This window comes from Ascaphus truei, chromosome 19 (assembly GCF_040206685.1).
Source record: "Ascaphus truei isolate aAscTru1 chromosome 19, aAscTru1.hap1, whole genome shotgun sequence".
NCBI lineage: Eukaryota > Metazoa > Chordata > Amphibia > Anura > Ascaphidae > Ascaphus > Ascaphus truei.
In genome coordinates this window covers 21686342-21830520 of record NC_134501.1, presented here as the reverse complement: position 1 = coordinate 21830520, position 144179 = coordinate 21686342, and the positions used below count along the sequence as shown (strand labels likewise).

The following is a 144179-nucleotide window of genomic DNA, read 5'->3' as shown; positions in this document are numbered from 1 at the left end:
TGGAAGCGATGATTACGAGCCGGAGGACACACAGCCACATCAATGCAGGAGCGGAAGATCATGAATTATCAGCAGAGGGCATTGTGGGAACGTGTGGACTACATAAGGCTGAGTCCATGGTGTGGGAGACCGCGAGGAGGCATCCACACAGGGCGCGATCATATTGCCTTGAGGCATTGATCGTGCCCATAGACCGTGCGGGCGGAGGCAGGAGGAGGCGCGCGTTGTGCAAGAAATCAGTTGAAACTGATTTCTTGGCGTGACACGCAGGTCACATGAGCGGTTCGCCCAATGAGGGCGAATCAGCTCCGTGACGCTCCTAGGAACACCCCTTAATTCGCATCCCTTTGAGCAAATGGGTGTCGTGGCTTGGAATATATGGGCCAGTTTCTCCAGGTTTAGGTACTATCTGAGCATCACCTTGAAGGTGATCTCTTGTATAGAGGTGCAAATTGAGCTTTTGTTTACCGCTTTTTAATATTTTTGTCCAGTCCTCTTATGTGTCTTATAAAAGGAAGTAACTGCTTTAACAATATACTTGTTCTTCACACCACGAAACTGTAACTAATACATTTCCTGTGGTCGTATGTTGTGTGCAGGGACCGTTTACTCACTAGGCCAGGGGTGGCCAACTCCTGTCCTCAAGAGCCACCAACAGGTCAGGTTTTCAGGATATCCCTCAGTCTTTGACTGAACCTCAGAGCCCTGTGCTGATGCAGGGATATCCCGAAAACCTGACCTGTTGGTGGCTCTTGAGGATTGGCATTGCCCACTCTTGCACTAGGCGGCTGCCTAGGGCGCTGAATACCTTTGGCCCGGTTGTGTGACGCGTCACTGGCCCCAACCACAGAAATCCGTATCGAGGACCCGCCCTATATGTTATCTGTGAGGTACCAGGCTGATCCCTCGATGTGCAAAGAATCTGACTACATTATTATCGTTTATTTGTAAATCGCCCATGTATTCCGCAGCGGGGTACAATAGGGGTACAGAGAGATGTAAATGACATAGACAGCGTTACATACAAAAAAGGATAAACATGCACAGACTGATACAGAGAGGGAATGAGGGCCCCCATCCAGAGAGCTTACCATTTCAAGGGAATAAGGGGTAATGTGGAAACGTAAGATACTGAGGGCATTGCTTTATGATGTTATCAGTCCGTATGTTTACTAGCTTTCAGTTATTATATACAATGTGTATTAATCGATGTATATGTTTCAGCTCTTTGATAATTGATATTTATTTGTGCCCTCTAAGTCCCGCACGTTGCCTAGCAGCACACACCCGCCTTCCTTCGCCTTCTGTTTTGGCACCACTGTAGGGCAGCGGTGCGCAAAGTTGGAGGCGCGGGCGCTTGCAGAGGCCCCGCGCTCTTTCCCGAGGCATTACAATTAAATGCCGGGGATCGTGTGAGGCCTCTGCAACAAACTTACCGGGGTTCAGATGCTTTGGTGTGACGCGTCGCCATGGCAACGCGGCGTCACCTGCTGTCTCTGTAAGTCTCCCATCATACCACTTAGATCGTAAGCTCTTCGGGGCAGGGATTTCCTTTCCTATTGTCTGATTTTGCTGCGCTTATTGCATTATTATTTTTATTCCCTGTACTGTATTCTTTGTGAAGCACGGAGTACACTTTTGGCTATATAAATCAAGATATACATACAGTTAGGTCCGGAAATTATTGGACACTGATACAAGTTTTGTTATTTCGGTTGTGTACCAAAATAAATTCAAGTTACTGTTAAATAATGAATATTGGCTTAAAGTGCAGCCTATCAGTTTTCATTTGAGGGTATTCACATCCAAATTGGAGAAAGGGTTTAGGAATTACATCTCTTTAATATGTAGCCTCCTCTTTTCCAAGGGACCAAAAGTAATTGGACAATTGACTCAAAAGCTGTTTCATGGACAGGTGTGGGCTATTCCTTCATTATTTCATCATCAATTAAGCAGGTAAAAGGTCTGGAGTTGATTCCAGGTGTGGCATTCACATTTGGAAGCTGTTGCTGTGAACCCACAACATGCGGTCAAAAGAGCTCTCAATGCAAGTGAAACAGGGCATCCTTAGGCTGTAAAAAAAAGAAAATCCATCAGAGAGATAGTAGGAACATTAGGAATGGCCAAATCAACAGTTTGGAACATTTGAGAAAAAAAGAACGCACTGGTGAGCTCTACAACACAAAAAGGCCTGGACATCCATGGAAGACAACATTGGTGGATGATTGTAGGATCCTTTCCGTAGTAAAGAAAAACCCCTTCACAACATCCAGCCAAGTGAAGAACACTCTCCAGGAGGTAGGCATATCATTATCCAAGTCTACCATAAAGAGAAGACTTCACGAGAGCAAATACAGAGGGTTCACCACAAGGTGCAAACCATTCATAAGCCTCAAGAATAGAAAGGCCAGATTAGACTTTGCCAAACAATATCTAAAAAAAGCCAGCCCAGTTCTGGAACAGCATTCTTTGAACAGATTAAATTAAGATCAACCTGTACCAGAATGATGGGAAGAAAAAAGTATGGAGAAGGCTTGGAAGGGCTCATGATCCGAAGCATACCACATTATCTGTAAAACATGGTGGAGGCAGTGTGATGGCATGGGCATGCATGGCTTACAATGGCACTGGGTCTCTAGTGTTTATTGATGATGTGACATAAGACAGAAGCAGCCGGATGAATTCTGAAGTGTATAGTGATATATTGTCTGCTCAGATTCAGCCAAATTCAGCTAAGTTGATTGGACGGCGCTTCACTTTACAGATGGACAATGACCCAAAACATACTGCGAAAGCAACCCAGGAGTTTTTAAGGCAAAGAAGTGGAATATTCTGCAATGGCCGAGTCAATCACCTGATCTCAACCCGATCGAGCATGCATTTCCCTTGCTGAAGACAAAACTTAAGGCAGAAAGACCCACAAACAAACAACAACTGAAGACAGCTGCAGTAAAGGCCTGGCAAAGCATCACAAAGGAGGAAAACCAGCGTTTGGTGATGTCCATACGTACCAGACTTCAAGCAGTCATTGCCTGCAAAGGATTCTTGACAAAGTATTAAAAATGAACATTTTATTTATGATTGTGTTAATTTGTCCAATTACATTTGAGCCCCTGAAATAAGGGGACTGTGTATGAAAATGGTTGCAATTCATAAACGTTTCATAAGATATTTTTGTTCAACCCCTTGAATTAAACCTGAAAGTCTGCACTTCTATTGCATCTCGGTTGTTTCATTCAAATCCATTATGGGGGCGTACAGAGCTAAAATTATGAAAATTGTGTCAGTGTCCAATTATTTCCGGACCTAACTGTACATATATACATATCTGTACACAGACAGAGATAGGTGTATATAGAGTGGTTACATGCACACACTCCATGCCTTATATCTATGCTATACCCAAAGGGGGACATGACAAGCCCCAGAAGAGCTCAGCTCTGCTCAGTCATTTAGCAATCACCGTCTCCCAGACATGCTCCTGCTGGCCTCGCCTGCCACAGTTCTGCTGATCCTTTATAGTGTGTGTATCTCTCATAAATCATTCCTCGGTTACTTTCTAAACATGTAGACACTTTGTTACACAATTAAGTCGTTCCTGCTGTCTGTGCGTCTATTCAGAACAAGCCCTATCACTGCTCTGAGACATGGAGGCTATTACATTCTGCAGCTAGAATCCGTTCAATTTCTCACAGAACAGTCTGCTCATCTCCTCCTTAAATCTCTCTCTTCACCGCCCATCAAGTGTCAGATCACCTACAAAGTCTTCCTCCTTACCTTCACGTCTCTCCGCTCATCTGCTCCTCCCTACATATCAGCTTTGATCTCTCGCTATGCCCCTGCTCGTCTCCTGCGGTCTACCCATAACTCTCCTCTCCACCCCTCTCACCTCTACAGCTCTCTCTGTCTCGCCTTAAACCTTTTCCCCTCACTGCCCCTTACCTGTGGATCTCCCTCACTCTCAGTATACAGTACGCCCAGCACCCTCTATCCCCAACTTTTAAGTCAAACCTTAAAACCCACCTCTTAAATGAAGCATATTAATAGCCTGGATTTATGACTACTGTCCCACACCCCCAGTCACTCCTACTAACCATTGTGCCCAAGCACTGCTATCTACTGCACTTATTCCCTCACCTGCTGCCTCTGTAACTCTCCCAACATACCACTTAGATTGTAAGCTCCCTGGGACAGGGATTTCCTTTCCTATTGTCCGATCTTGTTTGTTGCGCTTATTGTGCAGCAGGAGAAGAAAGCGCAAACCCAAAACACCTCATTAGAATATGAATATATAAAACTCTTAAGTGCAAGTAAGCCTGATATCAATAGTGGGGAAGCTACTTGAAGGTTTAGTACGGGATAATATTCAAGAATACCTACTGGAAAATAAAATTATTAGTAATAGTCAGCATGGATTTATGAAGGATAGATCATTTAGACTAGGGTAATGCAGTTGATGTGGCCTACTTAGATTTTGCAAAGGCTTTTAATATGGTTCCACACAAGAGGTTAGTGTACAAAATAAAGGAAATTTGACTCACAAAATATTTGCACCTGGATTGAAAACTGGTTGAAGGTCAGACAACAGAGGGTTGTCATAAATTTAACTTTTTCAGGTTGGGCTAAAGTCGTGAGTGGAGTACGTCAGGGATCGGTACTGGGACCCCTGCTTTTTAACTTGTTTATTAATGACCCTGAGGTTGGCATCGAGAGCAAAGTCTCCATCTTTGCTGATGACACTAAATTGTATAAGGTAATAGAATCGGAGCAGGATGTAATTTTTGTTCAGAAGGACTTGGAGAGACTGGAAACTTGGGCAGGTAAATGGCAGATGAGGTTTAATACAGAAAAATGTAACGTTATACATTTGGGAAACAAGAGTAAACAGGCAACTTACAAGTTAAATTGGGATAATTTAGGAGAGTCCTTGATGGAGAAGGATGTAGGAGTGCTTGTAGACAGCAGGCTTAGTAATAGTGCCCAAAGCCATGCAGTAGCTGCAAGGGCAAACAAGATCTTCTCTTGCATTAAACGGGCAATGGATGGAAGGGAAGTAAACATAATTATGCCCCTTTATAAAGCATTAGTAAGACCACACCTTGAATATGGAAAACAATTTGGGGCACTAATCCATAGAAAAGACATTATGGAACTAGAGAGTGCATAGAAGAGCCACCAAATTAATAAAGGGGATAAATAATTTGATTTATGAGGAGAGGCTAGCTAAATTAGATTTGTTTACATTAGAAAAAAAGGTGTCTAAGATGTGATATGATAACTATATAGAAATATATTCGGGGACAGTTCAAGGAGCTTTCAAAAGAACTATTCATCCCAAGGGCAGTACAAAGGACTCGGGTCATCCCTTAAGGTTGGAGGAAAGGAGATTTCACCAGCAACAAAGGAAAGGGATCTTTACAGTAAGGTCAGTTACAATGTGGAATTCATTATCCATGGAGACTGTGATGGCAGATACAATAGATATCTTCAACAACAAAAAAAGTTGGACATCTTTTTAGAAAGGAGAGGTATACCTGGATATACCAAATAAGTAAACATGGGAAGGATGTTGATCCAGGGAGTAATCTGATTGCCAATATTTGGAGTCAGGAAGGAATTTATTTTTCCCCTTATGAGATATCATTGGGTGATATTTCACTGGGGTTTTTTGTTTGCCTTCCTAGTCTGGATCATTATACTGTAAGTACAAATATAGGATAATTTATCTGTTGTCTAAATTTAGCATACGTTGAACTTGATGGACGTACGTCTTTTTTCAACCTCATCTACTATGTAACTATGTAAATAGAAAATAAACATGGGTAAATATAAAGTTAATCCCACCCAGAGTAAATTCTTTGCGGGGGTCTATTAAATCCGAATCTCATCAAAAAGCTTTCAACTGCTCTCACCACTCTGTCATGGGGGATACTGGACGTCACAAGTTGCCCATCTGTAGCTTGAACGCCATTTGATTACCTTTGATGTAATTAAGGACAAACGTGGTGTCTTTAATATATGACTTCAAAGCCCCCGCATATTTCTGCAGAAAGAGGTGTATATAGGGCGAGAGATTAGATGTTAAAGAATTTATACCAAAGATGATAAGCCTACCCGGTGGATCCTCAAGAGTCTTGTGGATCTTTGGTAAGGCCACGGGCATGAGGCGCGCTCACGCTCGGCAGTGAGCCCCTGCAGCCGCAATGAGAGCGGTTTTAGCAGGGGCTGGCAGCGTAGCCATCATTAATTTTTTTAGTTTGAGCGCTCACGGGAGCGCAGGGCCAATCATGTGAGTTATTCACCCAATGAGAGCGAACCAGCTCCGTGACGTCACTGGCCCACCCCCCCGACACGCCCCCGGATGGCGCGGGAACTAAGGCCAGGGAAAGCACCCGCTTTCCCTCAGCCTCAGCGCGCCTCCGCACGGCCGAAGTCACCATGGACTCAGCCTAAGTGGTAAAAGATAGGGATATGGGTTTTATCGCAGAACAGATATTGCTATTCTTTACAGTTCAGAGTACCATTAGACAAGCCTAGGTCGAAAAGTGACTTAATACAGTAGCTGTCAAAAAGATTGGGGTGGGGTTGGTTGGGAGGGTCCTATAGGAGGAGATGTCCTGTAATAATCTAATATAAAAACTTAATTGAACCAAGCATGGTTAGGGATCCCTCCCCTCTTCCACAACACAATGATACCAACTGGTTGGCACAAAAACCATAAGGGTGCTATAGGTGTGGGAACTGTTTCTCATGTGACTTTCCGGATAGGAACAATAAGATTTTCACATCAAAAGTTATGGGTCAAAAGTTTCAAATTTATCAACTGTCTCACCACATATGTGATTTATATGCTGGAATGCCCCAGTGGCATCCAGTATATAGGCAGGACCATCACGTCTTTCAAAATTAGACTGCAAGGACATATCAGAAATATTAAGATAGGGTTCACGAAACCCAGCGCGTTTCGGCATTTCCTCACACACCATGGAAAAAATCCGGTAGGCCTGAAAGCAAAGGCTATTGAAAATCTTTTGACTTTCAGCGATTGCGACCGCGTGACGTCAGCCGTCGCGGTCACGCCCACTCTGGGCACCTGCGACAGACTGCATGTACTTGCTACGGCGCAGCGCAATGTCGCAGTCACCATAGCCAGAGCTATAAATGCAGCCTAGGTCTTTTTCCCGTGGTAATTTATCTCGCAGCCGCGCTGCGTCTATAAGTGGTTATTTCTTGTCTTTGAAGTTAGGTCCATGACAATGGATCTTCATCCTCTCTGTAACAAGCTTTAGTAACTATGATCTGACTATGAATGTTGATCTATTTTTAAAGAGTTTTTTGTATAGTTTTATGAAGAATGTTTGTCATTATGTATTATTGTAATGCCCCGACAGTTTATTTTGTCGTGTTTTTTTGCATAGAGCTGCAGGTTTGTTTATTACCTGTAAATTCTGTTAGGGACGCTTCACATGTGAGGATAGTTGATATATTCAATCAATTGACCAATGTACTGGGCTCTGGTAAAAACACACAGGGATTACCTGTAAATTCTGTTAGGGACGCTTCACATGTGAGGATAGTTGATATATTCAATCAATTGACCAATGTACTGGGCTCTGGTAAAAACACTCACCTGTCATGATCAGCTACATACCCCTGAGCAAGTGAAATCGTATTCATGAAACGCGTAGGGTATTGGGGGTATGTTCCCACAAAGGTTGTGCATTATCACCTGGTGATCCTGCATCTGGAGGTGCATAGCGCAACGAGATGGAGCAGTCACGATTTGAGGGTTGCAGAGCGGACGCGGAGGCAGATCCGCTGCGTTCTGCGTAACAACCTCGGAGCATTAGCGCATCCCCCTCCCCGCCTACCCCTCCCCACACACCAACTGGGACATTTCTATCTGTGTGGGAGATACACGGTGATGCTAACAGTGTTGGAGGAGCAGTGGAGTGGATTGCGCCGAGCAAGCTCCTTTCCATCTGAGGTCGCCTTCCCTGCTTGGAGTAGAGCAGCATCAACGGACATGCACAGGGGTCATCTGGGGAGTATTCTGACTACCTGCCCGAGCTTCAAACTGGTTATATATGTGATAAAGAATTGTTTTCCTGTAAGGGCATTACTGTTTTTTTTTATATTGTTCTATAAATAAGTAAAAGGTTTTACACTATTGTGTGTCCTTGCGCTTTTCTCCCCCTCTCCTGCGCTTTTCTCCCCCTCTTCTCTATCCAATACTTAAGTTGGGAACCACCTGAGATCAGCTGCGGGACTCTCATTTATGAGAATTATTCTCTATAAGCCAGTGAGCGTGAGAACTTTAATATCCTTTTTTGAACACTTACATTTTTTTTCCCCCTTTGGAATCACTTTTTTTTATGTGGATATTTTTCTTTGCTGTTTTGTGTGTCATTAGAATTGAGTCAAAAATATCCCTGTCACCCATGCACCTGTTTTTTTTTATATTCACTGCAATTAATGTAAAGGTTTTACACTCAATTAGAGTTTAGTGTTAACACAATCAGTTTAACCCATTGACACATTGCTTGGTGATATTCACTTCGCACACTTGATATATTCTTTCACACAAATATACACATATCTTACCCCACGTAGAAGGGCCGCAGCTTTTAGCAGAAGCATGGTTACCAGGCCCTGCTGATGTCTGACCTTGGGATGTTAGGAATTATTACAGAACAACAAAAAATAAAATATTTGTGCGCACTCAAAAAAAAGGGGGAAATAATGGGTGCAAAAACTCCCCAGCGCTTATCAAACGGTTAATATTCAGAGTACGGGAAAAATGAAGTTGCACAGCAGGGTTACATGCAAAGACTATCGATTAGTTAATTGCTAAATCTTCCAACATTTCGGTCCCATGACGGCGCTTTCTCAGCGTTATGCAACAATGGCATAATACAAACTGTATTTATAGATATAAACCACCTTACGCTCCACCCCCAATTGATGGTCACTTCTTCTGAATTTGCGCCAACCTTAACCCTGTGTCCTTATGTCTTAACATTATAATGTATAGTAGAAAGTCCTACATCAACTACACATGTTCATGGATAGAAAATATGTTCATATATACAGACATTATCGATGGGTTTTAATGATAAAAAGCTCAACAGTCTCAACTCGTGCGTTTCTACATCTTGGCCCTTCAACAGTGATGTCATACGCATGGCGCTCGGTAACCGCGGAGGAAATATTACAGCAGCTGTTTATGAGAAGTTGTACCCAGCTCCCTTATGTATTGAGGACCTTCCTGTTTCTGTGGGGCATGTTAACACATGGAACAGTTATCTGAACATGTATAAAAATAATAATGTTTTTTTTCCTTTTTCTGTTACAGTTACAGAGTAGCATAGTAGATGAGGTTGAATAAAGACATACGCCCATCAAGTTCAACCCATGCCAAATGCAGACGACACATACTTATCTCACAGTATGTCTGTACTTACAGTATATTGATCCAGAGGAAGGCAAACAAAAAACCCCAGTGACACAGCATCTAATGATCTCTCATAAGTGGAAAAAAATAAACTCCTTCCTGACTCCAACTGACTGTTATATTTGAGGAGGTCCTTTGGTGCAATTATACACCAGGTACAAAAGTAAGTTATGGTGACTACACAGGTGGCAACCCCTCACCATACAGCAATGGAAAATAACACTTATGAGCACATTCACATATCTCAGACAGGTTCGCAAACCTGCCTTACCTGTGCAATTATGGGGTAAGGCAGGTTTGTGGGCATTGTGCTCTTTTTTATCATTGGTATAATTTCATCACAAACAGTTCTCTGCCAGAATCAATGCAGGAATTCTTCGGACGTATGATTTGGAGATCAGAGTAAAGTCTGGTTCCTGTCCCTGAGGGTTCAATGGCTTCAGAGCTGGGGAGCTGTCCAAGGTCTCCAGCACAGGACGGTTACTATGAGCAAAGATGCCAAAACACAGTTGACTTTTCCAGTTTCCTATCTTATCAGAGCAGCAGACACAGGGTCGCAAGTCAACATTTGCTCCAAACAAATTGCCGTTATTCCAGACATGACCTGTCCTCATGTCTGCATTAGATTTTCATCCGTTTCTGTTTTTCTAGCTCTGGCTGCCATGCAGGACCAGATACATACAGGATATAAAAATAGGCGCAGAGAGCACCCTCAAACATGTAAAATGCTGAATTGGACAGAGGGCACAAACTGGTGAAACTGATAAATACTCATCAAACCAGTCACTCAATAAGCTGTCTCAGAAGGGAATATTCCCGTGGGTTGCCGTGGTTAATACTGTATATGTGTACCTGCACATGTCGGTGGTTAATTTGTACCTGTGCATGTCGGTGGTTAATAGATGTGTACCTGTGCGTGTCGGTGGTTAATAGGTGTACCTGCGCATGTCGGTGGTTACTAGATGTGTACCTGCGCATGTCGGTGGTTAATAGATGTGTACCTGCGCATGTCGGTGGTTAATAGATGTGTACCTGCGCATGTCGGTGGTTAATAGATGTGTACCTGCGCATGTCGGTGGTTAATAGATGTGTACCTGCGCATGTCGGTGGTTAATACATGTGTACCTGCGCATGTCGGTGGTTAATACATGTGTACCTGTGCATGTCGGTGATTAATAGATGTGTACCTGCGCATGTCGGTGATTAATAGATGTGTACCTGCGCATGTCGGTGATTAATAGATGTGTACCTGTGCATGTCGGTGATTAATAGATGTGTACCTGCGCATGTCGGTGATTAATAGATGTGTACCTGTGCATGTCGGTGATTAATAGATGTGTACCTGCGCATGTCGGTGATTAATAGATGTGTACCTGTGCATGTCGGTGATTAATAGATGTGTACCTGCGCATGTTGGTGGTTAATAAATGTGTACCTGCGCATGTAGGTGGTTAATAGATGTGTACCTGCGCATGTAGGTGGTTACTAGATGTGTACCTGCGCATGTAGATGGTTAATAGATGTGTACCTGCGCATGTCAGTGATTAATAGATGTGTACCTGCGCATGTAGGTGGTTAATAGATGTGTACCTGCGCATGTAGGTGGTTACTAGATGTGTACCTGCGCATGTAGATGGTTAATAGATGTGTACCTGCGCATGTCGGTGATTAATAAATGTGTACCTGCGCATGTCGGTGATTAATAAAGGTGTACCTGCGCATGTCGGTGGTTAATAGATGTGTACCTGCGCATGTCGGTGGTTAATAAATGTGTACTTGCGCATGTAGGTGGTTAATAGATGTGTACCTGCGCATGTCGGTGGTTAATAGATGTGTACCTGCGCATGTCGGTGGTTAATAAATGTGTACCTGCGCATGTAGGTGGTTAATAGATGTGTACCTGCTCATGTAGGTGGTTAATAAATGTGTACCTGCGCATGTCGGTGGTTAATAGATGTGTACCTGCGCATGTAGGTGGTTAATAGATGTGTACCTGCGCATGTCGGTGGTTAATAGATGTGTACCTGCGCATGTCGGTGGTTAATAGATGTGTACCTGCGCATGTCGGTGGTTAATAGATATGTACTTGCGCATGTTCTTTCAAGAGGCAGCCATGAAATAGATATGGTTTGTATCTGATGAATGACCGCTCTACGTGTACAGTGACCACAGAAACCGTTACTTTCTGTCCACATTTCACATGCAACCACGAGCCCGTCCCAGCATCTCCAGTACAAATTGTACCAGGGAGGTAACGATGATACCCAGAGACTCACCGAATAAGAGGAGAGGCACCGACACAGATAATTCTATCCGGAGAGGAGCAGGAGCCTCAGTGAGATGTTTAGTGGAAATAAACACCTATTTCTTTCTATTAATACATACTTAGTTACTTATGTTTATACGTAATGCAGTTGAGACAGGTTGCCTGAATACCAGCCATTTAACCACCAGGCTTGTCAGCACCTCTCACTCAGACCTTCAAACGCAGAGCCTGGGGCTTCCTGGTTAATATGGCTTATTTAATCCTCTAGATTGAAGTGTAGCCATAAATCACAAATCTATACATTATATGTTCTTCCTATGAGCACAGCACCTCCTTATTTTCCTATGTAGAGATGATTTAGTTTGTTATAGATAGTAACCCCAGGCTGCGTGTTATTATATAAGTAGTGCAGGTTGGAGGTGGGGGGGGGAGGGGGGGGTGGGGAGGGGGTACATTTGTGGTCTCATATTAGTGACTTGGTGCTGATTTGCAACTCCGCATCACGTTCAAGGGCCCAGAGCAGTGAGATTTGGGGTTTATGAACAAATGGATTTTGTATGGGGAAGTTGGGCCGTCTATCAGTGAGATTGCATTGAAGCCTGAGTGACAGGTCTGCTGTTTCCCTGCTGAGCTCCACCCAAACAGAGCCTCAGGACTCACGGTGCCTCTTCTCTCCCGCTGTAACCCCCTTAAAGGCTGAACCTGCCAACGCTTCCATTGTACCAATCTGAAAAAAGGCGACAAACACGCTTTTTGGTGGCTGTAAAACAAGGTCGCAGCTTTCTTGTTATTTAACAAGAAACCTGTCCACCGGCCACTAGTCCACATACGACCCATGCGTCCTGCAAGTAGTATGGGGGGAGACCTTTAACAGGCCGATCCTTGCCGCCCCCCTTAGGAATGCTCTACTCTCAGTCCCCCCCTTGTGGTTGCCTGGGCCCAACCGCACAGTTGATACCCTTCTTTTCCAACTTACTTGGACAGGGGCCCACCAGCCTGCCCAATCTCTTCTGGGGACTGACCGCAGCCACCTGCCTGCCCAATCTCTTCTGGGGACTGACCGCAGCCACCTGCCTGCCCAATCTCTTCTGGGGACTGACCGCAGCCACCTGCCTGCCCAATCTCTTCTGGGGACTGATCGCAGCCACCTGCCTGCCCAATCTCTTCTGGGGACTGACCGCAGCCACCTGCCTGCCCAATCTCTTCTGGAGACTGACCACAGCCACCTGCCTGCCCAATCTCTTCTGGAGACTGACCACAGCCACCTGCCTGCCCAATCTCTTCTGGGGACTGACCGCAGCCACCAGCCTGCCCAATCTCTTCTGGGGACTGACCGCAGCCACCTGCCTGCCCAATCTCTTCTGGGGACTGACCACAGCCACCTGCCTGCCCAATCTCTTCTGGGGACTGACCGCAGCCACCAGCCTGCCCAATCTCTTCTGGAGACTGACCATGGGCCCGAACGTACAGCTGGCGCCTTTCTTCTTGCCATTAAGCTGGATGGCAAGACTGCCGCTGTGATGATAGACCTGTTGGCACAAACGTAAACATATTGGTTCAACATAAAGTAATACCTTTCTGGGGATGGGTGGGAAACTCAGAGCATTATTAGTACCTAGGGCTGGCGCTTTGGGTATTTAAATCCTAAGCCCCATCTACTTTGTACACCTGGCCGTGGGCGGGGGAGGCCCTGGTTTACCAGCCTGGAGTCAGACGGCCCCCTCCCCCCATTGGCGCTCATGTGCCAAAGCTGAATGGCCTTGTGGGATGGGGTTGAGGACAGCCGCTGAAACTCCATCTTGTGAGGCCCTCCGCCCTTATGGGGGCGACCGCCCCTGCTTTATCCTGCTGAGCTCCACTCAAACAAGAGCGTCAGGACTAACTGCTCCCCTTCTCTCCCTCTGTAACCCCCTTTTCCTGCTCTGCAAACAATCCTTTCGTTTAAATGAGCCTCCCTGCGGGGGAATCTGAAAGCACTTCCCCATGTTAAACAAAAGATCTCAGCTCTGGGGAGAGGTCTCATGTTATCACACCAGCTGCTGCACATACAATTACTGGGTCTCATTCTGATATCACACTGTGCAAAAGGCTGACACTGTGCAGAGCGGTGTGCAGCGCACAGGAGGGTGACACTGTGCAGAGCGGTGTGCAGTGCACAGGAGGGTGACACTGTGCAGAGCGGTGTGCAGAGCACAGGCGGGAGGCTGACACTGTGCAGAGTGGTGTGCAGCGCACAGGAGGGTGACACTGTGCAGAGCGGTGTGCAGAGCGCAGGCAGGAGGCTGACACTGTGCAGAGCGGTGTGCAGCGCACAGGAGGGTGACACTGTGCAGAGCGGTGTGCAGAGCGGTGTGCAGAGCGCAGGCAGGAGGCTGACACTGTGCAGAGCGTTGTGCAGAGCGGTGTGCAGAGCGCAGGCAGGAGGCTGACACTGTGCAGAGCGGTGTGCAGCATGCAGGAGGCTGACACTGTGCAGAGCGGTGTGCAGAGCACAGGAGGGTGACACTGTGCAGAGCGCAGGCAGGAGGCTGATACTGTGCAGAGTGGTGTGCAGCGCACAGGAGGCTGACACTGGGCACAGCAGTGCCCAGGAGGCTGACACTGGGCAGAGCATTGTGCAGAGCACAGGAGACTGGCACTGTGCAGAGCGGTGTGCAGAGCACAGGAGACTGACACTGTGCAGAGCGGTGTGCAGAGCGCAGGAGGCTGACACTGTAGGATGTATTGCATGGTGTAGGAAGCATGTGTGTGACATGGTATAGTGGGGGTGTTAGTGCAGGAGGTGAGTATCACATGGTGCAGGGGGGTGTTAATATTGCAGGTGTGTATCACATGCTACAGGGGGTGTTATTAGTGCAGGAGGTATGAGCAGGGGGGTGTTATTAGTGCAGGAGGTATGTGTAGGGGGTGTGTTATTAGTGCAGGGGGTGTGTGTATTACATGGTATAGGGGGATGTTCTCTGACTCTGCACGTCTGTTTTTTGCACTCGGCTCCAGATTTGTGTGTATATATATATAGGAGCAGAGCTGCACCCAGCTGTATAAAGAGAAGTACCAGAGCAAGATACGCAGTGATCACTGACCAGAGCAAGTATGGATCCTAAAGACTGCAATTGTGTAACAGGTAAGCTGGATATGGAGGGGTGTCTGTATACAGGTGGCGAGAGCTGGATATAGAGGAGGTGCCTGTATACAGGTGGCGAGAGCTGTATATAGAGGGGGGGAAGGCTATCTGGATATAGGGGGTAGCTGTACTTCCATCCCTGTACATGGATCAGGGAGTAGCAGCTGATGGATTCCTGTCACGCGGACTCTTAATGTCTCCATCAGGTCTGTCTCCTAAATCTGTGTCCTGGGTTGTTATACATAGTGACTCTGTCACACAGTGTGCTCCGGCTGTCACACAGTTTGCTCCGGCTGTCACACAGTGTGCGCCTGCTGTCGCCTTTCGACACAGGACCATACATCAATCAGCAGGGGGTGGGGGGTGGGTTAATTGTAAAATCAACAAATAAACAGGGGGAGACACTATACAAAAATTTTTGATCGTGGGTAACCCCCTCCCCCCCATATCAGCATTAAATCCTCTTGTTTTAGTGTCAGAGCAGTATCATTTTGAGTTCAAATGTTTTCCGTTCTTGATGCTTTTAAACATTTATGGGATGATCTGGCTGTGAGAAGCGGTGTCTCACTGGTGTGCAATATCTTCCTTCTTCATAGTGTGTGTTTGTGTGTCTGTGCAATATCTTCCTTCTTCATAGTGTGTGTGTTTGTGTGTCTGTGCAATATCTTCCTTCTTCATAGTGTGTGTTTGTGTGTCTGTGCAATATCTTCCTTCTTCATAGTGTGTGTTTGTGTGTCTGTGCAATATCTTCCTTCTTCATAGTGTGTGTGTCTGTGCAATATCTTCCTTCTTCATGGTGTGTTATTGTGTGTCTGTGCAATATTTTCCTTCTTCATTGTATGTTATTGTGTGTCTGTGTAGGTTCGTTCTTGTTTGAAGTTTTTGGCTGGTTTCACCAATGTAGCACCCTTGCTGCATTGAATCATATACACCACATTGCTGGATGTGCAGCAGCATGTTTCTGTGACATTGAGTGTGCCATGGTTGTGACTGGCTGTGGGATCTCGGCATATAAGTTTGCCTGGTCTTGTGCCATTCTCAGCGTCCTTCAGTTCAGTCTCCTTGAAGTTTTCTAGTGACTAACTTCTGCCCGGGGTTTGGCAGTTGTAAGGATGGGAGGTTTGGGGACGATGTATTTTAATGTTTCATGCCCTGTCACCACGAATTGCAGGTATTTGTTTATTTTTCGCATGCCCTCTGGGGCGGACTGTATGTGGCCACTAGTGGTACACGTGTGGTGGTTTCTTCTTGTATCGGAGCAGGTGTTCTCGTGGGGCTTGAAGTGCAGTTGTGATTGTTTTTAGTAATAGTCTTTGGCTTGCATCCCTTCTGTCTGAATGAATCAGTCAAGGTTGTGAGGTGTCTATAGTGTCAGAGCATATACGGTGATGTGTTATTTCCTGGCTGTGTATGATACCTTGTTTTGTATGAGTGGGATGGAAGCTGGAGTTATGGAGGTAACTACATCTGTCTGTGGGTTTCTTGAATACAGATGGGTGTAGTTTGCTTGAGTTACTGTTCTTGTACATTCTTGAGTTACTGTTTGTAAGAGATGTGTGCAGGGGTACATATAATGGAGACCGATTTGGCTGAAAATTATATCTTGGCTTTATTGAGCCTGTTCCTTTATCCAGGCAAAACATACAAAAACAACAAAATAACAAACCCCTATCCCTGTGTAAGGGCTAACTTACTTCCCCAGACCCCATCTGCAGGACTGGAGGGATATTCCCATTACCAGCCTATCACCCCAAAGTCTCAGGAAGTACCTTAAGCAGCTGGCCCTCCATGTCAGTCTCTGGCAAGTCCCTGGGTTCAGGAAATATAGGTGTCTGGATGTCTTAATCTCAGCACAACTTTGTGCTCAAGACAGTGTCTGTGTGCAGGCTTCTCTGCTCTCCTTCTGTCAGCCCAAATGTGAGCTAAGGAATCTCTCTCCTGTTTCTCACATCAGGCTTTTTCTAAGAGTCCTAATCAGCCAGGTGGAGTCTGGTTGATTGCCTGTTTGCAATTAACTAGCACACTGCAGGATTTAGAGGCAGCTTCTCTCAAACAGTGATATGTCCCTGTTACACTGTTGTATCTAGAAAGTTCATTAGGTTTGCCGAAATTAGGGTGGAATTTAAGGACTCATAAAATTGTTTCAGATTTTCTTTGCTCCCTGTCCATAATATAAACAATCAATGTATCTGTAATATTTGTCAGCTTTGGGGAGGCAAAGATTTGCCATAAAAGGATTGTCATATTGGGGTGCCGCCCTGGTGCACATTGCAGCCCCTATTAGTTGTAGGTACATTTCCTTGTTGAAGCGTGTGGGGTATTACGAGAATCTCTGGAGGGGATAATGATATAAATACAAAATGGTCATTAGCTCCTTCGTAGCTGATCCTGCCATGTAAGCTTTATATTTCATATCTGATGGAAATGTAGCACTCCTGGCGCGCTTTATCACCGAGACAACCACCTGGGTGATTCTGAGTGTCCCCAGAGACTAATCTGTGGGTATGCTGCAGGCAGAATTGTGACGTTCTCCCCTCCCGTTATGCAATGCATCTCCCTCCCCGTTATGTAGTGCGCCCCCCACCACTCCCCCCGTTATGCAGTGCGTCCCACCTACGTAATGCAGCAGCACCCCTCCCCTCATTATATAGCACCCCCACTGTAACTCCTGCTCTGGTTCCCTTGTTAGGCGGTTCCTGCTCCTGCGGCGATTCCTGCAAATGTAAAAACTGCAAGTGCAAATCATGCAAGAAAAGTAAGTGTGCCTGGGGGAGGGGGTATACTTGCCGGGGTGCCTGGCAGGGGGTATCCCGCTGAGGTGTCAGGTGAGGCGTACACAGCGGGGGTGCCTGGTGGGGGGGGATACCGACGGCATAGCTCAGAGACAGGCTATATATCGCCTAAGCTGCCACCTATATATGTCCATGTAAAGCTTCCGACTGAGACAGGACTGCAGGGTGTGGTTCTCACAAAGGGTTAATGGCCTCAGGATTGGGAGGATGCTGTGCCATAATCCTGTACCATGGGGGTGGGAGCTGTGCCATAATCCTGTACCGGGTGGGGGCGGGGGGTGCTGTGCCCTAATCCTGCGCCCGGGAGGGGATGCTGTGCCCTAATCCTGCGGTGATACTCTCTCTCCCCTGTAGGTTGCTGCTCCTGTTGCCCGGCCGGGTGCAGTAAATGCCGGGATGGCTGCGTGTGCACAGAGGGGGGAGACAAGTGCAGCTGCTGTAACTGAGACCCCCTGCATGGGGGGGACGGCTCCTTACTCTGTTACTAAGTGGAGATCTCTGCAGTATTTGTGGGGAAGTCTGGTACAATGTCTGTAATCTGTATGTGTTCCTCTTTTTATAATAAAGAATCATTTCCAAACACTTTCCCTGTTATGCCGAATGTCTCATACATAGATATGTCTCTCGTTTTTACACACTGCATACACACTTACTTTGGGCTGTGTGATGTTGGATATTATACACATGTAACACATGTACCCCCACCCTCTGGGAGATACTGTTGCGGCTACAGGTGTCAGTGATGCGGCCATACCTGTGAAGGTCCAGGAAAGCTGAGTTGTCTGCGATGTAGTGGACAACAGGACAGGCTTTTGATGATTTGATGTTCCTTTACTCAGGGTGGTCAGCGCCTCCAGCTCCAGGATTTCCAGATGCAGTCCCCACTAGAGCAAACTCTTCTTACACCCCTGCCCCACAGACTGGAACTCAGGCAGGAGTATATTGAACAAAAGGGATTTATTGCAGTCACTGCCGTTCTTAGGTTTTGGTCCCGCTGCGGCCGGCGGCGCGCGCGGCTGCAGTCCACCAGCTGCCTGCCTCCGGTCTGGATGTCCCCGCTGGCTCCTTCCGCCGTGGCTGACTGCGTGCTGTGACGCGTCAGCCAGCCGGAGCTACAAGGCCCAACACACACTGCGGGTGCAGGGGTCTCAGAGGATGCCAGGCCTCTAGATGGTGCTGGGCTCTTACAATGTGGATCTTTCTTGACCAGCCAACCCTGGGCTGTGTGATGTTGGATATTATACACATACTTCCTTTGGGCTGCATGATGTTCACTTGAATTACAACTTTCCCTGTATAAAGTAACCCTTTTTGATTTCCATACATTTAGTCCTATTCCTCCTTAGGTCCATATACAATATACCCCATAGCGGCAGCTTCAGCTGATTCAATAACGAGGGAAGAGGCCGCTCCTGGAAAACATTCCAAACGTCAGTCTGGGGAAGCGAACTGACCACTTTGGAAATCTATATGGCAAAGACCATACAGCATATATGGTAAAGACCACCATACAGCATATCGAATCGGACCACCTGGACTCTGTGAAAAAAATGTCAACAACCAAAGGAAATAAATGACACATCTCAATATTATTAGCTCCTAAGTAACCATATTGGTCAGGAATAATGATGCATGTCCTTATGTCAACTATGGGAACTAAATGGTTATCCAAATACCTAATCTCATCCTAACTATCTAGCCATTGTATGCCAGAGGCTAGTAAGGCATTGCCTATCCACAAGACATATAAGGGGTTAACCTCCTACACTGCAACACCTAACCCCCCCATCACCCAACCCTTACCCCCTCCATCTAAAAATCCTAATGTAGTTGCCCCATTCATAAAGAGGTCCTCACCCCACTGGAACTAATTCACTTGACAATACAAATACCTGAAAAATGAATCCAATGGAGTAAAAATGTAAGTCCATATCTTTTCCTCTTTCCAACATCTTAGGCCTCTATTCCCTCGTTACACTCCTCTGCACCTCCATATATCTCATCTCTATTCCCTCGTTACACCCCTCTGCACCTCCATATATCTCATCTCTATTCCCTCGTTACACCCCTCTGCACCTCCATATATCTCATCTCTATTCCCTCGTTACACCCCTCTGCACCTCCATATATCTCATCTCTATTCCCTCGTTACACCCCTCTGCACCTCCATATATCTCATCTCTATTCCCTCGTTACACCCCTCTGCACCTCCATATATCTCATCTCTATTCCCTCGTTACACCCCTCTGCACCTCCATATATCTCATCTCTATTCCCTCGTTACACTCCTCTGCACCTCCATATATCTCATCTCTATTCCCTCGTTACACCCCTCTGCACCTCCATATATCTCATCTCTATTCCCTCGTTACACCCCTCTGTACCTCCATATATCCCATCTCATCTCTCCTTACACCCCTCTGCACCGCCATATGTTCCAACTCTGTTCCCTCGTTACATCCCATCTTTAATCCCTCGTTACACCCCTCTGCGCGCCTCCATATAGCCCAACTCTGATCCCTCATTACACCCCTCTGCACCTCCATATATTGCAGAGCAGCACATGTCTGTACATTATACTGCATGCAGAGCAGCACATGTCTGTACATTATACTGCATGCAGAGCAGCACATGTATGTACATTATACTGCATGCAGAGCAGCACATGTATGTACATTATACTGCATGCAGAGCAGCACATGTATGTACATTATACTGCATGCAGAGCCGCACGTCTGTACATTATACTGCATGCAGAGCCGCACGTCTGTACGTCTATGTAGAGTTATGCTATATACAGAACAACATTTACTCATACAATATCTAGCTATTCAGATCACGATCAGTACTGTATCTCAGTTAATATATATTCAGGGGGGGGCTGGTCAGCCGGTGCTGGAAGTTGGGCCTGGCAGAGGTCGGGCGCAACTTCCACATCCGGACCTCCGTTCGCTTCCGGGTTCCAGCGCTTCCCAGCTATGGCCCAGACCTTCCCCTCAATGCGCGCCCCCCCCCCCCCCCCACCCCTCCACCCCGTGCATAAAGGTTTTGGGGAGAGGGAAGTGTCTGTGTTATGGGAGATGGGGTGAATGGAGTGTGTGGAGGGATTGAGTTAGAGGGGGAGGGATTGAGTTAGAGGGGGGGGCATTGAGTGAGAAGGGGGGGCATTGAGTGAGAGGGGGGGGCATTGAGTGAGAGGGGGGGGCATTGAGTGAGAGGGGGGGAGCACTGAGTGAGAGGGGGGGGGTGAGCGAGCAAGAGGGGGGTGTAAGAGAGAAAGGGGAATCTGTTCCAGGGTTTGGGACAAGCTGAGAGCAGAACCAGGAAGTAACTCAGCACTGCCGCAGAGGAGACTGGAACAGCCCAAGCTTTCACTAGGACATCAATGAAGTTGTGAACCCCCGAATATGGGTATCCGACGCCTCCTATAGGCAGTGGAGAAGGTGATGATACCGCAGGGGCCGCACGGACTGACGTAAACCTCACCCATGAATCCTAACAGTTACCAGCCAATAATGCAAAACTGAAAATACTATCGCTCAACGTGGATGGTCTGAATTTGAACGCCAAGAGAAGACTAGGTCCATGGTATGCACGAGGCACAATGTGGACATAATCCTATTGCAGGAGACACATTTCAACAAACAGGAGCCACACAACACCTTTAATAGTATATATCATAAGGCTGGGAGCGCGCACGCGCTGTGACGTCATGCGCTCTGCTCGGCCGGGGCGGTTTCTAGCCAGCTAGTTGCGCGGGGGGGGACACACACGGCCATGATGTCACACAGCTGGTGGGCTGTGTGGGCGAACTGCTCACGTGGCACATTGGCGAGAGGCCAAATCAAATTTGGCTGTCTCGCCAAGCAGCAAGTGCACGGGCACGTGCACCCTCACCGTGGATGAGGGCATTCAGAGTCATCACTCTGATTGCGCCGAGCGTGCGGTTCGCTCCATCCTGGCAGCAGCCTAAGGCAAAGCTTCCCAACTCCAGTGCTCAAGGACCACTAACTGCAGGTTTTAAGGCTATCCTCTCATTAGCACAGGTGACCCAATTATTTTAACTGGACCCCCTGAACTCAAGCAGGGTTATCCTTAAAACCTGCACTGTTAGTGGTCCTTGAGGACTGCAGGTGGGAAGCTCTGCCCGAAGGCCGAGTTTTTATGTCGCCCCCCCACCTGCTCACCAACCTGCCCCCCCCCCCACTCTTCCTGCTCCCCCCCCCACTCCTCCTGCTCTCCAGCATCTCCCTCTGTGACGTCGCATTGACATGTCTTGGCGACCCGTGTCAGGAGAAAGAGGCAATTACAGAGGTCTCGCGCTCTCCTCTGGTAATCAATTTAAATGTTGTGGGGGAACGCGTGGGGTCTCTATCAGCACGGCGCTCCCCGCCCCCAGTTTGCGCACCCCTATCCTACGGCATACTTCTCCCCATATAACTGCAGGAGAGGGGAGTAGCAATTCTGATTAAGCACAACATCCCTCTCCAGGAAAGATAAGGAAGGCAGATACCCAGCTGTGCGGGGAACACTGGCAGCAGTAGAGGTTGCCCTGATCAACATTTACACTGCAAGTGACAACCAAATTGAGTTTCTAAAGGGAGGCCCTAGACTAGAGGAACTGAGGGAACTGAGGGAATTTGCTGGCCACCCTCTCATAGTTGGGGTGAGACTTTAACCCGGAACATGACAAGTCAAACACGATGATCTCGCAAAGCACCCAGTCTACTAACAACATCAAAAAACATAGCTCTACGATAGTGGATATTCCGTTGGCCGATCCCTGGACAACATTCCATTGCACCCAGCGGGACTACACTTTTTGTTCCCCACCACATACTCAAAACTGGGTTATTTTTTTTATCAGCCCCAAATTAATGCCCGAAGTTTCTTCAGCGGCGATAGGACTGATTACGCGGTCCGACCAGACGGCCATAACCATGCAATTACAGACCCCACAAATTTCCCCTAAGGGACCAACATGGGGACTCAACAGATCTATACTAAACCCTGTACAGATAGACAAGAAGACTGCAGAATCCCTTAAAGGTTATTTCGATATAAGCGTGGGAAATGCAGTCACCGGCGGCGTCATGGGATGCCCACGGAGCATGTATAAGGGAAACTTGTAAATCAATTACCACACGTAGAAAGCGGTCTCGGACATTTCTAACGCCGCAATCAAATGACCGCCGGCACTTGGCCACAACTCACATCGCCGCTTCGCCGCTAAGTCCCTAACCTTAACCGTTACCCTACAAAAACCCTAATGTTAACCCCTTATGCTAACGCTACCTCATACCCTAAAAACCTTAACCCCTTACACTAAAGCCCCTTAATTTAACCCCGTACCCTAACCCAGGGGCGTAAGATTTTCTGGGGGGGAGGGGGTGGGCACGGCGCTTACATAGGCCTGGTGCTCTTCCCCACAACATTTAAATTAAGTGCCAGGGGAGCGTGCAAGGCCTCTGTAACTCTCTCTTACCTGCTCTCCGGCGACACGTCGCCATGAAAACGCGGCATCAAATGGCAACCTGACGTCACATGGCGTTGTGATGTCATATGATGCCGCCCATGCCAGAGAGCAGTTAAGGGTGTGGAGGGGGGGGAGAGCGGGCAGTGGGGGGAGAGCAGGTAGGGGGGGCAAATAGTTAACCTCATACCAGCTAAAAGCCCTAAAGTTAACCCCCTACCCTAACCACTAAAACCCCTAAAGTGAACCCTCTAAGCACTAAAAACGTACGTTATTGTAGAAGCAACCAGCGGCGGGGGTACCAGAGGCAGATCGGCTGTGGGTCCGTCTGCGGCTCAACGCCGGCGGACATCTGGTTCGCGGCGAATTGGCCGCGCCCAAATGTCCCATTCTGCATAGAAAAAGAGGGTGAAAACCCAAACGCCGAGAGAATTAACGGAGGCAATAACGACCCTGGAGCTAAACACACACACCATCGCTTAGCAGAAAGACATAGAAAAAAGTCCAGGCCCTTCGAGGGGAACTCAGGAGTCGCCAAATAGAATACAACGGACGCGGTAACTCTTCCATGAGAAGCGCAATAAGGCAGACAGAATACTAACGAATAAACTAAAAGGGGCTGAAGGCGAGAGTGGGAGGATTCGCCAATAAAAAGGAAAAAATCAACTGTGACCCCAGGCGCCCGCCAAAGAATTTACTAACTACTATAATTTATATAATCAAGATTTTAAAAAAAAGAAAAGCCGGAAAGCTTACTCACTAAAATATCCAATTGGTTCCACTAATGTACGCTCCCAAAGCTATCAAGGACTTAAATACTAGAACGAAACGCAACAATCACAGACACAGAAATGAGGGACGTGAATACAAATATAAAAACATCAAAAGCCCCGGGTCTAGGCAGCTACCCAACATATACAACAACAAATATGCCAACCAATTAGCCCCATAGTCTGCTTACCTTCTCCTTCCTGGAAGGGAAAGAGATCCCACAGACTATGAACCAACATAGCGATGATTCACAAGGAAGCAAAAGACCCCCTTTGAAGCAGGAGCTATAGACTCATATCCCTGTTTTATTCAGACATATATAAATATATAGTAAAAGTATAGTAACATTTTAGCCAATAGAATAAATTCCATGCTCCCCCGACTCATCCACCCGGACCAAGTAGGGTTCATAAATGACAGACAGGGATCTGACAACGCCAGAAAAATCTTTAACATCATAGATCTTATGGATCAAAATAAGATTAAAGCGTTCCTCCTAAATGTAGACATGGAGAAGACCTTTGAATGGATCAGCTGGTCCTTCCCGGGAGAGACTCTGTCTGACTTTGGCTTTGAGGATCATATTCTGCGGGGATTATAACACTCTATAACTCTCCCTCAGCATCCCTTAAACTTCCAGGGGCAAACTGAGACCAAGTGTGGATTAAAAATGGAACGGGACAGGGATGCCCCTTGTAACCCCTGCTGTTTGCTCTATCGATTGAACCCCTGACATGTACAATCCAGGGAAACCCCAATATACACGGAATTGACATTAGAAAGGAAACCTATAAGCTGTCCCTATTTGCACATGATGTTATCCTGTCCATAACACACCCTCTAACATCTCTCCCCAATCTAGACGCAACTCTTAGCGAGTTTGACTCCATGTCGGGATACAAAGTGAAATCCGATAAATAAGAAGCGATTAAACTGACGTTGCTAGGTATAAACCTAACCAGATCATATAACTCTCTATTTAAATACAATTACGCAGGTTTGATAGCAGAGATTTAAAATGTTCTCATCTACATGGGACGATTAGCACATCTTGTGGCTTGGGTGTATCTGCTCACTGAGAATGAATATACTTCCTAGGCTCCTTTACTATTTTCAAACCCTCCTGGTTCAAATCCCCTACAAGTCAGAGACCTACAAAAAGATTTATTTTTATTTTATATGGCCAAACAAAAGGTCACGACTAGTAAGACCAACCTGATTGGCCCCAAAGTCAGGGTGAGGCCACGCGGTCCCAAACATACAGAAATAGTACAGGCATACCCCGCATTAACATACGTAATGGGACCGGAGCACGTATGTAAAGCGAAAATGTACTTAAAGTGAAGCACTACCTTTTTCCCACTTACCGATACATGTACTGTACTGCAATCGTCATATACGTGCATAACTGATGTAAATAACACATGTGCTCTATAGTCTACCCGCTTGCGCACAGCTTCGGTACAGGTAGGGAGCCAATATTGCTGTTCAGGACGTGCTGACAGGCGCATGCGTGAGCTGCCGTTTGCCTATTGAGCGATATGTACTTACTCGCGAGTGTACTTAAAGTGAGTGTCCTTAAACCGGGGTATGCCTGTATGTAGTTCACACCTGCGAGAAATAATCCTGTGCCATACTAACACCAATCGATATAGATGGGTGGGCATCGAAAGGTTACTATCTGGGCTGATCGAGCTATCTGCAAGACTATGGTTTACAAAGGAGCAAAACTTAAGGTTCAAAGCCACATCTCCAACCATACGGTTTACATTTGGAGACCAGCAAAGGCGAGATACGCCCTCCTCTCACCCCCCCTCTAAAATATCTCCGACCATAGGGAATCCAGACTTCCCGTCCCACATGGAGGGTAAACAATTTCAGATTTGGACAGATAGAGGCATGGGAGACATACTATGTAAAGGGAAACGGATGGAATTTGCGGAGATAAACATTAAATATGACACCCCCCCCACTGAGGTTTTTTCCACTATCTACAGATTAGGCAGTATGTCTACCAAAAAGTCCACGCCCAAGAATTCCCTCGCTGCACAACCTTTGAAAACATCTGCAGACGTAGAGCCTATCAGAAGGGATTTATATATCAGAATATCCCTATCAGAAGGGATTTATCTCGCCTTTGTTCCTGGAATTAGATCCAGGAAAGAGGTCCACCCTCTCACCGTTACAGCTCTCTCTCTCTCTCTCGCCTTAAACCCCTTCCCCTCACTGCCCCTTCCTTACCTGTGAATCTCCCTCCCACTCAGTATATGACCAGCACCGTCTTTCTCCAACTTTACATCAAACCTAAAACTCACCTCTTACATGAAGCGTATCAACAGCCTGCACTCATGGCTACTGTCCCACACCCACAGTCTCTCCTACCACCCATTGTGGCCAAGCACTGCCATCTACTGCACTTATTCCCTCACCTGCTGTCTCTGTAAGGCTGCACCCATGATAAGCGCGACTGCGCGCATGGGTCGCGAACAAAAGGCCGTGCCTCAATGAGGACGGCCATAGAGCGTGCAGGGGCGACGTGGCGGTCGATTTTTTGCGCAACAAAATAATTTGATTTTGCCGCACGATGGCCGGGTCACGTGCGTGGCTCAGCCAATGAGTGCGAACCGCTCACGTGACGTCACGGGCACAACCTCGCCACCCCCCGGCCACGGAATCCTACAGGCCAAGGATTGCTTCTAGTTCAGGCGCACGTGATGTCACGCGTGACGTAGCACGCACGCACGCACGCACGCTCCTGTACTATATCCGAGGCCTAAGTTTCACAACATACCACTTAGATTGTAAACTCTGTGGGGCAGGGATTTCCTTTCCTTGTAAAGCGGTGTGTGTGTGTGTGTGTGTGTGTGTGTGTGTGTGTGTGTGTGTGTGTGTGTGTGGCTGCACAGCCCTCCACGCTGCTCCCAGGCCCCGCCCTCCATTTCCCAAGGCTCCGCCCTGCAGCTCCCTGGCCCCGCCCTGCAGCTCCCTGGCCCCGCCCTCCATCTCCCAAGCCCCGCCCTCCATCTCCCAAGCCCCGCCCTCCATCTCCCAAGCCCAGCCACGCATCTCCCATACCCCGCCCCGCAGCTCCCAGGCCCCGCCCTCCATTTCCCAGGCCCCGCTCCTCAGCTCCCAGGCCCTGCCCTCCATCTCCCATACCCCGCCCCGCAGCTCCCATACCCCGCCCCGCACACAGACTCCCCGCACCTTTCTGTCAGTGTCAGACTCGCATCTGTCAATAAAGTTGTTCACAGCCGCAGAGCATGCTGGGGGAGTTTCGGACCAATCGGAAACAAGCAGTCTAAGAGCGCGAGGGGAGCAGCCGGGGAAGAGGGAAGTGTGAGTGCTAAGGACAGGAGGGGTGTGAGGGCGAAGGACAGGAGAGATGTGTGAGGACGAAGGACAGGGGAGAGAGGTGTGAGTGCTAAGGACAGGAGGGGAGAGGTGTGAGGGCGAAGGACAGGGGAGAGAGGTGTGAGGACGAAGGACAGGGGGGAGAGGTGTGAGGGCGAAGGACAGAGGGGAGAGGTGTGAGGGCGAAGGACAGGGGAGAGGTGTGAGTGCTAAGGACAGGAGGGGAGAGGTGTGAGGGCGAAGGACAGGGGAGAGAGGTGTGAGGACGAAGGACAGGGGGGAGAGGTGTGAGGGCGAAGGACAGAGGGGAGAGGTGTGAGGGCGAAGGACAGGGGAGAGGTGTGAGGGCGAAGGACAGGGGGGAGAGGTGTGAGGGCGAAGGACAGAGGGGAGAGGTGTGAGGGCGAAGGACAGAGGGGAGAGGTGTGAGGGCGAAGGACAGAGGGGAGAGAGGTGTGAGGGCGAAGGACAGAGGGGACAGAGGTGTGAGGGCGAAGGACAGAGGTGTGAGGGCGAAGGACAGAGGGGAGAGGTGTGAGGGCGAAGGACAGGGGGGAGAGGTGTCGGGACGAATGACAGGGAGGGGAGAGAGGTGTGAGGACGAAGGACAGGGGGAGAGGGAGAGAGGTGTGAGTACGAAGGATGGGGGGGGAGAGAGGTGTGAGTACGAAGGGGGGGGGGGGAGAGGTGTGAGGACGAGGTTTGAGGACGAAGGACGGGGGGGAGAGGTGTGAGGACGAAGGGGGGGGAGAGGTTTGAGGACGAAGGACGGGGGGAGAGGTGTGAAGACGAAGGACGGGGGGGGGAGAGAGGTGTGAGGACGAAGGAGGGGGGAGAGGTGTGAGGACGAAGGACAGGGACAGGGGGAGAGGGAAAGAGATGTGAGGACGAAGGACGGGGGGGGGAGAGAGGTGTGAGGACGAAGGGGGGGGAGAGGTGTGAGGACGAGGTTTGAGGACGAAGGACGGGGGGGAGAGGTGTGAGGACGAAGGACGGGGGGGAGAGGTTTGAGGACGAAGGACGGGGGGGGAGAGGTGTGAAGACCAAGGACGGGGGGGAGAGGTGTGAAGACGAAGGACGGGGGGGAGAGGTGTGAGGACGAAAGACGGGGGGGGAGAGAGGTGTGAGGACGAAGGGGGGGAGAGGTGTAAGGACGAAGGACGGGGGGGAGAGGTGTGAGGATGAAGGACGGGGGGAGAGGTGTGAGGACGAAGGACATGGAGGGGGGAGAGGTGTGAGGACGAAGGACGGGGGGGGTGAGGATGAAGGACGGGGAGTGTGAAAACGAAGGACGGGGAGGAGAGAGGTGTGAGGACGAAGGACAGGGAGGGGAGAGAGGTGTGAGGACGAAGGACGGGGGGGGGAGAGGTGTGAGGACGAAGGACGGGGGGAGAGAGGTGTGAGGACGAAGGGGGGGAGAGGTGTGAGGACGAAGGGGGGGAGAGGTGTGAGGATGAAGGACGGGGGGGAGAGGTGTGAGGACGAAGGACGGGGGGGAGAGAGGTGTGAGGACGAAGGACTGGGGGGGAGAGAGGTGTGAGGACGAAGGACTGGGGGAGGGAGAGAGGTGTGAGGGCGAAGGACGGGGGAGAGAGGTGTGAGGGCGAAGGATGTGGGGGGAGAGGTGTGAGTGCGAAGGATGGGGGGGAGAGAGGTGTGGGGGCAAAGGACTGGGGGGAGGGAGTGCATGTGAAGCGGGGGAGAGTGTGGTGGGGGGTGGGGATCACCATGTGTACACATCATTGCATTGAGACCTTTCTTGGTGTCCTGGGCAGACGTTACTGTAATGATTGTCTGATTTCCATGTTGTATGTTATTTCTGTGTTATAATACTGACCCGTTGGTGGCAATATGAAGGGGATGGCAGGTTAGTGATGGGTATATGTCGCCCTCTGTGCAGATCTCGCCTGGCACGATGGACTCGGAAGGATTTGGGGAACTCCTGCAGCAGGCAGAGCAGCTGGCTGCAGAGACAGAGGGAATCGCTGAGCTGCCCCATGTGGAGCGGAACCTGCAGGAGATCCAGCAGGCCGGGGAGAGGCTGCGCTCCAGAACCATGACCCGCACCTCTCAGGAGACCGCCGATGTCAAAGCGTAAGGAGAGGGCAGGGGCCGCTCCCCAGAGGGCAAGGGCCGCTCCCCAGAGTGTGAAAGGGGGAGAGCACACTGCAGATTGAAGAACGGGAAGGGCATTCTGCAGAATGTGGAATGTGAGATGAAAGGTGGGGGGGACATTCTCTGCGGACGGGTGCTCTGTCGACGGTGGGCGGGCGCTATGGAGGTGGAACGCTCGCTTTGCTGGGGGGAGGCTCTGTGGGGGTGTGTGTTCTGCAGGGGTGTGCGAGCTCTGCCGGGGTTGGTGCACGGGGGTTGGGGGTCAGTGCTCTGTGGTTGGGGGGTCGGTGCTCTGCAGGGGTGTGCGTGCTCTGCCGGTGTTGGTGCTCTGGGGTTGGGGGACATTATCTGCAGTGGGGGTCGGTGCTGTGGGGTTGGGGGGCGTGCTCCTGCGGGTGTAGGGTGCGTGCTCTGCAGGGGTCTGTGCTCTGGGGTTGGGGGGGCGGGCTCTGCAGGGGACGGTGATTAGGGGTGTGCTTTGTAGGTGTGTGTGTGTGTGTGCTCTGCAGGGGGCGACGCTCTGCCAGAGGGAGGCTTTGCAGGGTAGACGCTCTTGGAAGCGCTCTCTGCTGATTTCCATCTTGTTTCCATAGGTCTGTTCTCCTGGGCTCCAGAGGTCTGGACATCTCGCACATCTCCCAGCGGCTGGAGAGTCTCAGTGCAGCCACAACCTTTGAGCCTCTGGAGCCGGTGAAGGACACAGACATCCAGGTGAGGTGGCAGCTTGTGCCTGAGGTTCCAGTCCTGAGAGGGCTGTATGGTTGTGTAAACTAGCGCAGGCACACAACAGCACACAAGGAAATCTGCTACAATAAGTATAACAAGCAAAACGTTAGTTGACAGGAATAGGAATCCCTGCCCTGGAGAGCTTACAATCTAAGTGGTATGCTGTTGGACAAAGGCAGTAGGGAAGGTGTAAGCGAGGTGGATGGCTGTGTCTAGCCTTGATAGTGGGAAGTGTTGCTGATATTCAGGACGCTGGTAATGGGGCATCATTATTGCATCCCGGGGGTGCATTAGGGGCGTCTGAAGTGTTTTGGGTCTCGACACTGTGCTGATTTGTAATATTTGTTCTTTTAGGGCTTCCTGAAAAATGAAAAAGACAACGCTCTGCTTTCTGCCATTGAGGAGTCCAGGAAGAGGGTGAGTATCTCCGGGGTCCTGCGTTACTGTATGTAAGGATTTCTGCTGCAGGGGTGTCGGGGTGTCCTTACAGTGACAGGGAACCTTTCTGCCTGTATTAATAAAACCTGTCCTGATGCTGGGTGTCGGGGTGTCCTTGCAGTGACAGGGAACCTTTCTGCCTGTATTAATAAAACCTGTCCTGATGCTGGGTGTCAGGGTGTCCTTACAGTGACAGGGAACCTTTCTGCCTGTATTAATAAAACCTGTCCTGATGCTGGGTGTCAGGGCGTCCTTACAGTGACAGGGAACCTTTCTGCCTGTATTAATAAAACCTGTCCTGATGCTGGGTGTCAGGGCGGCCTTACAGTGACAGGGAACCTTTCTGCCTGTATTAATATAACCTGTCCTGATGCTGGGTGTCCTTGCAGTGACCGTACACCAGCTGCCACTAACGCCTGTCCCTTACTCCCCTATTCTGTACAAGTTGCTCCCATTCCCTGGGCTGCATTGTATGTGTCGTGATATGTCTCCCGTTGTATATGTGGAGATAGAAGTGGCGTGTATATTATATGACACACTTTTTGTATTGCCATATGAGCAGGTGTGTGTGTGTCTGTGTGTGTGACACGCGATGTGTTGTCAGCAGCCACCTTCATTGTTGGGAGGGTGTATGTATCACGGTGTGTTTGTGCCGCAGAGTTTTGCGATGGCGGAGGAGTATCACCGGGAGTCGATGCTTGTGGAATGGGAACAAGTGAAGCAGAGAATCCTACACACGCTGCTCGCTTCGGGGGAGGATGCGTTGGACTTCACGCAGGAGAGCGAGGTATATAGTGTGTGTGTGTGTGTGTGTGTGTGTGTGTGTGTATACGCCCAGTGTCCGTGTGTGTCGTTGGCCTGTAATGTGAGACTTGCATACAAGTTTATTATAGGCCATTCGGATATAGTCTAAACTTCAGCATGGGCCCTAATACTCTATATACTCCAATACTGTGTGTCTGTACCCTAATACTCCAAATACTCCAATACTGTGTGTCTGTACCCTAATACTTCAAATACTCCAATACTGTGTGTCTGTACCCTAATACTCCAAATACTCCAATACTGTGTGTCTGTACCCTAATACTTCAAATACTCCAATACTGTGTGTCTGTACCCTAATACTCTATATACTCCAATACTGTGTGTCTGTACCCTAATACTCTATATACTCCAATACTGTGTGTCTGTACCCTAATACTCTATATACTCCAATACTGTGTGTCTGTACCCTAATACTCCAATACTGTGTGTCTGTACCCTAATACTCCAAATACTCCAATACTGTGTGTCTGTACCCTAATACTTCAAATACTCCAATACTGTGTGTCTGTACCCTAATACTCCAAATACTCCAATACTGTGTGTCTGTACCCTAATACTTCAAATACTCCAATACTGTGTGTCTGTACCCTAATACTCTATATACTCCAATACTGTGTGTCTGTACCCTAATACTCTATATACTCCAATACTGTGTGTCTGTACCCTAATACTCTATATACTCCAATACTGTATGTCTGTACCCTAATACTCTCTATACTCCAATACTGTGTGTCTGTACCCTAATACTCTATATACTCCAATACTGTGTGTCTGTACCCTAATACTCTCTATACTCCAATACTGTGTGTCTGTACCCTAATACTCTATATACTCCAATACTGTGTGTCTGTACCCTAATACTCTATATACTCCAATACTGTGTGTCTGTACCCTAATACTCCAATACTGTGTGTCTGTACCCTAATACTCCAAATACTCCAATACTGTGTGTCTGTACCCTAATACTTCAAATACTCCAATACTGTGTGTCTGTACCCTAATACTCCAAATACTCCAATACTGTGTGTCTGTACCCTAATACTTCAAATACTCCAATACTGTGTGTCTGTACCCTAATACTCTATATACTCCAATACTGTGTGTCTGTACCCTAATACTCTATATACTCCAATACTGTGTGTCTGTACCCTAATACTCTATATACTCCAATACTGTATGTCTGTACCCTAATACTCTCTATACTCCAATACTGTGTGTCTGTACCCTAATACTCTATATACTCCAATACTGTGTGTCTGTACCCTAATACTCTCTATACTCCAATACTGTGTGTCTGTACCCTAATACTCTATATACTCCAATACTGTGTGTCTGTACCCTAATACTCTCTATACTCCAATACTGTGTGTCTGTACCCTAATACTCTATATACTCCAATACTGTGTGTCTGTACCCTAATACTCTATATACTCCAATACTGTGTGTCTGTACCCTAATACTCCAAATACTCCAATACTGTGTGTCTGTACACTAATACTCTATATACTCCAATACTGTGTGTCTGTACCCTAATACTCTATATACTCCAATACTGTGTGTCTGTACCCTAATACTCTCTATACTCCAATACTGTGTGTCTGTACCCTAATACTCTCTATACTCCAATACTGTGTGTCTGTACCCTAATACTCTATATACTCCAATACTGTGTGTCTGTACCCTAATACTCCAAATACTCCAATAATGTGTGTCTGTACCCTAATACTCTATATACTCCAATACTGTGTGTCTGTACCCTAATACTCTATATACTCCAATACTGTGTGTCTGTACCCTAATACTCTATATACTCCAATACTGTGTGTCTGTACCCTAATACTGTGTACTAATCAATGTATATATTACTCCATACACCCTAATGTCTGTGTGTCTGATCTATCCCAATACGTGTGTGAAAAACGGGACAGGCACTCCAAGTCCCGTATGGTCTGCACCCATGATCAACCACATGGACCTGTACACGTGAGGGCCTCGTCTCTGGAAAATATATAGACACATATTCCTGATGAGAACCAGCGAGTGTCTGTATGTTCAGATAAAAGTCCCCGCAGCGCAGGACTGAGACCGTCCTGAAGTTACTGTCCTTTCTCTGACAGGCCAGTTATATCATGGAGTCAGGCCCGCCCGGCCGCAGCTCGCTGGACAGCGTGGAAATGGCGTATGCGCGACAGGTGAGTATGAATGCAGCATCTTAAGAGTTAAGCCGTGGCTGTGCAGTGCCGGCTCCTCTGGCATAGAACAGGTTAAAGGGCTGTGTGGGGGGGTAACCGTGTGCGCTTCATGTTTGCAGATTTACGTATATAATGAGAAGGTTGTGAGCGGCCACCTGAAGCCGGACCTGGTGGAGCTGTGCGCGGCCGTCGCCGAGCGGTTGGATGACAAGGTGCCTGATGTGACTTACTGCCGCAGAATCGCTAACACAATACTGACCATGTAATGCAGTGTACATGTGTCCATAGCACACGCGTGTGTCACGGCACATGTTGGCGCGTGGCCCCTCTTTCTTTCTGCAAAACATCTGTTGGAGTTGAAAGGTTACACACGTCCCCTCTGTAGCTGTGTATCCTCGGGTCCCCCCCCCCCCCCCCTTGGTCTGCGTGCGCTCCTAGTGGTCTTCCTTTCCCTCCCCCACGGTCTCTGTGTGCTCTTGGTGCCCCCACATGCTCTGCGTGCGCCCTCACTCTGTGCCTTCCCTCACGCTCTGCATGGGCTCCCAGTGCCTCTCACTCACGGTCTACGTGGGCCCTCTTTCTGTGCCCCCTCACGCCCTGCGTGGGCTCTCGGTCCCCCCTGCAGAACGTCTCTGAGCTCTGGGTGATGGTGAAGCAGATGACGGACGTCCCGCTGGTTCCAGCCTCTGACACGCTGAGAAGCCGCTGCAGTGTGGAGATGCAGATGGCGTTTGTGCGGCAGGCGTTACGCTTCCTGGAACAGAAGTACGTCCTGGCGTGTAACACCCCCATATTTTCAATGTCGGCGCAGGTTGTCCCCCCCCCTCTCTCCGTGGCAGGAGCCTGCTTATAACACAATGAGGCATCCCCCCCCCAGAGCTCCGAGCCTTGCGAAGCTTCAGAGACTGGAATCCACCTGAATCATTCCAGGAATACAATGTAACACAGGGACACACACGCTACGTGTTGTTCACTGCGCACATTCTCACACTGACGCACACACGCTACGTATTGTTCGCATCGCACATTCTCACACTGACGCACACACGCTACGTATTGTTCGCTGCGCACATTCTCACACTGACGCACACACGCTACGTATTGTTCGCATCGCACAGTCTCACACTGACGCACACACGCTACGTATTGTTCGCATCGCACATTCTCACACTGACATACACACAGTGCCACATAAGGCATCTCTTACTGTACCCACAGGAACGATGACAACTACAAGGTTTCCACATCTCACAAGCCTGCTAAACTGTCACGTGTGCTGCTTCTCTGTAATACACGCCTCGCTGGGTCACACGTTGGGCAGAAACATGCTGCTTCTCTGTAATACACGGCTCGCTGGGTCACACGTTGGGCAGAAACGTGTGCTGCTTCTCTGTAATACACGCCTCGCTGGGTCACACGTTGGGCAGAAACATGCTGCTTCGCTGTAATACACGGCTCGCTGGGTCACGCGTTGGGCAGAAACGTGCTGCTTCTCTGTAACACGCCTCACCGGGTCACACGTTAGGCAGAAACGTGCTGCTTCTCTGTAACACGCCTCACCGGGTCACACGTTAGGCAGAAACGTGCTGCTTCTCTGTAACACGCCTCACCGGGTCACACGTTAGGCAGAAACGTGCTGCTTCTCTGTAACACACGCCTCACCGGGTCACACGGGCAGAAACGTGCTGCTTCTCTGTAACACACGCCTCACCGGGTCACACGGGCAGAAACGTGCTGCTTCTCTGTAACACACGCCTCACCGGGTCACACGGGCAGAAACGTGCTGCTTCTCTGTAACACACGGCTCGCCGGGCTTTGGGTGGGTTGAGTAGAACGAATGGAAAGAGATCAAGTAAAACAGACAGTTAAATATGGGAAAAACAAAAATGAAATCCAAAAGGGCTAAAAGTCCCAAAACATTTCCAATGGTGTAGTAAATGGAGGATATTGTGAGGTCCTGGAGGAGGATGAGAGAATAAGGGATCAGGTATACTGAAGACCCCATGACTGGGTGGGTGCAGCCCCTTACAATATGTGCCTCCGTTACTGGTTGATCTATAAAAGGGCAAACCTCCCTCTGTGGTGTATAAAATCCTTTTAATAACTAAACGTGGTTAAAACATGCTCGCGGAAATAAAAGCATGAGGGTCCATCTGTGTCCGTGCACCGGAGCATCCGGTTACTTCCGCGGTTCTGCATTGCTATGGCGGCCGGACCCCGTGGTGATCCGTAGCAGCACGGACCGGGGCTCTGAGAACATGCTGCCAGAGCAGTGCATGGACGGGACGCTCCGGCGCACGGACACCAGGAGAACGTCATCATCCATTGATGGTGTCATTCCATTTGGGTTCATTTATTCCCCCCCCCATGTATTTGTAATCTGCATGTTTCCCTCGGTAGATGTGTATTTGTAGTGGCCCCCAGAGCTTTCACTCTGTTCTCTGGTTTCTCGCACGGTCTTGCAGTTATAAGAACTATACCCTGGTGACCGTGTTTGGGAACCTGCATCAGGCCCAGCTGGGGGGAGTTCCAGGCACCTACCAGCTCGTGCGAAGCTTCCTGAACATCCGACTCCCCTGTCCCATCCCCGGACTGCAGGTAAGTGCCGTACTCGGTGTGTCACCCCTGGGTGGGAAGCAGGGGGTTCTCGTGTGAATATCCGCCCCTGGGAGCCCCGCTCCCTGAGATGCTTCCGGAGGTGCTGCTGGTATCTCATGGAGGTTTGAGTCATGTGGGCCAATAGAAGCTTTAAACCTCCATATTGTTCTCCCCTGGATGGGACAGAACCAGAGGGGGGGGGCCATCTCTTGTAACTCTGGAAGCAAGGGTCCCCAAAGCAGGACTGAACGAGTTTCAGTGCCGGAGACCCTCAGCTTGCCACCCATGCTCCTTTAAAAGCACGTAACCATGAGCCTGCTTATAAGTAATGTGGTTGATGGGTACACTGCGTGTAACACGTGTGCTGGTGTAAAATGAGGCCTGTCCCTGACTCGCTGTCCCGTTTCAGGACGGAGAAGTGGAAGGCCACCCGGTGTGGGCGCTGGTTTACTACTGCATGCGCTGCGGGGATCTGGTGGCGGCTCTACAGGTGGTGAATCGGGCTCAGCACCAGCTGGGCGAGTTTAAGAACTGGTTCCAGGAATACGTGCATAGTAAAGATAGAAGGTAACCAGGCTGCAGATTCACTCTCGCGGGGGCACAAAGTGACGGGTTAGGATGCTGCTTGTGGATCATGTCCGGATCTGCTACAACGATCTCTCCTTGTAGATTATCTCCAGCTACAGAGAACAAAATGCGGCTCCATTACAGACGCGCCCTCCGGGCGAGCACTGACCCCTATAAGCGAGCCGTGTACTGCATGATCGGACGCTGCGACGTGGCAGACAATCACAGTGAGCTGGCCGATAAAACCGAGGACTACCTGTGGCTGAAGGTGAGCTGAGCCTGGGCACAGGACCAGTGTTACCTCTGTATAAAGTATATCGTGTGTGTGTGTATAGGAGGCTTAGTGTATGTTTGTGTGTGTGTGTGTGTGTGTGTGTATAGGAGGCTTAGTGTATGTTTGTGTGGGGGGGTGGAGCAGGCTCAGTGTGTGTGTGTGTGTGTGTGTGTGTGTGTGTGTGTGTGTGTGTGGGTGGTAGGGGGGCCTCCCTGTGTGAGGGGGGGGGGGCTCCCTGCCAAGATATTATATCGCTCTGTGTTGTCTGTCTAGTTGAGTCAGGTCTGTTTTGGAGACGATGCGACCAGCTCCCCCCAGGACCGGCTCACCTTGCCGCAGTTCCAGAAGCAGCTGTTTGAGGACTATGGTACGTGCCGTGTCCGCACTGTGGGGGACTCGTCATGCTGCGGCCTGCGATGTTTCAGATGAGCCGGAGGTTTAGTGATGTGAGGGTTTTGGTCTCTTGTTTTACTCCCAGGTGAGTCTCACTTTGCAGTTAATCAGCAGCCGTTCCTGTACTTCCAAGTCCTGTTCCTGACGGCGCAGTTTGAGGCGGCGATTGCGTTCCTGTTCCGCCTGGAGCGCACGCGTTGCCACGCTGTACATGTGGCGCTCGCACTCTTCGAGCTGAAGCTGCTTCTGAAATCATCAGGGCAAAGTGCGCAGCTGTGTAAGTGCACATATATGTACAGATGCCTGCACACGTGTACCGATAATCTTGCATGCATATACTGTATACATTCTATACACGAAACGCAATCTCTGGACATGTTTGCAGTCTGTATGTGGCTATGTTGTGGATAGGCCTGCATGTGTACCCTGGGTGTTGTGGATAGGCCTGCATGTGTACCCTGGATGTTGGTGATTAGTGTGTGTGTGTGGGTGTGTGTACACTCTGGGTGTTGGGGGGGGGGGGGATAAGCCGGTGTGTACTCGGGCTGTTGGGACGCTGCGTGTGACGCGGGGTCTCATTTCTGCGCAGTGAGTCATGAGGCTGGAGACCCTCACGGTGTTAGGCGCCTCAACTTTGTGCGGCTGCTGATGCTCTACACTCGGAAGTTTGAACCCACGGACCCCCGGGAAGCTCTGCAATACTTTTACTTCCTCCGGTGAGGGGCCGTACTGAAGGGTTTAATACTGAATGTTTTCTCTGTCTCTCAAACCTCTGACATTACACTCTCTGGCGCTGACCCTCGCGCTACATGCATCTGCAGTTATGTATTCAGACATTGAGCATTGCTGTTCTGCTAAAAGCCCAAACCAGCTGCTGGATGCCGTGTCCCCCGCCCGCAGTGCCTGACATGTCCCCCGCCCGCAGTGCGTGTGTGACCCCGTTATGTCTCTCCCCTCCCCGCTGGCGCCACAGTTGCAGCAGTCTCCCCTGCGCACGATGCAGAATGTGGGGTGATTTGTGAGATCTTGATCTCGTGCTGGTGGCGTATAAATCTGTTCCCACTTCTCCTGCAGGAACGAGGACAGTCAGGGGGAGAACATGTTCCTGCGATGTGTGAGCGAGCTGGTGATCGAAAGCGGAGAGGTATCGGCACGTTCTACCAAGTTCATGACTAGTCTGCTGCCTGTGCCACCTTTGCCTGTGCGTCTGTGCCACCTTTGCCTGTGCGTCTGTGCCACCTTTGCCTGTGCGTCTGTGCCACCTTTGCCTGTGCGTCTGTGCCACCTTTGCCTGTGCGTCTGTGGCACCTTTGCCTGTGCGTCTGTGCCACCTTTGCCTGTGCGTCTGTGCCGCCTGGCACGTCCGTGCTGCATCCCTGAGCGGATTCCTTTCTTCTTTTAGTTTGATATGCTCCTGGGGAGACTGGAGAAGGATGGAAGCAGAAAGGTAATGTTTGCAGGGAACCTGCTGAGCGATACAGATTACGCCACCGCAGAGGGAGGATTTGCGCGAGGGATTATCACAAAGGCTGTGATGGGTGGGTAACCGGGGCGGGGGCTGTGACCGGGGCGGGGGCTGTGACCCACGGATGACTGGGTAAGGGGGCTGTGACGGGGGAGTCTGTAACATGTTCAGCCTTCAGATATCCGCAGTTATGAGACCAGTCTCACATCTAATAGAATTGCCATTACACGCCTGACGTGACGTTGGTTTATGATCTTGACCTTTTGACCTGTTCCTATACTTATATATTTTATTGGCAGCCTGGAGTGATTGATAAATTCACAAAGGATACAAAGCCGATTATTAGCCACGTTGCATCCGTGGCAGAACACAAGGGGATGTTTGAGGAAGCAGCAAAGTTGTATGATCTGTCAAAGGTAATGTCCCTGACTGACCCCGTGTCCTTTGCACGCAGCCGTGTCCCTGTCTGACCCCGTGTCCCCTTTGCACAAGCTCGTGGCACCATGTCCTGATTGGGTCTAATTCCCCTCATTAATTCTCTAGGAGGGTAGTATAGGAGAAAGGAGGTCCCTTTGCGTGTAATCCCTGCTCTGCCCAGATGAGGGGGTAGGACATTTTCACCTGACAGACAGCTGGTTTTAATAATAATAATAGCATGTTCTTGTGTAGCGCTGCTAGTTTTACGCAGCGCTTTACAGAGACATTTTGCAGGCATAGGTCCCTGCCCCGTGGAGCTTACAATCTATTTTTTTTTGTGCCTGGGGGACAAGGAGATAAAGTGACTTGCCCAAGGTCACAAGGAGCCGACACCGGGAATTGAGCCAGGTTCCCCTGCTTCAAACTCGGTGCCAGTCAGTGTCTTTACTCACTGAGACGTGCCTTCTCCCTCAAGTTATTCTCCGTATTGTGCTTCTGAAGTTGTGCACCCTGTGAGGATAAGATAAAGACCTTGTGCACTGGTCGTGTCATTTCTTCATCTCCTCCTCCTGCACCGTGAGGACAGAAGAACCAAGTCACGATAGATAATGTCTCAGGACGTTGCAGGTCACTTTGTCTCTTGTCTGCCTCGTTCTGTAACACGTTTTCCATCGTGAGAAATACAGTTTTCATTTTCACTAGTGCTGTATTTGGAGAGTTATGTTCACGCACAGTCTCTCGCACCCGAGACCCCCTGTCTCTCGCGCCCGTCCCTGACCCCCCTGTCTCTCGCTGATCATAGTCCTGCGTTTGCTTGTCTCTAGAACCCAGACAAGGTTTTGGAGCTGACGAATAAGTTGCTGAGTCCGGTGGTTTCCCAGGTCAGCGCTCCTCAATCTAACAAGGAGCGGCTGAAGAATATGGCTCTGAGTATAGCGGAGAGGTGAGCAGCGGCTGGAACTCGTCGCTCGTTCTGTTTGTTGTTGTGTTATACATTTCTTCCTTGTGTTGGACTTTTTGATGTGTTTCAGGTACCGAGCCCAGGGGATAAGCGCAGAGAAATCCACGAACGCCACGTTCTACCTGCTCCTGGATTTGATGATGTTTTTTGATGAGTATCACGCTGGCCACGTGGATTTAGCCTTTGATGTAAGTAACAAAGACTGACGCTCAGTCTCTCCTACATCCAAGGGCGTATTAATACGAGGAACTAAGACTTCTACCTCCGGCTGTCGTGTATAACCAGTGTTATCCGACTCATCACTCAGAGCTGGATGCAGTCGCAAAATCCAATGTATAACTTGTGTCAAAATCTCCAGAGGGGGATTATGCAGGGCAGTGCTCTGGGGTGGGGAGTTAGGACAGGGCAGGGTTCCTTGGGGGGATAGGACAGGGTTTGTTCTGGGGGGGGGGAGGGGTTTAGGACAGGGTGTGTTCTATTGGGGGGTTAGAACAGGGGGGTGTTTAAGCGTGGTTCTGCGGGAATGTGAGACTGTTGTACTCAGAGAAATGTCTGTGTAACTTATTGCTTTGTGGAGATAGTTGAATCACTGTAAATTATGATTCTTTGTATTAATCTTCCTCGGATCATTTTTATTAACGATGTTTAAAGTTGTGTCTTAGCTTTATATAAATCCTTAATAAATTGGTGTGCAAGCTCTGTGGGCAAATGATTGCGTCTTCTCCTTTTGGCAGATAATTGAACGGCTTAAGTTGGTGCCGCTGAGTCAGGACGGCGTGGAAGAGCGCGTCGCCGCATTCCGCAATTTCAGTGATGAGGTTAGTGTGCGGTTTCTAGGGGTCTCACTCTGTGAGGGGGGGGTTTCATCCTACATGGGGGAAGGGTTTCACCCTGCCAGGGTCTCTGGTTATGAGAGTTGCGTGTGTTCCTTGTTGGCACAGATCAGACATAACCTGTCCGAAGTCCTCCTCGCAACTATGAACGTGTTATTCACTCAGTACAAGAGGTTAAAGGCCAGTGGGCCGTCCACCCCAGGCCGGCCTCAGCGAGTGCTGGAGGGGCAGGATTCGGTGAGTGGCGGCTGTTCTGTGGGCGTGGGTGAGAGGTTCTCTTTGGGGGGTAGGGGGGTTGTGAGAGGTTCTCTGTGTGACTGTTCCCTCCAATATTCCTCCTGTACTGTAGGTCCTTCGCAGTCAGGCCCGCGCGCTCATCACCTTCGCAGGGATGATCCCGTACAGAATGTCTGGGGACACAAACGCCCGGCTCGTTCAGATGGAGGTTCTCATGAACTGATGTAGAGATCCAGACGCTCCTGCGCCGGACACGCGTCTCTCTGACGGTCCCTGCGCCGGACACTCACACAGACCCTTTGTACAATATCTTGTGACCACAACATCAATAAATGTGTTTTTTTTGTTTATTTTTCCATTTACACTTTTTGAAATGTTTGTTTTTCTGTTCTATTTAATCACTTGTTTTAGATGACATATCAAACACACGTGTAGCAGATACACGTGACATACAGGTGTAGCTACACCGGAGACCGTGTCTGCCGCGGTCACGCTTCCGAATTGGACCCTCCCGCTGCATTAGTCCTCCGGGGTCGCGTGATCATGGGTGGCAGCTTGGCGACATTTGTATGAACACGTGTGTACACAGTCATAGTTCAAACTCCTTTCACTTTGTATGTAATCTCCGGTACATTTAACATTAGTGTGTGTATATAACGTTATTCTGTAACTAGTGTGACAAACGGCTTACTCCGGGGCTCCGTCGTTTGTCCGGGACTGTTTAGAACACGGTTTTTTAGGGTAGGTTAAATGATGAGGCGTCACGTACTGTTCCTTTAAACAGGCTATGCCTGGTTTATTCAGTCCCAGGCACTGAGACTGCCACAGTGCATACAACAGAAAACAGATCAAAACAAAAGCTGCTCACCTGAGCGATAACTTAACTTAGATATCCCTGACTCAGGGTTGGAAGTGGCTTTTCCACTTCCAACATCAAAACATGGTACTTTTGCAGTCTTACACAAATGAACAGAAAGATTGAACCTGTTTGGGGAAGAGGCTTCTCCCCTCTGTAGTTCAGCAGCCTTCCAGCCTCCTGGCTCTTGTGGGGAGCCCAGAGCAAACAGGAAATCAGTCTTTCATACCTGATTCCTAATTAGCATGACAGGTGACAGAAATCAGGCAGCAGACAAACTCTGGTCTGGATCTCTCATCCCTCAGTTCCAGCGCTTGCCAAACTGTGGGATGGAGTGTATGTATTATAAGGCTGCACTCCCAGGCCAAACAGGATAGAAACTGTCTAGTATCCTGGGAGCCCTATATACGGAATTTATTACCATCCCCTGGTTTCTGTCACATATCCTCCCCCCCAGCTCAGACCTCGAGGGATGAGCGACCATGGATATTAGGGAGTGCATCCTTGACAACCCGTCAGCATTGCCATGTTTGTGCCCTGACCTGTGTTCCACAGAAAATTTAAAGGGTTGTAGGCTTAGGAACCACCTGGTCACTCTAGCATTCTTTTCCCTGTTTTGACACATCCAGGTAAGGGGTGCATGATCTGTGACCAACCGGAATTTTCTCCCCAACAGGTAGTATTTGAGCGTCTCTACAGCCCACTTTATTGCGAGACACTCTTTCTCTACTATGGAGTAATTTTTCTCCTGGGGATTTAGTTTCCTACTTAAATAAAGGATGGGGTGCTCCTCACCTTGAGACTCCTGGGAGAGTACCGCCCCCAGCCCTACCTCAGATGCGTCGGTTTGGACTACGAACTCTTTGGAGAAGTCAGGTGTGACCAACACTGGTTGGGCACAGAGAGCTTCTTTCAGGCTTCTAAAGGCCTGTTCGGTTTCGGGGGACCACTTTACCATTAGCGGTCCTCTTGCTTTTGTGAGGTCAGTTAGTGGGGTTGCCTTAGTTGCAAAATTGGGAATAAACCTTCTATAGTACCCAATTAAGCCCAAAAAGGTCCTTACTTGTTTTTTTGTAACTGGCCTTGGCCAATTTTGTATCGCCTCCACTTTGAGTGTTTGGGGTTTGAGTAAACCTCTGCCAATAGAATATCCCAGATACTTGGCCTCCTCCAGACCAATAGTGCATTTAGCGGGGTTAGCAGTTAGTCCAGCAGACCGGACTGCGTCAAGCACAGCTTGGACCTTTGGAAGGTGGGATTGCCAATCTTCACTATGGATTACCACATCATCCAGGTAGGCGGCAGCATACCGAGCATGTGGTTTTAAAATTTTATCCATCATTCTTTGGAATGTGGCGGGAGCTCCATGTAAGCCAAAAGGCAACACCTTATACTGAAAGAGGCCGTCTGGGGTTGAGAAGGCTGTCTTTTCTTTTGCCCTTTCTGTGAGGGGAACCTGCCAGTACCCTTTTGTTAGGTCTAGGGTTGTGAGATATCGGGCTTTGCCCAGTCTCTCTACAAGTTCATCTACCCTGGGCATAGGATAAGTATCAAATTTTGACACCGCGTTTAGTTTCCGGTAGTCATTACAAAACCTTGTTGTACCATCTGGCTTTGGGACTAAGACTATAGGGCTGTTCCACCCACTTTGGGATTCCTCAATTACACCTAGTTTTAGCATTTTTTTAACCTCTAAACTTATAGCCTTTCTTTTGGCCTCTGGGATTCGGTACGGTTTAAGGTTAACTCGGACCCCCGGTTCAGAGACTAAGTCATGTTCAATTACGCTAGTTCTACCTGGCCGTATAGAGAAGATTTCTTTGTTTCTTTTCACTAAATTCTGAACCTCTCGTTTCTGATGAACAGACAGTGTTTCAGCTATGCTAACCTCTGGGTCAGTTTCTTGATTCTCTGACGGACCTGGGGGTACTAGGGTTAACAAGACTTCTCTATCTTTCCAGGGCTTGAGTAGGTTTATATGGTAAATTTGCTCAGGTTTCCTCCTACCTGGCTGTCTTACCTTATAATTTACTTCTCCCACTCTTTCCAAGACCTCATATGGCCCATGCCATTTAGCAAGGAATTTACTCTCCACGGTGGGAACCAGAACTAGTACCCTATCACCTGGAGAAAAAATTCTGACCCTAGCACCCTTATTATATGTATTCCTCTGTGCTTCTTGAGCTTTCTCCATGTGTTCCCTCACTATGGGTAGGACTGCAGCAATGCGGTCCTGCATCTGGGCAACATGCTCTATTACACTTCTGTAAGGGGTAACCTCGTGTTCCCAAGTCTCTTTGGCTATATCCAGTAAGCCCCTTGGGTGTCGGCCATACAATAGTTCAAACGGGGAGAAGCCTGTGGATGATTGGGGAACTTCCCTAATGGCAAATAACAGGTACGGTAACAAACAATCCCAGTTTTTCCCATCTTTATCAACCGCCCGCCGTAACATGCTCTTTAAGGTTTTATTGAACCTTTCCACTAAACCATCTGTTTGTGGATGATAGACTGAGGTTCTGAGATGCTTGATTTTTAGGAGTTTACATAGCTCTTTCGTTACTTGGGACATAAATGGTGTTCCCTGGTCAGATAGAATCTCTTTAGGAATCCCGACCCGGGAAAACAGAACTACTAACTCTTTTGCTATGTTTTTAGCTGAGGTGCTACGTAGGGGAACTGCCTCCGGATATCGGGTGGCATAATCTAATATTACCAATATATGCTGATGTCCCCTAGCAGACTTTATTAGGGGTCCTACTAGATCCATAGCAATCCGGTCAAATGGTACCTCTATTATGGGAAGGGGTACCAATGGGCTGCGGTACGCCTTGAACGGGGCGGTGATCTGACATTCTGGGCATGAGGAACAATAATTCGTAATTTCTGCCAGAACCCCAGGCCAATAGAAGCTTCGGAGAACCTTTTCTTTTGTCTTTTCCACCCCTAGGTGTCCCCCCAATGGATGACTATGTGCGAGGTGTAATACTACGTTACGGAATGTCCGTGGTACCAACAATTGTTTAGTTGTAACTGATTTCCTTTTATCAACCCGATATACTAGGTCGTTCTCTACCTCGAAGTAGGGGTAAGCAAGTGACCTATCTGGTTGGCCAGGAGTACTATTCTGGTCCCGTATATTTCCCCTTGCTACCGCTAATGTGGGGTCCTCCCACTGGGCCTTCTTAAAACTCCCAGGACTGACCTCTAGGTCAGCGAGGGTCTTATCCGGTTCTGGGGTGGTAAGTGTCTGCTCAACATCTTGATTTGGGGTATTCCCTACCAAAGTAGTGATGGGGAAGGGAATTTTACAGCACTCCTCCTTTTCCCCCTTCTTATTTGGGCCCTCGTCAACCTCCATTTCTGAAAAAGGGAAAGGATTTGTTTCTTCTAATACTTCGTTATGGTCCGCTATTGAACTCTGGGCGCTATTCTGAGCGGGGGACCACATTTTTAGAAAATGGGGAAAGTCGGTCCCTATTAACACATCATGTGCCAGTTTGGGTACAATACCCACCTTGAAATCTAAAGAACCAAACTCTGTTTCAAAAAAAACATCAACAGTGGAATATTCATGATTATCCCCATGTATACAACAAATTGCCACTCTTTGTGAACTGTTTCCCTGTTTCTTCTTAATGGGCAAGAGGTATTCGGACACTAGTGTGACCATGCTCCCAGAGTCAAGAAGTGCCCGAACCCTCTTACCATTAACCTTTACAAATGCCCACAGATGGTTATTCAAGGGGTCCTCTGGGCTAGGGCCCATACATTGGGACAACAGCGAATAAGGTTCCACGCTGTTGCATTGCATGGGCTCATCATTTAGTGGGCAGATTTTTGCTGTGTGGCCCCTCTCATGACAATTTACACATTTAGGTACATAGTCTGTGTCCCACTTAGAGCCTTTTCCCGGCTCCCCATGTTGGCTATTGCCCTTAGTGTGCGAACCACTGTTGCTGGTGCTGCGTGAAGGTGGTCGCCGCTCTTCAGCGCCCCTTAACCCCGGTACCCTTTTACCGTCTCTGGAAGAGTCCTGGAACCTCGGGTAGTGGGGTTGCTCCACGACTGTGGGTTGCGGGTGCTCTTCTGCTGCATTGTACCTTTCTACGAGGGCCACAAGCTCATCCGCATTGTGGGGGTCACTCCGACTGACCCAACGGCGTAAGGTAGAGGGAAGTTTCCTCAAGAACTGGTCCATGACCAACCGTTCCACGATGTGGCTGGCTGAGTTGATCTCGGGTTGTAGCCACTTCCGGGCGAGGTGGATGAGGTCATACATCTGGCTTCGGGTGGCTTTATCCATCGTGAAGGACCATGCGTGAAACCTTTGGGCGCGAACAGCCGTGGTTACGCCGAGGCGGGCGAGGATCTCGAACTTCAATTTTGCATAGACGTTAGCTTCGGCTGGCTCTAGATCAAAGTAAGCCTTCTGTGGTTCGCCGCTTAGGAAGGGTGCGATTAGACCAGCCCACTCAGCTTCTGGCCATCCCTCTCTCTGTGCCGTGCGTTCAAACGTGAGAAGATAGGCTTCCACATCATCCGAGGGTCCCATCTTCTGAAGGTAGTGGCTTGCCCTGGTCATTTTCGGAACTGGGGCTGCCGCTGCCAGTGGAAGGTTACTGATAGTCCCCCTCAGGATCTCGAGTTCCTGCTGTAAGCCCTGAGCGAACCGCTGTTGCTCCTCTCTCAGCAAGCGGTTTGTCTCTTGCTGGTTTGCATTCGCGTTTTGCAGGGCTTCATTCGTCTGTTGCTGGTTTGCATTCGCCTGTTGCTGGTTGGCATTCGCCTGTTGCTGGTTGGCATTAATCTCTTGCTGGGCTATTAGCAGCTGTTGATGGGCTGCATTCGTCTGCTGCTGGTTTGCATTAGTTTCTTGCTGGGCTATTAACAGCTGTTGCTGGGTTTCATTCGCGTCTTTCTGGGCAGCGACATTGCGTACCAGCGCACCCACCACGTCTTCCATCTTGTTTGCAGAGGATGGAAAAAACTTTTTTTTTTTTTTTTTTTCAAAGTTCTTCAACCCGCAGACCCCCTAGTGCTCTGCCCGCATTCTCCACCATATGTGACAAACGGCTTACTCCGGGGCTCCGTCGTTTGTCCGGGACTGTTTAGAACACGGTCTTTTAGGGTAGGTTAAATGATGAGGCGTCACGTACTGTTCCTTTAAACAGGCTATGCCTGGTTTATTCAGTCCCAGGCACTGAGACTGCCACAGTGCATACAACAGAAAACAGATCAAAACAAAAGCTGCTCACCTGAGCGATAACTTAACTTAGATATCCCTGACTCAGGGTTGGAAGTGGCTTTTCCACTTCCAACATCAAAACATGGTACTTTTGCAGTCTTACACAAATGAACAGAAAGATTGAACCTGTTTGGGGAAGAGGCTTCTCCCCTCTGTAGTTCAGCAGCCTTCCAGCCTCCTGGCTCTTGTGGGGAGCCCAGAGCAAACAGGAAATCAGTCTTTCATACCTGATTCCTAATTAGCATGACAGGTGACAGAAATCAGGCAGCAGACAAACTCTGGTCTGGATCTCTCATCCCTCAGTTCCAGCGCTTGCCAAACTGTGGGATGGAGTGTATGTATTATAAGGCTGCACTCCCAGGCCAAACAGGATAGAAACTGTCTAGTATCCTGGGAGCCCTATATACGGAATTTATTACCATCCCCTGGTTTCTGTCACACTAGATATAGAGCTGCCTGCTCCAAACAGATGAAACACGAGTGAGAGAGGAGACGTCTGTCCTGCAGCGTTTGTAGGAATTGTAACACTAGGAGACCCCCCGTCCTGCAGCGTTTGTAGGAATTGTAACACTAGGAGACCCCCCTGTCCTGCAGCGTTGGTAGGAATTGTAACACTAGGAGACCCCCCTGTCCTGCAGCGTTGGTAGGAATTGTAACACTAGGAGACGCCCCCCCTGTCCTGCAGCGTTTGTAGGAATTGTAACACTAGGAGACCTAGTAGGAATTCTATAATCTGGCGATCCTGAGATCAGAGAGTGACCAGCTCACACATTGACGTGTAACATTCACGCTTGTGTATCCCTCGGGCCATATTCACTCTACTCCGCCTCCTACTTTCACGTGTCATTCACTTGACACAAGTTTTTAGGCAAATGAGTTGAATACCAGCTCCATCCTCTTAAAAGTGTTTAAAAAAAAACAGTGACATATCCACTTATAATATGGATCCCATACAGCCGCTTTTTCATAACTCGATGCTAACAGTATAAAACAAATAATAAGCCTGGTTTTACTTAATATCTACAAACGTACCCTGACTAAGGGATGAAAACTATCCCAATAAGTGGCACTCCGCGTAATCACAAAATGTGTTCGCAATCTTTAGTACAAAGCAAAACCCAAGAGATATATATATATATATACACCACACAGTATAGAAAATAGCAAATCGCTGCATATATTAAAAGTTATCTGATCACCACCAACCACTTATACAGCCTAGTGTGTTCATAGCATGTATATCTGTGATCTACTGCATCCCTCTGTATAAAAACAGCCGACGTCACCATGTGGATTTACTATACATTATTGTCCCCATTCATTGCGTTGTTTGCAGGGATCAGTGACGACTTTCCGTGACCCTGCGTAGGGACGTGTCACCAGGCCCACCCCAGGCTGGTGTGGCTGCTGCACGGGGACGTGGAAAACTCCCACAAATAAGATGTGATCTCTGGGAGCCTCTAGTGAGATACAGCATCTAGATGGGCAGCGCGGAAGGATTTGTGTATAAAAAGGATCGGTGATTGGAAGAGAGGTGACGCATGATATCACATTTCATATTCACAGAGCTGGGAACTTTATGAAGTTTGGGCCATAATAGTTACAAAAACCCCATTGCAGAGGTTTTTGTGTTGGCTGCAGGGTATATTAACTAACCTGTTTAATGTCTCTTGAGAATAATAATGTTCTTATGTTATCTCTTATTGATCTTAGGACGTTTGGTCAACAACTAAATCTATTTCCGTAAATCTGTGCGCGCCTGAAGGAAGAGTAGTTTTAATCTGCGCGGTGTATCCTGCGGCTCCTCTCACCGGTAACTTTCTGTGCATGAGGTTTTCATAAACGCTTTGTAAAGAAGGTTACATGCAATCTGATTCTTTTTGTGATGGCCAACGGATCCCAGATTAAATTGTTACATGGTGGAAATGGAATAGAAAACGCAGAAGATTTTCTATATTCAAATAGACACCAATTGTACCTGAGCTGGCTCCACTCCCCTGTGGCATAACCCTGTGGCATGTTATTAATAATATTTATTTATTTATAAAATATTTTACCAGGAAGTAATACATTGAGAGTTACCTCTCGTTTTCAAGTATGTCCTGGGCACAGAGTTAAGACAAATAATACATGGTTACAAATACAGTTACATAAATGAACAGGGTATACATTATATACGAGACATTGCATGCACAGTTAAAGAAAATATATATTATGGGTGTATGAAACAGTTACAGACCAGGTTAAAATGTGAGACAGCCTTAGATTTGAAAGAACTTAAACTGGTGGTGGATATGAGAGTCTCTGGTAGGTTGTTCCAGTTTTGGGGTGCACGGTAAGAGAAGGAGGAACGTCCGGATACTTTGTTGAACCTTGGGACCATGAACAGTCTTTTGGAGTCTGATCTCAGGTGATAAATGCTGCGTGTGGTAGGGGTGAGGAGCTTGTTCAGATAGCTGGGTAGCTTGCCCATAAAAAATTTAAAGGCAAGACAGGAAAGGTGAACTTTGCGCCTAGACTCTAGTGATGACCAATCTAGTTCTTTGAGCATTTCGCAGTGATGTGCGTTGTAGTTGCATTGGAGAACAAAATGACAAATTGAATTGTAGAGGGTGTCACGTTTGCTAAGGTGGGTTTGAGGTGCCGAGCCATATATTATGTCTCCATAGTCTATAATTGGCATTAGCATCTGCTGTGCGATACGCTTTCTGACCAGGAGACTTAGGGAGGATTTGTTCCTGTAAAGTACCCCTAGTTTGGCATAGGTCTTGGTTGTCAGGGTATCAATGTGCATCCCGAATGTTAAGTGGGAGTCAAACCATAAGCCCAGGTATTTAAAACTAGTGATAGGGGTTAGGGTGGTGTTAGCGTTGGTTCTAATTTGGAGCTCAGTCGCTGGAAGCTTTAAAAAGTTAGTCTTGGTCCCAAATACCATTGTTACAGTCTTGTCAGTATTTAAAAACAGTTTGTTTTTTTGGGAAATCCAGTTTTCGAGTCTCAAAAAGTCAGACTGAAGTATGTGTTCAAGGTCAGAGAGGCTATGGCTGTGTGCATATAGGATTGTGTCATCTGCATACCTGTATATTGAGGCTTCCTTACAAGCTGTGGGAAGATCATTATTGAACACTGAGAAGAGTAGGGGCCCTAGAACAGAGCCTTGCGGGACACCACAGGTGATATCCAGGGGGTTGGAGTTAGAGCTTGAGATGGACACATGTTGCGATCTTGCTGATAGGTAGGACTGAAACCAGTTTAAAGCATGCTTCCCTATTCCAGAGCTCTGGAATTTGTTAAGCAGGATAGCATGATCAACTGTATCAAAAGCCTTTGCAAACTCTAGGAATACTGCACCAGTGAGTTGTCCCCGTTCCATTCCGCACTGGATTTCATTGCAAACTTTTAGCAGGGTAGTTACGGTGGAGTGTTTGGGACGAAAGCCAGATTGGAATTGGCTAGGGAAATTTGTCTTGGTATAGTAATCGCTTAATTGGGAGTGGACACATTTTTCCATGACTTTGGATAGAATTGGGAGAAGTGAGATTGGTCTGTAGTTTGAGACAGTGTTTTTTGTCCCAACTTTGGAAGATTGGGACAACTCTGGCAGTTTTCCAGGTCTTAGGGATATGGCCTGCAAACAGGATAGAGTTGACTATGGAAGCAATTGGTTTGGCAATGGCTGGGGCACCAAGTCGTAGGAACCTAGATTGTAGTAAGTCAGGTCCGCATTGCCGTTTTAGTTTGAGGAGCGCTTGTGTAATCCCCTCTTCAGATACTGGGCCAAATTGAAAATTGTGGGCAGTTTTGGGAGGGGGTGGGGCTATGTGGGCACTCCCAGGAAGAGATTCAGGTTTGTGGTTTGGGCTGCGTTTTGCTAATAAGTTAGTGGCACACCCCACAAAGTAATCATTGAATGCATTTGCGATGTCAGTGGGGTCTGTCAGAGTAATATCCCCCTTAGTGATATTACTTGGTTGTTGATGGTTAGGAGGCTGGAATATATTGTTGATAACCTTCCAGAAGTTAGCTGGGTTTGATGTATTTTGGTGGAGATTGTCAGAGTAATATTGTGCTTTTGCGTGCCTTGTTTGCCTTGTGCATATGTTCCGCAGGCATCTGTAGTGATTGAGATCCTTGGTAGTGCCAGTTACTTTGTAGCTTTTCCACAAGGTATCCCTGAGCTGGTAGAGTGCAATAAGGTCAGTTGTAACCCATGGAAGATGGGCCCCCCGTACCCTTATTTTGCGTAGGGGAGCATGGGTATCGCAGAGTTTTAAGAACTCGGATTGGAAATAGTTGAGCGCAGAATCAGGGTCGGGAATTAAATCGATTCTGTGCCATGGGCAGTTGGTAAGGTCATCCAGAAACTGTTGTGGGTTAAAGTTTTTAAATGTTCTAGTGAGGAGAACTTTAGGGCTTGAATGGGGCGTTTTAATTTTCCTTACACAGTACACTATTACATGGTCACTGAAAATGTCAGGAAGGATGCCAGAGGATTGGATTCTGCTGGGGTTTGAGGAGAGAATCCAGTCTAACAAGGAAGGGTTATGTGATTTCAGGTTTGTCCGTGTGGGTTGGGAAAGGAGTTGTGATACGTTAAGTGACTTGAGTTGTATCTGGATTTTATGGTTTTTAGGGTCAAGCCAGTTGAAGTTGAAATCCCCTAGAACTAGCAGCTCACTCTTCTCGTTCAGAGAGGAAATGGAGCCAAGAAACTGGGTGGTATCAGCCAGGGATTGTAGAGGGGCTTTAGGGGGGCGGTAGATGCCAGCAAGCAAGATGGGCTTAGAAAAGGGGAGGCAGATTTTGCCAACTAGAATTTCAAGAGGGTGGGCTTGGGGGGCAATTTAACAGTGTAAATTGTAATGTGCCTGCAATATAAAATAACACCCCTCCTCCTCTCTTTGACCTATCTCTCCTAAAAATGGAGTATCCCTGAATGGCGATATTTGCATCAGGGGTTTTATGGGTTAGCCATGTTTCTGTAAGAACGATGGCTTTGGGTTTATGCATAAGGCACCATGCCCTTAGTTCGTCCAGTTTGGGCAGCAGGCTCCGGATATTTATATGGGCGACATTTAGCCCTTTTTGGAATTTAAAGGTGGAATTCTCAGGGGCATAGGACAGATTTGAAATGGGAGGACCTGGGTTAGGTTCAATATCACCTGCTAAAGAGAGTAATAGTATGAGCAGAAATTTGGGTAGTTGTTTGCAAGTTGTAAATTTGTGGTGTTTGCCATTAGAGTGAGTGGTGGTTGGTGTGCTGGTTTTTAGAGTTCTCCACCAACATTCCGTAGATAGTGAAAGGCTTTTGAGTAGTCCAGGGTGTATGGTGATGTTGGGTGTGGGCCAGGATGGAGCAGTTTGTAGTGGATAGAGGGAGTAACATCTCCATGAGGCCAGGAGAAAGAAAAAAGTTAAGATACATAGCAGGTTCATGATGCCAGAGGTAGGCAGTGCTGCATGGAGCTGTTGTGAGTGTGTGCAGACTAAACAGCAGGGGTGTGCCTGTTCCTTGTCAAATGTTTTGCTGCATTGCAATGCTAGAGTCAGTTCTGGGTTTCAGTGGGCTGAGTTGGTGTGGGAGGTATTTTTGTGCAGTCAGTTTTGGGAGAGGCTGCAGTGAAATAAGTTTTAAAGGGGTGTGGGGTTAAAATATGCAGGTTAACAAGCATGGGATCAAAGTGTGGTCATATAAGCTCACCGTTTGTTGCCTTGAGTAAGAGTTGCCTTGAATATAGAGTATACACAGGTGAGACACCGTTTAACACTATAGAACATTACAAAAAGATTTGTTACTGATCATCTGGAAACGATTTAGGAATCAAAAATGGCTTCAAAGTAGGGGTAAAAAAAGGAAGAGGGGTGAACGGTGTCAGGGTAACGCTCAAATCTGATCATTTCAACAGGTCTGCGGGAAACGTACATAAAGAAAACCCAGCAGAGAGAGGTTGTTACTGTAAGGCAGACTGAGCAATCTCTTTATTCCAGTCACTGAGATCACTAACCTGCCCAGGGTGAGATGCACAAGCCGCATGTTCAAACTATATTGGCCAAACGGGTGGCACATTCTGTGCAGGGACGATTTCTCCAGGGTCTCTTCCTGTGAGGCCCGGGGGACCCTTATTACACTGGTCACTGGGATAAGGGGCTGCATTTACTCTTCAATACAGTGGAAATATTTGGGGAAGTAAAATACTGGTTTTATCCTTGCATTAAAATATAAAGCCCACAGTGTTAGGTAAACAAACCCTGTGTCTTTACTGAAAGGGAATGACTTTAAAACAAACCCTTAGGGCAAAGCACATAACAACCCATTTTCCATTAACTTGACGGGGTTCGGCTAAACAATTCTAACTGTAAATACCTGGTGTCTGACGCGCACTTGATACAGATGTTATCTTTCGTACCCTTTAGGTTTCCATGTGACTGAAACTTTCAATAAACTTAATGAGCTTTTTAATCAGATGCCCGGGAAATGAGATCTGTTTGACCTTTATGGAATAGTTGTTACTGTTAATCATTCAAGAGGGTATTTCTGATGTGGATTCTGATGTGTTTGCTGCAATTTCTTTATTCTTTACTCCCAATTGTCAGTGACACCTGATTATTCAGTCACAGAAAAGCAGCACTGTAACAGGCATTAGAATTGCTGCCCTGACATTCATGTTACACAGTGTATTAACTTCCCTTCAAACATGGATTGTGGCATCATGTAAGGCCCACGCTATGTGTCCATGTTGTGTCCCTGACTTCCATATGGAGAGCGCCCTTGTTATGACCTTGAAGTACTTGGTGTCCTTCGCTCGAGGATAGCCGTCTTTCTGATGGTGAGAGATGTTGGTTCATCGTAACCTTACTGACACAGGCAGAATATGATGGAAATGACGCTATAAATATTTACCTCCAATGATACACACCAACAGGTAAAGGTTACACCTGTCTCCAGGCCGCTGTCCTGCTGACTGCCTCAGAGCCGCAGAGAGAACTTTAAATCCGACTCAATGGGTGATTTTTTGGGGGGAGCAGATGGATCATGCATCAATAAATAACAAATATGACAATTCGTCAACTGATGTTACTTTAGACCAGGTTTATTGTACGAGACTGTTTTGTTTTTCGCCTCTTCACCCAGGGTGGGTATAGGCGACTTCCACGGAAATGTGTCTCCATTGCTCGCGGTCTTGGGCTCGAGTTGTTAGGTGGTATAACCAGTCTTCATTAAATGTTCTTCGGCTAAGGTTTGAACGGGCGCATAACCAGGTCCTCCGCTCCTCGCTTAAAGTATCTCGATGTTGTACGCCAAGCGCCGCCCTTCGGTCGTTTCCATGTCGGACCAGGTTCCGCCATTAGGGTTATTTTTGGAATTCTATGTGTCGCCGTCCGTAATGTGTCTGTAACCAACGCCACCGTCTGTTCTATAATGGCCGACACCTTTTCGGAAACGTATTTTCGTTGAATTTCAGCATTGGACGTCCTATCGGTATATTTGGTTGTTGTTAGTCGGCGCAGGCACCGATTTTGGGATAAGTCCAGTTTATGTCGGTGTGCCACCTTTACCGGCCAGGTTTCACAGCCGTATAATAAAGTCGGCAGAATAACAGCTTTGTAAATGCGGACATTATTATACGGTTGTGAAAGCGTATCTTTAAGCGTATGACTTTACCGGCCCAAAGTTTCTTAAGTGAGCCCCACGCAAGTGTAGCTGTTTGTATTCTAGCATTTATTTCTGATGAGATGTCTCCATTTCCGGTAATATTGCTTCCAAGGTAGGTAAAGGGGTCTCCAGTCTCGATATGTACGAGACTAATACAAATTGTATGCATATTTATACAGTATGAACCTAAGACATCTATTTTTTTATTTTTTGCATGATTTGTCGTTATTGGTGAGGTAACAGGTGAAGCAGAATATGTGAGACATGCAGGACGAATGGATTTCTAGAGCCTGAATTCTTACCCCTTTCATCTCATGAAAGTAACACGGTTCAGCGCAGAGCCCCATGCTTCCGCTTCTGTAACACACAAATATACATCATTTATCATATGTAAAAACAGAAAACAAGAAAGGGACATTACTGCTTTACAAATAGTAACACCCACCCCATAAAGCAGAGAGTTCCTCTCAGAGCAGCGGTTATTTCAGGAACGGAGACAGGACAGCGGGGGCGCAACAATATAAGTTTGCGCGTCCCTGTGCTAGGCGATAATGATGAAAGGCAGGGGTGCAGACCTGCCTAAGACATGTTAATGTCCTCACAAGTGATCTTTTTATTGGCTATATGCTATACGGTGGAGGTTTCTTGTTGCCTTTTTCACCCACCATAACTTAAAATGTAAATATATATTAGTTTTGGTGTATCTTGTATTGTGCTTCTTTTCTAAACCACATTTGTGCTATATCTTTTTGAGGTGCACAACTCCCCCCCCCCTGTACACCTCCCCCTCCCCCCCCCCCCCCATAAAGAAGCTGCCATCACACACCAGGAGATTTTCTTGATTCCATTTTACTAGTCTATGGATTTGAGAACCTAACTATTAATTGACAGTATTGGTATATTCCACAGAAGGTGTGTGTGTGTGTGTGTGTGTGTGTGTGTGTGTGTGTGTGTGTGTGTGTGTGTGTGTGTGTGTGTGTGTGTGTGTGTGTGTGTGTGTGTGTGTGTGTGTGTGTTCACTCCATTACATACTTTCCCCAGCTCTAGGCCAGGCCCATGTAGTATTATTCCCTGAATGTTTTGTAACAGTGAGGGGTCCGGGAGTGCAGGGGTTAACATTTAAGGACCACATTCCTTGTTGGGCTTTTCTTATAATTGCTGCTATCAGGCTCCTGATCAGGAGTGTGTGGTCAGTGATGGTGACTTTTCTGTGGCTCCAGGCTGTGTTATCCTGGCCGGGTGCAGGCAGTTCTAATGGTCTTGTTTGCAGAGGTGCTGTTCTTGCCGGTTCTCCTGGGTATAAAACGCTCTGGGTGTGAGTTTGAGGGGATTATTTGCCTGACATGGCCGAGATAAGGAGTGAGACTCCAGCGGAGAGCGCTCCCTCTGGCAGCAGGTTCACCATCAGCTCTCTGATCAGCACCGAGGACAGCAGCAGCAGAGCTCACTATGGGCAGCCAGAGTCCGGCCCGTATGACACCTTCCAGCCCAATACTCTCACACAAACCAGCACCTTCTACATGAGGACTTTTGGCTACAACACGGTGGACGCCGTTCCGAACTATGACCATTACGCCAACACCGAGATCTCCGGGGAGATCCGGAAGGTCAGACCCACGCTAGAAGATCTTCACTCCATCCTGAAGGTGAGAGACCATGAGGGGGGTGAGGTTCTGCCTCCGAGACATGCAGACGGTGAGGGTGACAGTGAGAGGGGAGAGGAGCGGCTCAGGGACAAGACTGGAGGAAATGGGTTCGAAGGCTTCACATTTAAAAAAGGGAAAATTAGCTTATCTGTAACTGTAACATTTCTGTGCTTCTATGATCTCTTATTTTATAGCAATCAGGTTCTTTGCCATGTCCCCATGATATTACTATAATACTATAGCTGTATTTATCAATACAGCACCGGTACACCACCATGATATTACTATAGGGGCCCTTGAGCTGTATTAGTACAGCACCAGCACATCACCATGATATTACTATAGGGGCCCTTGAGCTGTGTTAGTACAGCACTGGCACACCACCATGATATTACTATAGGGGCCCTTGAGCTGTATTAGTACAGCACTGGCACACCACCGTGATATTACTATAGGGGCCCTTGAGCTGTATTAGTACAGCATGGGTACAGACTTCCCAGCTGGTGGAAACCATCATTCAGCACAGATGGATTTTTACACCCGAATTCCAGCTGTTTTGTAGCTGAGGGTCTTTGCTAAAAGGACCTCCCAGAGTTTTTCTTTTACGATATAGTTTTCTTTTACAGGTTATAAAAACTACAACGAGGATGACTAGAGTGATAGGGAATTAATAGTTTAATAAACTATACAGTACATTTTGGATGCTTTTATATATTGTCACAGAATATTTCTGGTTATTGAGATCTGCTATTTCTGTGTTAAAATGTTATCTTTTTGTGTTTAAAAAAATAAAATATATATATACTGTAGAGAGCAGAATAGAGAACGGTTTATTCTCACTACACGAGGGGCCAGATTTACTATTGATGCTAACGCTGCGTTACATGGGACGTTTAGCACCATTTTGTAAACCTGGCACAAGGTTCGCTTGTGTGTGTTTTACTACGGAGTATTTTTCTATGTGCTGTTACATTTTGCTAGAATATAGGAGTATTTTTTGATGTGCTGTTACACCTAGCTAGAAGAGGGGAGTATTTTTTTGATGTGCTGTTACACCTAGCTTGAAGAGGGGAGTATTTTTGATGTGCTGTTACACCTTGCTAGAAGAGGGGAATATTTTTTTGATGTGCTGTTACACCTAGCTAGAAGAGGGGAGTATTTTTGTTGTGCTGTTACACCTAGCTAGAAGAGGGGAGTATTTTTGATGTGCTGTTACACCTAGCTAGAAGAGGGGAGTATTTTTGATGTGCTGTTACACCTAGCTAGAAGAGGGGAGTATTTTTTTGATGTGCTGTTACACCTAGCTTGAAGAGGGGAGTATTTTTGATGTGCTGTTACACCTAGCTAGAAGATGGGAGTATCTTTTTGATGTGCTGTTACATCTAGCTAGAAGAGGGGAGTATTTTTGATGTGCTGTTACACCTAGCTAGAAGAGGGGAGTATCTTTTTGATGTGCTGTTACACCTAGCTAGAAGAGGGGAGTATTTTTTTTGATGTGCTGTTACACCTAGCTAGAAGAGGGGAGTATTTTTGATGTGCTGTTACACCTAGCTAGAAGAGGGGAGTATTTTTGTTGTGCTGTTACACCTAGCTAGAACAGGGGAGTATTTTTTTGATGTGCTGTTACACCTAGCTAGAAGAGGGGAGTATTTTTGTTGTGCTGTTACACCTAGCTAGAAGAGGGGAGTATTTTTTTGATGTGCTGTTACACCTAGCTAGAAGAGGGGAGTATTTTTTTGATGTGCTGTTACACCTAGCTTGAAGAGGGGAGTATTTTTGATGTGCTGTTACACCGAGCTAGAACAGGGGAGTATTTTTTTGATGTGCTGTTACACCTAGCTAGAAGAGGGGAGTATTTTTGATGTGCTGTTACACCTAGCTAGAACAGGGGAGTATTTTTTTGATGTGCTGTTACACCTAGCTAGAAGAGGGGAGTATTTTTGATGTGCTGTTACACCTAGCTAGAACAGGGGAGTATCTTTTTGATGTGCTGTTACACCTAGCTAGAAGAGGGGAGTATTTTTTTATGTGCTGTTACACCTAGCTAGAAGAGGGGAGTATTTTTGATGTGCTGTTACACCTAGCTAGAAGAGGGGAGTATTTTTGATGTGCTGTTACACCTAGCTAGAACAGGGGAGTATCTTTTTGATGTGCTGTTACACCTAGCTAGAAGAGGGGAGTATTTTTTTATGTGCTGTTACACCTAGCTAGAAGAGGGGAGTATTTTTTTATGTGCTGTTACACCTAGCTAGAAGAGGGGAGTATTTTTGATGTGCTGTTACACCTAGCTAGAAGAGGGGAGTATTTTTGATGTGCTGTTACACCTAGCTAGAAGAGGGGAGTATTTTTGATGTGCTGTTACACCTAGCTAGAAGAGGGGAGTATTTTTGATGTGCTGTTACACCTAGCTAGAAGAGGGGAGTATTTTTGATGTGCTGTTACACTTAGCTAGAAGAGGGGAGTATTTTTTTATGTGCTGTTACACCTAGCTAGAAGAGGGGAGTATTTTTGATGTGCTGTTACACCTAGCTAGAACAGGGGAGTATCTTTTTGATGTGCTGTTACACCTAGCTAGAAGAGGGGAGTATTTTTTTATGTGCTGTTACACCTAGCTAGAAGAGGGGAGTATTTTTGATGTGCTGTTACACCTAGCTAGAAGAGGGGAGTATTTTTGATGTGCTGTTACACCTAGCTAGAACAGGGGAGTATCTTTTTGATGTGCTGTTACACCTAGCTAGAAGAGGGGAGTATTTTTTTATGTGCTGTTACACCTAGCTAGAAGAGGGGAGTATTTTTTTATGTGCTGTTACACCTAGCTAGAAGAGGGGAGTATTTTTGATGTGCTGTTACACCTAGCTAGAAGAGGGGAGTATTTTTGATGTGCTGTTACACCTAGCTAGAAGAGGGGAGTATTTTTGATGTGCTGTTACACCTAGCTAGAAGAGGGGAGTATTTTTGATGTGCTGTTACACCTAGCTAGAAGAGGGGAGTATTTTTGATGTGCTGTTACACTTAGCTAGAAGAGGGGAGTATTTTTTTATGTGCTGTTACACCTAGCTAGAAGAGGGGAGTATTTTTGATGTGCTGTTACACCTAGCTAGAACAGGGGAGTATCTTTTTGATGTGCTGTTACACCTAGCTAGAAGAGGGGAGTATTTTTTTATGTGCTGTTACACCTAGCTAGAAGAGGGGAGTATTTTTGATGTGCTGTTACACCTAGCTAGAAGAGGGGAGTATTTTTGATGTGCTGTTACACCTAGCTAGAAGAGGGGAGTATTTTTGATGTGCTGTTACACCTAGCTAGAACAGGGGAGTATCTTTTTGATGTGCTGTTACACCTAGCTAGAAGAGGGGAGTATTTTTTTATGTGCTGTTACACCTAGCTAGAAGAGGGGAGTATTTTTGATGTGCTGTTACACCTAGCTAGAAGAGGGGAGTATTTTTGATGTGCTGTTACACCTAGCTAGAAGAGGGGAGTATTTTTGATATGCTGTTACACCTAGCTAGAAGAGGGGAGTATTTTTTTGATGTGCTGTTACACCTAGCTAGAAGAGGGGAGTATTTTTTTGATGTGCTGTTACACCTTGCTAGAACAGGGGAGTATCTTTTTGATGTGCTGTTACACCTAGCTAGAAGAGGGGAGTATTTTTTTGATGTGCTGTTACACCTAGCTAGAAGAGGGGAGTATTTTTGTTGTGCTGTTACACCTAGCTAGAAGAGGGGAGTATTTTTGATGTGCTGTTACACCTAGCTAGAAGAGGGGAGTATTTTTGATGTGCTGTTACACCTAGCTAGAAGAGGGGAGTATTTTTGATGTGCTGTTACACCTAGCTAGAAGAGGGGAGTATTTTTGATGTGCTGTTACACCTAGCTAGAAGAGGGGAGTATTTTTGATGTGCTGTTACACCTAGCTAGAAGAGGGGAGTATTTTTTTTGATGTGCTGTTACACCTAGCTAGAAGAGGGGAGTATTTTTGATGTGCTGTTACACCTAGCTAGAAGAGGGGAGTATTTTTGATGTGCTGTTACACCTAGCTAGAAGAGGGGAGTATTTTTGTTGTGCTGTTACACCTAGCTAGAAGAGGGGAGTATTTTTGATGTGCTGTTACACCTAGCTAGAAGAGGGGAGTATTTTTGATGTGCTGTTACACCTAGCTAGAACAGGGGAGTATCTTTTTGATGTGCTGTTACACCTAGCTAGAAGAGGGGAGTATTTTTGATGTGCTGTTACACCTAGCTAGAAGAGGGGAGTATTTTTGATGTGCTGTTACACCTAGCTAGAAGAGGGGAGTATTTTTGATGTGCTGTTACACCTAGCTAGAAGAGGGGAGTTTTTTTGATGTGCTGTTACACCTAGCTAGAAGAGGGGAGTATTTTTTTGATGTGCTGTTACACCTAGCTAGAAGAGGGGAGTATTTTTGATGTGCTGTTACACCTAGCTAGAAGAGGGGAGTATTTTTGATGTGCTGTTACACTTAGCTAGAAGAGGGGAGTATTTTTTTGATGTGCTGTTACACCTAGCTAGAAGAGGGGAGTATCTTTTTGATGTGCTGTTACACCTAGCTAGAAGAGGGGAGTATTTTTGTTGTGCTGTTACACCTAGCTAGAAGAGGGGAGTATTTTTGATGTGCTGTTACACCTAGCTAGAAGAGGGGAGTATTTTTGATGTGCTGTTACACTTAGCTAGAAGAGGGGAGTATTTTTTTGATGTGCTGTTACACCTAGCTAGAAGAGGGGAGTATCTTTTTGATGTGCTGTTACACCTAGCTAGAAGAGGGGAGTATTTTTGTTGTGCTGTTACACCTAGCTAGAAGAGGGGAGTATTTTTGTTGTGCTGTTACACCTAGCTAGAAGAGGGGAGTATTTTTTTTGATGTGCTGTTACACCTAGCTAGAAGATGGGAGTATTTTTTTGATGTGCTGTTACACCTAGCTAGAAGAGGGGAGTATTTTTTTGATGTGCTGTTACACCTAGCTAGAAGAGGGGAGTATTTTTGATGTGCTGTTACACCTAGCTAGAAGAGGGGAGTATTTTTGATGTGCTGTTACACCTAGCTAGAAGAGGGGAGTATTTTTTTTGATGTGCTGTTACACCTAGCTAGAAGAGGGGAGTATTTTTGATGTGCTGTTACACTTAGCTAGAAGAGGGGAGTATTTTTGATGTGCTGTTACACTTAGCTAGAAGAGGGGAGTATTTTTGATGTGCTGTTACACCTAGCTAGAAGAGGGGAGTATTTTTGATGTGCTGTTACACCTAGCTAGAAGAGGGGAGTATTTTTGATGTGCTGTTACACCTAGCTAGAAGAGGGGAGTATTTTTGATGTGCTGTTACACCTAGCTAGAAGAGGGGAGTATTTTTTTGATGTGCTGTTACACCTAGCTAGAAGAGGGGAGTATTTTTTTGATGTGCTGTTACACCTAGCTAGAAGAGGGGAGTATTTTTGATGTGCTGTTACACCTAGCTAGAAGAGGGGAGTATTTTTGATGTGCTGTTACACCTAGCTAGAAGAGGGGAGTATTTTTTTGATGTGCTGTTACACCTAGCTAGAAGAGGGGAGTATTTTTTTGATGTGCTGTTACACCTAGCTAGAAGAGGGGAGTATTTTTTTGATGTGCTGTTACACCTAGCTAGAAGAGGGGAGTATCTTTTTGATGTGCTGTTACACCTAGCTAGAAGAGGGGAGTATTTTTGATGTGCTGTTACACCTAGCTAGAAGAGGGGAGTATTTTTGATGTGCTGTTACACCTAGCTAGAAGAGGGGAGTATCTTTTTGATGTGCTGTTACACCTAGCTAGAAGATGGGAGTATTTTTGATGTGCTGTTACACCTAGCTAGAAGAGGGGAGTATTTTTGATGTGCTGTTACACCTAGCTAGAAGAGGGGAGTATTTTTTTGATGTGCTGTTACACCTAGCTAGAAGAGGGGAGTATTTTTGATGTGCTGTTACACCTAGCTAGAAGAGGGGAGTATTTTTTGATGTGCTGTTACACCTAGCTAGAAGAGGGGAGTATTTTTTTGATGTGCTGTTACACCTAGCTAGAAGAGGGGAGTATTTTTGATGTGCTGTTACACCTAGCTAGAAGAGGGGAGTATTTTTGATGTGCTGTTACACCTAGCTAGAAGAGGGGAGTATTTTTTTTGATGTGCTGTTACATCTAGCTAGAAGAGGGGAGTATCTTTTTGATGTGCTGTTACACCTAGCTAGAAGAGGGGAGTATTTTTTTGATGTGCTGTTACACCGAGCTAGAAGAGGGGAGTATTTTTTTGATGTGCTGTTACACCTTGCTAGAAGAGGGGAGTATCTTTTTTGATGTGCTGTTACACCTAGCTAGAAGAGGGGAGTATTTTTGATGTGCTGTTACACCTAGCTAGAAGAGGGGAGTATTTTTGATGTGCTGTTACACCTAGCTAGAAGAGGGGAGTATTTTTGATGTGCTGTTACACTTAGCTAGAAGAGGGGAGTATTTTTGATGTGCTGTTACATCTAGCTAGAAGAGGGGAGTATTTTTGATGTGCTGTTACACTTAGCTAGAAGAGGGGAGTATTTTTGATGTGCTGTTACACTTAGCTAGAAGAGGGGAGTATTTTTGATGTGCTGTTACACCTAGCTAGAAGAGGGGAGTATTTTTTTATGTGCTGTTACACCTAGCTAGAAGAGGGGAGTATTTTTGATGTGCTGTTACACTTAGCTAGAAGAGGGGAGTATTTTTTTATGTGCTGTTACACCTAGCTAGAAGAGGGGAGTATTTTTGATGTGCTGTTACACCTAGCTAGAACAGGGGAGTATCTTTTTGATGTGCTGTTACACCTAGCTAGAAGAGGGGAGTATTTTTTTATGTGCTGTTACACCTAGCTAGAAGAGGGGAGTATTTTTGATGTGCTGTTACACCTAGCTAGAAGAGGGGAGTATTTTTGATGTGCTGTTACACCTAGCTAGAAGAGGGGAGTATTTTTGATATGCTGTTACACCTAGCTAGAAGAGGGGAGTATTTTTTTGATGTGCTGTTACACCTAGCTAGAAGAGGGGAGTATTTTTTTGATGTGCTGTTACACCTTGCTAGAACAGGGGAGTATCTTTTTGATGTGCTGTTACACCTAGCTAGAAGAGGGGAGTATTTTTTTGATGTGCTGTTACACCTAGCTAGAAGAGGGGAGTATTTTTGTTGTGCTGTTACACCTAGCTAGAAGAGGGGAGTATTTTTGATGTGCTGTTACACCTAGCTAGAAGAGGGGAGTATTTTTGATGTGCTGTTACACCTAGCTAGAAGAGGGGAGTATTTTTGATGTGCTGTTACACCTAGCTAGAAGAGGGGAGTATTTTTGATGTGCTGTTACACCTAGCTAGAAGAGGGGAGTATTTTTGATGTGCTGTTACACCTAGCTAGAAGAGGGGAGTATTTTTTTTGATGTGCTGTTACACCTAGCTAGAAGAGGGGAGTATTTTTGATGTGCTGTTACACCTAGCTAGAAGAGGGGAGTATTTTTGATGTGCTGTTACACCTAGCTAGAAGAGGGGAGTATTTTTGTTGTGCTGTTACACCTAGCTAGAAGAGGGGAGTATTTTTGATGTGCTGTTACACCTAGCTAGAAGAGGGGAGTATTTTTGATGTGCTGTTACACCTAGCTAGAACAGGGGAGTATCTTTTTGATGTGCTGTTACACCTAGCTAGAAGAGGGGAGTATTTTTGATGTGCTGTTACACCTAGCTAGAAGAGGGGAGTATTTTTGATGTGCTGTTACACCTAGCTAGAAGAGGGGAGTATTTTTGATGTGCTGTTACACCTAGCTAGAAGATGGGAGTATTTTTGATGTGCTGTTACACCTAGCTAGAAGAGGGGAGTATTTTTTTGATGTGCTGTTACACCTAGCTAGAAGAGGGGAGTATTTTTGATGTGCTGTTACACCTAGCTAGAAGAGGGGAGTATTTTTGATGTGCTGTTACACCTTGCTAGAAGAGGGGAGTATTTTTTTGATGTGCTGTTACACCTAGCTAGAAGAGGGGAGTATTTTTTTGATGTGCTGTTACACCTAGCTAGAAGAGGGGAGTATTTTTGTTGTGCTGTTACACCTAGCTAGAAGAGGGGAGTATTTTTGATGTGCTGTTACACCTAGCTAGAAGATGGGAGTATTTTTTTGATGTGCTGTTACACCTAGCTAGAAGAGGGGAGTATTTTTTTGATGTGCTGTTACACCTAGCTAGAAGAGGGGAGTATTTTTGATGTGCTGTTACACCTAGCTAGAAGAGGGGAGTATTTTTGATGTGCTGTTACACCTAGCTAGAAGAGGGGAGTATTTTTTTTGATGTGCTGTTACACCTAGCTAGAAGAGGGGAGTATTTTTGATGTGCTGTTACACCTAGCTAGAAGAGGGGAGTATTTTTGATGTGCTGTTACACCTAGCTAGAAGAGGGGAGTATTTTTGATGTGCTGTTACACCTAGCTAGAAGAGGGGAGTATTTTTGATGTGCTGTTACACCTAGCTAGAAGAGGGGAGTATTTTTGATGTGCTGTTACACCTAGCTAGAAGAGGGGAGTATTTTTTTGATGTGCTGTTACACCTAGCTAGAAGAGGGGAGTATTTTTTTGATGTGCTGTTACACCTAGCTAGAAGAGGGGAGTATTTTTGATGTGCTGTTACACCTAGCTAGAAGAGGGGAGTATTTTTGATGTGCTGTTACACCTAGCTAGAAGAGGGGAGTATTTTTTTGATGTGCTGTTACACCTAGCTAGAAGAGGGGAGTATTTTTTTGATGTGCTGTTACACCTAGCTAGAAGAGGGGAGTATTTTTTTGATGTGCTGTTACACCTAGCTAGAAGAGGGGAGTATCTTTTTGATGTGCTGTTACACCTAGCTAGAAGAGGGGAGTATTTTTGATGTGCTGTTACACCTAGCTAGAAGAGGGGAGTATTTTTGATGTGCTGTTACACCTAGCTAGAAGAGGGGAGTATTTTTGATGTGCTGTTACACCTAGCTAGAAGAGGGGAGTATCTTTTTGATGTGCTGTTACACCTAGCTAGAAGAGGGGAGTATTTTTTTGATGTGCTGTTACACCTAGCTAGAAGAGGGGAGTATTTTTGATGTGCTGTTACACCTAGCTAGAAGAGGGGAGTATTTTTGATGTGCTGTTACACCTAGCTAGAAGAGGGGAGTATTTTTTTTGATGTGCTGTTACACCTAGCTAGAAGAGGGGAGTATTTTTGATGTGCTGTTACACCTAGCTAGAAGAGGGGAGTATTTTTGATGTGCTGTTACACCTAGCTAGAAGAGGGGAGTATTTTTGATGTGCTGTTACACCTAGCTAGAAGAGGGGAGTATTTTTGATGTGCTGTTACACCTAGCTAGAAGAGGGGAGTATTTTTGATGTGCTGTTACACCTAGCTAGAAGAGGGGAGTATTTTTTATGTGCTGTTACACCTAGCTAGAAGAGGGGAGTATTTTTTTGATGTGCTGTTACACCTAGCTAGAAGAGGGGAGTATTTTTGATGTGCTGTTACACCTAGCTAGAAGAGGGGAGTATTTTTGATGTGCTGTTACACCTAGCTAGAAGAGGGGAGTATTTTTTTGATGTGCTGTTACACCTAGCTAGAAGAGGGGAGTATTTTTTTGATGTGCTGTTACACCTAGCTAGAAGAGGGGAGTATTTTTTTGATGTGCTGTTACACCTAGCTAGAAGAGGGGAGTATCTTTTTGATGTGCTGTTACACCTAGCTAGAAGAGGGGAGTATTTTTGATGTGCTGTTACACCTAGCTAGAAGAGGGGAGTATTTTTGATGTGCTGTTACACCTAGCTAGAAGAGGGGAGTATTTTTGATGTGCTGTTACACCTAGCTAGAAGAGGGGAGTATCTTTTTGATGTGCTGTTACACCTAGCTAGAAGAGGGGAGTATTTTTGATGTGCTGTTACACCTAGCTAGAAGAGGGGAGTATCTTTTTGATGTGCTGTTACACCTAGCTAGAAGATGGGAGTATTTTTGATGTGCTGTTACACCTAGCTAGAAGAGGGGAGTATTTTTGATGTGCTGTTACACCTAGCTAGAAGAGGGGAGTATTTTTTTGATGTGCTGTTACACCTAGCTAGAAGAGGGGAGTATTTTTGATGTGCTGTTACACCTAGCTAGAAGAGGGGAGTATTTTTTGATGTGCTGTTACACCTAGCTAGAACAGGGGAGTATTTTTGATGTGCTGTTACACCTAGCTAGAAGAGGGGAGTATTTTTGATGTGCTGTTACACCTAGCTAGAAGAGGGGAGTATTTTTTTGATGTGCTGTTACACCTAGCTAGAACAGGGGAGTATTTTTGATGTGCTGTTACACCTAGCTAGAAGAGGGGAGTATTTTTGATGTGCTGTTACACCTAGCTAGAAGAGGGGAGTATTTTTTTTGATGTGCTGTTACATCTAGCTAGAAGAGGGGAGTATCTTTTTGATGTGCTGTTACACCTAGCTAGAAGAGGGGAGTATTTTTTTGATGTGCTGTTACACCGAGCTAGAAGAGGGGAGTATTTTTTTGATGTGCTGTTACACCTAGCTAGAAGAGGGGAGTATTTTTGATGTGCTGTTACACCTTGCTAGAAGAGGGGAGTATTTTTTTATGTGCTGTTACACCTAGCTAGAAGAGGGGAGTATCTTTTTTGATGTGCTGTTACACCTAGCTAGAAGAGGGGAGTATTTTTGATGTGCTGTTACACCTAGCTAGAAGAGGGGAGTATTTTTGATGTGCTGTTACACCTAGCTAGAAGAGGGGAGTATTTTTGATGTGCTGTTACACTTAGCTAGAAGAGGGGAGTATTTTTGATGTGCTGTTACACCTAGCTAGAAGAGGGGAGTATTTTTTTGATGTGCTGTTACACTTAGCTGGAAGAGGGGAGTATTTTTTTTGATGTGCTGTTACACCTAGCTAGAAGAGGGGAGTATTTTTGATGTGCTGTTACACCTAGCTAGAAGAGGGGAGTATTTTTGATGTGCTGTTACACCTAGCTAGAAGAGGGGAGTATTTTTGATGTGCTGTTACACCTAGCTAGAAGAGGGGAGTATTTTTGATGTGCTGTTACACCTAGCTAGAAGAGGGGAGTATCTTTTTGATGTGCTGTTACACCTAGCTAGAAGAGGGGAGTATTTTTGATGTGCTGTTACACCTAGCTAGAAGAGGGGAGTATTTTTGATGTGCTGTTACACCTAGCTAGAAGAGGGGAGTATTTTTTTGATGTGCTGTTACACCTAGCTAGAAGAGGGGAGTATTTTTGATGTGCTGTTACACCTAGCTAGAAGAGGGGAGTATTTTTTGATGTGCTGTTACACCTAGCTAGAAGAGGGGAGTATTTTTGATGTGCTGTTACACCTAGCTAGAAGAGGGGAGTATTTTTGATGTGCTGTTACACCTAGCTAGAAGAGGGGAGTATTTTTTTGATGTGCTGTTACACCTAGCTAGAAGAGGGGAGTATTTTTGATGTGCTGTTACACCTAGCTAGAAGAGGGGAGTATTTTTTTGATGTGCTGTTACACCGAGCTAGAAGAGGGGAGTATTTTTTTGATGTGCTGTTACACCTAGCTAGAACAGGGGAGTATTTTTGATGTGCTGTTACATCTAGCTAGAAGAGGGGAGTATTTTTGATGTGCTGTTACACTTAGCTAGAAGAGGGGAGTATTTTTGATGTGCTGTTACACCTAGCTAGAAGAGGGGAGTATTTTTGATGTGCTGTTACACTTAGCTAGAAGAGGGGAGTATTTTTGATGTGCTGTTACACCTAGCTAGAAGAGGGGAGTATTTTAGGAAACCTTTCCGTTTCTATCCCATTCACATGTATGTGGCCGTGTTTTGTTATTGTCCCATCTTTGGGAAGGGGCCGGTGTTAGGGCGGCTCAGAACCTGCTTCCTAGAATCATTGCCCGGGGATATATCTCTCTGACTCCAGCTAATAATGACCCGTTATGCATGGCTGACCATGCACACTGCACTGCACATCACGGGCGACGAGTCCATGGCAGTGTTTGTATCCTTTCATTCTGTGTCCTCAGCAGGACGCCAGCCACCTGCAGCCCCCGTTGTATGAGGCCAGTCTGGAGCCTCCGGACGTGGAGGCGGAGGGAGAGAAGTCGGCAGGAGAACCGGTCAGGTTTGGATGGGTTAAAGGGGTGATGGTGAGTGCAACGCGTCGGGCTGAGCGGGGAGTCTGACTTCATGGAACAGGACTGTTTACATTGTTGCGCAGATATATCTGCTCCTTGTAGCATATAAGTAACAAAGAAACCTGTGTGATAAGATCCATCAGTCTTTGACCTTTGGAGTTAGAATAGATGTCGGAGGAGTCGGGCCGCACACGCTATGACCTTGTGCTCTGCTATTTCTAGCTGCTGATCCCTAATGCTCTTGAATAAAAGAGCATCATACGAATACTCTGTACATATCAGCAAGTAAGTCTGTACAGGCGTTCCTCGGTTATCCACCGGAACCCGTCCTGGAAGTAGCGTTGGATAGTGAAACCGCTGTAAAGCGAGTCCCATGTTAATCAGTGGCGGTGAGCGTCGGATAACGCATTCAGGCGTTGAGAAACTGGCGATAGGGTGGCATTTTAAAGCGTTGGATGTGCCACTCGTTGTAAAGTGAAACGTTGGATAGTGAGGACTACCTGTATTCAATGTTATGCACAGATTTGAATACTCACACGTGGATAGACTCAGAGCCTCACATGCTTATATACTTTTATATGCGGCGGAAATGTTACACCCTCCTTGCCCGACTAAAGGAGGTCACATCGATTAGGTATGTACAGGGCTCAGTCTCTCGGGTTTTTGGAGGGTGCTGGCTGGGTGTCAATAAACATAGTTACATAGTAGTTACATAGTTACATAGTAGATGAGGTTAAAAAAAGACATACGTCCATCAAGTTCAACCTATGCTAAATTTAGACAGATACTTTATCCTATATCTATACTTACTTATTGATCCAGAGGGAGGCAAACAAAAAACCCCAGTGTCATATCATCCAATGATCTCATAAGGGGAAAAATAAATTCCTTCCTGGCTCCAAGAATTGGCAATCGGATTACTCCCTGGATCAGCATCCTTCCCATGTATACTTATTTGGTATATATCCCTGTATACCTTTCCTTTCTAAAACGATGTGCAACAGAAACGGAAAAAGCTGGGCGCCAGGAACTTTTACAAAACGATATGGTGCTTTTATTTTACAGCCGTCTAAAACACTCCACAGGTATCGGCATACGTGGTACTGGGCAGACCTTCGTGGCAAACAATACTTTAAAGACCTCATCTCGTGGTAGTTCCCTTTCCTATTCAGGGGAGGCACGTAGCTCAGTGGCCCGTTGCAAAGGAGAGATTAGGTACCGCTTGCGGGGAGAATGCCGGGGAGAACACTCACAATGAGTGAGGGATGCAGTGTAGGTAGACACGGAGAATCTGAATGACACATGGGCCAGATGGGCCTGTGGTTCAGAAGCAAGTCCCCTAAAAGTATGCACTCAACATCACTCCATAAGGAAGGGATGGTAAGTAGGCATTAATGCATCAATATATAAGAGCACTCACCCTAAGAGCAATACATAGTATAGTGATGCAAATTAAAAATCTTTTATTGTGTCAAATAATTAAAATACAGGGCTTGTTTTTAATCATTAATCATCCTGTTAAGATATTGAGTGCATACTTTTAGGGGACCTGCTTCTGAACCACTGGCCCACCTGGACCATGTGTCATTCAGTTTCTTTGGGCCTATCTGTTATTGTCCCCTTGTGCACCGTTCACTCTTGCTAACTTTGTTGAGAGTGCTGGTATCTCATCTGTTCTTTAATGCAGTGTAGGTAACCCTATGAGAACAGTGGCGGTCAGACTGATGCAGGGACAAACCAGAACAGTTGGCATCTTTTTGCCCGCTAACTTAGGCTTCCCGTTCCTTTAATAGGCACTAACTTAGACATCACTAACGTTCCTAATCTTACTAACTGGAAAAATAAATGGTGACAGGACACATCTTCATACATATTCCTAAACACACAAACCTATGTACAGGACTAACGGTGAGAACCTCAGTTGAAACTCTGAAGAACCTGCTTCTAGAACATAAGTGGCGGCTTTATATACCCTTATGCTGATATCATACATCCCATGGGGAAGGGAGTAACCTGAGTGAGCCCCCACAGTTAACCCCTTAAGGCAATCGACTCTACAGAAACTAGTAGTCCTCCAAGAGGCGGCTACACATGCACAGTGCTCGCTGTGTTATTTCTCTAGCAGAGGATAAGCTCATTCCAGCCTGTTCTGTCTGTTTCCCACCAATGTTCCAGACCCCAGAAACAGGAGGGTCAGGGAGTATCACAGTAGCAAACAACATGTTGGGCTCTTGTTGTCCATTTTAATAGTACTCACATTCCCATCTACCTTGTGATCACAGCATTTGGAGTATAACAGTAACAACTGCAGTCAAGTAACATGTGTTTCTTGTCTTCAGATCCGCTGCATGCTAAATATTTGGGGCGTAATCCTCTATCTCCGGCTGCCTTGGATAACTGCTCAGGCAGGAATAGGTCAGTGTGGCATCAGGGATTTTATTTGGCTAATGTCACCCCCCCCCCCCCAGCTATTTGTTCTCATCCCTGCAAGCGGGGACATCCCAGCTCTATTATGGTCTGATAAATCAGGGTGTCTCTTCCCACAGCACTAACGTGGCTCATTATCTTCATATCTGTGACTGTGACCACCATCACAGGACTCTCCATCTCCGCCATTTCCACCAATGGGAAGGTCAAGTCAGGTAAATAACCCGGGTCTCGGAAATGTTTGGGTTATTTTTTTTAAGTTATGGTAATTCAGCCACCTGATGGCTCTGGGCAGGTCTTTAATGATAACCCTACAGCTGCCTCTTCTGTATGTTATAGAGCGAAGTTCTGGTGAATGTTCATCACAAGTTATATTCCTCGTAGACTGGATTCCTCTTGTCTTCTGTATGTTATAGAGCAAAGTTCTGGTGAATGTTCATCACAAGTTATATTCCTCGTAGACTGAATTCCTCTTGTCTTCTGTATGCGATCTATCCAGCGCCTCTCTTACATGTTCAAATGTGTCATCAAACACACACCTTCCCAGCACTTTCTGATAAAAACAGAATGTATTTTGTATCATTTAGGAGGCACCTACTTCCTTATCTCCCGGAGTCTGGGCCCGGAATTGGGAGGATCAATTGGTCTGATATTTGCGTTTGCGAATGCTGTCGCGGTCGCTATGCACACGGTTGGCTTTGCCGAGACAGTTCGTGACCTTCTGAAGGTGAGAGTACCTGTGTGTTTTATGCCTGCAGCGGTTGTGCGCATACACGCTCCGAGCAGTATTAAATAATATCACAAACTTTCCTACTTTTAGGATTACGATTCAACCATTGTTGACCCAAAAAATGACATCCGAATCATCGGTGTTATCACTGTGGCGGTTTTGCTTGGGATTTCACTGGCTGGCATGGAGTGGGAGGCAAAGGTATGTTATGAAGAATACGTAATGGGCCTTAGTTGCTAAGCGGTGCTAAGCTGTAGGGCACTGTATGAGCCTATGCCTGGTCCTCACAACGAGCATCCATCCAGCATATAGAATACTCTTATGGAAGCGCACAATTAAATATTAAGTAAGTACTGTGGGAGGGAGGAGGACACTCACTGACACTCACTGACACGGACGGACTCTCACGGACTGACCCTCACCGACTCTCTTGACATGGACTGACTCTCACCGACTCTCACCGACACGGACGGACTCTCACCGACTCTCACAGACTGACTCTCACTGACTCTCACTGACACGGACTGACTCTCACTGACACGGACTGACTCTCACGGACTGACCCTCACCGACTCTCTTGACATGGACTGACTCTCACCGACTCTCACCGACACGGACTGACACGGACGGACTCTCATGGACTCTCACAGACTGACTCTCACTGACTCTCACTGACACGGACTGACTCTCACTGACACGGACTGACTCTCACTGACACGGACTGACTCTCACTGACACGGACTGACTCTCACTGACACGGACTGACTCTCACTGACACGGACGGACTCTCACTGACACGGACGGACTCTCACGGACTGACCCTCACCGACTCTCTTGACATGGACTGACTCTCACCGACTCTCACCGACACGGACTGACACGGACGGACTCTCACCGACTCTCACAGACTGACTCTCACTGACTCTCACTGACACGGACTGACTCTCACTGACACGGACTGACTCTCACGGACTGACCCTCACCGACTCTCTTGACATGGACTGACTCTCACCGACTCTCACCGACACGGACTGACACAGACGGACTCTCATGGACTCTCACAGACTGACTCTCACTGACTCTCACTGACACGGACTGACTCTCACTGACTCTCACTGACACGAACTGACTCTCACTGACACGGACTGACTCTCACTGACACGGACTGACTTTCACTGACACGGACTGACTCTCACTGACACGGACTGACTCTCACTGACACGGACTGACTCTCACTGACACGGACTGACTCTCACTGACACGGACTGACTCTCACTGACACGGACTGACTCTCACTGACACGGACTGACTCTCACTGACACGGACTGACTCTCACTGACACGGACTGACTCTCACTGACACGGACTGACTCTCACTGACACGGACTGACTCTCACCGACACGGACTGACTCTCACCGACACGGACTGACTCTCACCAACACGGACTGACACGGACAGACTCTCACCGACTCTCACTGACACGGACTGACTCTCACTGACACGGACTCACTCTCACTGACACGAACTGACAGCAGCGTGATACATTTTTATTAACAAATATGCTTGCCATAGTAACATTACTCTATGTGCCTCACACTCAGATCCTTGCTGTCCTATAGTAACATTACTCTCTCTGCCTCACACTCCGTTCCTCACTGTCATGCTGTTGTAACAGTGCTGTCTCTCCCTCACACTCGGATCCTCACTGTCCTGCTGCAGTAACATTACTCTGTCCCTCACACTCGGATCCTCACTATCCTGCTGTAGTAACATTACTCTGTCCCTCACACTCTGTTCCTCACTATCCTGTTGTAGTAACATTACTCTGTCCCTCACACTCGGATCCTCACTGTCCTGCTGTAGTAACATTACTGTCTCTGCCCGCCAGGCTCAGGTACTGTTCTTCTTTGTGATTATGATCTCATTTGTAAATTACTTGGTTGGAACAGTAATTCCGGCCACGGAGGAAAAACAGGCCAAAGGATTCTTCAGCTATCGAGGTGAGCGGCCGCTGTGCGGAGATAAGAGAATGTCACAGTGTCCATTAGAAGCACGCATTATTACTGATCCCACATCCTTCTCACACCGTGTCCTCCCACTTCAAAGGCCAGTCAATCTTTTTCTCAGGAACGTTTCTTTCTTGCAGCTGATATTTTTGCTGAGAATTTCGTGCCAAACTGGCGTGGCGAGGACGGCAGCTTCTTCGGGATGTTCTCTATTTTTTTCCCGTCGGCCACTGGCATCCTGGCCGGAGCCAACATCTCCGGGGACCTGAAGGTAGAAGCGATGACAATCCGCATGTTTCATTCCATAGGCGCAGGGCCGAGTGACCTTGGACGTGTACAATAAGATGGCGTTTCAGTCCTATCCCCAATATACAGAAACCAGATGAGCAGAATTCATCACTGTTCAGAAGAGCTGACAATCTAGTTGTGAGGTCCACGCACACAAGGAGATAGGTGTCTGTGGCTGAGTGCAATGTCTTCTGATTCTCCTACAGGACCCTGCGGTAGCTATTCCCAGAGGGACCCTGATGGCAATATTCTGGACCACTGTATCCTACCTGGTAATATCTGCCACCATCGGTAAGTACAAAGAATCCATGTGTTGTTCCCCTTTCACTACCAATTCCGCGGTAATGACAGTAGGACCTGTCCATGCATAATAGTATAACCTGCACATGTGACTGATAGTATGACCTGCAGACATGTGACTGATAGTATGACCTGCAGACATGTGACTGATGGTATGTCCTGCACACATGTGACTGATGGTATGACCTGCACACATGTGACTGATAGTATGACCTGCAGACATGTGAAAGAATTACCTGCTCACAGTAACAGTAACACGTGACTGATCGTATGACCTGCACACGTGACTGATGGTGTGACCTGCACACATGTGACTGATCGTATGACCTGCACACGTGTCTGATGGTGTGACCTGCACACATGTGACTGATAGTATGACCTGCAGACATGTGAAAGAATGTCCTGCACACAGTAACAGTAACATGCGACTGATCGTATGACCTGCACACGTGACTGATGGTGTGACCTCCATACATGTAACAGTATAACCTACACACACGTGACAGTGGTAGTTTGAACCGGCACACACACAGAAGTATAACCTGCATACATAACACGTATGGTTTTCTGCAGGGTCCTGTGTGATCAGAGATGCCTCGGGCAGCCTCAATGACACCATCGCTGAGGGCGCCTCTAACTGTGTGGGTTTGGCCTGTGGGTACGGGTGGAATTTCACTGACTGCGCCGAGAAACACAACTGTCCATATGGGCTGAACAATTACTACCAGGTATATACTCGTATACTCACCTGCAAAGTACAATACTCCCTTACATATACATCTGTACTGGTATATACTCATAGTATACACATTCACCTGTACTCACATAGACTCATGTACACTCACACTCACTCGCTGATCTGGTTGCTTCTCTGCAGGCGATGAGCATGGTGTCTGGCTTTGCGCCTCTTGTCACTGCCGGGATTTTTGGCGCTACTCTGTCGTCTGCTTTGGCCTGTCTGGTCTCCGCACCCAAAGTGTTTCAGGTACCGCAAGCTCCGTGCTCTCTGACCAGACACGCGTGTTTTATAAGCTGTAATGCCTCATTCAAAAGTCTGATCTGTGTGACCGTGGCAGCCCGTGGTGAGATGTGTGACCGTGGCTGCCCGTGGTGAGCTGTGTGACCGTGGCTGCCCGGGGTGAGCCGTGTGACCGTGGCAGCCCGGGGTGAGCTGTGTGACCGTGGCAGCCCGGGGTGAGCTGTGTGACCATGGTTGCCCATGGTGAGCTGTGTGACCGTGGCTGCCCGTGGTGAGCCGTGTGACCGTGGCTGCCCGTGGTGAGCTGTGTGACCGTGGCTGCCCGTGGTGAGCTGTGTGACCGTGGCTGCCCATGGTGAGCCGTGTGACCGTGGCTGCCCATGGTGAGCTGTGTGACCATGGCTGCCCGGGGTTAGCTGTGAGACCGTGGCTGCCCAGGGTGAGCTGTGTGACCGTGGCAGCCCGGGGTGAGCTGTGTTACCGTGGCAGCCCGGGATGAGCCGTGTGACCGTGGCTGCCTGGGGTGAGCCGTGTGACCGTGGTACCCCGGGGTGAGCTGTGTGACCGTGGTTCCCCGGGGTGAGCCATGTGACTGTGGCTGCCCGGGATGAGCGATGTGACCGTGGCAGCCCGGGGTGAGCCGTGTGACCGTGGCATCCCGGGGTGAGCCATGTGACCGTGGTTCCCCGGGGTGAGCTGTGGGACCGTGGCAGCCCGGGGTGAGCCGTGTGACCATGGCAGCCCGGGGTGAGCCGTGTGACCGTGGCAGCCCGGGGTGAGCCATGTGACCGTGGTTCCCCGGGGTGAGCTGTGGGACCGTGGCAGCCCTGGGTGAGCTGTGTGACCGTGGCTGCCCGGGGTGAGCCGTGTGACCGTGGCTGCCCTGGGTGACCGTGGCTGCCCGGGGTGAGCCGTGTGACCGTGGCTGCCCGGGATGAGCCGTGTGACCGTGGCTGCCCGGGGTGAGCCGTGGCTGCCCGGGGTGAGCCGTGTGACCGTGGCTGCCGGTCTCAATACAGGAATATTGTATATTCAGGAGATATATGCAGTGTGTACGGGGGGAGACCTCTCTCTCCCCCCGCAGTGCCTGTGTAAGGATAACCCTCTCTCTCCCCCCGCAGTGCCTGTGTAAGGATAACCCTCTCTCTCCCCCCGCAGTGCCTGTGTAAGGATAACCCTCTCTCTCCCCCCGCAGTGCCTGTGTAAGGATAACCCTCTCTCTCCCCCCGCAGTGCCTGTGTAAGGATAACCCTCTCTCTCCCCCCGCAGTGCCTGTGTAAGGATAACCCTCTCTCTCCCCCCGCAGTGCCTGTGTAAGGATAACCCTCTCTCTCCCCCCGCAGTGCCTGTGTAAGGATAACCCTCTCTCTCCCCCCGCAGTGCCTGTGTAAGGATAACCCTCTCTCTCCCCCCGCAATGCCTGTGTAAGGATAACCCTCTCTCTCCCCCCGCAGTGCCTGTGTAAGGATAACCCTCTCTCTCCCCCCGCAGTGCCTGTGTAAGGATAACCCTCTCTCTCCCCCCGCAGTGCCTGTGTAAGGATAACCCTCTCTCTCCCCCCGCAGTGCCTGTGTAAGGATAACCCGCTCTCTCCCCCCGCAGTGCCTGTGTAAGGATAACCCTCTCTCCCCCCGCAGTGCCTGTGTAAGGATAACCCTCTCTCTCCCCCCGCAGTGCCTGTGTAAGGATAACTTTCTCTCTCCCCCCGCAGTGCCTGTGTAAGGATAACCCTCACTCTCCCCCCGCAGTGCCTGTGTAAGGATAACCCTCTCTCTCCCCTCGCAGTGCCTGTGTAAGGATAACCCTCTCTCTCCCCCCGCAGTGCCTGTGTAAGGATAACCCTCTCTCTCCCCCCGCAGTGCCTGTGTAAGGATAACCCTCTCTCTCCCCGCGCAGTGCCTGTGTAAGGATAACCCTCTCTCTCCCCCCGCAGTGCCTGTGTAAGGATAACCCTCTCTCTCCCCCCGCAGTGCCTGTGTAAGGATAACCCTCTCTCTCCCCCCGCAGTGCCTGTGTAAGGATAACCCTCTCTCTTCCCCCGCAGTGCCTGTGTAAGGATAACCCTCTCTCTCCCCCCGCAGTGCCTGTGTAAGGATAACCCTCTCTCTCCCCCCGCAGTGCCTGTGTAAGGATAACCCTCTCTCTCCCCCCGCAGTGCCTGTGTAAGGATAACCCTCTCTCTCCCCCCGCAGTGCCTGTGTAAGGATAACCCTCTCTCTCCCCCCGCAGTGCCTGTGTAAGGATAACCCTCTCTCTCCCCCCGCAGTGCCTGTGTAAGGATAACTTTCTCTCTCCCCCCGCAGTGCCTGTGTAAGGATAACCCTCTCTCTCCCCCCGCAGTGCCTGTGTAAGGATAACCCTCTCTCTCCTCCCGCAGTGCCTGTGTAAGGATAACCTTTACCCATTAATAGGGTTCTTTGGAAAAGGTTATGGGAAGAATAACGAGCCGATCCGGGGATATCTCCTGACCTTTCTCATCGCTGTCGCCTTCATTCTCATCGGTTTGTGCAGCTCGCGGCTTCTTTTTATTATTAGGGAATCCTAATCTCACAATATATTGCGGGACTCCCCAATGTCTAATGTTACTCGTGTCCTGCTCTCAGTGTGTTGTAATGTCGTGTCCTGCTCTCCGTGTGTTGTAATGACGTGTCCTGCTCTCCGTGTGTTCTAATGACGTGTCCTGCTCTCCATGTGTTGTAATGACGTGTCCTGCTCTCCGTGTTGTAATGACATGTCCTGCTCCGTGTTGTAATGACATGTCCTGCTCTCCGTGTTGTAATGACGTGTCTTGCTCTCCGTGTTGTAATGACATGTCCTGCTCCGTGTTGTAATGACATGTCCTGCTCTCCGTGTTGTAATGACGTGTCCTGCTCTCCATGTGTTGTAATGACGTGTCCTGCTCTCCGTGTTGTAATAACGTGTCCTGCTCTCCGTGTTGTAATAACGTGTCCTGCTCTCCGTGTTGTAATGACGTGTCCTGTTCTCCATGTTGTAATGACGTGTCCTGCTCTCCATGTGTTGTAATGACGTGTCCTGCTCTCCATGTGTTGTAATGACGTGTCCTGCTCTCCGTGTTGTAATGACGTGTCCTGCTCTCCGTGTTGTAATGACGTGTCCTGTTCTCCGTGTTGTAATGACGTGTCCTGCTCTCCATGTTGTAATGACGTGTCCTGCTCTCCATGTGTTGTAATGACGTGTCCTGCTCTCCGTGTTGTAATGACATGTCCTGCTCCGTGTTGTAATGACATGTCCTGCTCTCCGTGTTGTAATGACGTGTCTTGCTCTCCGTGTTGTAATGACATGTCCTGCTCCGTGTTGTAATGACATGTCCTGCTCTCCGTGTTGTAATGACGTGTCCTGCTCTCCATGTTGTAATGACGTGTCCTGCTCTGTGTTGTAATGACGTGTCCTGCTCTCTCCGTGTGTTGTAATGACATGTCCTGCTCCGTGTGTGTAATGACATGTCCTGCTCCGTGTTGTAATGACATGTCCTGCTCTCCGTGTTGTAATGACGTGTCCTGCTCTCCGTGTTGTAATGACGTGTCCTGCTCTCCATGTTGTAATGACGTGTCCTGCTCTGTGTTGTAATGACGTGTCCTGCTCCGTGTTGTAATGACGTGTCCTGCTCTCTCTCCGTGTGTTGTAATGACGTGTCCTGCTCCGTGTTGTAATGACGTGTCCTGCTCTCTCCGTGTGTTGTAATGACGTGTCCTGCTCCATGTTGTAATGACGTGTCCTGCTCCCTGTGTGTTGTAATGATGTGTCCAGCTCTATTTATATTTATATATATATATATATCTGTGTTATTACTTATGAGACGCACATGTATCGTGTTATATCTCTTCCTTCGCCCCTTCTCCTGCAGGCGAGTTGAACACGATTGCTCCCATCATCTCAAACTTCTTCCTGTGCTCTTATGCACTGATTAATTTCAGCTGTTTCCACGCGTCTATCACTAACTCCCCAGGTGAGAGTCCCTGACCAGAGTCTGGCATGACTGCGTGTCCCGTGACTGGCAGGCTGCGTGTTCAGCGACTGGCTGGCTGCGTGTTCAGCGACTGGCTGCGTGTTCAGCGACTGGCTGGCTGCGTGTTCAGCGACTGGCTGGCTGCGTGTTCAGCGACTGGCATGGCTGCGTGTTCAGCGACTGGCTGCGTGTTCAGCGACTGGCTGGCTGCGTGTTCAGCGACTGGCATGGCTGCGTGTTCCGTGACTTGCATGACTGCGTGTTCAGCGGCTGGCTGCGTGTTCAGCGACTGTCATGGCTGCGTGTTCAGCAACTGGCTGCGTGTCCCGCGACTGGCTGGCTGCGTGTTCAGCGACTAGCATGACTGCGTGTTCAGCGACTGGCATGGCTGCGTGTCCCGCGACTGGCTGGCTGCGTGTTCAGCGACTGGCATGACTGCGTGTTCAGCGACTGGCTGGCTGCGTGTTCCGTGACTGGCATGGCTGCGTGTTCCGCGACTGGCATGGCTGCGTGTTCAGCGGCTGGCTGCGTGTTCAGCGACTGTCATGGCTGCGTGTTCAGCGACTGTCATGGCTGCGTGTTCAGCAACTGGCTGCGTGTCCCGCTACTGCCATGGCTGCGTGTCCCGCGACTAGCTGGCTGCGTGTTCAGCGACTGGCATGGCTGCGTGTTCCGCGACTAGCTGGCTGCGTGTTCAGCGACTGGCATGGCTGCGTGTTCAGCGACTGCCTTGGCTGCGTGTCCCGCGACTGGCATGGCTGCGTGTCTCGCGACTAGCTGGCTGCGTGTTCCATGACTGGCATGGCTGCGTGTCCAGTGGCTGATTTGGCTTGTGATGAATGTGGCCAACCCTGTATGTACTCTGTTTTGGCTGTCTGCATGTGCGGATTTGGCTTGATTTACACTGATTTATATGCCTGTGTGTGCGGATTTGGCTGCGTGTGCATATTTGGCTGCATGCACACTGATTTGACTGCCCGCGTGCGCCAATTTGGCAGCGTGTGCCCTGATTTGGCTGTCTGCGTGTACACTGATTTGGCTGCCAACGTGCGCCGATTTGTCTGCGTGTACCCTGATTTGGCTGCTCGCTTGTGTCGATTTCGATTTATGTACCCTGATTTGGCTGGCTGCGCGTACCCTGATTTGGCTGGCTGCGCGTAATTTGGACTGCGCATACCCTGATTTGGCTGCCTGTGCGTACCCTGATTTGGCTGCCTGCGTGTACCCTGATTTGGCTGCCGACGTGAGCCGTTTTTTAGCTTCACGTCCGATTACTGATCCTCAGCCTAACATCTAAGTTCAGTCCCTGCGTGTTTTATACAACAGACAAAACTTCCCAATGCTACATGCAATATGCAAAAAATATATAGTTAAATACTTATATGTTTGTCTTCCCATAAGTAAGGGTCATTTAGTTAAACTCTTTGGCCAAAGCATTATGAGCCTGCAGCCACGCCACGTCACGACCAGTCTCCGGCCACGTCACGACCAGTCTCCGGCCACGTCACGACCAGTCTCCGGCCACATCACGACCAGTCTCCGGCCACGTCACGACCACTCTCCGGCCACGTCACGACCACTCTCCGGCCACGTCACGACCACTCTGCGGCCTCGGCACGACCACTCTGCAGCCACGTCACGACCACTCTGTTTTATACCTTATTCTCTTGCAGGCTGGAGACCCTCATTTAAATATTACAGTAAATGGGCGTCCCTGTTTGGGGCAGTAGTGTCCGTTATTATCATGTTCCTGCTGGCCTGGGAGTCGGCTCTGATAGCGATCGGCATCGTCATCTTCCTGCTGGGCTACGTCCTGTACAAGAAACCTGGTACATGCGCACACAACATACAGCGTGTGATTGTCACTGATATCCTGTGTATATACATATAACACACAGCGTGTGATTGTCACTGATATCCTGTGTATATACATATAACATACAGCATGTGATTGTCACTGATATCCTGTGTATATACATATAACATACAGCGTGTGATTGTCACTGATATCCTGTGTATATACACACAACATACAGCGTGTGATTGTCACTGATATCCTGTGTACATACATATAACATACAGCGTGTGATTATTACTGATATCCTGTGTATATACATATAACACACAGCGTGTGATTGTCACTGATATCCTGTGTATATACATATAACATACAGCGTGTGATTGTCACTGATATCCTGTGTACAGTATATACATATAACATACAGCGTGTGATTGTCACTGATATCCTGTGTATATACATATTACATACAGCGTGTGATTATTACTGATATCCTGTGTATATACATATAACATACAGCGTGTGATTGTCACTGATATCCTGTGTATATACATATTACATACAGCGTGTGATTATTACTGATATCCTGTGTATATACATATAACATACAGCGTGTTATTATTACTGATATCCTGTGTATATACAAATAACATACAGCGTGTGATTATTACTGATATCCTGTGTATATACATATAACATACAGCGTGTTATTATTACTGATATCCTGTGTATATACATATAACATACAGCGTGTGATTGTCACTGATATCCTGTGTATATACATATAACATACAGCAAGTGATTGTTACTGATATCCTGTGTATATACATATAACATACAGCAAGTGATTGTTACTGATATCCTGTGTATACACATATTACATACAGCGTGTGATTGTTACTGATATCCTGTGTACAGTATATACATATAACATACAGCGTGTGATTGTTACTGATATCCTGTGTACAGTATATACATATAACATACAGCGTGTGATTGTCACCGATATCCTGTGTACAGTATATACATATAACATACAGCGTGTGATTGTCACCGATATCCTGTGTACAGTATATACATATAACATACAGCGTGTGATTGTCACTGATATCCTGTGTATATACATATAACATACAGCGTGTGATTGTCACTGATATCCTGTGTATATACATATAACATACAGCAAGTGATTGTTACTGATATCCTGTGTATATACACACAACATACAGCATGTGATTATTACTGATATCCTGTGTATATACATATTACATACAGCGTGTTATTATTACTGATATCCTGTGTATATACATATAACATACAGCGTGTTATTATTACTGATATCCTGTGTATATACATATAACATACAGCGTGTGATTGTCACCGATATCCTGTGTACAGTATATACATATAACATACAGCGTGTGATTGTCACCGATATCCTGTTTACAGTATATACATATAACATACAGCGTGTGATTGTCACTGATATCCTGTGTATATACATATAACATACAGCGTGTGATTGTCACCGATATCTTGTGTACAGTATATACATATAACATACAGCGTGTGATTGTCACCGATATCCTGTTTACAGTATATACATATAACATACAGCGTGTGATTGTCACTGATATCCTGTGTATATACATATAACATACAGCGTGTGATTGTCACTGATATCCTGTGTATATACATATAACATACAGCAAGTGATTGTTACTGATATCCTGTGTATATACATATAACATACAGCAAGTGATTGTTACTGATATCCTGTGTATACACATATTACATACAGCGTGTGATTGTTACTGATATCCTGTGTACAGTATATACATATAACATACAGCGTGTGATTGTTACTGATATCCTGTGTACAGTATATACATATAACATACAGCGTGTGATTGTCACCGATATCCTGTGTACAGTATATACATATAACATACAGCGTGTGATTGTCACCGATATCCTGTGTACAGTATATACATATAACATACAGCGTGTGATTGTCACTGATATCCTGTGTATATACATATAACATACAGCGTGTGATTGTCACTGATATCCTGTGTATATACATATAACATACAGCAAGTGATTGTTACTGATATCCTGTGTATATACACACAACATACAGCATGTGATTATTACTGATATCCTGTGTATATACATATTACATACAGCGTGTTATTATTACTGATATCCTGTGTATATACATATAACATACAGCGTGTTATTATTACTGATATCCTGTGTATATACATATAACATACAGCGTGTGATTGTCACCGATATCCTGTGTACAGTATATACATATAACATACAGCGTGTGATTGTCACCGATATCCTGTTTACAGTATATACATATAACATACAGCGTGTGATTGTCACTGATATCCTGTGTATATACATATAACATACAGCGTGTGATTGTCACCGATATCTTGTGTACAGTATATACATATAACATACAGCGTGTGATTGTCACCGATATCCTGTTTACAGTATATACATATAACATACAGCGTGTGATTGTCACTGATATCCTGTGTATATACATATAACATACAGCGTGTGATTGTCACCGATATCCTGTGTACAGTATATACATATAACATAAAGCGTATTATTGTCACTGATATCCTGTGTATATACATATAAAATACAGCGTGTTATTATTACTGATATCCTGTGTATATACACACAACATACAGCATGTGATTATTACTGATATCCTGTGTATATACATATAACATACAGCGTGTGATTATTACTGATATCCTGTGTATATACATATAACATACAGCGTGTGATTGTCACTGATATCCTGTGTATATACATATAACATACAGAGTGTGATTGTTACTGATATCCTGTGTATATACATATTACATACAGCGTGTGATTATTATTGATATCCTGTGTATATACACATAACATACAGCGTGTGATTGTCACTGATATCCTGTGTATATACATATTACATACAGCGTGTGATTATTACTGATATCCTGTGTATATACACACAATGGCGTGTGATTGTTACTGATATCCTGTGTATATACATATAACATACAGCGTGTGATTGTTACTGATATCCTGTGTATATACATATAACATACAGCGTGTGATTGTCACTGATACCCTGTGTATACACATAACATACAGCGTGTGATTGTCACTGATATCCTGTGTATATACATAACATACAGCGTGTGATTGTCACCGATATCCTGTGTATATACACACAACATACAGCGTGTGATTATTACTGATATCCTGTGTATACACATAACATACAGCGTGTTATTATTACAGATATCCTGTGTATATACATATAACATACAGCGTGTGATTATTACTGATATCCTCTGTATATACAGTCATGTGAAAAAGAAAGTACACCCTCTGTGAATTCCATGGTTTTACATATCAAGACATAATAACAATCATCTGTTCCTTAGCAGGTCTAAAAATTAGGTAAATACAACCTCAGATGAACAACAACACATGACATATTACACCGTGTCATGATTTATTTAACAAAAATAAAGCCAAAATGGAGAAGCCATGTGTGAAAAACTAACTATACCTTATGATTCAATAGCTTGTAGAACCACCTTTAGTAGCAATAACTTGAAGTAATCGTTTTCTGTATGACTTTATCAGTCTCTCACATCGTTGTGGAGAAATTTTGGCCCACTCTTCTTTACAACGTTGCTTCAGTTCATTTAGGTTTGTGGGCATTAGCTTATGCACAGCTCTCTTAAGGTTCAGCCACAGCATTTCAATCGGGTTGAGGTCTGGACTTTGACTGGGCCATTGCAACACCTTGATTCTTTTCTTTTTCAGCCATTCTGTTGTAGATTTGCTGGTGTGCTTGGGATCATTGTCCTGTTGCATGACCGAATTTCGGCCAAGCTTTAGCTGTCGGACAGATGGCCTCACATTTGATTCTAGAATACTTTGGTATACAGAGGAGTTCATGGTCGACTCAATGACTGCAAGGTTCCCAGGTTCTATGGATGCAAAAACAAGCCCAAATCATCACCCCTCCACCACCGTGCTTGACAGTTGGTATGAGGTGTTTGTGCTGATATGCTGTGTTTGGTTTTCGCCAAACGTGGCGCTGTGCATTATGGCCAAACCTCTCCACTTTGGTCTCGTCTGTCCAAAGGACATTGTTCCAGAAGTCTTGTGGTTTGTTCAGATGCAACTTTGCAAACCTAAGCCGTGCTGCCATGTTCTTTTTAGAGCTCTCCAAAGCCAGGGGAGCGAAGAAGGAAACCATAGAAAGATAAAAAGAAATCTACATAGTGCAATAATGCTAAACAGTGAAAATAGGAAATCAAAAACCCCAAAGTGCCTACTCACAATAGAGCAGGAAAATGTAGGCAATGATTAAACCAATCCAGTGTTGATGGTAGCCCTGGATAATCTGTGGTGGTAGTCAGCCGTCTCGGACAAAGCGATACAAAGACATAGTGCAGATCACACAAAGTACTTTATAAAACAGAAAAAGGCTCACAAATGGAGGCTTACTATCAAGAGACAGAAAACAGACAGAATCGGCATAGGAGATGTGTTCACAGGTAAGATACAATCTCACCGCTCCTCGTTACACGATACACGCCATGCAGCTCTTCCGCGTCTGTCGGGTCCGATACGTCACTTCCGGTCACGTGATTTCGATCTCCGTGGACGTCACCAGCTCCCTTTGACTTGACTGTATTCTCTGTCTCTTGCCCAGACCACTGTATGCCAGCTCTACGCGTTTCGACGTTGCTGATGACATCTTCTTCAGGACTCCCTTATATATTTATTATATCACCACTGGTATTTGTGTGCATTTTTCACATAATTTATATTATCACTGGTTTATGTGTGTTATCATCACACACTCTTATGTCACTTGTTAGCACTGATTTTGGGGATAATTAGTTTTGTAATTTTTCACTTTTTATTCATTTACAGCAGGACCCCGGGTATACTGCGGGTTCCGTTCCAGAGGCCCGCCGTATAGTGAAAATCGCCGGAAAACGGATCTGGCGATTTTCAGTTCTGCGCATGCGCAAACCGGCATTTTAGCCATTCTGCGCATGTGCGACCTATGCTCTGTGCGCACAAACTACGTTATGCGCGCCCGTTCTGCGCATACGCGACTTAAAATTCAACATGGCGGCCCCCTTCTCGGTGCCGCCGTATCAGCAGATCGCCGAAAAGCAGGGCCCTGCTGTACTTATATATTTTTCTTTGGGAGTGTTAGAGCGCCATCTAGTGTTTTGTTATGTTCTCATTAGAGAGAAGAGGCTTTCTCCTGGCTACCCTTCCAAACAAACCATACTAGTTCAGTCTTTTTCTAATTGTGCTGTCATGAACTTTAACATTTAACATGCTAACTGGGGCCTGTAGAGTCTGAAAAGCAACTCTTGGTTTTTTTTTTGCAATTTCTCTGAGCATTGCACGGTCTGACCTTGGGGTGAATTTGCTGGGACGTCCACTCCTGGGAAGATTGGCAACCGTCTTGAATGTTTTCCACTTTTGAATAATCTTTCTCACTGTAGAATGATGGACTTTAAATTGTTTGGAAATGGCCTTATAACCCTTCCCAGATTGATGGGCAGCAACAATTGCTTCTCTAAGATCATTGCTGATGTCTTTCCTCCTTGGTATTGTGTTAACACACACCTGAATGCTCCAGACCAGCAAACTGCTAAAACTTAGGCTTTTATAGAGGTGGTCACACTTGCTGATGATCAATTAATCAAGGGCATTTGATTAGCAGCACCTGTCTGCTACATAGCATCTTTATTCCTATGGAAGCAGTAAGGGTGTACTTACTTTTTCACACACAGCTTCTCCATTTTGGCTTTATTTTTGTTCAATAAATCATGACACAGTGTAATATGTCATGTGTTGTTGTTCATCTGAGGTTGTATTTACCTAATTTTTAGACCTGCTAAGGAACAGATGATTGTTATTATGTCCTGATATGTAAAACCGTGGAATTCAGAGGGTGCACTTTCTTTTTCACGTGACTGTACATATAACATACAGCGTGTGATTATTACTGTTATCCTGGGTATATATACTCATTACATACAGCGTGTGATTATTACTGATATCCTCTGTATATACATATAACATACATGCTTCTTGCTGACATCTTGAATACACATATAATATACATGCTTCTTGCTGACATTTTGTATATACATATAACATACATGCTTCTTACTGACATGATATAAGGATATACATTATATAAAATGTCACTTTATTAGCGCTCTGTCTGAAATGGAAGTAACCTTTTTAATAAAGGGTCAAATGTGAGCCCGTCACAAGCAGTGACCACATGCAGGTTCTAGTACTGATAGCTGCAGAGACCATATGCAGGTTCTCTGGTACTGGGAGCGGCAGTGACCACAAGCAGGTTCTAGTACTGAGTGCTGCGAGACATGAATGTGTGTCAGTGACATCCTGCAACTGTTTCTGTGCAGAAGCGAATTGGGGTTCGTCTGTGCAGGCCGGCTCCTATAACATGGCGCTGTCGCACTGCGTGGGGCTCAACCAAGTGGAGGAGCATATCAAAAACTTTAGGTAAGCAATGCTGTGCCCCCATCTGTACAGCGCACACGCTGTGCCCCCCTCGTACAGCTCACACGCTGTGCCCCCCTCGTACAGCGCACACGCTGTGCCCCCCTCTGTACAGCGCACACGCTGTGCCCCCCTCGTACAGCGCACACGCTGTGCCCCCCTCTGTGCAGCGCACACGCTGTGCCCCCCTCTGTACAGCGCACACGCTGTGCCCCCTCGTACAGCGCACACGCTGTGTCCCCCTCTGTGCAGCGCACACGCTGTGCCCCCCTCTGTACAGCGCACAAGCTGTGCGCCCCTCTGTACAGCGCACACGCTGTGCCCCCCTCTGCATAGCACGCACGCTGTGCCCCCCTCTGCATAGCACGCTGTGCCCCCCCTCTGCACAGCACACACGCTGTGCCCCTCTGTACAGCGCACAAGCTGTGCGCCCCTCTGTACAGCGCACACGCTGTGTCCCCCTCTGTACAGCACACACTCTGTGCCCAGGACTAGAGTCTCCCCCTCACTTTCCCCCCTCTCTGTCGCTTGTCCCAGCCCTCTTCCCCCGGTCGTTCTGGTTATGTGAGAATAGATCGTTCCATAAAATATTTCCCCATCTTATTTAGGGGTTTATTCTGTAAGCGACCGATCAGGACAGCATTGAAGTCCATAGGACATTTCAGCCACTTTGGCGAATTTAAGATAAGTCTCTTAAAGGTGCAGTTCAAAAAATAAAATTCAATATGTGCATCAATACAATCTGCACAATGATAAGTAATTAGCTAAGTTGCCGATCGATCCGTTCTCCTGTGATCGATCTGTGAAGATTCACTAAATGGCTGTCAGTGCAGCAGAAGAGTACCCAAGACGCAAAATTCTGTGTGGAAGATCATGTGACCAAGCAGGCACTAGATACAATTGGTGCACTGCTAGAGAGAGGGCAAAAGGGGTGTGCCAGAGCCTGTCTCAGAAGAGGAAGGGAATGTGACATTGTAAATGGTTGCTATAGAAACAAAAATTCTTGTTAAATTAGAATACATTAAAAATGTCTTTAAATTTTTTTTTAAATGCTACATAAGTATTTTCTCATAGTACAGAACTGATTTATTAAAAAAAAAAGAAAAAAAAAGTAGGATATTGCTTGAACTGCAGCTTTAACCCCTTGCTTGCTGAGGCTGAGCGGCCTGCCCTGTCTATACAGACATCACAACAGAGACTCAGGGCATTTGTAGTTAGACACACGATAGTCTGAGGTAGAGGCAGCGGTCACTGACACAGGTCACAGGGTCGCAAGGACAGGTCACAGTGACAACGCACGGCTGGAAATCAGAAGGGGAAAAGGCATAAATATTACAGCTCAGTCGGGGCTCATTTTCTGCCTTGTTTTGCAAACGAAAGCCGCGCGGGGGTTTCCGGCTCATGTTTGTGACGGTGTGGGGAGGGCTGCCTCACTCTGTGCGTCTCTGTAACTTCTCCTCCTAGGCCACAGTGTCTGGTTCTGACTGGACCTCCCAACTTCCGTCCTGCTCTTGTGGATTTTGTAGGAACCTTCACCAAAAACCAGAGCCTGATGATCTGTGGAAATGTGATCATTGTAAGTGTGCAGGGCTGCTGTTGGCGTGTCCTGCTCCGGGGGGGGCTGGGTTCGGGGGTTCGGGCGTTCGCACTGACAGGATGTAAATTGTTGTGGGCCATATAGGATCCGGGGTATCACACTGACATTAGGATGTAAGTTAGCGTATCCCTTAAGGTTGGGGGAACAGAGATTTCTATGTAAACACAACGGATGAAGACAGATTCACCCAAACAGAACCCTATTTACTGCACTCAGTCCAAAGGAAGAGATAGATAGCAATAGTATAATATTTATCTATTTAACTCGCAATTGGATGCACAAAACCTGTGGGAGGACGGATACCACTAAAAGCAAAAAAAATAATAACGTTTTATTACGGTAATAATGCAGACAACGGCGCATGAACACATAAATAACAAATGATAAAATCAAATTGGGAATGTTACCCTCTTAAGGTGCTAATATATTGTGGATCACTATATGCCTATCTATACGCAATAATTATGGTGTACATATAGCACCTGGAATCAAGCATGCAGATTACCACTCTGTTAATATAACAGGTCAACAAAGGGGGGAATGTAACAGTATCTTTCAGTATACAGCACTAACTGGCAAAAGTCTTCAAAACAGGACCTGCTTATGCTCACAGTTGATACAATTGAGTACCTTAATGTCCTGGAGTAGCACATATGTAATGTATGCCATATATATAATAGTGCTGTCCCACAGATAACAAGTGTCCAAGGTACCCAGGGACACAATGTCACAATGCCAAATACAAATAGGAAGGTTTATAGTGCAGGGCTATACTTATCTTGATAGCTTATAGAGATACTGGTATGGAAATTGTATCAAAGTAGGATAACCATACAACCCCTTCGTTGGACGCTTGATTCTGCTACTTCCTCGTGGACGTCAACGTGATGACATCACACCCGACAGCTGTTTCGCGCGACGGGTCCGCGCTTTCTCAAGGGAGGGATTGCGAGTTAAATAGATAAGTATTATACTATTGCTATCTCTTCCTTTGGGCCGAGTGCAGTAAATAGGGTTCTGTTTGGGTGAATCTGTCTTCATCCGTTGTGTTTACATATGTGCCTCTGGCTCTCCCTATATGCACCGTCCACCTATATACTCTTTATTAATACCTATTAAGGTGAGCAGTGGTAGATCTTCTTTGCCGGAACAGAGATTTCACCAGCAACAAAGGAAAGGGTTCTTTACAGTAAGGGTAGTTACAATGTGGGATTCATTACCCATGGAGACTGTGATGGCAGATACAATAGATATCTTCACAAAAAATGTTGGACATCTTTTTAGAAAGGTAAGATATACAGGTATATACCAAAAAAGGTAACATGGGAAGGATGTTGATCCAGGGAGTAATCTGGTTGCCAATAGTTATTTTTCCCCATATGAGATATCGTTAGATAATGTGTCACTGGGTTTTTTTATTTGCCTTCCTCTGGATTAATATACTGTAAATACAAATATAGGATAAAGTATCGGTCTAAATTTAGCATAGGTTGAACTTGATGGCGCTGCTATGTAACTATATCAATTGAGGTGGGTCAGTATAGGGTCCGGGGGTGTCGCACTGACAGGTTGCAAGTTGAGGTGGGCCAGTATAGGATGCCAGGGGGGGTGTCGCACTGACATTAGGATGCAAGTTGAGGTGGGCCAGTATAGGATGCCGGTGGGGGGGGGGGGCACACTGACATTAGGATATAGGTTGAGGTGGGCCAGTATAGGATGCCGGGGGGGTCACACTGACATTAGGATATAGGTTGAGGTGGGCCAGTATAGGATGCCGGGGGGGTCACAGTGACATTAGGATGTAAGTTGAGGTGGGCCAGTATAGGATGCCGGGGGGGTCACACTGACATTAGGATATAGGTTGAGGTGGGCCAGTATAGGATGCCGGGGGGGTCACACTGACATTAGGATATAGGTTGAGGTGGGCCAGTATAGGATGCCAGGGGGGTCACACTGACATTAGGATATAGGTTGAGGTGGGCCAGTATAGGATGCCGGGGGGGTCACACTGACATTAGGATATAGGTTGAGGTGGGCCAGTATAGGATGCCAGGGGGGTCACACTGACATTAGGATATAGGTTGAGGTGGGCCAGTATAGGATGCCGGGGGGGTCACACTGACATTAGGATATAGGTTGAGGTGGGCCAGTATAGGATGCCGGGGGGGTCACAATGACATTAGGATGTAAGTTGAGGTGGGCCAGTATAGGATGCCGGGGGGTGGGGGGGTCATACTGATATTAGGATATAAGTTGAGGTGCGCCAGTATAGGATGCAGGGGGGTCACAATGATATTAGGATATAGGTTGAGGTGGGCCAGTATAGGATGCTGGGGGGGTCATACTGACATTAGGATATAGGTTTAGGTGGGCCAGTATAGGATGCCGGGGGGGGGGTCATACTGACATTTGGATGTAAGTTGAGGTGGGCCAGTATAGGATCGGCTGTAAGTTTTGGTAAAAATAGCATTTTGTAGCAGAAGCAGAGTCACGTTTTACATCAAGTCACATGTAAAGTCAAACTATCGTAGGGCAGGGCAACGGTTGTATTGAACTATAAGGCCTCGTTCAGGGTGCTGGCTTCGGAGGGAGGGCGTGCTGCCGTGCGTGCTGCAGTGAGAAACAAAGTATTCAATTTGAATACTGGTTGTCAGGGTAGCAACTGCCCTGCCTCCGAAGCCAGGAGTTGACGCTGACGACAGTTTCAGTAAACGAAAATTTCCTTTTTTGGAACTGCAGCAGCGTCACAGGGACCCAGGCAGCCAATGAAATCATTCTTCAGAATGATTTCAAGACTGCAACACGGATCCCTGCTCTCTGTCTGTGACCGGGAGGATTTTAGCATGTGACGTCAAAGACACGCCCACTGAACGACAGAACGCCGGGGCTGTCGGCAGGGGATGATCGGACGTCTCCTACAAAAGTAAGGCGCGCCCTCGCGGACGCGCGCCCTCCATATCCCAAAGCAGGCACCCTGAACGAGCCCTAAGTATGGAGAGCTCCCCCACTCAGATAAAGTTTATACTCAAGCTTGGTAACAGTACAGAATATAACGTAAAAGAAATGGAGATCCTCTCAGATCTTGTCAAATAATCACCAGAAACTGTCGCCATTAAATCCAGACAGTTACTACCTACGGGAGGAACTGACAGCTATTTTATACCCCCCCAAAATACCAGCAGGTACCTGGAGTAACACAACATAAAAAAGCAGGTGTCTGGAGTAACACAGCATAAAAAAGCAGGTAGCTGGAATGGCAGCATAAGAAATAGAATTGTTCACGGCAGAGAATTTTCACTCGGATGATGTGATTTAAACCTGGGTGTCACTAATTACACTTTTAAGACTTTCTCCTACGATTAATAAACAGGGGCCACGAAAACAGAAAATCCAGGAGCTGAATCCAGACGGACACAGCAGATGGCTGAATAAGCGGAAAATAAAGTCCTTCTATACCGGGCTGATTGCTGACGACCTGCGGAGCGGAGTTCAGATGCTCATTCAGGTTCTATTATTACAATATTATTATTATCTGTTTGCGTGCGGTTATCTGTGGTGCATCATAAAGGTTAAAGGTCAGAATATTTGTTTCATCCATGAAATCCCGGGAAATACTCTCCCCCTACACGAGCCCTTCTGAAATACTCTCCCCCTACACGAGCCCCTCGGGAAATACTCTCCCCCTACACAAGCCCCCGTGAAATACTCTCCCCTACACAAGCCCCCCTGAAATACTCTCCACCTACACGAGCCCCCGTGAAATACTCTCCCCTACACAAGCCCCTCTGAAATACTCTCCCCTGTGAAATCTCCCCTGCACGAGCCCCTGTTCATTACCTCCTCACATAGATGTGAGCCTCGCACCCTCCAGCTTTTGTTCTAATACTTCTCGTTCTCTGAAATGTTCTCCTCCTGTAATTTGTTAATAGCCTTTTTATATATTTGTACGTTTCAATCATTCCCCCTCCCCCCTCTATTCTTCCTCTCCCTCCTTTCTCCCTCCTTTCTCTCTATTCTCCCTCCTTTCTCTCTATTCTCCCTCCTTTCTCTCAATTCTCCCTCCTTGCTCTCTATTCTCCCTCGCCTTTCTCTGTATTCTCCCCCTATCCCTTTCTCTCTATTCTCCCCCTCCCCTCCTTTCTCTCTATTCTCCCCTCCCCTCTCTCTATTCTCCCCCTCCCCTCCTTTCTCTCTATTCTCCCCCTCCCCTCTCTCGATTCTCCCCTCTCCCTCCTTTCTCTTTTTCCCCCTTTCCCTTTTCTCTTCTCCCCCCCTCCTCCTCCTCCTTTCTCTCTTCTCCCCGTCCTTTCTCTCTATTCTCCTCCTCCCCTCTCTCTATTCTCCCCTCTCCCTCCTTTCTCTCTTTCCCCCTCTCCCTTTTCTCTTCTCCCCCCCTCCTCCTCCTCCTCTCTCTCTTCTCCCCGTCCTTTCTCTCTTCTCCCTCTCCATTCTCTCCTATCCCCCCTTTTTCTCTTCTAAGCTGTACTTAAGGGTTCCCGATAAGTTTATGATTTGTGAAGCCCACCTTGAATGTATTTCATGTCCTCCTGGATAATAATGAATAAAACTTATTGTAACCCTCATTTATTGCACCGCAGGCGACCGGTCTGGGACAGATGAGGCCAAATGTGCTGGTTCTGGGATATAAGAAGAACTGGCAGACGGCTCACCCCAGGAACGTTGATAGCTTCGTGGGGACACTGCAGTAAGATAGACTGTTGTATAACATTGTACAAGGCCACAGCCTGAGCAGCAAACTGCATGTAGAGTAGAGCTGCAACAAAGACATGTGTCTGTGCATACAGGAACCCTCTCCCCTTTCTCTCCCTATTACACACACTTTATTTCTCCAGCACTGAAGAGTTTAACACGGCCAGATGGCCTTAACATGGTGTTGTTTTTTGGTTGTAGTGATGCATTTGACTTTAAATATGGGCTGTGTTTGCTGAGAATGAAAGACGGACTCAACATGTCTCGTGTGATGCAAGCCCACAGTAAGTGCAGCCTGCCGTCAATATGTATGTATGTTGTAGGTATGTATGTGTATGCATAACCTTCAGCCCTTGTCTCCCCACTGCTGGATGAAGCCTCCTAAAGGATCTCCCAGATCCTGCGGTTACAGCCTCTCTTCTTCACGTTGCTTCTACAAATGTTTTGGTTTCATCCTCCCATCTTACTTTGGTCGTTGTCTTGGTCTTTTAATCTGTCTTGGAACCCAGGCGAGTACTATCTTTGTCCAACGATGGTCATTTCTTCTTGCAATATGTCCGGTCCGTCGCCATTTAATTTCTTCCCCCCTTGTGAGGATGTCACAGACTTTTGTTTGGTTTAGAACCCATTCATTATTGTTCCTGTATCCTCAGGTAATACTCAGCGTGCATCTCTCCATACGTCATTGAGTTCTGTGAAGTTGGTTGAACTATCTTATCATTCAGGGTCCAATTTTCACATCCATATGTGAACACGGGCACAATACCCTGGACGAAAGCTTTGTTCTTGAGGCACAGTGGAAGGTTTCCTTGAAAGATTGTCTTGGTTCTTCCAAATGCGTTCCATCCCATCTTCATTCTCCTATTGATTTCATTCAAATGGTTCCCATCCATTGTTATAGATATAGTCTTCACCTTCTATTCCCTTTATTTTGATGTTTGAAGAGTTGACACATTTGTTGAACACCACTTGGGTCTTGCTGAGATTCATATGGAGGCCCAGGGCTGGCTTGATGGCGCTGCCATTGGTGCAGTCGCACCAAGCACCGCGCTTACAGAGGCCCTGTGCTTTTCCTCACAACAGTTAAACTGATTACCAGGGGAGAACACGGGGCCTCTGTAACTGTCTCTCACCTTCTGTCTTCTTCTCTCCGGCATCTCCTCGTCGTCGTCGTCATCGCAGCGTCACGTTACCATGACAATGTGACACTGCAACGTCACTGAGATGAGGAGAGGCCGGAGCAGGTAAGAAGCCCTGCGTTCTCCCCCGGCACCGAGACCTGCTAAATTCTAAGCTGGCCCTGTGCAGGAGGCCCAATATCTGACTTGCTTCGGCAAATTCTCCGATTTGTTGCTGGAGCCCTTCTGGACTTGGATGTTGTCCATTGTTTTATATCCACTGCGAAATACCGCCGCCTCTCTAGGCTGGGCGAAGGCCAGAGTCTGTTCCAGCCGATTAACAAGTATTTAAGTAAAGATCTTGTCAGTGATTAGAAGTAGACTAATTGGTCTGTAGTTCTTGAGGTCTTCTTTGTCTCCTTTGTTGTGGAAGAGGAGATTTATGGCGTTACTCCATTGTTCTGGAATGTTACTGTTCTTTAAGCAGCATGTAAAGAGTTTTGCAAGGATTTTGTCTCCTTCGTCAACTTCTTTCAAGATTTCAGTTGTAATTCCATCTCCCGCTGGACCCTTCCCATTCTTCATGGATTTTTATTGTCTTTGCCCCTTCTTCAGGACAGACGCACGGTAAATAATTAGTTTCTTCTCTCTTCCTCTGAAGGATTATGCCCTGTGTTAGCTATGTTCGCGTATAATTTCATGTAGAAGTCCTCCGCACTCGATGATAAGTGAACTGTCTTTTATTGTTGATCTATCGTCTTATTTGAGTGCAATGATTTGCTTCTTCCCCATCGTAAGTCCCTGCTTCATCTTCTTTAAGCTTTTGTTATCTTCAGCAGTCTTCTTCACCGTATCACAGTTACATTCTCTACACATCTTCCGTTATAAATTGGTAAATTTGCTAATTGTTTTGCACAGCTCTGCATATTCCATTCTTACTTTTGCATCTTAGTATTGCTTCATTTCTTGTCTCCTCGTTATTTGCTTTGTCTCGTTTGATATTTTCTTATCCTGTTTTTTGTTAGTGATTCCTCCAGTTCTCCTGCGCTTTCAACCACAATCTTCAGAAGTTCTTCATAATTGTTTGTTGAAGTCTCCCCATGCACAGTGAGCTGAAGCAACCTTACAGTTCTAGTTCAAATTCTCTGCAGTTCATCTTGAGGTTATTGATGTTGATTGTTTTGATCTTACTTTGAACCAGTTTTCTTCTTTCCATCTTCACATTGAGGTATAATTTGCAGAGAACCAACCAGTGATCACTTCTTGTGTCAACAGTTAAGCACTGTGCAGTCTACAATCACGTGTTCCTTGTTAGCTCGGATATAGCCCATTTCTGTTTTTTTTTTTATTCCATTGGCTCCACTTCATGTCTGTTCTCTATTTGGATTCTTCTTGAAGAATGAATTCATGACGTAGAAGTTTTCACATTCTGCAAATTCTCCCAATCTGTCCCCACGTTCATTCCTGTGACCGTAACCGTACTTACCAACTGACGCTTCGCCTTTCTGATGGACACCAATCTTTGCGTTGAAAATCTCCCACCAAGTTCTTGAGGCGACACGTTCCTTTGTTGTTAAATTGCTTAATTTCATAGTGGAAGTCCTCCACCTCATTGTCCGTGTGACGATGTTGGAACACACACTTGGATTACATGAAACCTGTATCTTTATCAACTGAATGACAATTCTGTCTTCTCGTCCCCATGAGCTTCCATACTCCAGTATGTGGCTTCTCCGTTTCTTCTTAAGGATAAAGCCTACTCCACTGACTCTTGCATGTTCTGTACTTGTGTAATATAGTAGGTGATATGTACTGTATGTGTGGTATGTACAGTATGTATATAATACGTATAATCATTTTTATTTCAAATAGTGCATTCTCCCAATGGGACTCCAAGCGCATCACAATGACCGTATAGCGCGCGGTGCGCACACCAAGGTCACCAGGAGCTCAGAGTTATTGTTTAAGATTCAGTGTCTTTCCCCGCTGAGTCTCTCTCTCATAGACTCAGCGCTTTACAGAAGAGAACATACAATAAGTATATTTATTACAATCTGTGTCTGCGTATGCGCATTGTTAGGTTGAGGTTGAGGCGTGTGTACGGCACTTCACCGCTATCTGCGGTCCGTAGGGAGCATTTTCAAGGAGGGCCTGGCTAAAATGGGTCGGGGGGGGAGGTCCAAAACACAGGCACAAAGCAGCTCACATTATCATTGGCTGATGGGATCCAGTCTGTGATTGGCTCCCTCGCGCACCATGTGACGCGTCGCCACACGTGAACACAACCCTGTTGCATCCCCTGCTGGCTGACGCGTCACAGCGCGTAGTGAGCCTTGTAGTGAGGAGGGACTGGGGCTGACTCGGGAGGAAGCCATGAACAGGTGAGTGGCGCGCACGCCATCGGATGCAGCGGGACTTCGGCCTTACTGGGCACACGCCTATAAGAATGTCTGGCAATGTATATGTATGTCACATATACGTACATATATACCCATGTATGTGTACTGCACATGTCCATGTACATACATACGTGTGTATTTCACAGGCACATTTACATATATACACTTATTTTGCTGTGCACAGTTAATCCAGTGTTTCAACAAGCAGAAGAGCCAAAACTGAAAGACGGAGGCGAGAATCCCCCCAGCCCCCCAGCAAACGGGACATGTGAGTTCACTCTAAGCACATCTCATTCAATCCCTTATATACCTCTGTATGCAAAGCAGCAGCTGAGACGTCACATCTCAGGCCTGAGGCACAACAAGGTCTGACACAGGACACAGGCGCAGGGCTGACACTGTGTCTGCAGCACAGGACACAGGCGCAGAGCTGACACTGTCTGCAGCACAGGACACAGGCGCAGGGCTGACACTGTCTGCAGCACAGGACACAGGCGCAGAGCTGACACTGTCTGCAGCACAGGACACAGGCGCAGAGCTGACACTGTGTCTGCAGCACAGGACACAGGCGAAGGGCTGACACTGTGTCTGCAGCACAGGACACAGGCGCAGGGCTGACACTGTGTCTGCAGCACAGGACACAGGCGAAGGGCTGACACTGTGTCTGCAGCACAGGACACAGGCGCAGAGCTGACACTGTCTGCAGCACAGGACACAGGCGCAGAGCTGATACTGTCTGCAGCACAGGACACAGGCGCAGAGCTGACATTATCTGCAGCACAGGACACAGGCGCAGAGCTGACACTATCTGCAGCACAGGACACAGGCGCAGGGCTGACACTATCTGCAGCACAGGACACAGGCGCAGAGCTGATACTGTATCTGCAGCACAGGACACAGGCGCAGAGCTGACACTGTGTCTGCAGCACAGGACACAGGCGCAGAGCTGACACTGTCTACAGCACAGGACACAGGCGCAGAGCTGATACTGTCTGCAGCACAGGACACAGGCGCAGAGCTGACACTGTATCTGCAGCACAGGACACAGGCGCAGAGCTGACACTGTCTGCAGCACAGGACACAGGCGCAGAGCTGACACTGTCTGCAGCACAGGACACAGGCGCAGAGCTGACACTGTCTGCAGCACAGGACACAGGCGCAGAGCTGACACTGTATCTGCAGCACAGGACACAGGCGCAGAACTGACACTATGTCTGCAGCACAGGACACAGGCGCAGAGCTGACACTGTCTGCAGCACAGGACACAGGCGCAGAGCTGACACTGTCTGCAGCACAGGACACAGGCGCAGGGCTGACACTGTGTCTGCAGCACAGGACACAGGCGCAGAGCTGACACTGTCTGCAGCACAGGACACAGGCGCAGAGCTGACACTGTCTGCAGCACAGAACACAGGCGCAGAGCTGACACTATCTGCAGCACAGGACACAGGCGCAGAGCTGATACTGTATCTGCAGCACAGGACACAGGCGCAGAGCTGATACTGTATCTGCAGCACAGGACACAGGCGCAGGGCTGACATTATCTGCAGCACAGGACACAGGCGCAGAGCTGACACTATCTGCAGCACAGGACACAGGCGCAGAGCTGACACTATCTGCAGCACAGGACACAGGCGCAGAGCTGATACTGTATCTGCAGCACAGGACACAGGCGCAGAGCTGACACTATCTGCAGCACAGGACACAGGCGCAGAGCTGACACTATCTGCAGCACAGGACACAGGCGCAGAGCTGACACTATCTGCAGCACAGGACACAGGCGCAGGGCTGACACTATCTGCAGCACAGGACACAGGCGCAGAGCTGATACTGTATCTGCAGCACAGGACACAGGCGCAGAGCTGACACTGTCTGCCGCACAGGACACAGGCGCAGAGCTGACACTGTCTGCAGCACAGGACACAGGCGCAGAGCTGACACTGTCTGCAGCACAGGACACAGGCGCAGAGCTGACACTGTCTGCAGCACAGGACACAGGCGCAGAGCTGACACTGTCTGCAGCACAGGACACAGGCGCAGAGCTGACACTGTCTGCAGCACAGGACACAGGCGCAGAGCTGATACTGTCTGCAGCACAGGACACAGGCGCAGAGCTGACACTGTGTCTGCAGCACAGGACACAGGCGCAGAGCTGATACTGTATCTGCAGCACAGGACACAGGCGCAGAGCTGACACTGTCTGCAGCACAGGACACAGGCGCAGAGCTGACACTGTCTGCAGCACAGGACACAAGCGCAGAGCTGATACTGTATCTGCAGCACAGGACACAGGCGCAGAGCTGATACTGTATCTGCAGCACAGGACACAGGCGCAGAGCTGATACTGTATCTGCAGCACAGGACACAGGCGCAGAGCTGATACTGTATCTGCAGCACAGGACACAGGCGCAGAGCTGACACTATCTGCAGCACAGGACACAAGCGCAGAGCTGACACTATCTGCAGCACAGGACACAGGCGCAGAGCTGACACTGTGTCTGCAGCACAGGACAAAGGCGCAGAGCTGACACTGTCTGCAGCACAGGACACAGGCGCAGAGCTGACACTGTATCTGCAGCACAGGACACAGGCGCAGAGCTGACACTGTGTCTGCAGCACAGGACACAGGCGCAGAGCTGACACTGTGTCTGCAGCACAGGACACAGGCGCAGAGCTGACACTGTATCTGCAGCACAGGACACAGGCGCAGAGCTGACACTGTCTGCAGCACAGGACACAGGCGCAGAGCTGACACTGTGTCTGCAGCACAGGACACAGGCGCAGAGCTGACACTGTGTCTGCAGCACAGGACACAGGCGCAGAGCTGACACTGTATCTGCAGCACAGGACACAGGCGCAGAGCTGACACTGTCTGCAGCACAGGACACAGGCGCAGAGCTGACACTGTCTGCAGCACAGGACACAGGCGCAGAGCTGACACTGTCTGCAGCACAGGACACAGGCGCAGAGCTGACACTGTCTGCAGCACAGGACACAGGCGCAGGGCTGACACTGTCTGCAGCACAGGACACAAGCGCAGAGCTGACACTGTCTGCAGCACAGGACACAGGCGCAGGGCTGACACTATCTGCAGCACAGGACACAGGGGCAGAGCTGACACTGTGTCTGCAGCACAGGACACAGGCGCAGAGCTGACACTGTGTCTGCAGCACAGGACACAGGCGCAGAGCTGACACTGTCTGCAGCACAGGACACAGGCGCAGGGCTGACACTGTGTCTGCAGCACAGGACACAGGCGCAGAGCTGACACTGTCTGCAGCACAGGACACAGGCGCAGAGCTGATACTGTATCTGCAGCACAGGACACAGGCGCAGAGCTGACACTGTCTGCAGCACAGGACACAGGCGCAGAGCTGACACTGTCTGCAGCACAGGACACAGGCGCAGAGCTGACACTGTCTGCAGCACAGGACACAGGCGCAGAGCTGACACTGTCTGCAGCACAGGACACAGGCGCAGAGCTGACACTGTCTGCAGCACAGGACACAGGCGCAGAGCTGATACTGTCTGCAGCACAGGACACAGGTGCAGAGCTGACACTGTCTGCAGCACAGGACACAGGCGCAGGGCTGACACTGTCTGCAGCACAGGACACAGGCGCAGGGCTGACACTGTATCTGCAGCACAGGACACAGGCGCAGAGCTGACACTGTCTGCAGCACAGGACACAGGCGCAGAGCTGACACTTTGGGGGCTATTCATTAATCTGCGATAATGCCAATTGGGTCACACACAGAGAAATTCCAAATGAGCTTGTGCTGAGCCTGTAGCGAAGCCTGAGCCTCTGGCTGTGCTGAGCCTGTAGCGAAGCCTGAGCCTCTGGCTGTGCTGAGCCTGTAGCGAAGCCTGAGCCTCTGGCTGTGCTGAGCCTGTAGCGAAGCCTGAGCCTCTGGCTGTGCTGTGCCTTTAGGCAGAGCCTGTTCCTGTGCCATGCCTAAACTGGGCCGTGTCGCCCTGTTTTGTGATTGTAGTGGACCCTGACGCCCTTACTGTTGAGCAGCAGGCCAGCACCGTGTTCCAGATTGAGCAGGGGGGAAAGACGATTGATATTTACTGGCTGTTTGATGATGGAGGTAAATGTGGAAACCTGAGCAAGAGCCTGAAATCCTTCTCTGTATCTGTTCTATGTCCCAGCAATGTCACATCCTAATCGCCGGATTATTTCATATGCTCCGATGCAGCCAATCACAGTGCATTCAATCAGTGGCCCTCCAGAGCATACTGACCCCATGGCTATTTCAGATACATTATCACTTCACCCCCACACATCCCGCTTATATCTCGCTTTGGGCAATTCGTGACATTTGTTGCCGATAATCCCCATTGGCTTCTGATTTGGCGTATGTATAATAAGGCCCTTTAATTCTTTCTGTACTAATCATTCCCCAATGCCAGGTCACTAAGTGTTCCATGCAACTCCTGACGGTGAGGTCGGAGGTCGCAGGGTAAGGTATTTACCACATGTTTTCATGGCAGGACTCACCCTCCTGATCCCCTATCTGCTCAGCCGCAAGAAGAGGTGGGAAAAAAGCAAAATCCGCGTGTTTGTGGGAGGCCAGATCAACAGAATGGATGAAGAGCGCAAAGCGTGAGACACACGTGGATCACACACGCACGCGTTGCGCAAACATACACAACCGTGTCCAAACACACACACTGCGCTGCCCTTACACACACTGCAGTAACATGCTACTAGCCCACACAGCACTGCTCTAAATGCACTGGAATTGCACACACAGTACTGCTCTAACTGCACTGGGATTGCACACACAGCACTGCTCTAACTGCACTGGGATTGCACACACAGCACTGGGATTGCACACACAGCACTGCTCTAAATGCACTGGGATTGCACACACAGCACAGCTCTAAATGCACTGGGATTGCACACGCAGCACTGGGATTGCACACACAGCACGGCTCTAACTGCACTGGGATTGCACACACAGCGCTGGGATTGCACACACAGCCCTGGGATTGCACACACAGCCCTGGGATTGCACACACAGCCCTGGGATTGCACACACAGCCCTGGGATTGCACACACAGCACTGGGATTGCACACACAGCCCTGGGATTGCACACACAGCACTGGGATTGCACACACAGCACTGGGATTGCACACACAGCACTGGGATTGCACACACAGCACTGGGATTGCACACACAGCACTGCACAGATATGGGGACGGGTGATTAATTCCTGGTTCTGCTGCAGGTTGATCTCTCTGTTGAGTAAATTCAGAATCGGATTCCATGAGGTGCACGTGCTCCCAGATATCAACCAAAAACCTCGGCCAGAGCAGTAAGCGTTAAACGTTTACATATATACTTTGAGTTTACTTAGTGTAGCAGTGAGTAGGTTATTATATAGGTGTATGTTGCAGTTAGTGTAGCAGTGAGTAGGTTATTATATAGGGGTATGTTGCAGTTACTGTAGCAGTGAGTAGGTTATTATATAGGGGTTATTATATAGGGGTATGCTGCAGTTACTGTAGCAGTGAGTAGGTTATTATATAGGGGTATGTTGCAGTTACTGTAGCAGTGAGTAGGTTATTATATAGGGGTATGTTGCAGTTACTGTAGCAGTGAGTAGGTTATTATATAGGGGTATGTTGCAGTTACTGTAGCAGTGAGTAGGTTATTATATAGGGGTATGTTGCAGTTACTGTAGCAGTGAGTAGGTTATTACATAGGGGTATGTTGCAGTTACTGTAGCAGTGAGTAGGTTATTATATAGGGGTTATTATATAGGGGTATGCTGCAGTTACTGTAGCAGTGAGTAGGTTATTATATAGGGGTATGTTGCAGTTACTGTAGCAGTGAGTAGGTTATTATATAGGGGTATGTTGCAGTTACTGTAGCAGTGAGTAGGTTATTATATAGGGGTATGTTGCAGTTACTGTAGCAGTGAGTAGGTTATTACATAGGGGTATGTTGCAGTTAGTGTAGCAGTGTGTAGGTTATTATAAAGGGATATGTTGCAGTTACTGTAGCAGTGAGTAGGTTATTATATAGGGGTTATTATATAGGAGTATGTTGCAGTTACTGTAGCAGTGAGTAGGTTATTATATAGGGGTATGTTGCAGTTACTGTAGCAGTGAGTAGGTTATTATATAGGAGTATGTTGCAGTTACTGTAGCAGTGAGTAGGTTATTATATAGGGGTATGTTGCAGTTACTGTAGCAGTGAGTAGGTTATTATATAGGGGTATGTTGCAGTTACTGTAGCAGTGAGTAGGTTATTATATAGGAGTATGTTGCAGTTACTGTAGCAGTAAGTAGGTTATTATATAGGAGTATGTTGCAGTTACTGTAGCAGTGAGTAGGTTATTATATAGGGGTATGTTGCAGTTACTGTAGCAGTGAGTAGGTTATTATATAGGGGTATGTTGCAGTTACTGTAGCAGTGAGTAGGTTATTATATAGGGGTATGTTGCAGTTACTGTAGAAGTGAGTAGGTTATTATATAGGGGTATGTTGCCGTTACTGTAGCAGTGAGTAGGTTATTATATAGGGGTATGTTGCAGTTACTGTAGCAGTGAGTAGGTTATTATATAGGGGTATGTTGCAGTTACTGTAGCAGTAAGTAGGTTATTATATAGGAGTATGTTGCAGTTACTGTAGCAGTGAGTAGGTTATTATATAGTGGTATGTTGCAGTTACTGTAGCAGTGATTAGGTTATTATATAGTGGTATGTTGCAGTTACTGTAGCAGTGAGTAGGTTATTATATAGGGGTATGTTGCAGTTACTGTAGCAGTGAGTAGGTTATTATATAGGAGTATGTTGCAGTTACTGTAGCAGTGAGTAGGTTATTATATAGTGTTATGTTGCAGTTACTGTAGCAGTGAGTAGGTTATTATATAGGGGTATGTTGCAGTTACTGTAGCAGTGAGTAGGTTATTATATAGGGGTATGTTGCAGTTACTGTAGCAGTGAGTAGGTTATTATATAGGGGTATGTTGCAGTTACTGTAGCAGTGAGTAGGTTATTATATAGGGGTATGTTGCAGTTACTGTAGCAGTGAGTAGGTTATTATATAGGGGTATGTTGCAGTTACTGTAGCAGTGAGTAGGTTATTAGATAGGGGTATGTTGCAGTTACTGTAGCAGTGAGTAGGTTATTATATAGGGGTATGTTGCAGTTACTGTAGCAGTGAGTAGGTTATTATATAGGGGTATGTTGCAGTTACTGTAGCAGTGAGTAGGTTATTATATAGGGGTATGTTGCAGTTACTGTAGCAGTGAGTAGGTTATTATATAGGGGTATGTTGCAGTTACTGTAGCAGTGAGTAGGTTATTATATAGGGGTATGTTGCAGTTACTGTAGCAGTGAGTAGGTTATTATATAGGGGTATGTTGCAGTTACTGTAGCAGTGAGTAGGTTATTATATAGGGGTATGTTGCAGTTACTGTAGCAGTGAGTAGGTTATTATATAGGGGTATGTTGCAGTTACTGTAGCAGTGAGTAGGTTATTATATAGGGGTATGTTGCAGTTACTGTAGCAGTGAGTAGGTTATTATATAGGGGTATGCTGCAGTTACTGTAGCAGTGAGTAGGTTATTATATAGTGGTATGTTGCAGTTACTGTAGCAGTGAGTAGGTTATTATATAGTGGTATGTTGCAGTTACTGTAGCAGTGAGTAGGTTATTATATAGGGGTATGTTGCAGTTACTGTAGCAGTGAGTAGGTTATTATATAGGGGTATGTTGCAGTTACTGTAGCAGTGAGTAGGTTATTATATAGGGGTATGTTGCAGTTACTGTAGCAGTGAGTGGGGTATTATATAGGGGTATGTTGCAGTTACTGTAGCAGTGAGTAGGTTATTATATAGTGGTATGTTGCAGTTACTGTAGCAGTGAGTAGGTTATTATATAGGGGTATGTTGCAGTTACTGTAGCAGTGAGTAGGTTATTATATAGGGGTATGTTGCAGTTACTGTAGCAGTGAGTAGGTTATTATATAGGGGTATGTTGCAGTTACTGTAGCAGTGAGTAGGTTATTATATAGGGGTATGTTGCAGTTACTGTAGCAGTGAGTAGGTTATTATATAGGGGTATGTTGCAGTTACTGTAGCAGTGAGTAGGTTATTATATAGGGGTATGTTGCAGTTACTGTAGCAGTGAGTAGGTTATTATATAGGGGTATGTTGCAGTTACTGTAGCAGTGAGTAGGTTATGATATAGGGGTATGTTGCAGTTACTGTAGCAGTGAGTAGGTTATTATATAGGGGTATGTTGCAGTTACTGTAGCAGTGAGTAGGTTATGATATAGGGGTATGTTGCAGTTACTGTAGCAGTGAGTAGGTTATGATATAGGGGTATGTTGCAGTTACTGTAGCAGTGAGTTGGTTATGATATAGGGGTATGTTGCAGTTACTGTAGCAGTGAGTAGGTTATTATATAGGGGTTATTATATTGGGGTATGTTGCAGTTACTGTAGCAGTGAGTAGGTTATTATATAGGGGTATGTTGCAGTTACTGTAGCAGTGAGTAGGTTATTATCTAGGGGTATGTTGCAGTTACTGTAGCAGTGAGTAGGTTATTATATAGGGGTTATTATATAGGGGTATGTTGCAGTTACTGTAGCAGTGAGTAGGTTATTATATAGGGGTATGTTGCAGTTACTGTAGCAGTGAGTAGGTTATTATATAGGGGTATGTTGCAGTTACTGTACATAGCAATGAGTAGGTTATGATATAGGGGTATGTTGCAGTTACTGTAGCAGTGAGTAGGTTATTATATAGGGGTATGTTGCAGTTACTGTAGCAGTGAGTAGGCTATGATATAGGGGTATGTTGCAGTTACTGTAGCAGTGAGTAGGTTATTATATAGGGGTATGTTGCAGTTACTGTAGCAGTGAGTAGGTTATTATATAGGGGTATGTTGCAGTTACTGTAGCAGTGAGTAGGTTATTATATAGGGGTATGTTGCAGTTACTGTAGCAGTGAGTGGGGTATTATATAGGGGTATGTTGCAGTTACTGTAGCAGTGAGTAGGTTATTATATAGTGGTATGTTGCAGTTACTGTAGCAGTGAGTAGGTTATTATATAGGGGTATGTTGCAGTTACTGTAGCAGTGAGTAGGTTATTATATAGGGGTATGTTGCAGTTACTGTAGCAGTGAGTAGGTTATTATATAGGGGTATGTTGCAGTTACTGTAGCAGTGAGTAGGTTATGATATAGGGGTATGTTGCAGTTACTGTAGCAGTGAGTAGGTTATTATATAGGGGTATGTTGCAGTTACTGTAGCAGTGAGTAGGTTATGATATAGGGGTATGTTGCAGTTACTGTAGCAGTGAGTAGGTTATGATATAGGGGTATGTTGCAGTTACTGTAGCAGTGAGTTGGTTATGATATAGGGGTATGTTGCAGTTACTGTAGCAGTGAGTAGGTTATTATATAGGGGTTATTATATAGGGGTATGTTGCAGTTACTGTAGCAGTGAGTAGGTTATTATATAGGGGTATGTTGCAGTTACTGTAGCAGTGAGTAGGTTATTATCTAGGGGTATGTTGCAGTTACTGTAGCAGTGAGTAGGTTATTATATAGGGGTTATTATATAGGGGTATGTTGCAGTTACTGTAGCAGTGAGTAGGTTATTATATAGGGGTATGTTGCAGTTACTGTAGCAGTGAGTAGGTTATTATATAGGGGTATGTTGCAGTTACTGTACATAGCAATGAGTAGGTTATGATATAGGGGTATGTTGCAGTTACTGTAGCAGTGAGTAGGTTATTATATAGGGGTATGTTGCAGTTACTGTAGCAGTGAGTAGGCTATGATATAGGGGTATGTTGCAGTCACTGTAGCAGTGAGTAGGTTATTATATAGGGGTATGTTGCAGTTACTGTAGCAGTGAGTAGGTTATTATATAGGGGTATGTTGCAGTTACTGTAGCAGTGAGTAGGTTATTATATAGGGGTATGTTGCAGTTACTGTAGCAGTGAGTAGGTTATGATATAGGGGTATGTTGCAGTTACTGTAGCAGTGAGTAGGTTATTATATAGGGGTATGTTGCAGTTACTGTAGCAGTGAGTAGGTTATGATATAGGGGTATGTTGCAGTTACTGTAGCAGTGAGTAGGTTATTATATAGGGGTATGTTGCAGTTACTGTAGCAGTGAGTAGGTTATGATATAGGGGTATGTTGCAGTTACTGTAGCAGTGAGTAGGTTATGATATAGGGGTATGTTGCAGTTACTGTAGCAGTGAGTAGGTTATGATATAGGGGTATGTTGCAGTTACTGTAGCAGTGAGTAGGTTATTATATAGGGGTATGTTGCAGTTACTGTAGCAGTGAGTAGGTTATTATATAGGGGTATGTTGCAGTTACTGTAGCAGTGAGTAGGTTATTATATAGGGGTATGTTGCAGTTACTGTAGCAGTGAGTGGGTTATTATATAGGGTTATGTTGCAGTTACTGTAGCAGTGAGCAGGTATTATATAGGGGTATGTTGCAGTTACTGTAGCAGTGAGTAGGTTATGATATAGGGGTATGTTGCAGTTACTGTAGCAGTGAGCAGGTTATTATATAGGGGTATGTTGCAGTTACTGTAGCAGTGGGTAGGTTATTATATAGGGGTATGTTGCAGTTACTGTAGCAGTGAGTAGGTTATTATATAGGGGTATGTTGCAGTTACTGTAGCAGTGAGTAGGTTATTATATAGGGGTATGCTGCAGTTACTGTAGCAGTGAGTGGGTTATTATATAGGGGTATGTTGCAGTTACTGTAGCAGTGAGTAGGTTATGATATAGGGGTATGTTGCAGTTACTGTAGCAGTGAGTAGGTTATTATATAGGGGTATGTTGCAGTTACTGTAGCAGTGAGTAGGTTATGATATAGGGGTATGTTGCAGTTACTGTAGCAGTGAGTAGGTTATTATATAGGGGTATGTTGCAGTTACTGTAGCAGTGAGTAGGTTATGATATAGGGGTATGTTGCAGTTACTGTAGCAGTGAGTAGGTTATTATATAGGAGTATGTTGCAGTTACTGTAGCAGTGAGTAGGTTATTATATAGGGGTATGCTGCAGTTACTGTAGCAGTGAGTAGGTTATTATATAGGGGTATGTTGCAGTTACTGTAGCAGTGAGTAGGTTATGATATAGGGGTATGTTGCAGTTACTGTAGCAGTGAGTAGGTTATTATATAGGGGTATGTTGAAGTTACTGTTGCAGTGAGTAGGTTATTATATAGGGGTATGTTGCAGTTACTGTAGCAGTGAGTAGGTTATTATATAGGGGTATGTTGCAGTTACTGTAGCAGTGAGTAGGTTATTATATAGGGTTATGTTGCAGTTACTGTAGCAGTGAGCAGGTTATTATATAGGGGTATGTTGCAGTTACTGTAGCAGTGAGTAGGTTATGATATAGGGGTATGTTGCAGTTACTGTAGCAGTGAGCAGGTTATTATATAGGGGTATGTTGCAGTTACTGTAGCAGTGAGTAGGTTATTATATAGGGGTATGTTGCAGTTACTGTAGCAGTGAGTAGGTTATTATATAGGGGTATGCTGCAGTTACTGTAGCAGTGAGTGGGTTATTATATAGGGGTATGCTGCAGTTACTGTAGCAGTGAGTAGGTTATTATATAGGGGTATGCTGCAGTTACTGTAGCAGTGAGTAGGTTATTATATAGGGGTATGTTGCAGTTACTGTAGCAGTGAGTAGGTTATTATATAAGGGTATGTTGCAGTTACTGTAGCAGTGAGTAGGTTATGATATAGGGGTATGTTGCAGTTACTGTAGCAGTGAGTAGGTTATGATATAGGGGTATGTTGCAGTTACTGTAGCAGTGAGTAGGTTATTATATAGGGGTATGTTGCAGTTACTGTAGCAGTGAGTAGGTTATTATATAGGGGTGTGTTGCAGTTACTGTAGCAGTGAGTAGGTTATTATATAGGGGTATGTTGCAGTTACTGTAGCAGTGAGTAGGTTATTATATAGGGGTATGTTGCAGTTAGTGTAGCAGTGAGTAGGTTATTATATAGGGGTATGTTGCAGTTACTGTAGCAGTGAGTGGGTTATTATATAGGGGTATGTTGCAGTTACTGTAGCAGTGAGTAGGTTATTATATAGGGGTATGTTGCAGTTACTGTAGCAGTGAGTAGGTTATTATATAGGGGTATGTTGCAGTTACTGTAGCAGTGAGTAGGTTATGATATAGGGGTATGTTGCAGTTACTGTAGCAGTGAGTAGGTTATGATATAGGGGTATGTTGCAGTTACTGTAGCTGTTTGAGTCACTCTGAGTTCTCGCCCCCAGTGTGAAGCGTTTCGAGGATCTCATCGCTCCTTACAGGCTGAACGACGGCTTCAAGGACGAGCTGCTGGTGAACGAGATGAGACGGGACTGTCCCTGGAAGATCTCTGATGAAGAAATCAAGAAGAACAGAGCAAAGGTATGTACCGCACACGGGACGTTCACATGTGAGCTCATTTTGTACCGCACACGGGACGTTCACATGTGAGCTCTTTTTGTACCGCACACGGGACGTTCACATGTGAGCTCTTTTTGTACCGCACACGGGACGTTCACATGTGAGCTCTTTTTGTACCGCACACGGGACGTTCACATGTGAGCTCTTTTTGTACCGCACACGGGAGATTCACATGTGAGCTCTTTTTGTACCGCACACGGGACATTCACGTGAGCTCTTTTTGTACCGCACACAAGACATTCACATGTGAGCCCTTGCTGTGCTGTACCGCACACGGGACATTCACATGTGAGCCCTTGCTGTGCTGTACCGCACACGAGACATTCACATGTGAGCCCTTGCTGTGCTGTACCAAACACGAGACATTCACATGTGAGCCCTTGCTGTGCTGTACCGCACACGGGACATTCACATGTGAGCTCTTGCTGTGCTGTACCGCACACGAGACATTCACATGTGAGCCCTTGCTGTGCTGTACCGCACACGGGACATTCACATGTGAGCCCTTGCTGTGCTGTACTGTACACGAGACATTCACATGTGAGCCCTTGCTGTGCTGTACCGCACACGGGACATTCACATGTAAGCCCTTGCTGTGCTGTACCGCACACGGGACATTCACATGTGGGCCCTTGCTGTGCTGTACCGCACACGGGACATTCACATGTGAGCCCTTGCTGTGCTGTACCGCACACGGGACATTCACATGCAAGCCCTTGCTGTGCTGTACCGCACACGGGACATTCACATGTGAGCCCTTGCTGTGCTGTACCGCACACGGGACATTCACATGTGAGCCCTTGCTGTGCTGTACCGCACACGAGACATTCACATGTGAGCCCTTGCTGTGCTGTACCGCACACGGGACATTCACATGTGAGCCCTTGCTGTGCTGTACCGCACACGAGACATTCACATGTGAGCCCTTGCTGTGCTGTACCGCACACGGGACATTCACATGTGAGCCCTTGCTGTGCTGTATCGCACACGGGACATTCACATGTGAGCTCTTGCTGTGCTGTACCGCACACGGGACATTCACATGTGAGCCCTTGCTGTGCTGTACCGCACACGGGACATTCACATGTGAGCCCTTGCTGTGCTGTACCGCACACGGGACATTCACATGTGAGCCCTTGCTGTGCTGTACCGCACACGGGACATTCACATGCAAGCCCTTGCTGTGCTGTATCGCACACGGGACATTCACATGTGAGCCCTTGCTGTGCTGTACCGCACACGAGACATTCACATGTGAGCCCTTGCTGTGCTGTATCGCACACGGGACATTCACATGCAAGCCCTTGCTGTGCTGTACCGCACACGGGACATTCACGTGCTGTGGCATTTACAAACCCTTCTGTGGCCGGGACGGACACCGGCCGGGTCACTGTGACCAGCATACTGTACCTATTACGCCCCAGCAGACGCTTACGCCACGTGGCTGGGTACGTTTCACGGCTGCATTGAACGTTTCTTTGCATATTATGTTTCACTCAGTCCCTGAGACAAGTTCGGCTCAATGAGGTACTGCTGGATTATTCACGGGACGCTGCTCTGATTGTCATGTAAGTATCACACGTGTGCCCTTGCTAATAGCTCCAGCACTAAGAGATGGGTAACAACCGGTGCTTCAAAGGTTAACTGTATCCTTATAACATAATGAGCACTCCGCAGGACGACGCCAATGAATAATGTATATATTATCTGCATCCCATGACTAGCACCAAGGAACTGCATTCCCTCCCCCTCCCGCCCCTAGGGTCAGCTTAGGCCCAGCCCCAAAGCTGGCGCCCAGCCTTTTACCAGCGTTGATTGGGCATAGGCCGGCCCGGGCCTAAAGCCGGCGCCTCCAGCCTGCCGAGCTGTTCTAGGGGCTCCAGCTGACAGGTAGACCCTTATGTACATAAGTAAATAATGTGCCCCATAAGCTGACATAAAGCATGAGTCAAAGACTCAAAATAGGACAAAACTCACTGAGTAAATTCCAGGTTTCTCTCCACGAAGTCCAAAGTGCGGGTTACAAACAGCACGCTGAATCTGCCCAGTGGGATAAGCAAACAAAAATGGAAAAGGCAGGGCACTGCCAAAAAATAGGAGGCCTAAGAGGAACCACCAACACGATATGGCGCACATATATCTCAGACGCACTGACCTTGGCCCCTTGCAGACGCACTTACCAGAACACCCTCCTCCTTTCTCCTTCTGTTTCCCCTAATTACCACGTAGATGGTTAGCTCTTCGGGCTACGACTCCTTTTTCCTAATGTGACGTTTATGTCTTAAGCGCTTATTTCTATTATGACTGGTGTATTACTGCTGTAAAGCGCGATGTGCGTGGATGGCGCTGTGTAAATAAAGCTATACATACGTGGACCACCTTCCCAGTTGGCAGAGATGTGATAAGGGGGCAGGAGAAGGAAATAAAAGGCACCTATCTAATGAAGATACAACACATGAAGAGACCTAGAGAGTCTGTGACGTTACAAGAGGGGATATCACTGTTCCTTCCCGGTGACGTCTGCATCTGGTCATTCCGTGTAGTGTCTCGGTTCTTTGGGATGTGAGAGTAAAACATGCAAATATTACAAACGTGTTCCTGTGACCACAGTGCCTCCTGTCCAAGCTCCTGATCAGATAACGTAGGGGACGCACACGCAGGTCGGCCGCTCGCTAGCGTTCAAATACACAGAGGAAACCAGACTTTCTCAACTGAGACCAAAACAATGGGCTTCAAACGGGACAAAGTCCATCATAGAATGAAATGCTTCTCTCTGCGCCTCACTGCACTAACTACAATGTACACCTTCTTATTAAATTCAGTGCGTGCCAAGGATGAGTATATATATTTAAACCAGTGTGTGTGTTTGTGACAAGTCATGGACGGCCAAGTCTCGCTTTAAAAGCCGAAGCTGTCAGACAGTGGGGTAACTAATAAGTGCAAGGGGCGCTCAGGCATTTCACTTACCTGCCGGCCCACAGCGCCACGGTGTCACGTGACTTCGCGTTCCCATGGCAACGCGACGCCATTTCACCTGGATGGAGAAGGGCTGCTCTTAAAGAGGCCTCGCTCTCTGCCCCGGCAATCGGTTTCATTGCTGTAGGGGAAGAGAGCGGGACCTCCTGCAACCGCTTGAGGGTTCATCAGGAGTCGGGAGGGTTCTGGCTCCCTTTGGCCCTCTCCCCCGAGCTGGGGCCCCTGGGACGTACTTGGGCATCCCAGGCGGCAGTTACACCATTGCTGTCAGATTAAACCTCTTTCAGATGCTCCACAATCTGTGAGCTGCTGCTGCTGGCTCTGAAACGTATTGCTAAAGAAGAACAAGCTAAGAAACTAGCTCATCGAAGCAACAGATATTAACGTTGCAGTAAAGTAACCCTGATTTAAGATATGTTTTTATAGCCATTCGAATTGTTATCCTGTTCTTAAGAGTTGGGGTTGCATGCTCCATTAGACAGGGAGCATCTGAACCTGCCACGTTGTAACTGAAGTCTTACTGCTTGCAGAACAATGCCCATCGCCAGGAAGGGGAAGTGTCCCAGTGCTCTGTACATGGCCTGGCTGGAAACCCTGTCCCAAGACCTGAGAGCCCCCGTCTTGCTGACCAGAGGCAACCAGCAGAACGTCCTCACCATGTACTGCCAGTAACTGGCGCCTGCCAGCACCACTCCGTTACACGGCTTATTTCTCTGCTACAAGGAACACAAGACTAAGTTACACAAAAAGCAAAGCCAATGCCCCCAGCATCAGTTACCCGCTGCTCTCGCCCTCCTCCAAACCATAGGATTAATGCCTCCAAGGGAAATGGTGCGTGCAGCTCAGTATCCAAGCAATAGAAGTACTCCCACATACTGTAGTATTAAATGAAGGTAGGAGGTGCCAGGTGCGTGCACTTAATACTAAGCCGATTAATGCTGAATGGATGGTGAGTTCACATGAGCTGTATTAATATAAACATGCACTGATCTGCAGGTGTTTGCAGAAGGTTTAGATGTAGGGCTGCCAGGTGTGCAGTATTGACCCAGACTGTCCTGTATTTGGACACTGTCCAGTAAAAAAATGAGAGGTAATACTGGACATGTATGTGTCCGGTATTACCTCCCTGGACATACAGTAGTGACCTGACCGGCAGGGAGAGAGCAGGGCTGTTGCTAGGGGGCTAGGTAATGCAGTCAATCAGGAGGAGGTGTCAGGAGCCTGGGGGTGGGGCCAAGGAGAGGAGGAAACTGCATGGAAGTGTGTGTGTGTGTGTGTCTAGAGCGCGGCGCAACGTTCACCATTGTGTACAGTATTTTTGGAGAAGCCACCTGGCAACCCTATGTAGATGGTGGATATGGCAATGCAGAAGCATGGGATCAAAAATAACTATTCCTTGTATAATCCTATGAATGAAGAATGCCCTCTATAAACTAACTAACGTGTGTGTGTGTGTGTGTGTGTGTGTGTGTGTGTGTGTGTGTGTGTGTGTGTGTGTGTGTGTGTGTGTGTGTGTGTGTGTGTGTGTGTGTGTGTGTGTGTGTGTGTTAGTTAAAGAAGTCTATATGAAAACCTGAATACAATTATACAAAACTTAAAGGAATATCTATTCTAGATTGTTTTTCACTTCCTGTCTATTAAAAAGAATACCCCTCATCCGTGAACCATGCAGCACTTCCATGCATTTTATATTATTCCTGTTGACTTGTATAATACATTTTTACATCCAGTGATTGTGATACAATAATAATAAAATAAAAAAGTCTGACAATTACACAGTAATATAATATTAATGTGACGGTTAGTATGCAAGTAACAAAATGTTATTTGTTAACATTATTCTGGTAATAGCAATATATGTTATTAATTTCTCTGTACACTGTAATTATCTGTGTGTGTATATAATTGTTTGTACACTAAAACCTTTCTCTGATATGCCAAGGTACCTGCTTGAATATTAGCAATATAAATAAATCATTCATATTTCAGCTGCCTTTGTTGCACTGCGCAAGTTTGTCTTGTTCATCATATTAGTTGCTGTTGCTATTTTTCATTGTGCTTGATTTTTACAATTGTAGCATGCATTGCGAGGCCGGGGGGTGTCGGGGAGTGCTGAGGGTGCAGGCGGGTGCTGAGGCCGGGGAGTGCTGAGGGTGCAGGCGGGTGCTGAGGCCGGGGAGTGCTGAGGCTGGGGAGAGCAGAGGCCACAGGGGAATGCCGAGGCCTCTGGGGAGTGCTGAGGGTGCTGGGGAGTGGCGAGGCCGGGGAATGCATTGCACGGCTGCACAATACTGAGGCTGGGAATGCTGAGGCCGCTGGGGAATGCAGAGGCCTCCGGGGAGTGCTGAGGGTGCCGAGGCCGGGGAGTGCCGAGGCCGGGGAATGCATTGCTCGGCTGCACAATACTGAGGCTGGGGGAATGCCGAGGCCGCCGGGGAGTGCTGAGGGTGCCGGGGAGTGCTGAGGGTGCTGGGGAGTGGCGAGGCCGGGGAATGCATTGCACGGCTGCACAATACTGAGGCTGGGGGAATGCCGAGGCCTCCGGGGAGTGCTGAGGGTGCAGGCGGGTGCTGAGGCTGGGGAGCGCTGGGGAGAGCAGAGGCCACAGGGGAATGCCGAGGCCTCTGGGGAGTGCTGAGGCCGCCGGGGAGTGCTGAGGCCGCCGGGGAGTGCTGAGGCCGCCGGGGAGTGCTGAGGGTGCAGGCGGGTGCTGAGGCTGGGGAGCGCTGGGGAGAGCAGAGGCCACAGGGGAATGCCGAGGCCTCTGGGGAGTGCTGAGGGTGCTGGGGAATGCTGAGGCCGCCGGGGAGTGCTGAGGGTGCTGGGGAATGCATTGCACGGCTGCACAATACTGAGGCTGGGAATGCTGAGGCCGCTGGGGAATGCAGAGGCCTCCGGGGAGTGCTGAGGGTGCCGAGGCCGGGGAGTGCCGAGGCCTCCGGGGAGTGCTGAGGGTGCCGAGGCCGGGGAGTGGCGAGGTCGGGGAATGCATTGCACGGCTGCACAATACTGAGGCTGGGAGTGCCGAGGCCTCCGGGGAGTGCTGAGGGTGCCGAAGCTGGGGAGTGCCGAGGCCGGGGAATGCATTGCTCGGCTGCACAATACTGAGGCTGGGAATGCACTTGAGAAGTTATTTCAGCGTAAAGGCTTAACATGCTCACTCGTCGATTGTTCCAACCTAAAGATGGAGCCAACATAGTTTTAGTAGAAGTAAAATAAAGTTGTAGCAATCTGGTTATCCAAGTATTGGAAATGCTCAGAGATTGAAGACAGGGCTTGGCCCACCTCAGGGGGGTTCATGTTCATTGGGCTGAGCATACTGCAACGCTTGCGCTGCCCACGAGCAAGACAGGAACCTGGTGCTTAGGCGGGGAAGTAGGAAACCACGCACCCACAGCAGGGGAAGTGTGCCTGGCAGGCGGATTGTCAACGTAGCCGGGTCTGGGTTGGAGAGAGTGGGTTAGTTGATATTTGCCAGGGTCTTGGATTAGAGAAGTCAGAATAGTTAAATCCGTGAGCCGTGGTCTGGGGTTGGAGAGATCAGAATCGTGGTAGTCTGTATAGCCGTGGTCTGGAGTTGGAGAGGTCCGCAGAGCAGAAGGTAAGCCGAGGTCAGTATCCAGAAGGGTTCCAAGGTCAAGCCGGGTCCGTACACGAAGAATCAGGCTGCAGGGTAAACACAGGACAAGGGAGCAAGGCACAAAAAAACACAGGCGCTCAAGGCTACAACCAGTTATGCTCAGCAAAGCAGGAGTGACTGAGCAAGGTATATATGGCATACAGGAACCAATAAGACAAGGGGCGGAACGGAGGCGTGGCCTCCGTGGAGACACGGATTGGCTAAAGGAGACAAGTGGGCTTGGAGAATACTTGCCACGCAGCTGGGGAGCGGTGCACGTCATCACGTGTGCGAGCCGCACGCGTGAGAAGCGGGACGCGTCCGAGGAGGCGGAGCCAAGCTACGTGACACTCTAGAAGAGCTGCGCGTGCGCTCTGTAAACAGAGGGGGGGGTGCGCGCACGCACTGGTGCCAGAGCGGAGGTCTGAGGCAATGCAGGTAAGGAGGGAACACGTCGCAAAGGACGTGTTCCCTGATTCCTTCCAGGGCTACAACAGGATGGTGGTCCCGAGCGGCGACGCGTCACATGGTGTGGCAGGGAGCCAATGAGGAGGGGAGATCGCCGACAGGGGGGTGGATCCTTCCTCAATGCTGGACACACAGACGGGGACACACACACAGACACACGCCCCCCCACCCATCATGGCCCCACCCACCAGACCCATTTTGGCCACGCCCCCCGCACCTAAAAACGGCTCCCTAAAGACTGCAGATCGCAGTGACGTGCTGTGCACACGCCGCCAGGACGCAAGGCGGGCTGGCCTTAGCCTTATCACTGTGTTTGCTTTGAGGCCATTTAGTGCATTGACTACTCCCCGGGTTGTCTGACCAGAATGTTTGTTGCTAATCTCGCTGGCCCATAATTCTACTGGGGAATAGCTCTAGGAAAGCCAAGTTTTTGGTCCGAAGCCGCTCGCCCCAACAGTGCCAGTAAATAAACAGCCCCCAAATACAAAGAACGCCCCATAGCCAGTTATCCTTTTATATCTGCCCCGCCTGTTAATCTGTTCTCCCCCACTCTCACCCTTCATTATGTTTCTCCTGGATTTGTTGGACAGGAGTGAGCTCAGGAAGCTGGTTGCAAACAGTTACTGTATATATCGTTGCAGCTACAGGCCGCAATAACCCATTTGTCTTTGAGCACACCCTGCTTCCCGCTGGCTGCCTCTGTGCCTTTCTGTCTTTGCGAGCTTGCCACGTTCTTACCGACAGGTTATTGGTCGATGGCCGCACCCTCATTAATGTAAACGTTGTGGTATCCTCACTGTCTGAGCTGCTCCTTACCTCCTGACTCTGATCTTTCACTATCACTGAACCCTGGGACTCAGAATCACACATTACCCATTACATTTACAGCATTTACATGCTCGCCTGATTCTGCCAATGGGGGAGACGTGGCTGGTCGTTCTGACCTTGTGATCTCCTTGCTGTGTATGACCAGTGTTGCATGGCCTTGGCTCAGCATCGTGCAGCTCGGTGCCATTGTGTTGTGGCTCTGTCTGAAGTATGTTGAATGTTGGTGGGGGAGTGGGGGGGGGGAGCGGAGGTGGGTCCATGTGGCCCCAAGATGCTAGGGGAGGGGTCAGGAGAAAGGAGAAATAGTTGGGTCTGGGAGGCTGGGTGAAACTCCATCCCAACGAGGGGGTGCCTTGGGCTTGCATTGCGAGGGGGTGGGTGCCCGCTGGCATGTGGTAGGTTATTGGGTTCTTGGGGAGGGCAAAGGGAGCAACAATGGTGGCAGGTTTCAGTCGAGCGAAGGTGGATGGGGTGGGGGGATGGTCATGGAGGAGGGCGAGGGACGGGGTGGAGCGGGTGAACGGGTGGTGCTGGGCCTGAATGAGGACAAAGCCAGGGTGGAGGGCATGGTAGTAACAGGGCATGTGATGGTCATGAGGGGGGGGGGGGGGCAAAAATAATAATATTTTCTTGGTTATTTAGTTAAACCCTTTGGCCAAAGCGTCATAAGCCTGCAAATTTTGTTATACCTTGACATTGGTATGCAGGCTTATGACACTTTTGCCAAAGGGTTTAACTAAATAACCAAGAAATATTATTATTGAAGTATTTAAACTTTATATATATTACCATATATGTTTTGTCAATTGGATGTAGCATTGGGTTCCCCTGTCTTTTGTTGTATACATTTGCCACGCTCAGTAGCACTCCTTTTGACACACACATATATATGATGTGGTGGGTATTGGGGTTTGAGCTTACTGGGAATGTATATGTATCTATCTATGTATGTATATATATATATATATATATATATATATATATATATATATATATATATATATAAAATTATATTATTTACATTCACAGCAGCCTGAGCATGTTTGTCAGGCTCTTTGGGTGGTTTCAGTTACGAGTCTGAGGGTTTCCCCAGGGGACAGTACTGAAATATTTCCCATAACTGTCATCATCCTGCAGCACCTGCAAGTTCAGTGCAATGTCTCTGTCCCCCCGGGGACCTCTCTCTATATTACATGTCAAGACGTCACCATTTAACCTCTTCTGTACTGCGACACCCCAACTAACTCCTGAGACACGCTCTCTTGTTTCATGCTGCATGGCGACTATGCCTTATACTCAGTGTCCCTTATAGTGTGTTAACATGCAGCCCAGACGCTCCACTCTCCTGCCCCTGCTCCACTTCTCTCCTACTTCCTCTTTTTCTACTCTTAATCCCCCTACTCTCCTTCTGCCCCTGCCCCCCTTCTCTCCTCCTGCCCCCCTCCTCTCCTGATGCCCCCCTCCTCTCCTGATGCCCCTTCACCTCTTGCTCCTATTTTGCCCCCCCTTTCCCTTTCTGTGCCCCCCCCTCCCAGTAATGACATAAACAGAAGGACATACAAATAAGGACAGACGAGAACCATCAGATACAGAAGATAACGAGAGCCCTACTCATGAGAGTTGACAGTCTAGACGGAATAAGGGGCATTGTTGAGACAAAGGGTAAAGTGGCTGCTCTATGTGGGATTGAGTATACATCAGGATTGAGTATGGTCCAGCCGCATAGCTGGATCTATTGAGGTTTTAACTGTTAAAAAGCGTGAAGTTTGGACCAGCCGCACAGCTGTTGCCAGAAGGGTTTGGGGGGGGGGGCAAGCCCCCCCATACATATAAAAATACCCCCAAGCCCCCCCCAATAAATATGAAAATACCCCCAAGTCCCCCCATACAAATACAAATACCCACAAGACATATAAAAATACACACTTACCTTGAGTCAGGGTGGGGGTCCGCTGGATGGGGGGCCCGACCTGTGGCCAGTCCCTGCGGCCGGGCCCCGGATCTCAGCTGCCTGCATGACCTCTGTCCCACGGAGCCAAGCTTCCACTGTCGGCGCGCTGACATCAGAGCACGGTCGCGCGCTGGCAGTGGAAGCTTGGCGCCGTGGAACAGAGGTCATGCAGGCAGCGGAGAGCCGGGCTGCGACTGGCAGCAGGGCCTGGCCACAGGTCGAGGGAAATGTGCAGCACCAGCCGAGCCCCCCCCAGCCAGCGGGCCCGGGACACCAACACCGGCAGACCCCCCCATTGGTGGGCCTGCACCTCAGTACTTTGGGGGTTCCACCGGGGTAGTGTTATGGTGTGGGTATAGCATTGTGGGACCTTGTACGATCCCTGTGTTATATTGTGTGTATATTGTGTATACCGTTATATAATAGGGTGTGTGTTCAGTAAATACTTCTTATATATACCCTGTGTGTATTAGCTGACTGCATTGGTTCCTGCCAGGGGTTATCCTGCTTCGCTAGGATCCCTCCCAGGTGGAGGCGCTGCAACCAGAGAAGCAAGACCACCCCAGGCTCCCAGCAGTGGAGGCTTAGGCCTTCTGTGAGCCACAGGTAACGGCAGCACAGGTATTCCCCCTTAGTCACGGGGAAAGGGGGCTACACATACATACATTATAAGCCGTGCATGTACATTGGGGCCTGTGTTTCCTGTTGTATACAGTACACATGTATACATCACTATGAACACACACACACACACACCTCTGTGTGTGTTTCCTGTTGTACATTGAAATGAAACATACATGACTCTGTGTGACGTTGTGTCAGTGACAGACATCTGAACACATCAACAAGTTTGACTGGCACATTCTTGTCACTGGGGGCTTGCGTTAACCTGATTGGATTCTGAGTCTGTCAATCATATTGCGTCTGAGGTAGAGAGGCGGGGTCACGGAAGCTCCTTTCATTGGATTGCATCAGCTTGATTCCGCATTCTTTGTAGGCTCCTCCCCTCTGTCACAGCACGGCAATGCTGATTGGTCCACGTGTGGGCACGCGAGCCCCGCCAGCCAATCAGCGGCGGCCACACATTGTTTAGCAACATGGGCCGGATATAAAAGCGGCGGTGCGGTGGCCGCGCGAGCAGTGACGGGTCAGTGGAGTTTGGAGCTGCCGGAAGTGACGTTGTTTCAGCACACGGAGCAGGAAACATGGCGGACGGGGACGTGACGTTGCTAATCCGCAGCCCGAGCCTGCAGCAGGAGGAGCGGGAGGTCCGGGCCCCGCGGGACAGCACCGTGCGGGAGCTGAAGGCCCAACTGCGGCAGGAATTACCCGGCGAACCGGTGAGGAGGCGGTGAAGGGACGGACAGCTCGGGGAGGGGGTCACTATCCCTGTTAAGGGGGGGGGGGGTCACTGTGAGTGGAGGGTCACTGTGAGTGGGGGTACGGGGTCGGGGTTACTGTCTGAGTGGAGAGGTGGTGGGGGGGTCACTGAGTGGGTGGACGGGGGAGTCACTGCCTGTGAGTGGGGGGCGGGGGCGGTCACTGCCTGTGGGTGGACGGGGGGGGGTCACTGCCTGTGAGTGGGTGGACGGGGGGGGTCACTGCCTGTGAGTGGGTGGACGGGGGGGGGTTACTGTCTGTGAGTGGGTGACGGGTTACTGTCTGTGAGTGGGTGACGGGGGGGTACTGTCTGTGAGTGGGGGGTCACTGTCTGTGAGTGGGTGGACGGGGGGGTCACTGTCCGTGAGTGGGTGGACGGGGGGGTCGCTGTCCGTGAGTGGGTGGACGGGGGTGGGTCACTGTCTGTGAGTGGGTGGACGGGGGGGTCACTGTCTGTGAGTGGGGGACGGGGGGTCCACTGTCTGTGAGTGGGGGACGGGGGTCACTGTGAGTGGGGGCAGGGGGGTCACTGTCTGGGGGAGGCGGGGGGGTCACTGTCTGTGAGCATAGGTGCTCGCTGGGCGATCTGTGTTCACCTCTCCGGATCAGAACAATATAAAAATAGAATGGTGTGCCGTGGACATTTTCTATTTGTGTGTATATACATATGGGTATATTTATCTCTACATGAGTATATTTATCTCTGCATATGGGTATATTTATCTCTACATATCTATCAAAAGGATAGGCACACCAAAGATATGCAAAAATGTCGTTTTGGGCCAATATGACTTTGTTGCATATTTTGTGGGCCTATAGTTTTATTTTCGTACATACCTTATTGGTTCTGATAGCAGGATCCTCTCCAGTAGTCTGGTCTATATCATTTAAGTGTGTGCCCCCAATCCCTTCACATTGGTGTGTGTCCCCAATCCCTTCACATTGGTGTGTGTATATGTGTGTGTGTGTGTGTGTGTGTGTGTATATATATATATATATATATATATATATATATATATATATATATATATATATATATAATTAGTGTGTGTGTGTATATACTGTATGTCCACACCCACACCAATGTCCTTGTGTCTGCTGCGCTGAGCTCTGACACTAGATCTTGGAAGAACTCTATTAATGTTTTGTGATACTCATCATCTTCGTTGATGTTGCACATGAGCTTTAGATATGAAAGCAGGTAATGGGGAGGGAGTTTACTGTTAGAGATATTCCTCCCTGACATGTACAGGGAATATAAACACTGTTCCTTCCGTAACTGGTGCATGACACACCCCCAGTAAGAATATCGCTAGCCTGCTTCGAATATATAGCAATACTTTAGTAACTATTATACAACAATACTATTTATAGCAACGTTAGGCAGGATATACTAATACTACTAATTATCTTCTAGACTAAGGAGTTATCCTTAAGGACTTCTATCACCCCTCATCCTGATTTGAATAGCGAATAGAACAGCGCCTATATATTAGCTGTTCTTGCTGCACCTTTTATGTAAGTGCGATAATTGTATGATTGCACTACTGTCTCGTGGCTCAGGGCCAAACTTACTGAAGCCATCATTCACATGGGCAGTCCTAATAGCATTTACATTTCTCCCTACATTTGACCTCCTTCCTTACTGTACAGACGAGACCACGAGTATTCTAAATCTTGCCTTAAACGAGCCTGGTTACATTCTGGGTATGTGCTGGGTGTAACCTGGCTAGTTTAAGGCATTTCTGCATTGATTAATGACCCATAGGATTAACACAGCAGGGGTCCCTGGCAGTCCCATTTAGTTTGAATGGGACTGCCAGGGACCCCCGCTGTTAATCTGATGGGCCATTAATCAATGCAGAAATGCTGGGTCTAGTTTAAGGCATGTACCTGGGTCTTTTTGGCGATTGCCACTGGTTTGTGTTAGAATAACCGTGGGCACTACAGTATGTCTCTTATTGGGATTCCATCTACAGATGAGCCAACGACTATTCTAAGACTTACCTTAAACTTGCCTTTAAGGTAAACTAGTCGGATACATGCTGGGTACATTTCAGTGACATTTCTGCAGAGGCTAATGGCCCATCGGATTAACACAGCAGGGGTTCCTGGCAGTCCCATTCAGTTTGAATGGGGCTGCCAGGGACCCCCGCTGTTAATGCGATGGGCCATTAGTCTGTCTGCAGAAATGTGTGAAATGTTGCAGCATGTACCCGGGTCTTTTTGGAGATTGCCCCAGGTTTGTTTTAGAATAATCGTCGGCACTACAGTAGCAACCTGCTACTTGGTATAATAATTCAGACTCTCAACTCACAACCCAGGAATGAACCAATATTTGTCAACATTTTCTTTATATATTTTGTGTAAATATTTTGTTATTTGCCTTATTTTATAAGGCAGTGCCTAAGCTGCCACTAAGAGGAGGAGGGGGGGGGGGAGGGGTGCCTGCAGCTGGACGATGGCTAAGGATCCCCCCTTTCTAAACCAGGACGAGCAGAGCTCAGCTATAGACACTGTGGCGCTTACTCAGCTCTGATAAATTACTTTCAGATGGAACAAGATCAGAGACTGATCTATTCGGGGAAACTGCTGCCAGATCACCTGAAGCTCAATGAGGTTTTATCCAAGGTAAATATACACAAGCTAAGCTGACCTATTGCCATGGTTTTGAAACATAAAATTTAATAGCCGATAAGAAGCCTCCCGTGGGCCCCCCGTGTTCCATTTCTGGGGTTCCCTAACCAAAAAAAGTTGAAAACCACTGGTCTATCCCATGTATGTTTGATGCCTTTACTGTATTACCCCTTACGACCGCTGCGGAGAGGCTATTCCATGCCTCCCTTTCTGTGATGTACAGTACTTCCTCATTTCCCCTGAGCCTCCAGTGTCCGGGAATCACCTGTTCTAGCATTTTGCTTTCTCTAGAATAAGCTTCCCTCCTGTACTTTGCTGAAAGTTTCTCTTATATCCCCTTCTCCCTTCTAAGCTGCACATATTAACCCTTTATATGTGTTTCTCTCATATCCCCCTCTCCCTTCTCTCTTAGCTGCACATATTAACCATTTATGTGTTTCTCTCATATCCAATGTAAAGGGGGTTAGGGCTGCACACCACAATATAAATAAATAAACAGTTTACCAGTGCTGCTGGTTCAATGAAGTACCTGCCAGGCAAAATCCAATGTACACTGACGAAAAAAGAGAGATCCAGCGCTCCACGGATTTCAAGATAAATGAATTTATTGTGCCACACGACGTTTCGACCAACAGGTCTTTTTTCAAGTGATTAGGCATACTCAAATGAGGATCTACCTAGTATATATACCCTCTAACATAAATATAACAAGTGAAAACAGTTAAATAATCACCCCAGCTGCTCCCAATCCGCTGCCCCTGATCAGTGCTACCTTCATGCATAGCCATAATAGTCCATGAGAGTCTATTTCCGGTTTTTCTGTCCACTTCCGGTCCTTGCGTTCCAGTGACGTCACGATCCTCTTCTGCGCATGCGCATGCGTTCCAGCGTCGTCATCGTCTCCCCGTCGGCCTGCTGTGACGTCAGTCTTCTTGCCTGGATTGGTTATTCTTCCCTCGTGATGCTGTGGGGGCTGTATGTCCGCTCTATGAGCTGTAAGCCTTCCTTCCTTCTGCGTCGCGATGTGGGAGGTACTCCTGCGTCCAGCGTCATCATAGGCATGTTATCATCCTTGGCTCCTGTAAAAATGGGCTTTTCTTCTTTCTCTCTCTATCTGCAATATAAGTCCTTTAGTATGCATAAATGAGCCATAGTATATGATCAGAGGTAGCTATATATAGTGTGTTCCAGTGTAAAATTTAATATGTGCAAAAACAACATTTAATAAAAGCTTTTGGAATGCTTATCAATCTATTTTGTCCCTTACTCACTTTAAAGGCTTTTCACCAACAGCAGCCATGCCATCTAAGAAACAATTTTATCTCCTATTAAGAAAACAGTTGTAAGATATGTAGTCATTTAGCCCTTTTGGATAAACTGTATCCAACGTGTATGTCCAGTATGTCTCACGCTGTAATAAAAGTGTATCAATATCAATTCCTGTGGACTTTCTTTTTATTAGTTCTATCCCCATTACACGAAGGGATGAAACTGGGTGTTTGTGGTCCATACAATGGTCAATAAAAACCGTATTCTCCGATTTATTATTGATCCTGCTTTTATGTTCAATAAATCTGGTTTTAAGACTCCTTTTCGTCTTACCCACATATAAAAGTCCACAAGGGCATTTGATAATATATATGACTTGTGTAGTAGTGCAGGTGATACGTTTATTAATTTTAAATTTTGCACCACTTCTTGGATGACAAAATACATCGCCTGTCATTAGACTGTTACGTACCGAACAATTAAAACACTTGTAGCAGCCTGCTTTTGGATTACTTAAAAAATGTGTGCTCACATAATGCTCTTTTTTATCTGCTTTAATAAGAATATCCTTGATATTCTCTCCTCTTTTATAGGCAAATCTAGGTGTTTCCTTACACATGTTTCCTAATATCTGATCTGTTTGAAGAATTTTCCAATGTTTTTGTATGGTTTGTTTAACAAATTTACTAGCAGTCGTACATTTGCTGACAAAGGTCATTTTCTCTTCTTTAGCTAGTGGCCTAGTCTCAATTAGTGGTTCCTTACTCAAAGATTTTTCCACTTTGGCTGCTTTATGTCCCACTTGAAAAAGACCTGTTGGTCGAAACGTCGTGTGGCACAATAAATTAATTTATCTTGAAATCCGTGGAGCGCTGGATCTCTATTTTTTCTATCATATCCCCCTCTCTCTTCTCTCCTCTAAGCTGCACATATTAACCCTTTATATATGTGACCGTTTCTCTCATATCCCCATCTCCCCTCTAAGCTGCACATATTAACCCTTTATATGTGACAGTTTATCTCGTATCCCCCTCTCCCTTCTCTCTAAGCTGCACATATTGAGGTCCTTTAGTCTTTTCATTTTCAGGTAAATGAGAAGCCCATGTCAGTGTAAATAGTAATATGTAGATGTGTTCGGAAGTGTATAATCTAAAAAAAACAAACAAAACGTGTTTTTTCCCCAGGAGACACGACACGTGCTGCATCTCGTTTGCTCTACAAAGAGCCCTCCAAAAACTCAGGTATATTTCTGAGAATCATTTGAATGTAATTATTACTCAATGAGATACATGACCCCATAGCCTCCTGCTTCCACCTTAATAACAAAACACAAAGGGGAGGAAAAGTTACATTGAGATACAGAAAGCTTGGCACCTGAACGGGAGCGGTTCTGTCATGTCCTGTAACTATGTGGAGTTTACCTGCCATAAAGGTGGCTTATAAATGTGACCTTGAATTTGACTCGCTATCCTCTGCTGTGGCCTCTCTATTCTATGTTTGAAACTCAGCTCTGAGTGCAGCTTTGGAAGGCTCTGAGTAGCTGCAGGTGACCTTTGATTTAACATCTAATTACCCCTCCCATACTAATGAATGACTCGTCTTGCACAGCGAGTGAGTTGTTACTATTTCCTTGAAGAAATGCCAAGTCTTTATAGAAACATCTGATCTTCTTTAGGCTGAAGGTAACGGGCAGCCCTCGGGAAGCACAGCCGCGAGTATACTCCCACCTGCGAATATACTCCCACCTGCGAATTCTCTGACTGACGGCGTAAGGCAGAGGAGTGTGACACAAAATATCCCCTCAGCACATGGCAGGTAATAAACACACCCTAAGTACCTCTGTATCGGTAATATGCTCACATAGTCACGTGATGTATGGATCAGTTTTTCTCTTGCCACACCTTGTTCTGGCGTCTAGCACGAGGTGTTTGAACTGATGCACTCTCTGTTCTTCTGAAGGCCTCTGGGTCAGTATCAACAAGGAGCAGCGCCTGCATTCTCTGCCTATGCTGCATACACGCCTCAGCAGATCCTCTGGTGGCAGCAGATGTACGCCAGGCAGTACTACATGCAGCAATAGTAAGTAAGCGATTCATTACTCTCAGCTCTAGTAGTAAAGTTCATATTTAGCATGTAGAAGTTATTTACATTCGCTGCTTTGGTGACTGTGCATAAAATCCCTACATGAGCAATCTGTCCCTGCTGATAAGTAATGTTCAGTACATTTAAAGGAAGTTCTACTTGCGGGGTCCATTAGCATGGGGTCCATTACCAGTGTGATTGGCTTCCTTACCCTTACAGTAACTGTCTTATATATTTGTAACGTGTAGAAATGAATAATGTAGAAAGGCTACTTGTTGGGAAAACTGCATTTGTTCAGATCAGTGGCATATGTTTCAGTGACTGATTGCATCATCATTGCTAGGCAAACAAAGGAACAGAGTTACGCTAACAATGTTGATGACTGTCAAACAGGTACCACCAGAAGACATTAACTCTCCAAAGCTTTCTTTTTTTTATGGTGGGGGAGGGGGGTTGTTAATATAAAGATTTGTCTGCTTCATTTCGCCAATTAAACATGCCACTGATTGCATTGGAAGTGGCACCTTGACATGGCGTTCCATTGCACTAGCAGCAGCTTTTCCTGATGATCTAGCAGCGCTGAGATTATATTCTGTACATCGCATTGTTTCTGTTGTTTTCCCAGCTTGGCTGCTGCTGCTACAAGTTCTCCCTCTCAGCGGGCTCCGGAGATACCGCCGGTACCTGCTGCTGCTCCAGACCAGCTACCCAATCCCTTTCCTGCAGACAACCAGCCGGCCAATCCAAATGTACAACCCCCAGCAAACCCTGTGGCCAATGCCAACCTGCGCATGAACGCCCAGGGTGGGGTGGTGGAAGAGGAGGACGAGATAAACAGAGACTGGCTGGACTGGGTGTACACAGCAGCTCGGTTCTCCATCTTCCTGAGTATCCTGTACTTCTATTCCAGCCTAAGCCGCTTCATGATGGTGCTGGGCGCCATGGTCCTCGTGTACTTGTGAGTTCTCTTCAGCACTCTAACGTGCTATCATTTGTCTGGAAACAAACCACTTCTGACCTAACTTTGCAATCTCTGCAGTTTGCAGAGATAAAGGGTTAACCCCAGGACATGCTTGAAACGAGGGGTAACTCTCAATGTATTCTTCCTGGTAAAATATTTTATTAATAAATAATTTGACCTAAAAAAAATGATCAGTATTTATATCTATCTATATCCCTGTAGTAGATACAGCAGACTCCGGTTGTATTTATATGCACACGCATGCGCACACTACATGCACACAGGCATAGATACGCATATACCCCTGCTGCATCTCTGGCCACGTCCTGTCTTGGACTGCTTTATAATGAGCCTCATTTCAGACCAGTCCCTGGTTATTTAACATTGTTGGATAAGATACTGAACCTCACTTTGTTTTTTTGTTTTTCAGGCACCATGCTGGGTGGTTTCCCTTCAGACAGAGACCAGCTCAGGTCCCTAACCCCCACCCACAGGCTGTCCAAAACCACCAGGATCAAAATAATAACTTGCAGGTGCGTTTCCGAAGCAGCACCCGTGTATCTTGGCAAAACAAGCAATGAGTGACATGACTTCGGTGCTGCCTCCTAGTCGGTGCCGAGCGGCTCTGGCAAGTCGGTGCTGTAATAATCCAACTGTAGCAGTCACAATGCATTTCAATTGTCAGGTGGCCTCTGCAAGTAATTATTTTATTGCTTCACGAGCTGCTTTTCACTTCAAATTGTGTAACCTTAAGTTGCTGTAGTGTTTAATTGTGGAGTGCCCCACCAAGGATGTGAAAAGAGTTGTTTGTGAGTAACAAACAGATCAGCGCATCAAAAAAACCCAATGCTGTGCAATTAGGAACAAAGTTCAACAGTGTTGCGATGACTGCCTTGATGTAGGGCTATTAAGTGTCAGCTCGCACATAGAGGGTGGAGTGTAAGTCCCCATCAGTCCAAAACAATCAGAAAGAAGCCTCAGAGCAATGATAAAGGTCATATGTTAATACTTCCATGTAATATGAACTGTGGCTAAGTAAAAGTTTAGGTCCGTGAATAACTGATCTAATATGATCCAAATCTCTTGGTCAACTGTCATGTCTGGGCATCGTCTCGATTTAAATCCATAACTGTGGAGTATTAGTGAAACGGAGATTTAGAAGGTTCTCCCGGGATCTCCCTCTTGATGTGCCGCGGGTGACATGCTCCTGCCAGTGTCCGGTAAAGAGATTGAAGAAAGAGAAAATTGGCAGTGCACAGTCGGAAGAATTCTTCAGAGTGTGCACCACCAATATTCTTTCTTCAATTTGTCACCAAGGATGCCTGCTTTTCCTCTAGGGGTGAAGTGATGCATCTAGTGGGGGGAAGTTTCTTTGCTTCAGCAGTCTGAAGCAGACTTCTCTTCCAGGGCCATAGGCATCACTGCCTTTAATTGATCACACCGGTCCTGGTAAATCTGTGCACGTCCTGCTGTGAACGATGCAGTGCAGGGAGCATGCTGAGCATTTCACGCTCCTTTGCTGTCTCGTATTTGACTTGTTTCTGTGTTTGTAGCAGGAAGATAATGATGAAAACCCCGTTGAGGAGCCCCTCGCTAACAGATTAGCGGCCGCTGCTCTTCAGACGCCAACATTCATGACTACGGCCTGGATCTTTTTCAAAACCTTTTTTGCCTCTTTGATTCCAGAGGGCCCTCAGGCAATGGTCCAGTGACAACCGGTTATTCCGATGGGACTTTTCTGCCACAGTATGACACTTTCTGCTGCACACACGTTCGTCTTCCATATTCAGACATGTCTATTCTAGGAACTGTTGCTTTGTAGAGTTTTAGGAAAGTTGTTTAATTCTGACTTGTAGATCCAACATGTAACATATCGTTTTATACAGATGTATGTACAACATACACAATCAAAGCAGACCTGTTCTGCTCATGCAATTTGATTCCTTGTGGAATGTTGATGGGATAATTACACTAAGTGTAGTGTTAAGTTTACACTCTGTAACATATCTAGCATTTTGAAAAGATTCTTACTTTGACTGTTTGCTACTGCAGAGATGTAGTATTATTACTGTAATCAGTATGCTACTCTGCATAATAGTCTCTCGATTTTTGGCTATCTTATTTACTAAAAGCTTGCACTTTAGTTGATACTTTGCAATAAATTGAAATTCTGCCTTGTATGTCGTCTTAACACTGAATGCAATGTTTATTTGTAATGTCTATTTACCTAGTGATCGTCTTGGAATCAGCACAAACTTTTCTCCGATTCAGTCTGGACATGCTCTCCTATACTTGGGTTGGTCAGTGGCTCATTTACAAAATGTCACCTTTATAAGCTGTCTCCCACAGCGAGGAGTAAATTTCCCTTTCCCTAATGGCATTGCCAATGAAAGTAGGAAGACTGGGAGGGGCAATCAGAGCCGAACTGCAAGCTGTGTGTACAAGCAAGCGTATCGCCTCTAAAAAATAAACACTTGCTATACCTAGAAGTATACTAGAATCCATCAAGCATGCATTCAAAACATGCACAAACAAACTATCTAAATATACTCTCTACAAGCGCTAACCTAAATCAGATAATGGGATGTGCAGATAAGTGGTGAACAAATGAATCTAAACACAAATAATCAGTGAATTGTGAAGTGATCAATGAAAAAGCTGCCAAGGGGAACCTCATAAAACAGATAGTCCCAAACCTGTTAGACAGTACAACAAAACATGCATCCCCGGCGCTAGTGAATAAGGTGTCCAAGATACCGTAGTCCAAATGACAGACCTTAGAAAAGAGACATATCCGGATGGGTTGATGGAGTAACCAGGAAAGTTCTAGACAAATGGGGGTGTCCCTGTAGAATGACTCCGAAATGATTCTGAGAAAAAACAAAAGGACACACCAATTGCGCAGTATATGAAGGCAAGGACCCTTATCTAAAACATAGAAACCCTACTTACAAGATGCAAATCTTACTCGGACAGGGGAGAAAATCTGTACTTGTGCCACGTCTTCACCTCGATCTTCCATGGACCCCACGTGGTCTGATGAGATGGTTCCCCTATGGATGGTGTTTAGGGCTCACGGGGCACACCGATGACAGCGACTTCTGATGATAAAGGGAAAAGGACACAGCCTAGTGTAATACGTAACTACACTTTTAATAAAATATAAAAACAACAACAAACTACCCACACTTACAATGTGTGTGAGGTAGCTAAACCACTCACGCATACCGTCCGCAACCTGTATCCAACCCGATAAGCATGGAGAACGACTGGCTAGCGTGCACAATAGCACCTGCGACTCGCCGATGATGACGTCAGCGTCACGAGTCACTTCTCTGGCGTCGGGCGGCTACGGTGGCTGAACAGGCACGCACAGAACTAAGCTCCCTATGCGTTTCGTGACGTAATCATCGGCGAGTCGCGGGTGCTCTTATGCATTCAAAACAAACTCATCCTCACAATAGGTATCTAATGTGATGGTAAGGGCAGCTTGGCCAGCACTTTAAAGGTTTAAGCCTGGCGGTTGCCTCTGCCTGACAAGATGGATGCCTGTTACAGGCCAACAGACATCTTATGGCCGACGTGTGTTCTTGTGTGTGCCCCTGAAACCGTTTATTCTTCATTGTGTGCTGGGTGGGTAATTCACTTAGCAGGCCCAGATTTTATAGTGTGCTGGCTGTTGGTCCACATGTATGTATATCTTTATATAGCGCCATTCATGTACGTAGCGCTTCACAGCAGTAATACACGTGATAATCATATAAATACTAAATAATACAAATAACGCTCTTTCCAGAACGCCTTCCTTCTGTACGTTCCTACTTACCAATTAGATTGTAAGCTCTTCGGGGCCAAGACGCCTTTTCCTAAATGTCATTTATGTCATTATGTCTGAATAACCATTGTGGTATTTGTTATTTATACGATTATCACGTGCGAGGAGCTATGTACATTAATGGCACTATATAAATAAAGATATAAATACATACATATACTAGCATTCAGCACCCAGTTGGAATTAAGGCAGTGTCAGAATTTCTCCTGACCAGAAGCACCCATCACTGAACACGAGTTCATTTTTTTCGTCCTCACCCATAACTACTTTTATTTAACAGTAAAATCTATCTCCAGGTACAGGGCACTACGATGGGCACCATGTGTGCACCCACCTATGCAAACCTGTGCACCCACCTATGCAAACCTGTGCACCCACCTATGCAAACCTGTGCTTGGGGTGGTGGGAGAATAGTTATTTGAAGGCGGACAGCCGAACATCCTCCGCCCTTACTTGGGGGTATTCCTACTGCCCAGTTCCTAAGGAACCGTTTAGACCCTCAAGATTGTAGGGAACAAGCTGACCTGATGAGGAAGTTCATACTACGGGGTTATAGTAAAAGCAACATCAAACGGGAATACCAAAATGTAAAGAAAACAATGCCTACAGAAACACTTACTGGATAAACAAAGACAGGCGGGAGGAAGAGACCGTTTTTTGTCGCACGGTGGCCTGGTCATGTGGGCGGTTCAGCCAACGAAGGAGAAGCAGCCTCGTAATGTCACGGTCACGCCCCTGTCGTGCATGTCATTGAAATCCCAAAGGCCACGGATCGCTCGAGCTACAGGCGCGTGCGACGCCATGGCGCACCTACTATATACACGAGGCCTTAAAAGCAAGCTACGGTGGTAAGCAGACGCCACAAACATCTGACCGAGTTTCTAGTCCACAGCCATTTTCCAAACCCTGTTGTCCAACGCCCAGGTCATAGGATCCCCTAGAGAGCAGTGGCCACCTAGAAGTGTGGGAGTTGCAAGGCATGCAAGTACAGCCAAGTAAAGAATTGGAGAATAGTAATGGAACACATACTCCTCCAGTGTGGCACAACTCCGGGGGTCATTCACCTGGTGACTTGCTCCTGTGGCAAAAAATATGTGAGCAAGATGAGCCGCCAATTTTGCACGTGAATATTAGAACATGTCGGCTCTGTAAAAACTGCCTGGATACTCCTGCATCCAAGTAAAAAAGCGAATCAGGGCACTGCGGATTTTCCTCAAAAGAACACATTTATTTAGCCATAAATGACGACGTTTCGGCCGCTCTACAGGCATTTTTCAAGTAAAGTGGCATAGTAAAAATAACCAAGTGTCCCATAAATAGCAATATGGAAAATAGCTGAAGCGCTCAAATGCAGGTATATCTCAAAATGATAATAAGCCAGACCACTGTACCAGGGTACTAACAATTGATATAGTACCTATTGTGTCATATAATGGGTACTATCCTCCTGAAGACAGGTGGTGTGTGGTGCAACCCACTCACCATATGTCTCATTGGCAGGTTCCCCTGAAAAATATGCAAATACTCACATCCTGGTAGGGCAGGCAGGCAGGCAGGCTGTGCAGCTACTCAATGCAATACAGGGAAAAGGGAGACCAAAAAGCGCACCAGCACAAACGGAGCAGGAAGAAACCAGAACAAAAAAATGATTAAAAGGGCACTTTAATGTGGCAAATTAATGTGCCCTTTTAATCATTTTTTTGTTCTGGTTTCTTCCTGCTCCGTTTGTGCTGGTGCGCTTTTTGGTCTCCCTTTTCCCTGTCCCATAAATAGTCCTGAAATTCCGGGGTCTCGGGTGTCCGCGCTGTCCAACCTTGTCAGCAAATCCCGCAATGTTGCCTTCTGCATCTGACGTCATCACAGATACAGCCTCTGTTGTTGTCGTCGCTAGGTAATGGTCTTCTCCCTCGTCCGACGTCACCATGGATTTGCGTATGCGTCCTCAGCGTCGTCGATAAGCAGCGGTCCTCTCGCCCGGTATGTGGATCTCTGCAGCCAGTTTTATAGCATTTGACAAGGAACATGAGATGTCAGCAGAGCATCGGCCTATCTTTTTACACACCATATTACCAGTGAGCATACTTGTGATTGTAAAAGAACAATTAAAACATAGTCATCTCTCAATCATTTCTTTTCTCACAATGTCAAGCCTTAGGCCTCGGTCCCGTTGCGCTCGTTGGCGCGGGCGGCCATGTCGCGAGTTCCCCACCAGCAGGGGAATCCTCGCGAGCCGGTCCCGGTCCCCCCTGGCGGCACAGCTCACTACACGCTGTGGCGCGTCAGCCGCTAGGGGACACAAGAAAATGGTGATGTCTAGCGTTGACGCGTCACGTGGTGTGGCTGTGAGCCAATGGGGAGGGGAGGCTTCGGGAGGAGGAGAGGCTTCGGGGAGCGGGGAGGAGTGTGGAGTGAATGCGTGAGTGCCTGTCTGTGTGTGTGTCTGAGTGCGTGCGTGCCTGTCTGCAGTGCGGGTGCGCTGACTCTGGGAGCGGGGCCTTAGCCTTAGTCAGAATTGGGGAACAATGCTTTTTTCCTCCTGACCCAGAGCACCACTGATCTTATTAGTGCATGTATTATAGCAGATTCCAGATGAGTCAGGTAGCAGCAGCGGCAGCAGTACAGGTATCCCTATAAATAAGTACAGGTATCCCTATAAATAGAATGCACATGGAGCACCTTTGTGGGTAAATTACCTACACTCCAAGAAACAACCCATATAATTTACCTATAAAAGGTACACCATGTACATTCTATTTATAGGGATACCTGTACTGCTGCTACTACCTGACTCACCTGGAATCTGCTATAATACAAGCACTAATAAGGTCAGTGGTGCTCTGGGTCAGGAGGAAAAAAGCATTGTTCCCCAATTCTGACTAAGGCTTGACATTGTGAGAAAAGAAATGATTGAGAGATGACGATGTTTTAATTGTTCTTTTACAATCACGAGTATGCTCACTGGTAATATGGTGTGTAAATAGGCCGATGCTATGCTGACAACATCTCGTTTTCCTTGTCCAATGCTACAAAACTGGCTGCAGAGGATCCACATACCGGGAGGAGAGAGGACCGCTGCTTAGCGACGACACTGAGGACGCATACACAAATCCATGGTGACACCCCCCCCCCCCCCCATCCTTTCATTATCACCGGGCTACCCGATTTAGAATTTCTTACGAAGGATATCATTTTCCTTATACCCATCTCTTAGTTACACAGATCTTTCATGCAATTTAAGATTTCACAAAATACCAGAGGTTTAAATTCACCTACAAAACACAACATTCCTCTTTCAGACGCCAAAAGATTAAGAGGGGACACACGTTTCTTCCAAGAAACACAATTGCACAATAAAGATCAATGTCACGTTTGCCAGGCTTCCTTCCTCTATAGAAACTGTTACGATTGCTTAGGTAGGTTATTGCTAGTAACGGGTACACTAAATGCCACTCAAGTAACCATCGTTCTGCTCCTAATGAAAAACAGAAAACCTGTTTCATTAACTTTCTTAGTCGTTAAAAAAAAACTCTTTATCTTAGGTTGTAATTTAAATGCAGCTTAACTGCATTTAAATCACCACCGACAATAGGGCTCATTATAGACAAAACCACGCCTACCCCACACCCTGTCGTCACCAGAATATGCTCGTGATGACTCCTAATTCCCAGGCTAAACACTTACAGTAAGTCTTAGATTCATGGAGGTCACTGAACCCACAACGAAAGGTTACGCTTTTTGCTGACCGTCCGCACGATGCTTACTGTAGAACAGACCACATTTTATTATATTCTATTTGTGTAGAAAAGTATCCTCAGCCGACCAGTCCCAATGTCTTTGATGGTTAAAATGAGACGTCATCAATATATTGGATGCTAAAGTAGTATTTAATGGCTAATACCAAAATGATTTAAAAAAAACATGATGCAAGAAATATTTTGATGTAATTATCGCTCCAGAACTTTTGAATTCTATAATTTGGGATGAGCTTGAGGCCTTTATTCAGGTAAAGTGTTTTGCCTTTTCTTTGTGGAAAAGAAAACGTAAGCAAATTAATGCTGTAACAAAAATTAATTGATCTGCAACAATCTCCTAAAGGTAATACAGATAATACTAGAAAACTTTAAAGACTAAATACAACTGGAGTAGAAAGGCAGGAGCAGATAAGATAATAGTACAGACTGAAAAAAACCTTAAATGCATGTTTGCTAATGACATTAAATGGGGGAGCTTGAATTAATAGCTACAAGGGAGCAGTATGATAGCATAGGCATTACTGAAACATGGTGGGATGAAAATCAAGACTGGGCAGTTAATTTAGAGGGTTATTCCCTTTTTCGGAAGGATCGAGCAAATAGAAGGGGAGGTGGAGTATGTTTATATGTTAAACTGGATCTAAAATGTATTATAGGGGAAGATGTTTATGAAGGGAATGATGAAAATGTAGAGATCTTGTGGGTAGAAATTAGCAGTGGATGTAAAAGTACAAAGAAAATGTTTGTAGGGATATGTTATAAACCGCCAAATATCTGAGATTGAGGACGCTAAAATACTTTTGCAAATGGTGAAGGCATCAAAACTAGGTCATAATGGGTGATTTTAATTATCCAGATTTAGAATGGGACAATGAGATTAGCATTACAACAATTTTTGGGGGGGTGCATAAAGACAATTATATGACCCAAATTATTGAGAGGGGCAATACTGGATTTGGTAATATCAAACAATATAGAAGTAATAACAAATATTAAAGTCCTGGAACATTTGGGTAACAGTGATCATAACATGGTCTCATTTGAAATAAATGACCATATTACTTGGGTTCAACAAAGGCTTTAAACTTTAGAAAAGCAGATTTTAATAAACTGAGGACTAATCTACAAGGAATACATTGGGATGATGTTTTTGCACGGAAAAATGTGGAAGATAAATGGGCAGTCTTTAAAACATTGTTAGAAAAGCACCCTTATCAGTGTATACCCTTGGGTAATAAACATCTAGTCACTTAGGGGCCTATGCAGAGAGCAGCGCTATAGCAAATATCGCCTTTTTTTGGCGAAATTTGCTTAGAAAACAGCAGAAAATGGCGAGTTACGAAAAACGCGCCATTTTTTTTTCTATTTGTAAATCTCGCCGCGCGGCTGGCGAGAACCTACATCTCGCCAGTTTTAAAAATATCCGAATTCAGAAAGGCGCGAACGCCATCTAGCGGCTGTTCGCGCCAATAAAATGGCGAGATTTTCTACAATTAGCTCCGCCAACAAAAGTTGGCAAGAAGCTGGAGCTCGCCGGCCATAGGAAAGAAAAAAAAAATGCGCGATTTTTTTTTTACACATTTCAGCAGCGCGCATCTCTCCATTTTAAACTCGCCACACGCATTCATGCTATAAATTGCAGATTTCGCACATTTCTGCATATGGAGAATAAAACTCCAAAAAAGCTACTTTTTATTACCCTCGCCAATTTTTTAATTCACTGCTCTCTGCATAGGCCCCTTAGTGTAAAAACTATAGTGAAAAACACCTTAACAATAAAAAGGAAGATTGTCAATCTGTTCTAGTGGTATTTTATCATGATCTTTGAATGCAAAAACAGAAATCGTCTAAATACAATTTGTTTTGTATTCTTATTGTAATTCAACCCAGAGTTACTGACCTTTATAATCAGTTAAATGCGGGTACCAACAGCAGCAGCAGCCGACGAATGATCTGTGGGTAAATAATATCTTTATATGTCCTCATCTCGCTCATTATCTATTTGTGAGGAAGCAACTCAGAGATATAAAATCATTCAGTCCCTTAGGAAATACTGTGTCTAGAGTGTATGTCCAGTATGCCTCTTTGCAGTATCATTCCATCTTTCTCACTACCCGCAGTAGTTCTCGGAATTTGTTCTATTCCCATAACTCTCAATGATGACACTGAATGTTTGAAGTCGGTACAATGTTTTATCAAAGCAGTTTCCTCTGACTTGTGGTTGATCTTGCTCTATAAATGTGGACATTTAATCATATACACCACATTTGTGGCAGTACAGGTAATCCTGCTTCCCATTTTATACATTTTATCGCATCTTGGGTGAAAAAAAATCATCTTGTGGATTTAAACATGCAAATGGAGCAGTTAAAACATTTTAAACATTCTTGGCTGGGTGTACTGAGGAATAAGGAGGTTGTTTATTAAGGTTGTGTGGTTGTTGTCACAGCTGTTGGCGGGGTTGGCCTGCCAGGGTGGGAGCCCAGGAATAGGAAGGCTGGTTATTAAGGTTGGGTGGTTGTTGTCACAGCTGTTGGCGGGGTTGGCTTGCCAGGCTGGGAGCCCAGGAATAAGGAGGTTGGGCGGTTGTCACAGCTGTTGGCGGGGTTGGCTTGCCAGCCTGGGAGCCCAGGAATAAGGAGGTTGGGCGGTTGTCACAGCTGTTGGCGGGGTTGGCTTGCCAGCCTGGGAGCCCAGGAATAAGGAGGTTGGGCGGTTCTTGTCCCAGCTGTTGGCGGTGTTGGCCTGCCAGGCTGGGAGCCCAGGAATAAGGAGGTTGGGCGGTTCTTGTCACAGCTGTTGGCGGTGTTGGCCTGCCAGGCTGGGAGCCCAGGAATACGGTGGTCAGTTAGGAAATGTGCACCATCTGTGGGGCTGGTTGGTAATTCTGCTATCAGGTTATGGTAGCAGCGGAAGTCATGTCTATGCCACTGGGCTCTGAATTAAGGTTCGGGCAACCTGGCCGGGGGGGGGGGTTGGGGGGTTGGTTAGAGAATTGAATACTTTAAGGTTAATATATTCAATAAAGCTGTATCTGGTGTGGTTACTGGTCGGGGGAGGGGCGAGAGGGCATGTGTTAGTGCGCCATGTTTGCGTGGCAATTTGCTTTAATGCAAGTTTTAAAATGCAACAGATGTTCTTTATGATTAAATAAAATGCCTTGTGCATCCTCAGGAGTGTCCCCCCTGGCATTCAGTTATCATCATCATCATCATCATCATCATCATCATCATCATCATCATCATCATCATCATCATCATCATCATCATCATCACCATTTGTGAAGCATCAACGTATTCTGCAGCAGGGCACAGAGTGGGGGTACAGAGTGGCGGTACAGAGTGGGGGCACAGAGTGGGGGCACAGAGTGGCGGTACAGAGTGGGGGCACAGAGTGGGGGCACAGAGTGGGGGTACAGAGTGGGGGTACTGAGTGGTATCAATGACAAACTGAATGACAAGGACACACGAGCGCAAACAGATACAGAAGGTAATGAGAGCCCTGATCCTGAGAGCTTACACTCCATTATTTCCTAACAGGGCTGCGCCTTAGTGCAAGGTAAATCATGATGTCACTTACCTGCACGTGCGGCACCACTCTCAAGCAGCTTTAAAAGGACGGGTTATTTATGTGAAGAAAAGTCTGTTTTTACAATTGCTCCGTTTGCTTAATTTTCCCAGCAGCATCAGGGAAGAGACATTATTCCCGACTCTTCCCAACGCCCCTTTTACAGGGGCACGTAAAAAAGAATCCCACAATGTATTCATGTCAGGGTCTTCCGTGAGTCTTGTGAATAGCTGCCCTGCACATTTATCCGTTTGGCAAGTTATATCGTTATAATTACTATCTGAAGAACAGGAAAGCAAAAATGAACACTTTGCATTTAAGTCCAAATAGTCTTATTACTGGGGGAATTAGGTACAACGATAGAAACTGCCCAAATCGTTTGGTTACCATATAAATATTACAATTGTGAAACATTATTCTTTAACTTGAAAATTCTTTTTAACGTGCCAGTCACTTGTAACCCAGTAAATGTCTCACTACCCTCGGGTCACCGGGGGAACTGACACCCTAACACAGGGGCGTGCAAACTTATTTTGCTGCGCCCCCCCCCCCCCCTACCTTGCTCCCGCCGTTCCTGCGCCCCCCCCCCCCCCGTTACCTCGCACAACGTTAAATGACGCAGCAGGGTTGTGTGACATAATTTGACGCCGCGTTGCCATGGTCACGCGTCCCGAAGCCGGTTGAACCTCGGTAAGTAGAGGTTGCAGAGGCCTCGCGCTGCCCCCCAGGCTTTCATTTAAATACCTTGGGGAAGAGTACGGGACCTCGGCAACCGCCCGCGCCCCTCCCAAAAATCTTGCGCCCCCCCAGTTTGAGCACCGCTGCCCTAACAGATGGCAAGTCTCCTGAGTGCTCAGAATGGGAGGAAATAAGAAGACTCCAGATCAGCAGGGAGAGGAGGGAGGAGCGACAGGGAGAGGAGAGGGAGGGAGAGGAGCGGCAGGGAGAGGAGCGGCAGGGAGAGGGAGGGAGGGAGAGGAGAGGGAGGAGCGGCAGGGAGAGGAGAGGGAGGAGCGGCAGGGGGAGGACAGGGAGGAGCGGCGGAGAGGAGAGGGAGGAGCAGCAGGGAGAGGAGAGGGAGGAGCGGCAGGGAGAGGAGAGGGAGAGGGAGGAGCGGCAGGGAGAGGAGAGGGAGGAGCGGCAGGGAGAGGAGAGGGAGGAGCGGCAGGGAGAGGAGGGAGAAGCGGCAGGGAGAGGAGCGGCAGGGAGAGGAGAGGGAGGGAGAGGAGCGGCAGGGAGAGGAGGGAGAAGCGGCAGGGAGAGGAGCGGCAGGGAGAGGAGAGGGAGGGAGAGGAGCGGCAGGGAGAGGAGGGAGGAGCGGCAGGGAGAGGAGAGGGAGGAGCGGCAGGGAGAGGAGAGGGAGAGGGAGGAGCGGCAGGGAGAGGAGAGGGAGGAGCGGCAGGGAGAGGAGAGGGAGGAGCGGCAGGGAGAGGAGGGAGGAGCGGCAGGGAGAGGAAAGGGAGAAAGAGGAGCGGCAGGGAGAGGAGGGAGGAGCGGCAGGGAGAGGAAAGGGAGAAAGAGGAGCGGCAGGGAGAGGAGAGGGAGGAGCGGCAGGGAGAGGAGGGAGGAGCTGCAGGGAGAGGAGGGAGGAGCGGCAGGGAGAGGAAAGGGAGAAAGAGGAGCGGCAGAGAGAGGAGGGAGGAGCGGCAGGGAGAGGAGAGGGAGGAGCGGCAGGGAGAGGAGGGATGAGTGGCAGGTAGAGGAGAGGGAGGGAGAGGAGCGGCAGAGAGGAGCGGCAGGGAGAGGAGGGAGGAGCGGCAGGGAAAGGAGAGGGAGGAGCGGCAGGGAAAGGAGAGGAGCAGCACGGAAAGGAGAGGGAGGGAGAGTAGCAGGGAGAGGAGTGGAAGGGAGAGGAGAGGCAGAGAGAGGAGTGGGAAGGAGAGGAGCGGGAAGGAGGAGCGGCAGGGAAAGGAGAGGGAGGAGCGGCAGGTAAAGGGGAGGGAGAGGAGTGGAGAGAGGAGAGGGAGGAGCGGAGGAAGGAGAGTGCAGCAGACAGAGGAGCAGCAGGGATAGAGGAGTGGATAGTGCAGCAGGGAGAGGAGAGAAGCAGGGAGGCGAGATAGGAGAGAGCAGCATGGAGGGGAGAGAGCAGCATGGAGGGGAGAGAGGAGCAGGGAGGGGAGAGCAGCAGGGAGGTTGAGAGAGGAGAGCAGCAGGGAGGGGAGAGAGGACAGAACAGCAGGGAGGGGAGCGAGGAGAGAACAGCAGGGAGGGGAGAAAGAAGAGCAGCAGGGAGGGGAGAGGAGAGAGCAGCAGGGAGGGAAGAGAGGAGAGAGCAGCAGGAAGGGAAGAGAGGAGAGAGCAGCAGAGAGGGAAGAGAGCAGCAGCAGAGAGGTGAGAGAGCAGCAGGGAGGGGATAGGGGCTGGGAGCAGCAGGGAGGGGAAGAGAAAAGAGAGCAGCAGGGAGGGGAAGGAAGGGAGAGCAGAAGGGAGGGTAGAGAGGAGAGAGCAGCATGGAGGGGAGGGAGGAGAGGGCGGCATGGAGGGGAGAGAGGAGCAGGGAGGGGAGAGCAGCAGGGAGGTTGAGAGAGAGAGCAGCAGGGAGGGAAGAGAGGAGAGAGCAGCAGGGAGGGAAGAGAAAGCAGCAAAGAGGGAAGAGAGGAGAGAGGGAAGAGTGGAGAGAGCAGCAGAGAGGGAAGAGGGGAGAGAGCAGCAGAGAGGGAAGAGAGGAGAGAGCAGCAAGGATAGAGGAGAGAGCAGCAGAGAGGGAAGAGAGGAGAGAGCAGCAGGGAGGGGAGAGAGCAGCAGGGAGGGGAGAGAGGCTGGGAGCAGCAGGGAGGGGAGAGAGAAGAGGGCAGCAATTAGGGGAGAGAGAAGAGAACTGCAGGGAGGGGAGAGAAGAGAGAGCAGCAAGGAGGGGAGTGAGGAGAGAGCAGCAGGGAGGGGAAGGAGGTGAGAGCAGAAGGGAGGGCAGAGAGGAGAGAGCAGCATGGAGGGGAGGGAGGAGAGGGCGGCAGGGAGGGGATAGAGAAGAGAGCAGCAGGGAGGGGAGAGAGGAGAGAGCAGAAGGGAGGGGAGGGAGGAGAGAGCAGCAGAGAGGGGAGAGAGCAGCAAGTAGGGGAGGGAGGGGAGCGCAGCAGGGAGGGGAGAGCAGCAGGGAGGATAGGGAGGAGAGAGCAGCAGGGAGGGGAGGGAGGAGAGAGCAGCAGGGAGGGAGGAGAGAGCAGCAGTAAGGGGATAGAGAAGAGAGTAGTAGGGTGGAGAGAGCAGCAGGAAGGGGAGAGAGCAGCAGGAAGGGGAGAGAGGAGATTGCAGCAGGGAAAGGAGAGAGCATCAGGGAGAGAGGAGAGTATTAGGGGGAGAGGAGAGAGCAGCAAGAAGCAGGGAGAGAGAAGGGATAGAGGAGAGAGCAGTAGGGAGAGAAGAGGAAAAGAAAGGAGAAAGAAGCAGGGAGGGCCAGTTCTGAAAGATAATCAATAGCTTCAGAGATCACAGTCTCTGTAATTAGGATTTATTTTCAGACACAAAGCAGTGTAACTCCCCTTAGATAAGACAGTTATATAGCAGTGTGACTCCCCTTAGATAAGACAGTTATATAGCAGTGTGACTCCCCTTAGATAAGACAGTTATATAGCAGTGTGACTCCCCTTAGATAAGACAGTTATATAGCAGTGTGACTCCCCTTAGATAAGACAGTTATATAGCAGTGTGACTCCCCTTAGATAAGACAGTGATATAGCAGTGTGACTCCCCTTAGATAAGACAGTGATATAGCAGTGTGACTCCCCTTACTCTATATAAGACAGTGATATAGCAGTGTTTCTCCCCTTACTCTATATAAGACAGTGATATAGCAGTGTTTCCCCCCTTACTCTATATAAGACAGTGATATAGCAGTGTTTCCCCCCTTACTCTATATAAGACATGTGATATATCTCTGTGGATTCCCCCCTTACTCTATATAAGACAGTGATATAGCAGTGTTTCCCCCCTTACTCTATATAAGATAGTGATATAGCAGTGTTTCCCCCCTTACTCTATATAAGACAGTGATATAGCAGTGTTTCCCCCCTTACTCTATATAAGACAGTGATATAGCAGTGTTTCCCCCCTTACTCTATATAAGACATGTGATATAGCAGTGTTTCCCCCCTTACTCTATATAAGACAGTGATATAGCAGTGTTTCCCCCCTTACTCTATATAAGACAGGGATATAGCAGTGTTTCCCCCCTTACTCTATATAAGACAGTGATATAGCAGTGTTTCCCCCCTTACTCTATATAAGACAGTGATATAGCAGTGTTTCCCCCCTTACTCTATATAAGACAGTGATATAGCAGTGTTTCCCCCCTTACTCTATATAAGACAGTGATATAGCAGTGTTTCCCCCCTTACTCTATATAAGACAGTGATATAGCAGTGTTTCCCCCCTTACTCTATATAAGACAGTGATATAGCAGTGTTTCCCCCCTTACTCTATATAAGACATGTGATATATCTCTGTGGATTCCCCCCTTACTCTATATAAGACAGTGATATAGCAGTGTTTCCCTCCTTACTCTATATAAGACAGTGATATAGCAGTGTTTCCCCCCTTACTCTATATAAGACAGTGATATAGCAGTGTTTCCCCCCTTACTCTATATAAGACAGTGATATAGCAGTGTTTCCCCCCTTACTCTATATAAGACATGTGATATATCTCTGTGGATTCCCCCCTTACTCTAT

General features: G+C 47.3%; 4 protein-coding genes across 6 annotated transcripts; all 4 read left to right on the top strand.

Moving 5' to 3' along the window:
• Positions 1–14680: 14680 nt before the first annotated feature.
• On the top strand, positions 14681–18218 carry LOC142470019 (metallothionein-1-like). The gene is made up of 3 exons (XM_075576867.1): positions 14681–14844; positions 17534–17599; positions 17991–18218. Exons 1-3 carry the CDS (start codon positions 14814–14816, stop codon positions 18080–18082), a joined length of 189 nt encoding a protein of 62 aa, XP_075432982.1. The 5' UTR covers positions 14681–14813; the 3' UTR covers positions 18083–18218.
• An 8846-nt stretch (positions 18219–27064) lies between these two features.
• On the top strand, positions 27065–41637 carry NUP93 (nucleoporin 93). Of its 3 annotated transcripts, none has more exons than XM_075576864.1 (22): positions 27065–27219; positions 29135–29328; positions 29943–30060; positions 30430–30492; positions 31172–31300; positions 33456–33530; positions 33650–33742; positions 34156–34295; positions 35996–36128; positions 36538–36695; positions 36798–36963; positions 37243–37336; positions 37448–37639; positions 37952–38078; positions 38437–38506; positions 38765–38809; positions 39127–39243; positions 40069–40187; positions 40276–40393; positions 40940–41023; positions 41147–41275; positions 41388–41637. In XM_075576864.1, the coding sequence occupies exons 2-22, from the start codon at positions 29150–29152 to the stop codon at positions 41496–41498; spliced, it is 2460 nt and encodes an 819-aa protein (XP_075432979.1). In that variant the 5' UTR covers positions 27065–27219; positions 29135–29149; the 3' UTR covers positions 41499–41637. The 3 variants fall into 3 exon arrangements, with proteins under 3 accessions (XP_075432979.1, XP_075432980.1, XP_075432981.1); XM_075576865.1 differs by lacking the exon at positions 27065–27219 and adding an exon at positions 27279–27297; XM_075576866.1 differs by lacking the exon at positions 27065–27219 and adding an exon at positions 27473–27491.
• Positions 41638–56354: 14717 nt separating this feature from the next.
• SLC12A3 (solute carrier family 12 member 3) lies at positions 56355–115153 on the top strand. Its single transcript, XM_075576863.1, has 26 exons — positions 56355–56679; positions 68692–68814; positions 71142–71217; positions 71349–71444; positions 71817–71956; positions 72050–72160; positions 73848–73959; positions 74106–74236; positions 74460–74544; positions 75127–75281; positions 75431–75538; positions 77910–78033; positions 79398–79499; positions 81173–81328; positions 87804–87903; positions 89365–89476; positions 92868–93002; positions 94096–94202; positions 94409–94491; positions 97909–97992; positions 101717–101818; positions 102222–102333; positions 102963–103049; positions 110010–110145; positions 111685–111752; positions 113691–115153. The coding sequence occupies exons 1-26, from the start codon at positions 56377–56379 to the stop codon at positions 113830–113832; spliced, it is 3090 nt and encodes a 1029-aa protein (XP_075432978.1). The 5' UTR covers positions 56355–56376; the 3' UTR covers positions 113833–115153.
• A 5987-nt stretch (positions 115154–121140) lies between these two features.
• HERPUD1 (homocysteine inducible ER protein with ubiquitin like domain 1) lies at positions 121141–130535 on the top strand. The gene is given in 9 exon segments (XM_075576862.1): positions 121141–121366; positions 123960–124037; positions 126497–126553; positions 126988–127127; positions 127272–127391; positions 128020–128352; positions 128786–128888; positions 129909–129987; positions 129990–130535. Coding segments are annotated over 9 exon segments (1233 nt in total). The 5' UTR covers positions 121141–121231; the 3' UTR covers positions 130178–130535.
• The last annotated feature ends 13644 nt before the right edge of the window (positions 130536–144179 follow it).

Coding starts and splice junctions, on each gene's coding strand:
- LOC142470019 (XM_075576867.1), top strand. CDS start 14,814: ATGGATCCTAAAGACTGCAATTGTGTAACAG. Junction 14,845..17,533: donor AGACTGCAATTGTGTAACAG/GTAAGCTGGATA, acceptor TTCCCTTGTTAG/GCGGTTCCTGCTCCTGCGGC. Junction 17,600..17,990: donor GTGCAAATCATGCAAGAAAA/GTAAGTGTGCCT, acceptor TCTCCCCTGTAG/GTTGCTGCTCCTGTTGCCCG.
- NUP93 (XM_075576864.1), top strand. CDS start 29,150: ATGGACTCGGAAGGATTTGGGGAACTCCTGCAGCAGGCAGAGCAGCTG. Junction 38,810..39,126: donor AGAAGGATGGAAGCAGAAAG/GTAATGTTTGCA, acceptor TTTTATTGGCAG/CCTGGAGTGATTGATAAATT. Junction 41,024..41,146: donor TCCGCAATTTCAGTGATGAG/GTTAGTGTGCGG, acceptor TTGTTGGCACAG/ATCAGACATAACCTGTCCGA.
- SLC12A3 (XM_075576863.1), top strand. CDS start 56,377: ATGGCCGAGATAAGGAGTGAGACTCCAGCGGAGAGCGCTCCCTCTGGC. Junction 93,003..94,095: donor GAGTTCAGATGCTCATTCAG/GTTCTATTATTA, acceptor ATTGCACCGCAG/GCGACCGGTCTGGGACAGAT. Junction 103,050..110,009: donor CAAAAACCTCGGCCAGAGCA/GTAAGCGTTAAA, acceptor TCTCGCCCCCAG/TGTGAAGCGTTTCGAGGATC.